Raw genomic sequence first — 121896 nt, forward strand, 5'->3', positions numbered from 1 at the left:
AAGACAAAAATTTATGTGAGACGGTCTTACAGGTCGTATTTTTTGAGATAGATCTCTTATTTGAGTCACCATTGAAAATTATTATTTTTTATGCTAAGAGTATTACTTTTTATTGTGAATATCCGTATGATTGATCCGTCTCACAGATAAAGATCCGTGAGTTGCCTCACAAAAGACCTACTCCTATAATCATAGGGGCAAATATTCGGTTATAATATAAAATCGAGATGAGAGTTTAAATTTTAAATATTAATATTTTACAAAAGAAAATTTTCCCAAAAAAAAATACCATTTATTGAGTCGATTTAAATATATTTCCAAGGGTATAAATAGAACTAACGAATATTAATCCATCAGTCAAATCTTTACTTTTCTTCTCCTTTTTCCCCATTTTCTTTACTTCACCTATTACCATTGTTATTGATTTTTTTACCGACTGAACACAAGACGTTAGTCTTCGATGTATACTGAGTAAATCTTCGAAGTTCGTCTGAGAAAATATTGAAAAAAAATTTAATTTCTGATAATTATTGAACACTCACTTGTTTCATCATACATGAAAAATAAGTATTATCTATTATTATCATTACACAGTAAGAGCAGTGTCCACGTTCATAATTTAATGTCAATCCAGCAGTTCTCTGTGCATCAATTGCCCTGTTTTTTCTGGCAATCTGTTTACCACCAAATTGAGCTGAATACTTCTTCTTAAATCGAAACGACAGAGTTGAGGGTTGATTTGATTGTTCGAATCAGAGTTTTTCTTTTATCTGCGCATAGAAAGCAACAAACGAACAATGTGATGTTGTTTTTGCAATAAATAGTAATTATCCATTTCAGTTCTGAACCCAATGACTTTCACTGCTCGGGCTTGACTCTCTTTTTTTTGCCATACAAATTTCGCGGACAAGCACGTGAGACAAATGTTTTATTTGAGTCAATCATGAAAATTTTATATCAAAAGTATTATTTTTTATTGTAAATATGAACATAGTTGACCCATCTTACGAATAAAAATCTATGAAATCAGTTACACTTATCACTGGCTTTTGTATTGGAAATAGTGATTTTCTTAGGATTCTATTAATTTCTTGATGCCATTTGAATTCGCTTTTTCAACCCTTTTTAAACTATGTGATAAAGTATGTTTTAAAACATACGGTGAAATAATAATAATAATAATAATAAAATCAATAAACACTTATAGTTAGTTTACCAAAATCAAGAAATTAGCAAATATGTATTTAATGTCCACAAACCTAAGATCAGATTAGTAAGAAAATGCTTCTCCTTGAGGTATTTTATGTGTTGGAGTTCTCAATTTTGGAACTTTATATTTGGAATTAATAAAGGTTGGTTTGGCTGTCTCAACGGAGAAAAGGGCTTCTTGAATTCTAAGGTACATTTCAAACGAGATGTACCTAAGTACACCTTTGGCCTTTGCCTTGCGTTGGACGAATTCATTGTGCATTACGAGGTCCCTTTTGCTTAGTTCATTAAGTGGACTTCAAACTTAGCCATCTTTTTGCTTTACCCTTTACCTTCAATATTGGACATCAAGATATTGATTATTTCCAAGTTTAATGGTTCCATCATGAAAAAATATGGAAGGTGTGGGAAATCAATAATTGTGTTTCTTCGTGGTTTTAAAAAATTGAAATTGTACAATTATCACCTGTTATAATTTTTTTTTCTATAGAATGACAAAATCTTAATGCTACAATTGACATCACAAGTAAGATCGAGTTGAAGTATTGGAATTTCACTATTATCATCGGCTATTATTTTTACTAAAAACGACACATATTTGGTCTTTATAAAATTACCATGTTATTTATACATAATATCTGTTTGATAATAAAACATGTGACAAACAACAGGTGTTACATGAGACGGTCTTACGAATTTATAATCATGAGATAGATCGATCTGGTTCATATTTATTGTAAAAAAATAATATTTTTCTATCACTAAAAGTAATATCAAAAAATTGATCCGTGAGTTGAGTAGGAGGAGGCGGCTTTTCAATATCAGACCATAAAGCACATGGTCTAGGATTGCTGCACGGACACCGTTCCTCTGCCTAATGCCACCTCCAAGATGTACTCGCCAAGGTGACTGACTACTGCAAGCACCAAGTGGAAGGCGCCGGCCAGGACTCGCTTAAGAAGTTTGATGCGGATTTCGTGAAGGTTGATCAGGAGACGCTCTTTGAGCTTATTTTGGTATCTCGATCGTAGCTCTCTTTCGAATTTCCTGTCTTTTACGATCCTATATTCCTATTTCTTCGTGTTCTTGCTACTTTTTTTGCTGCCTTAGCTTGATTCTGAGGTTCCAGTTGCACGACTTACTAGAGTTTTTAAATCAACCAAGTTTGGCTTTTAGTTATTTTCTTAATGTAACATCTAGTGTCATATCACCAATCTTGACGAGTCTACAGATTAAAAAGACTAAAAGTGAACAAGTGACCAATTTATTAAACTATAAACTTACACATTGGTAGTTTACCGGCAATACATGTCAACTTATATGGTCGATTTTGTTAGGATGTTTAACATTCTGTCGGGCCTTTACTTCCTTGTAAAAACCATTTAGGTTGCATTTAAAAGTTGCGACTAATTTTGTTTAGCAATAGATCCCTTTCACTTGTGCAACCTACAGGCAATGTTTTGCTTGAGAACTTGAAGTCTTTTATGTTTTTTATACATAGTATTATGCCTGTTTTCTTTGCAGGCGGCAAACTACTTACAAATTAAAAGCCTGCTTGACCTTGCTTCTCAGAACCTGGCCGACATGATTAAGGGAAAGACGCCCGAGAAATTCGCAAAATGTTCAACATTAGAGATTGCTTTACACCGAATAGGACACTCGAAGAACAGTTTGTAAGGGATAACAGATGGATGTTTGAGTGAACGTTGTTTCAAGTGTCTACATAAAGATAATGTTTCATATTCACACTGAGCTTAATATTGGCCGTGGTATAAATTTGGTGCCAACGTCACAAATAGGTCAAGGATTTGATTGTTTCTGCTAATTTCGATGCAAAATTTGATCTTGTTGAGCATCATATTAGATAATTCTCAGACGTTCAAGTACAAAATCTTAAGGTTTGATGGAACTTTTTTTGAAGGGAACACTCGAACAAATCAGAAGCCAAAAAATCTAATTTCTAAACTATTGTTTTTCACCTGCTTTAAAAATTTTCATTGTTTTAATCCGATACTTCTATATTAAAAGTAACCCTCACAAATATTTTTTAGAGGAAAGAAGAAAGTGGCCTAGCCGCCACATCCTTACCCTCTTTCCGGCACATTCTCGTCCACTGGAACTCCGATCACTTACTTCTTTCTCTTCGGCTATGACAAAGACAGAAAACATGGGACAACATAATCAGCTTAGGGAGGAGAATCTCTTCATGGGTATAGGCTATTTGTACCAAAGTACAATGTATATTTCTTATAAATTGTGTAGTTCTTTTTTTTAAACAACGAAATATTTTGTTATAATTGAGTCTCGGACATGAGACCTCATCCCAAACTTGGGACCTTTCATTGTGTAAATAAACAATAAGTTTGCTCTATGTTACATGGGAAGTATATTCTTGTTTTCAAATCTTCGAAGTTGATGTTACTGTATATTACCACAAATATTATCATACTCTTGGACATAAAAATTGAACACAAATATACAACAAAAAGCGAAAAGAGAGAAATGTTTTTAGAGAAAAAATATGTCGAACCTCCCTTTTTCTCATTAGTGATTTGTGTTTACAGAAAATGGAGTGTGGAGCTAAACATGCTGACCACGTAATGAATTTGCTGCTTAATCCATTGAGTTCAAACGGAGCCCTACTAAATCGTCCATTTACCCATGTCTACACAATGCATACAACTATCATTTGGAGGTAGGTACTACTCTTCTTGGGCGCATAGATCTCGAGTTCCATGGGCTTCGGTGGCATGGAAACCATCAAGACCATTGAGTTATTCATCGCTGATGTTACTGTGGGGAGCACGTCGTTGTCGGGCGCATTTTTTGTGCTAAACTCATCTTAAAACTTCCAAACATTATTAGACAAAGATTTTATCCATGAAAACCAGTGCATCTCATCCTCGATGCATTGACTACTATTATTTTGGAAAAATGATTATGTGGAGATTGTAGAAGACAATCCACAACCTTTTCAAGTAAACGCAGTGCAGTTGAAGCTAGATACTATAATGTGGATTTTGGGCCAATCAAAGGTCATAGCTAGAGTAAGAGATGGAGTCTGGTGTGCATGCAAACACCAACTCCAAGCTTGGTTTTGAAAAAAAATATTCAAGCTATTGTTATTGTGCCGCCTAGACCGATAATTCAATAATTGATCGAGGAACTTGATGATTGAGTTCAACCAAATGAAAAAGAGGTAGAAAAAGTCTCTATGTGGAAGGTACATGTGTAGCAAGTACTGTACAAACTAAAAGATGAAGAAGCATGAGACATTCATGGAACTGGGGTTGTCCAATAGGAAGAAGATAAACTCGAAGTTGATGAGTTGTTGTTGACGTCATATCAAATGGAAGATGGTCAACATGAGGTACAAGACCCATTAGAAGAAATCAATTTGGGAGAGGTTGAAGATTCTAAAGTAGTATATGTGAGTGCATTACAAGAAAAAGTGATCAAGCAGAATTTGATTGGCTTGTTGAGGTGATGAAAAAGTAATGGGAAACTCTATGATTTGTGGGGAGTTCGCCCTTAGGCCACTTGTATATATTTTTATGTCGATGTTATTGTTACTTTTGTTGAATTTTATGAAAGATTGTGTAGAAAGTAAAGCTCTACAATAATGTCCATGAATCTATTATTCTTATTTGTGTAGTGGTAACCCATGGGATAGACCTCCAGATTACTTGAAAAGCATAATCGAATATGGTATGAAAGTGGGGAGCTAGATTTGCTTTGGCAAACTATAAGAGAAATAAAGAAGAAGAAGTGCATGATGTGTAGGACCGTGTGCTTTGCACCCAACAATCTCTCTCAATAATTGCACTCATTGCAATCAATGAGAATCGAACTCGTGAACTTGGCTCTGATACCAATTGTAGGACCGAGTGCTTACCGCTTTACCAAAAGCTATAGCTAGTGGTAATGGTGCAACTCAAATATTTTAAACAGCACAGCAGCTCAAGCACCACGGTTCGATCGCTCCACCAAAGAGGAACAATTATTGCATCCAACATAATGAGGAGACTAAGCGAGATAGTATGTCATTTTTGAAAGTTTCATATTTTATATAGTACACTTTCTATCCACATTTCTATTCATTTTGTTCTTTTTTAGAAACTTTGCTCTGAGCATGCCATAAAGCCACTGTTGTAAATAATTGGTGTTTCTTATTCAGTGATGAAAATATTAGAATGAAATTGGCCATTAGACTATTTTTATCATATTAGATGCATTTTGGTTCATTATGAAATCGATGGAAGAAACAAGCACGAGTGAGGAGTTGTGTTGGCCAATTTATGATTTTTGGCAAGAAATGAGATAAGAGAGTCAGCCGGATTAGCTTAGAATATAAAAACCAACATGATGATTTCCCTCCAACATCACGCATCAACCAATATTCAACAAAGCTAACAGTCACCAAACATAAAGCGAAGCCATCGCATGCAAGAACAATAAGTAAAATGTATGCGGGGAAGGGACCCAAGTGAAGTTCAATGCATAGAAATGTATGGGAAAATATTTTCATAAGATTTTTTTTTTAAAATCCGAGATTTCTCATATATATATGAATTAACTTTTTACTAAATACAAAAATAAATCAAGTTATTAAAAATAAAAAACAAACATAAATTTTCGATTTGGTTCTGTTCAGCTTAGTTTGGATGACATATTTCAAACTTCTATTTTTCAAATTAAATATTTTGATTATTTTTAAATATAATTCAAAATTTCTAAACTAACTATTATAAATAAACAAATATAAAAATAAGCGTAAATATTAAATTGTATTTAGCAATTTAGTGTGCAAAAATTTAGTATAAAAATATAAAGACTCAAAATCGTTTATTTTAGTTTCCAAAAAAACTTCATAGTCATCCGTTATAACTAATATGAACAAAAATCTCTCGAAAATAGTAAAGAGAAATAATTATATTTTAAAAATAAAAAGAATAGGTCTCTTGTAAGACGGTTTCACGGATCTTTATCTGTGAGACGGGTCAACCCTACCGATATTCACAATAAAAAGTAATACTTTTAGCATAGAAAGTAATACTTTTTCATGGATGACTCAAATAAGAGATCTGTCTCACAAAATACGATCCGTGAGACCGTCTCACACAAGTTTTTGCCAAATAAAATTGATTACAACAAACAAAGTTTTTATAATTAAAAATATAAGTTAAAATTTGACAAATCTGTTATCTAATTTTGTTATATATATGAATTCGTTTTGGTTTGGTTTGATTTGGATTGAATTTTATTTATTTATTTATTTATTCAACTAAATCGAATAAAAAACCAATCCAAAGTATAGTTTTTGTTTTGCTTTCGATTTGATTCAGGTTATGTTAATCTCTAGATTCACACTTCTATCACCCCCTCCACGACATGCAAGTCCTCTGGAACCCCCACCCAAGTTTTAACGATGTTCAATCAAGGTGCATCCGAAACTGAACTTTGGTGCAATGTTTTCAGAATCGTATTGGATCGACCGAGACGACCGATAACCGATCACAAGTCCGGTCCGGACTACTCTAAATATCGTTTCACCGGTCTAATCGGTCAAGAACCATTCGGACCAATATTTAACCAGTTAAAAAATATATTTAAGATTTTTAGAATTTCAATATCAATCATTCCGACAGTTCGATAAGTTGAACCACTATTTTAAGGTGGACGCCGGCCTAGATATGAAAATATTGATTTGATGTATTTTTTTTTTCCTATGGTAATATGGAAGATACATCCAAGAATGTTACATTTCTGGGTAAGTTATGGGATAATAAAAATTAAATAAATAAGCAAACACAATGAAGGAACATCAGTAAAACTTCATCCACGAATTATGGACCAAAAAAAGACCAATGGTCGAAGGAATGCATCAAATGCCCAGATTAGGGGCAACGCAAACACAAATTCCAAACAGAAACAGCAAAATAATATGTATTCAATAGTCAACAAATGGCCTGCCAGTATATAGCATCAAAATTTTCAACCGACTGCTAAACATACATGTTGCAAATTTTTTGGTACAATAACAGTAAATCATTCAGAGCAATTACAAATATCTAGTTTTTCAATCCCACTTTTGAAGCACGTCTCTCTTCTTTGAAGTTTCCAACGCCTCCACTGCAAGACAGCAACTCTATTAACCACAAACAAAATCAAGAGTTATGTTGAGATGAGTTATTATGGCCAAATTGTCCTTTCGGATTGTTCCTACGATGGTAGGAGATGCTTGAATTCCTGACATTGGGCTCCAACTTCAGTTAATGCATCAAAAAGTTTCGGTAAAACTTTAGCAAGCATTAGCTTGAAACCGACTGAATTCAAGTTAGAATTACTATCAATAGATACAGAAGCGTCCTTTGTGAGTGAGCCAATGAGGTGTCCTTTCATATATGCGTCACATGCCTTGAGAATATAGTAACCGCGCTTCCTGAAGTGCTCAATGACCAGGCCTTCAAAGTCCTGCAAAAATCGTGGAAAATAAACACCTAACAAGGATGACTACATATTTTTATTTCTTACTTCACAGTTCATGCTACAAAAATGCACTAGAGAGATCATCCAATTAATAGGAACTGTAAATCATTTTTTGATGTAGAAGATGAGAAAATAACGGGATGATAATAGAATAAAAATTTATATGCTGAAAGCGACACGATTGTTGTTATTTACAACAGTTAATAAACAACAAACCAATCTCTGAAAGAGCTGTTCTCAGAATACTGATTTAGTTATTTTTCAGAAAGGATCCACGGTCTATTCCCTGCGGTCAAACACAACATTTTAACAACCATAGAAGCCAAAAGGTAAAAAAAATCAGCACTCACCTTTGGGGGCCTTCGCATCAGATACATCATTGTCTTACAGTTCAGTAGAAACGTATTCTCATTGTAAGACAACGAATTTTTCTCCCCTTCAGCCGTCCCAACTTGTTTATCATATCCAGCCTCATTGAAATATGGCTTGGAATTTAGTACAAGTCCCTGAAGAGAAACTAATACTTGAAGAATACTTGAGGTTGAATGATGCCAGACCTCATTTCCTTTACCTGTCCAGGTATTCAGAAGACTGAGGCAAACTTTTCCCTCCTCGTACAAATTTGGATTTATTCGCCACCCCCCAGAATGATAATACGCAGACTGCACACACGAAAATTGGTTGCTGAATGTCACAAAGCAAAACCAGCAAAGAGAAATTACAGGAGTTCGGTGCAACATGGGGGCAAAGACTACAGATGCAAACAAAAAAGTAAAACTTTCCAGCTTTAAATGAATGATGGACCTGTAAAGGCAATGCATAGATTTCTTACAGGCGGAACATCAGGATATTCTGGTGGAAGGTGAAAATCAAAGAAGAAAAGGCCATCTTGGTAAGGCGTCCCATATGCTCCAACTATGACTGCCCTCAAAAGATCCATTCTATCTTCATAGACACGTACATATATCCCCTCTGTTTATCAATCTTTTAATTTTTAAGATAGCTTGTAAAATCATTTCCACGTTATAACATGAGTTTTTAAAAGAAGTTAAGAGCAATAGGAAAACAGCAGAAGCATACCCGGTAGGTTATTTTGAAGAATATTCCAGTCATGTTGGACTTTCTTGAGCCACTTCCTTGCAGCGTTATTCTGTAAATTGGATAACAGGGATCAGTTGAGCATAAACCCTGATAGAACTAAGGAAGCACTATATATTGGTAAATAAAGGACAGAGAAAAGAAGCCAAGGAAGCAAGGTTCAGATTAATCATTAATCACAGTGCATAATTTCTCTGTCTGATGCTGAATTATGAAAAGCTTTTAAGCGATCCTTATGGTAATTGATTGAGAAATAACCTGCCCTTGTGCACCATTAAAGTAGTGGTCAAAAGAATCTGGGGCTATATCAAAGCCTTTGAATAATGAAACATTTGATTCTGTCAATTTTAAGTGGCATAGTGTTTCCACAACTTCTGATAAATCAGATGCCTTGGTATCGTGCTCCTCATCCTTACTATTAATGCTTGGATTTGAATGTTTATCCTCTGCATCATTAAGTTTTTGAGAGCTTGATCCGTTGCAAGGATTCTCATTTGAAGCCAATCCATCAAACTGAAAATCATCGTCTCTTTTGATATTTAACTCCAGTGGATCGGAATCCTTTCGTCCCCTCGAAAATATTCCGGAGGCTAGTCTGGTCATAAAACCAAGTGCAGCAAGGGGAACTGAGAGTGCACCGTTCTTTCCAGAATTTTCTGCAGCCAGGTTGCTATCTTCGATACCAGGTTTGGCATCACTAGAATTCTCCGACGTGGGATCCTGATATCACATGTGCAGGCCATTCATCGTATCAAAGAAATTTAGATAAATTTCAACATAAATAGAGAGACTCGTGACCATTGACAACAATTAAACTGCTCTAGCCACCATTTACCTCCTTGTCATCATCAATAGTCTCAATGTTATCATCTTCTACAGTTTCCCAGCTGGCAGCATCATCATCGCTAGCACCACTTGCAGCTGCAATAGACTCATCATCATCACGACCAACAACATATATTGCCTGGGGACCAACCTGATATATCATAGATTAAACTGTCAATGAGGATTAAGAAAAAAAGTTGAAATCAGTACAGAATGTCATATAAAAAAAGCAAATTCAATGTTTTATTAATACAGTGCCGTTAGTTATACAACCAATTCTCTCGTACAAAAAGATAATTTTAGATGAAATGCTGCGAGCAGGGGAATATTTGGGGGAACTAACATTTTTTCTTATAGGAAACGATATTTGGGGGAACTAACATTCTCTCTTGAAGGTTCAAACAACTGCTTTGAACATCTTTGCACGGACAAAAATTAAAGAATAGCAATTACCGAATGAGTAAATGATATTCATATTTATTGCAAAAATATTATACTCATATTTACCAACTTCTTAATAATTGAAAATCAGTGAACATTTTCTCCAAAAGAAAAAAAAACAGTGAACAAAATAAAACAAAAATAGAAGAAACTATGACATCATGATTGAAACTAATGCTTTCAATCAATTGAAGAGTCAAATGACCAGAACAATATCAACAGTATTAAAACTAAAAAAGTGATTATAATTCGTGAGGCATGCATGAAACATACCGAGGATATCATCCCATCAGCCCATGTGACTTCTATGTCACCGTCTTTCAGTCCAGTGATGTTCCCAACCCAAGAGAGATCCGAAAATTCAGAAGAAATGTCATGAGCAGAGGTATTTTCTATATCATTACTTCCATGATGCTTTCCCTCGTCATGCTTTGACTCATGTAAACTATTAAGGGAACTGTCTTCAATAGAATTTTTAGCAGGAAAAGTTACTGGTGAAAGCCGAACAACTACATCTCCATAACAATAATCATAGTCTGGATGGCCCTCCAGCTCATAAACACTTACCACTTCCTCTCTGTCAAATTCCCTGGGGTCCTCTGCCCTCATTACAGGCTTCAACCATCTGAGACAAGATGTCCGTTCTTTTGCATTTACACTTTTAACAACCCCGACACGTCGGATCTCAGTGCCAGTGGCATCATCACTGTCGTCAGCAGCTTTCTCCACGACATACTGCTCAGCAACAAATTCATGATCCCCAGGACTGTCAATGGGAATCAAAGATGTGGAAGCCATGCCAAATTTTATTGTTCCATCCTGCCATGCAACATCAACTTTTGTCATGGTATTAACAATTAAGAGGGCTCTTTCAAAATTTTCTACCTTCTTCCGGGCTCTCTTGTCCTTCCTAACTACAACTTTACGAATCTTTTTACGATGAAGAGCCCAAGTTTCATGCACAGCTTCCTTCGAAGCTGTTACCGAACTGCATAAACTGGATCCTGCAAGAACACTGTTCTCTGATGATTTTATATTTTTGTTCAAGAAAGCCTCTGAATCATGCTGCATCAGTTCACCATTCCCAATTAATTCCTCAGTAGTGGCCACTTCTGCATCAGACTCATCACCCGTTTCAGTTGATTCCCGTTCATCTTTCACAAAATCCCGAACTCCTGATTTTGATGGTTCCTTGTCCAATAGAGTGAATGATGACTCCGCGGCCGATGGAAGTAGGCACCAATCACCCAACTGCCAAATTGTATGTGCAAAACAAGACAACAGTTTTAAGTTCTTAGGACTCTGCTCTTCATCTGGAGTGCTATCAAAATCAGGTCCATACCCAGCAGAAGCAATCCAGTAAATGAACACCGATCCTACAGCTACTTTGGTTACTGTGCCTTCCAATCTATTAGCTTTCCACAATCCAGATAGCCACCTAGAATTTTTGAAAACTGATGACGAGCTTGCCTTCACACGTTGGCCGGGATAATATGGAAAATGTCCATCTTCTAGGATTTTCTTTCCAACTGGTTTAAGGCGCAACGGGTCAGCATTCATGACCTTGCAGACAGAACCATCATCAAACAGAACAGTCACATTATCAAAAACATCTTCAATTCTACCCAACCAGGGCCCGAGGACAACATAGTCGCCTACGGTGAACTCTCTAATGCGTTTCAGGTCCTTGGATAACTGATCTTTCAATACAGATCCATCATGGGTTAATAAATCAACAGTAATACTGACATCAACCACAATCCCTATTTGACCAGTTGGATCTGAAGTAGCAGCAACGTAATCCCCTTGTAAAAATCCTCTATCGATAACTGTCACATCATTAGTGCTTTCTTTTGTTTCAGACTCATCCATCCAAAGCACCCTAACTTGATCTACTGAGAGGATTTCGTTCTTAGAGTCATTATCACCAAATTTTCCACTAGAATTTTCATCAGAATTTTTGTTTCTTTCCTCAAAACACTCCTCTTTAGAGCCAGCTTCATCATCTTTTTCATCTTTATCCTCTTCTTCATCATCTGTTATGATGCTATCGGAATCTGAATCACCAGCAACTTCAGTCACAATACCAATCTTACTGTTAACTTTGCTACTCACAACATCTTGCCTGTAGATGTATGAAACATTCTGCAAGTTCCTGAGAACCTCGCCTGGTCTATTTGCATAGCTCAAGTCAGGATCTCTATTTGATCCACATGTTGAATTACATTGTTTAGTGATGATGTCCTCTGTAGTAGTGGTAGGTTCATTAAGATCAGAACTCCGCTGAGATTCCATCTGATGAACAATAAAGACATTCATGAAGGCATAAAATATGCAGCTGGTATAGACATACGCCCCGATATATCCACATTTTAACTTCTCTATCTTTAATAGGCGGATAGATATTCTATTCAACATCTCAATAAGGATAATTGGATCATGCTGCACTACTGCATTAGTCCCATTCACAAAAAGAAAAATATCACGCGAGAAAAATGTGGAAGATCGTAGCCCCCATATTCAGGTTATTTCAAGTAATAATTAATGGAATCTCAACTGGTTCAAAATATGCTAAGTTTGTAGAAAGAAGCTGACAGTCGCATTTGCTCAATTGGACCAATTATACATAACCCAATCTCATATCCCAATACAAATTCAATTCCAAAAACACTTATACGAACTTCATGCATACGTCAGATAGCCTTTCTATATGATTGGACAATATTTTAGTAAATTGAGGAGCACAAAGCAAACAAGTTGACAAGGCAAGTTTGTAAAAGAGATAATTAATTATACAGCAAATCAGAAATTTTAATGCGTACTCTGCGGCTTAGCGCCAAAATTCAAATCAATAGTTCTGACAAATAAGTAGAATTAGCAGTATTCCATAACTCAAAACTCGAGAATAAGAAGCTAGTGAAAGTAAAAAACTTCTTAATCTGCAATAAATCTTCCAAATGTCAAGTCTTCAGAAACAATTATGATTCTACTTTGCACAGTGCAATTGTTTTTGTGAGTAGCACAGATTTCTCTTCCTCTATAAATACCGACTCCTATGGGGCCATGTACAACGGACCAAATTGAGTTCTTTAAGGCTCCACAGTAACTGGCATCTCATTTCAAAACATTATATACCATCCTCGCCATTGCGGAAGCTTCAATTTGTCATCATGACAATGAAGCTAAAATAACGAGAAATTGAAATTTGAGAATCCGGATTATACAAAAAGGAAAAATAAAAAGTAAAGAAGCAATGAACAACAAAAAATCCAGAGACCCGCTCAAACCCGTCATCTTTTCAGAAACTCGTACAGCTGAAGGATGAGTTAACAAATAAAATGCACAAAAACCAGATCAAACAACTATTATCTACATCAACTCTTCCGCCAAAAATCCAACAAGACGTCGGAAACAAGCACACGAATCACCAAATTTTAAAAAATGCTCAGAAATACAAGGAATTTAATCAAACGCAAATCGGAGGAATGGGAAGAATAATTATATCGATTACCTCCAAAATCGGAGAGCAACAAGCGAGCTGATTGAATGTTTGACACTTCCCTCCGATTATACTGATCCAGACAACAAAAATATATATTGTTTAAAGGTCATGGTATCACAGAAGCTCTTACAGAGGCTACGCTACCGTGGGCCTTTCTGTCATTACACTACCGTATATTTGTTTCGTAGGTCATCTTTCTTTTTCATTATTTATTAATGTGTTTTCGATTAAATGAATGATTTTAATTTAATATTCGTCTAATATGTCTTGTTTTGTTGGTTAATCTAACGTCTAGTTAACGGATCTTCGACTCGATTCGATTAATACATCAACAGCGATTAAAACTTTAATGAAACAAAACTCCAACTCGATCTGATTAGTACATCCTCGATGATCAAGGAAGAGCTATGAGAATATATTAGAAAGATGGTTGAAAATGAGACACAAATGTTCTTTAGCTAATTATGACAACCAAGGCAGGCAAAATGCTTTTCTTGAGACTTCGGGGAAGAAAAGAACATCCGAGTGACTAGGGAAGGCAATTTTCCTCCGAACCCGTTGGAGGATCCGATACCCAACCCGAATAGAAGAGGGTATGGAGGGATTTTTAGACCCGATTAAATAATTGGGTAATCGGGTATGGGGATTTTCGGGTTTGGGTATGGAGGCGGGTTTGATATAATCCGACCCACACCCGACCCGAATATCCGTTTAAATTAATATATATATATAAATATATATATGTATGTATATATGTATATATATATAAATTATATTTATTAAAGATTATCTTCTCAAATCCAAGTAATTTTGTTCAACTAATATAAACTATTTTTAATATTTTGTTATTTTTTCTATAAATTTTATTTTGCAAATTTTTATCATTAATAATTTTTCTTATTGTTCAGTTTAAATAATTTTTTAAATATTCATGACTTCAATGAAATAATTTAAATTTGAAAAAATTCAATTGTATATGATAATAGGATATTTTGGTAGGATATGAGTATCCGATAATCTGATGGGTATGTGGATGAAATTCAATACCCGATGGATATGGGGATGAATTTAATAAATGGGTATGGGGATGGATGTATGAAATCCGACCCATACCCTACCCATTGCCATCTCCTACGAGTGACATAATCCATCTGCTGTTGAACAAACACCATTTTTAAATGAATCAAGTTGCAAATATAGAAGTAATATAGAATTGTTCCAAAAAGAAAACTTTCAACATAAATTCTGAATAAAGGAGTTTCTTTGAAGTTAAATGAACCGATCCAACATCTTGAAGCTCGGTATGATGAACGTAACAAAACGTCTCCGAAAAATTCAGTAGCCCCATCGAAGAGAATGGAAAAAGGAACACCTTGCAAGAGAACATTCATCAGAATTCGTCATCGTCCTCCTCGGCTATATGTTTAGCAAGCTCTTGCTCCTGCTGATGTCTCTCTCTCCTCTTCTCCGCACTTTCCTTTTCCTTGTGAGAATTAGGTGGGAATCGAAGAGCACGAACTGCCTCATTATGCATATTCAGGCAGAAAGCAATTCTGGAGTTGAAGGCAATTTGCGGCTCGTTTGTAGAGTATATATCCCCGGTCTCCTTCGATACCATCCATCCATTAGCATGGTCCAATGTGGCATCGATCGCACCATCTCGAATTGCTTTGGATACAATGCTTTCAGCATCAGCAACAGGATTTGGTGAATCCAATCTTAGCTTCTTAGCAACATCAAAAAGTGAGATCTTGGAATATGAGATACTGATGTTGCGTAAGCCAGTCCTGATAACATTGTGGCGTAGCCTGACTATTAGATTGTTAGTTCGATCAGAGCTGAAGGAGCTGGAGAACTTTTCAGCTACTGTTTTGAACAGCTCCAGATCTCCAATTCGAACGGCCTGAAACCCATATATAGAATCCGTCGGTAACAAATTATTTGCTTTTAAAGATGCTAATTCCCCCCCAAAAAATTAATATCCTGGCCCAAAACAAATTCGGAATTTGTTTATATAAATAGATAACAGAAACTGTTGACTCTAGACAATACTAGTGCCCGTTAACCTAATAGAATTAAAGCATTACAACAAAATAAATAAAAAAAACTTCCTTATTTCTACAAACGCAATTAAATGTGTCGAAAGCCTTCAATGGCTTCCTCATGAGATCATCAATTTCATTCGCGTATAAATGGTATCTCTTCATTCTTCATGATTGTCGACAATTATTACGAACTTTAATAAATTCATACTCACATTTGTAAGCTCAAAGTAAGGCCTCAGAGCTTTTTCCATCCCTTTCTGCATAAAAACAGTTCTTTCTGGAATCTCTCCAAGCAGTAAGCGGACAATTATGGCCCACTTGTTGCATTGAACTCGGAAACCAAGAGCAGAAGCAGGTGCTTTCCTAGAAGCTTGCAGGAGTGATTCTTTGGCATCAGTGTACTCCAATTGAATTGTCCTGATCTTTCCGAGGTAAAAGAGATACCTACAGAACTGAAGAGAATACAGGCAGAGTTAATCACCTGACAGAGACGACAGTTATTCCTGGAACAATAAAAGTTTTTGACACATGTTAAGAGAAAATGAGATCTGACAGAAATGCTGCATTTACAGAGAGACAGAATCACTAAATTTACAACATTAAAGCGTGATTGTTTGAAACAGCCATATATGAGATCCTTTTCCATTTCTGATAGATGTGTGATGTTAATCTGGTCTATCAATCTCTTTCTACACTAACAGTTCAAGCACTTAATGTTGATGATATTGACAACAATCTACGAGTCCCAGGTTATTTAAAGATAAATTATTTCATGTACTGAATTTACAACATTCTAATCTCCTCTTTATATCAATATTAAATTCCACTCTATATTAGGCTCTAAGTCAAACCAATCATTTTATTAATTGATCAATTATATTCAGAAAGAAACAATCCAGGTCTCATATTGACAAGTATAAAATGATTGGAGCTGTGTTTCTAGAGTTGCCTGCTGATTTGAGTGAGCTTCAAAACGAGGAGCCTTTGATCTCAGTTTTTCAGCTTGATCATATAAGTTGTAATGGAGGTAATTCCTAAGCAACAGATTCAGAAGAGTTTCCTGCATCGTGCCATTACAACATCATCACTCGCAAGAACACCAACACCCAAGTTAACAAAGTTAATTGCTGATTCAACAACCACCAACCTGGCCCAATTCGTCATGTCGCAAAGTAGCAATTCGGTGCAGAGCAAGAAGACTACTGAAAAAAATATGAGATTCTCTATCAGATAACACAATCGGTTCATGATCAACACAGTTAAAGTTGCAAAGAAGAAGATATATAGCATTCCAGTTCCTTGTTTTTCAAACTACAGTATCTGCGCATCAGAAAAAGAGTTAGGGTATCAAAGGCAATGAAAGAAATTCAGACGAGTAAAACATAGGCATACCCACGTATTTCAGCAAGATCGCCAGTAAGTTCATAGCTTAGACTGTAGTAAAAGTAAAGCCTGGATGCTAGGACATCAACAGTTCGCCTATTAAGATTCTTTAGACGTGCTATGCTTGTAGAAGAACAAGCCTTGGCCTAATGTATCAAAGAATCATCAATAGATTAACACGCGCTCAAAACATAATCTAGTTATGGAAGCGTTGCATAAATTTAAATATACTACTATACCTCACTGTATCTCTTCTGATCAATCAGAAATATCAGTACAAGTAGATAGCAAAATATCTCAATCTCTGGTAAGGAGTGTTTTGCAGGAGCTTGAGCACTAGATGTAGCAGAATCAACTTCCATATCATTTTCATCCTCCTACAACATTCAGCAAAACTTTTAAGAGTTATACACAATATATCTTGTTCATATTAGATGCCATATTATTTGATGAGACAAACGACCTCAGAATGAAATGCCAACCGCCGCCCACATCCAATTAGTTCACCAAGTTTAAATGCACTTCATTTATTCACGGTATACAAAAAGATGTCACCTTTTAAATCAAATTAGAAACAAAACCTAGAAAAAGACAAAAGTATGTGGTTTAAAACTATGCTTCGGAGCAATTGTGAAAACAGAGTTGAACGTCCAAAATTAGATATACCACTGTTTCACAAGATATTAATAAATTGTTGGGTGATTTGTTCCACCAACAAAATTAAGAAATCATTCTCTTTGAAATATGTTTAAACACTTAAATTTCCAAAATCTATTTAAATGTTGGAATAAAAACATTTTTTCTCACCTTGGGAAGGTAGGACGACAATCGTGAATGCACCTCAGATCCTGGCACTAGCACAAAATTGAGAAATGCAGATAGAACAGAAGTCGTGAGGTTCTTCCTGAGCTGAATTGTCAATCGAATAGCCCTTGCAATTCTTCGAATCTCCCGGGTGTATGCCCCAGTCTCAACCAAAGATGCTATATCCTTCAAATCTAGAAGAAGAGGCCAGAAAAAATAAAAAAAGAAAAGAAAGAAGCTAAACTCATTTAAAAATTAAGATATAATTTTCAACAAGCTCTCTAAGTGTAGTTGAGTGCTGTTAAAGTATAAAACTAATGATTGTGTTGGCTCCCGTGAACTGAGCTTTAGGGATAAATGGTTTCAGGCTTTCAGCTTAGCACCAAAGTCGGATAAAAGATTCAAGACCAACTTACATCTTCAAGCTAAGATGTAGAAGTGATAGTTAAAGTTTAAAACACAAACTAGAATGAATTATGATGTTTCTTATTTGAAAGAATGAAGTAAAGCTAAGGTTTCCAACCAAAGTGAGCTTAATTAGAATAATCCACTGAAATAAATGTGATTTCTTGGCTCTTTTCTTTCATTGGGAAGGCAAGGGTACGATTCTCTTATTTTCATCCTCGAGTATACATTGCCCTAATGTTCTAGAGTGAACACCAGGAGAGTAATTTATTGATGGAGCAAAGGGCAAAGGCAAGTCTTCCCATTCCTAGAAGCAGCTCAAAGCAAAGCAGTCCCAAGGAGTGCAAAACTCCACATTTTATTAAGTTGGGTTTTTAATCCCCTTCTCTTATGATGTTCTATGAATTTACATGTCTACACCTTAGATGTTAAGCTGGAGCGCTTTTGGCACAAACCGTTTCAACTTTACTATAATACTTTAAAACCAAAGGGGATAAAAAGAAACACACTGAAACTCACTCTTCTTGTTTAATTCAACAAAGTTTAAGCTCCAAATACGGTGTGATTCAGTAAATATCCATTACAATCAACAACAAAAAAAAAAATTAAGCATTTTCACAGAAATAAAAACATACGCTGGAGAGGTGAGGGAGAACTGGTGACAACTGAATTTGAAGGGGTGGGCCGCTGCTCCTTCATCTCGATATCTTCAGTCATTTTCTTCGAATCTGAGAAATTAGCCCACGGTTTGTTTAGATTAATTGATGCAGATCAGATTCAAAATAAAATTAAAAGAAAAAGTAGTTTTCGAGGTGAGCTTTAATCTGTAACAAAGGGTGAATCAAGGGTTTCAATTGGATTAAATTTATGCATGCCATTGGAAAAAATTAACAATTTCAAGAAAAAAAAAGTCAGGTTTGGTTCAAATATGCATCCGTAGAAGAAGTTAAGAAGAATCTGTACCTCGGATTCAACGATTTTCTGAAATCAAGTTAAAACCCTAAATTGTTGGCTCAGTGATTTGGGGGGTCGTCTCCTCCAAGCAAGCTGTAAAAAAACTAGTAGGTCTGCTTGGCCAAGGCCGATAAATGGGTGCGGGGCATTTTAGTAAAACAGTTATGTTTTCTATCTTTTTTACTCCAATTAATTAATAAGAAATACGTAAAAAAAACGATAAATTCAATTAAAATCCCTCGGTATATGTTTCATTTTAAATTCTGTATTTACAAGATAATTTTTTGATTTACATATATTTTAACTCTCTACATAAACTAATTTATTTTTTACCCTTTTATTATTATTATATTATATTTATTAAATAAAAAACTTCCCCAACAAATATACTTGTTTATGACCATACACTTGTAATTCTTCCCAAACAAATATACTTATTTTTTTAACATATACCAGTTTTTGACAATATAATACTCAAATTAGATAATTTGTGAATGTAAAAAATATAAATTAAAGTTAAAATTGAGTGGCTTTTGATAATGCAATTTGTGAAGTAAAAATATTGCTGGAACATTTCATATTCCCAATCTTGATTTTGATGTTAACAAAATTTGTTATTATGTTTATAACATATTTATTTAAGTGTGAAGTTATTACCACGAGAAGGAAACTGAAACTGAGTTTAGCCAAACTGAATTTCTGTCGAGTTTTGGTGTTTTGATGATATCTCTCATCTGGATGATTCAAATGACAATCCGCCAACTTCACTGATCAGAAAACTCATTTTAGAACAAGTTGTATTGCACGTCAGTTGGGCAAAATCAGATGTTATCTGGGCCAAACCTATAGCTGAATGACATAACTGATTGCTCGAAAACAACAATCAGTTGGGTATGAGCAGCTGCGATATTTTGGTCATATCTCTCAGCTCGATTATTGGAATGAAGCGATTCAGTATGAGTTGGAAAGATAAGAGAATGATCTACAGATAATCTTCAGAAGTCAAAGTCTGAATCGAATCTTAAGATGCTAATAAATGACAATGAAGCTACTGGTTCTGAACAAATTGAAATCAGCAAGGCTGGTTTCAGCACACCAGATTGAGCTGCTGACCAATTCATTTTCACCCGCTGATCAGTATTCAACTGCTGACCCGTTCAACACTGACCAGTTTCAACCGCTAATCAGTTTTCAATTGATGACCAGTTCAACCTCTGACCAACCGTTGAACGATCACTTTAAGCTCGGGAAAATATCTAACAAGACGAATTTGGCAGTTGCAATTTCGGAAACAGTATAAAAACTTTTCAAATGGTCATATGCTTGTGTCTAACGTATATCTCATTGTTGGAGCCTATAAATACAACATCTTGAAGATCAAACGAGAGTTTTTTTGAAGGGGATTAAAAGCATGGGTAGTTAGCATGAAGAAATCTGTTAGTTGAGAGCACAAGACCTTGTATGAGGATACATTTGAGATATACACTGTAAATGATAAATTTCTCACAAACAATCACTCACACATATGCAAGAGAGTTGAACTTCAAATTTTAGTTGAGTGAGTCTTCACACAAAGACATTAAAGTGTTGGAACATTTCATATTCACAATTTTACTTGATTTTGATGTTAACAAAACTTGTTATTTTGTTACTTATGTTTTACCTAAGTACGCAGGAAGCTGAAACTGATTAGGCTTCGAACTGATCAGTTACGAAGGCCTAAACTGAAGCTATCAAAGACGTAAAGTGAAAAGCCAACTGATTGAGCGAAACTGAATCGGTTCAATTGATATATCGTGAACCGGTTCAACTGTTTGTCCAGATGATATGTGGTTCAACAGAAGATCTTCATAAGCCCGGCCAGCTGATGAAGAGTTCAACTGATGAAGAGCTCAGCTGACCAGTTCCACTTAAAGTGTGAAATTAGTCCAACTGACGAGTCAACTGATTTCACCAGTCCAACTGAAGACCAGTTCCACTATTCAATCGGAGCATCAGTTTTGAATCAATCAGTTTGCCCATCACGACAAGCTTATCAAAGGTGGAATCCAGCTGTGCGCATTAAGAAAAAGCATCTGTACTATCAAAGTACAATAATGGACGTTGCAGCAAAGCTTAAAGACAAAATGTTCCAGAATAGCTCTCGGAAAAGTCGAGACACAAATTTCAAGGAACACATTCAAACTGCAACGATCACATGTGATGAGTCTTGATGTACGGTCGCATTACTGCTATAAATACAGATCAAGACCATCAACAACATAACCAAGGAAGAGTGGAAAAACAAGAAAGGACACGTTTATTGCATAACAGCTTACAAAGAAGCAATCAACCCAGTTGAGGGAACACTTCAAAGTTATATCAGCTTAGTATAGAAGCTTATTTCCCTCAGTGTTTGAGAACACCTTTCGGGTTGTTTTCAGATATCAGTTTTCTCTCACACACACCACCACCACTCAAATTCCATCTTGCAGAAAGACGTAAAGCTTGTGTATGTAGTCTTTGACACACAGACGTTAAACAGATGTTGACTGGAAGGTGATGCCTTTAGTCTAGACTAGGAGTTCAGTTAGGCAGTAGATAAGTCCCAAGCTGTGTGGGTTTGTACAATGTGTTGTATAAATCAAAGTCTTCTAGTGGATCTTACCCGAGGTGGTAGAAAGGGTGACATAGGAGTAGTTGAAGTCTCCGAACATCCATAAACATATCTTGTGTATTAACTGTTTAACTGTGTTTTAAACTGATTTTAACCATCAAGTCATCCATCATCAGCAACATCATTCTCACCTGCATCAATCACACCTGGTGAGTCTATTGAGTTAGCAAACCTTGACCATGATAACAAGTAATACATATACATTCACAACCAACAGTGAAAGATACTTTTAATAAAATAGATTTTAATGAATATGCATAACTTTAAACCTTTCATCATAAACATTTAGTTTTATCATATATGTATAAGTTTTCCCTTTTATTGAATTCAGATCGTTAATTGTGACTTTCGTATCAGCTCTAGTTCGATGGATCAATCTACGTATAACTATGGTACCAAGCGACGAGGACATCAGCGACACTCTCACCCGTCAACTAAGCTTTGGTCTTACATATCATTTTATCATCATATCATCGTATGAGTCACAATCAAGTCACATCTTTCAACATTTCATCAGTTATAAAAATTCATGCATTTATATATCATTTTCTTTTAAACCAAGCATGTGTCTTCTTTTAGCATTAACGATTTTCATCATAAAATTCCGTAAACATTTAAAATAAATATTTTAACATTCATTACAGCATTCAGGGTACTGCCAGGATGTCTAACATTTTTCAGGTATAAAATGACCGTTTTGCTCCTAAAACCATAACTTTCCCAAATTACCCTTGGACCTTAAAACGATGACCAAAATCCATCAAACTTAACATAATATCTTAAAATACACCCATAAATATTATTACACGTAAAATTATGCTCATCGACTAATTTTCCAATTCGTTTTACTAGCTTAATCGTATGTGTCGCTTTTAACCCGAATCGACTCGAAACTTAACCAAAACTTACCAAACCTGAGCAATTGCTTATTAACATATAACCATACCTTATACAACACAAATCAAACTATTTAGAACCCTTGATCAAGCCTAAGAAGCTACTGAATTTTCTGAACTTATCTTTCGAAACCTTAGTTGGTTTGAACCCTAGCTTGCCTCGACCCTAGCCCTTGGCCGAACAAACCAGACCTTATGTGCCATTCCTAGGACCATGACCGAACCCTTAGGACTATACTGGACTAGCCTCGACAGCCCTTACACGACCAGCCATCAAACCCGTCGCTTGCATGCCCTAACCAACCCAAAACGGCGTGCAGTCTATGTGCTCCCTTTCCAGCCCTTGCACAGCCCATCTAGGACCATGACTAAACTACATTAGGACCCTTGAACACATCCCAAATATCAGCTAGCAGCCTCCCTCTCCTAGGACTAAAAACGCAAACCCTAGCCCCATTTGATCCCAATTTTCGTTCACTATATTGCCTTACCAGTACAGCCCTTAACTGTGACCCTTAACCACTCTTAAACATACTGAATCCATCCCTTACCATAGCCCTATGATGGCAGCCCTTTTGTGCATTGTAAGCAAGAGTTCATGTATAGCCATAAAAACAAAAATAAAAGAAGTGTCTCATGTTTTCATGCAAATATGTATCAAAACATATAATATAGTATGAATGATGATTGAAGAAAGATTAAGTCATGTGTTTGCGTAATTCACGCACGAAATACAACTTACGATGTGAAGAACGTCTATAGAGAAACGTGGGATGAAACCTTGCTGAATTTCATTCAAACCTTATGTTAATTTGCTCTCAAAACCATGCGTGTGTGCGTGTGTGTTGCTGATGGAGAGTCCTAGTATGTTCTAGGGGTGGGGCGTGAAGTTTAGGGGTTTTGGGGCTTATATTTTAAATAAACACTTGGTACAAGTTTGAGCCCAATAACTATAGTATATTAGTCCCATTAGGCCCATTTGATAGTAATTAAAATATTTTGTTTAGGAAAGTTTTCGAAAATATTATCCAAGTACCTAAAAAGTTCATATTTTCAATTCCTAGTTTAAATTACGATTCGGTGCATAAAAACACATTAAAAGTTGCCATTTTCGAAAATACTATTTAAAATATACCATATATTAAATAATTAAAATAATCATTCAATAAAAAAATATTCCCTTTTCGGTCTCCGTTCCTTGATCGCGTCTCGAATAACTTTTAAAACACAATGTTACACATTCTAGTATAAAACTATATTTTAAATACGTAAACATGTCTACCATAATTAATTCATGTAATTAAAACAATTTAATTAGTCATTTTTCATTTTTCATATATTTGCATGTAGTTGGATTATATTATCTCATTATGAACCTTACATAATGACATTGTATCATATATTTTATATTAAATTATTTATCAATCTTGAATAATTGAAATTATTTTTTTAAAACTTTCAGTGCATTGACGAGCACAATTTCTCTTCTAAAACATTGTATTTTTTCTTCCCTCAAGAAACAACTTATGTGGTTGACCTTCTTCATAATTACAATTATATCTGTTTATGTAAATTTTAGAATTATTTTCACATGATGCAAAACATTTAGAAATACTTTAAAAATCTTACCAATATCTTTGCTTTTATTTATTTAATCAACCACTTCTGCAAATTATTTGAAGTTAAATTTGCAATTAGTTCTATAATTGTCGTATTCGTAAAAATGACTAATTGAATGTCTTGATTGACATTTGGGTAATTTTTATTTATCTTCCTCACATTTACTTTAAATATATGATATCTCTTGTTGATGAACAATTGATTTTGAAATTGGTCGATGATGTTTAAAAATAGAAGACGGTGTATCATTTATCCCTACATACATGGCCGATCCTAACAATATTTAGGCTTGACTCTAACTTTTAAAAAGAGGTATCTGAATCATAATGTGTATTCATATTTTTTTTAGTTTCAAAGCAATTTTTCAAATTAAATCAATACGTTAAAGACAATATAAAAAATTAAATGAATAAAAATATCAAACATGTCCAAATTGATCACTAAAAAACAACTCGCCTAACATTTTTAGAGCTAAAAATACTAATCAAGTCTGTATAATCAAATTGTTCAGTAATTTCTTTCTCAATCGATAACATAGCCAATCCATTCAATCTTTCTTGTGACATGGTTGATCTGAGAAAAGTTTTGATGAACTTTAACTTTGAGAAACTTCGCTCTGCACTTGCTACTGTGATCGGGATAGTCAACAAGATTTTATAATCAATATGAGCAATTGGGAAACACCCATCCATTTTCTTCAAGTAATTCACTACATCCATGGCCGATTTTGCTTCTCTTGATAATGAGCACCTCAAGAATGTCAACTCCGAAAATATATCATCCCCATTAATATCAGAACAACCCTTATGAGTCAAAGAATTTTCAAGATTCTTGCAAGACCTCAACAAGGTTTCATCGTCTGCACGTTGTAACCTCTCTAGATTGAACAAAAAACCAAATGTTTCTTCATATTTTTGAAACTGTTCAAATCGAGCTTTCATAGAAGAACGAGCTTGATCGATTATAAAGAGAAAGTAGTTAATTCGAAAAAATTCTGCAGCTAACTGTATCACTTCTTCACTGTTACTTTCACCAAATTGTTTCTTTCTTCGAATAACATGTTTCTCTCGAAATACAGCTTCAATGCCCATCTCACATGTCATTTCTTTAGCTTCAACCATGGCCTTATCGTAACCATCTTCTCTAAATTCTTCAAGAAATAAAACAATTCCTTGTAAAAGTTTGATAGCAACATCAATATCCATATTTTCAGATTGAAGAAATTTGCTTACAGTGTTGATAGCATGCAACAACTTGTACCAAATTACCACACCAATCAAGAATTCAAAATTCTCAAGTTCATTTAAAGCTAAGGACTCAGCTTCATTCTTCGTTTTGGGATCTTTACTATCATTTGCCAAGTCATACAAAGCATCTCTTATTTGTGTAATTTGCTCCTTTATAGGTTTAACACTCTCAACATGGCTTTCCCATCGTGTTTGTGACAATGGCTTAACTGTCAAACCCTTCACGTGATCTTTGAAAATCTTTCACGCTTGGTAGAAGAGGAGAACAATGTATAGATCCGTTGTATTACTCCAAAAAATGACAGCCTTAGGACAACAATTCGCCATATCACACAAAGCTAAATTGAGATTATGACAACCACAAGGAGTATAAAAAGCTCTGGGATTCATTTCAAGTAACCTTTTTTGTACACCTTTATGCCTACCTTACATATTAGATCAATTATCATATCCTTGACCTCTAATATTATCAATATCAAGCTCAAGATTGACTAAAGCATTTTTAAGATGCATAAAAAGCCCAAGTCCCGAAGTATCATCAACATATAAAAATTGCACCCAATATTCTTCTACTTTTGTGAAATTTTTTGAATCATTTAAACATTGTATGACAATGGACATTTGCTCTTTGTGACTGATATCAGGAGTAAAATCTAATATGATTGAAAAATATTTTGCTTGTCTTACCTTTGCAAGTATTGTTTTTCTTACCTCGCTTGCCAACATCTATATCAACTCATTTTGAATTATGCAACCAAGATATGTAGTATAAGTCTCATGGTCTTTAATCCGTCGGAGGTGCTCTTTCATTACTGGATCAAACTCTGCAATCATTTCAATCATTTGTAGAAACAAAACATTGTTTTCAACATAAAGTTTTTCACAACTTCCTCGAAATGCTAAGTTATTTTTCGCCAATCGTCGAACAACTACGATTATCTTCTGTAAAACTTGTTTCCAATGCTCTCTTTCTTTATTAATTTGTACTTGTACTCCTGCTTCAATCACTTTATTTGTCTTCAATATTCTTTCCAATATAAGCCAATTCGTCATACACTCCATATGCTCCTTATTCACTTTATGATTTGTAAGACATCGACTCAAATTATGCCAATCATTGTATCCTTCATTAGCTAACTGACCATATCCTGTCTTGGTTATTTGCTTCTTGAATAACTTACAACAAAAACAAAAAATCTTGTTACAAGAAACTGAATATAATAGTCATCTTCTATCACTTTCCTCCTCGATTGGCAAAATTCTCTTATAATGTGACACATTGAAATGCCTGCTAGCGCTATCTTTAGGAAACACATTTATGACATCTCTATTCGAACCTCTTTCTACTAAAAAGTTTCTAACTTTTTTATCAATGTTGTCCCACTTTACCGGATCATCAAACCAAGTTTCCTGATTCAAGTTCTCATATTGAACAAACTCTTCATCTTTCTCATGATCATTGAATACATCCACATCGACAGACTCAAGGACTTTTTTAGTATCAATCTCATTCTCATCCAATTCATTATCTTGTTCTCTTCTAATTGAATTATCAATCATGTTTTCAACCTCTGCAACTATGTTTTTGTTTGAAACAAAGTACTTGTTGATATCTTCAGCTTGACTTTGAATCATTTCTTCAATCTTTAGCTTTTTTTTTTTTTTAGACCTAGACATGTACTTAGGAGGCATGATTAACCTAAGAATTCAAAAAATTATTCAATGAACAATTTAATAAATAAATTACAAAGAATTCAGATACAATCCACTGTTTAGGCAGAAAAATTTTAGGTACAGAAAATTAGCTTCCTCGTTCTTATGTATTTGACATAAGTAGCCGGTGGGATTTGCTCATCTTGACCATTATTTGGACAACAGTCAATTCAATCCACTTATGCTACATACTTGTTACTGCATTACAGTCTACACAAACAACCCAGTCCCTGTAATGTATTGTATTTCGCAAAGACAAAAGTGACTCCACCAATCACATCCCCTTAAAAACAATTCTCTTAAAAATGTATTAAATAACACACACACACACACATACTCATTACATATATACGTGTGTATATCCATTTGCTAATAATTGCTCTTATATATATATATATATATATATATATGGTAATTCCAAATCTCTAATAAGTTGAACATAAACCACATTAATCAAAGATTAAAGTCACTACTAAAAAATCAAAAAAATTCTTCAATGATTACAAACAACTCATATATGATCTAAACTATTTTGTAATGCATTGAGAATTTTGTCAAACATATTGTAGGCAAGATATGCGATTTTCCATATACTATAAAAATACTACTTTTATTAGTCTATGATACAAATTTTCAATGCTCAAGTTTTATTAGTCTATGATACAAAATACTACTTTTATTAGTCTATGATACAAAATAAAAAATAAAACACACTGCAAAATCTATTCTTTTATCTATAAAATTTAAATCCCAAAAGTTTTATTACCTTGAAAAATCAAACTTCTCGGTTGATTTGCTATGTCTTGCTCTTTTACAAATAGGTTTTCTTTTCTTTTTAAGCACGAGAAGATTTTCTAACGTTTTTCATACAGGCTACAAGACTGTTAATTTGATTTGGTTTTGGGTTATCTAGTATTATATATAATAAAAAAATTTAAAATTTTTGGGCCTCAAAAAAGAGATGGGCCTGAGTCATGGACTCACTTGACTGTGAATAAGTACGGCCCTGTCTACATATACATAAAATGTCCATGTATCGTTATATTGTTTTGATTTATGAATTCAATCGCATGATTTTTTTGTATGTAAAGTTATGGTTTTTATCTTATCATCAACAATTATGAGTTTTCGAATCAACTTTGAATTCTGTCTTGTGGTAATCGAATTTCCTTGTCGAATTATGAATATTTGTATATTTACATCATTTTGATTTTCTCTCAATAAACTTATTGGTATATAATTGTCTTTTTCCATAATTATACAGATTTGTTAGTTTGAAAATGAAAATCTAGATGATAATGAATTCTAAGTTGAACACATTTGCAAATTGTTGAGATATTTATATAGTAGATATCTAGTTGTATAGCATTAATGAAAACTGATTTTCGTTTAAGATTAAATTACATTTAATGTTAATTAATATAAGTATTACCAAAGAATAAGAGTATGCAAATTAAATACAATATATGGCCTCTCTAATAATTATACATAAAAGAATTTCTACCCTTCGTACATTTATAATAATTTTTCTATGATATTTAACAATATATTCTCAAAATTAAAATAATGAGTATCAAGTTTTAATTACACAAGTTTTATATTCCTTCGGATTATTAATAATAATATTGTGATCATTATTAGTATTATTTTTTTAAAAAAAATATATAGCATTCATTTCAAAATTACTCTTAAAATTGATATCAGTTGACGTTTAATAATTTATTATCTTTTGAATTTTTACTACTTGTTTTACATTCACTATTGTATTTATCACTTTATTATTTTTTAAAGTTCATACATTGCACATATCATTATCACGAACAATTTCGCAATACCTGAAAATATGTAAATAAATTGATAAGATAATATCTCAATATGAAGATAAAATAATGTTAAGCAAATAAAATTAATAGATGAAGGAAAAATCAAGACCATTAATGGTTAATTTCAGACACTAAATCACATAATATATCAATTAAAAAAATTACAAACCAATATTCTAATCGTCACTTTCAGAAATCAAATCGGATCACAAACAAAGACAAATTTTCAACAAACAGTGAAATATCTAATCAACAATGATAAATCGACAGTAGCAGCAAGAAGTCAGAAATCGAAAATAGAAGCTTTGTTTCAATCTACCCGTGCGCACTGTCTGCACGGGCAATGAACGGTCCGGATCACTCCACATGAGTGATCCGGGCCCACCTCCATGTGAAAAAAAAAAAAAATTGGCTCGAAAAAATCCGAGTCGTTGGATCGACCCCTGCAGGCAGTGCCCGCAAGGGTAGGGTCGACCGAACCAAAATAGAACTCCCACAATCAAAGTGCATCAAAACTTGGTCGACATGTTCAGAAAAAGAATTTCTTACTGAATTCAAATGAAATTCCATTCTCCTCACCACAAAGTCCAATTGTTTACAACAAAAGTATTTCTTGTTCCTTATCTAATGAGTTCAAGAAATTTGATTTTTGAAACGTCAATCAACTCAACAATCCATTCAATACGAGCCCGCAAACCAATCATTCGATAGCCTTTTTGTCCAAGCAATTTCGTAACACCATCGACAACTCCGTTATAACCAAGCAATTTATTCTCCGACGTGATCAAATATTCGATACCACCTTTCACAACGGAATATGGCACATGAAGCCTACCATGCAACCAACGATCATAATCATTCCTCAATTCCTTTCTCATTGACATCGTCAAAACAAATATAACTATAACGTTCCAATGGAGACATTTTATGATGTTTGATCTCGTACTCGAATGCATCTTTCCTTTTACCATCGACAACAAATAGTCCTCTCACAATACACATTTCCCAAGATTGCTCATTGATCGAAATCAAACCGGTAACAAACCGCGAATTTCGCTGTTTCGATATGGTTCTGCTAGTTCGGTTTATCGTGCGAACAAGTTCTTTTGAATCGTTGTTTTTTGAGCCATGGTCTGAAGTTTTTTTGAGCCATATCTAGATTAACAAATTTGTTTTGAACATTAATATTTGTGAAGTCTTGCTTGATACAAGGGATGCTCTAAAATGGGTTTTTACCTAGTTTACCTCTGTAAATCTTGCGACATCTTGTTGATACCATGTTTGAGACGAGGTTCGGCCACGAACATTCACACCAATATACCCTGAAAAAGCTAAAGATTGATATTCGACCGTGAGTTTGTTTCAAATTGTTGATTGAGGTTGCATTTGAAAGTTGAAGCAGATGCAGTAATATATAGTTAACTTCACTTTACTTCTTGTCAAAAACCAAGTTCTACTTTCAATATCATGAATTCAAACAAGCAACATGTTTATATCAAGTTGTTTTCTTATACGAAAATAGAGTATGCGAGTTTCATCGTCATGGAAAAAAAAAATTTGAAGTAACACCGATTCTCTACTAACCCGCAAGATTTAAAATCACTGCCCCGGTCCATTTTGATTTGAATTGGGCCTTCACAGATTTGAGCCCGATAATGTTTTGGTTCTGATGTGTGTGAGAGAGAGAGAGAGAGAGAGAGATGTCTGTGGTCTGATAAAAATCAGTGTGTCAGGCATATTTCCCACTGCCCAATGAAACCCATTTTATGGTTCAATTATGCGTCACTTAATTAAGTAATAACTCATGCTTCTTCAACATTTATTTGGAGTGTTGGATCAGAAAAAAACATAAAACATATGGCAAAAACTTGTACGAACCAACGCCTTGATCCTTTTTATTTTTGTAACATGACCATATTCACGAATGGTGGAGAGGGCGTTGGATAAAACAAAAAAAAGTAATAAATTTAAAGTAAGTTTTTCGTGAGACGAATCGATCATAGATATATATGTAATAAAAAAACAAAAATTTTCATATGTCGAATCGGAGATCCATATCACAAAATTTATCGATGAGACGTTCTCATGAAATTTTTGTAATTAACTAATATTCCATCTTTTGTACCAAATGGTCACTTAACATGAAATCATATCGTCATCTAGGGATGACAACGGTACGGGGCGGGGGTGGGTTTGCCATCCCCATCCCCGTCCCCGAATTCCATCCCCACACCCATATCCGCCCCGATCTCCGTTTTTTCGGGTTCGGAGAATCCCCAAACCCGAAACTTCGGGGATCAATTTCTCATCCCCGTCCACATCCCTGTTTCAAAAATATTAATATGATAAGACGACGTCGGATTCGAAAATTTTTTCCAACCAAAACTTATTATTATCTATTATTATTAGTGATAATATTAATATTAATATCGATATTAATAATAATAATATTATTTTTAAATAAATAATAATAATATTGTTATATTCTCAATAATAATAATACTATTATTTTATTATTGATATTGTTTTCGGGGCAGGTTCGAGGATGGGGATAATGATCCCATAACCGTCCCGAACTATATCGAGGATTTAAAAAAATCTCCAAATCCGAATCCGAACCCGACAAAATCGAAGATCCTCATCTCCGTTTCGGATTTTTCCCACCGGGCTCCAAACCCGTGGGAAAAGTTGCCATCCCTATCGTCGTCTCACTTGACAAGCAAAATATGCTAGTTTTGAAAAAGATCATCTGAACCAACCTATTTTCACAAAATATGCAACATTCTTGTTCGAACTTTTGGGAAATTTAATTTTATATTATGAGATTTCCTCCAAAACTTTTTTGAAAAATAGACCTCATGACTAAAAACTAAGGAGAGATCAATTTTTTTATGGAATAGACGTGGAAAAACTTAATTAAATGAGGTGAGATTTCTGTTCTAATAACTCCTCTCCTCACTTCTAACTCTTTTTTTTCTTTTAATTATTTCATCGAAATATTAAATTGACATAGAAATAAAATGGTAAAATGGCATCGAAAATGATCGACATAATGTTCTACAAATAAAAAATTAGATCAAAATAGTGAAAAACTAAAAATTATTATACCGACAAAAATAATTGAAAAAATTTAAAAAATACTGATAAAAAATATTATTATTATCTCTTAAAAAAAGGAACAAGCAAGTCGAATATATTATTTATTTTTGTTGGAATAGAAGTGAAAATAACTCTATTAAAGGGCAACAGTAAACTAGACCCGCACAGGCACATCCATACCATACATAGGGGTGGATAGGGTACGATATACCGTACCGAACTACGGTATCGTATATCATACCGAAAATATCGGTATGAATTTTTTCATATCGATATCGATACCGAAAATTCGGTATACCGAATGTGCGGTATACCGAATTTTCGGTATGGAAAAATTTATACCGGTACCGTACCGACACCGAAAATTTTGTCGGTATACCGAAAAAATTTTCGGTATACCGAACTTAAATTTTAAAAAAAAAATAATAAAAAATTATTTTCGGTATACCGAAATACAGAAAAAAAAAATATTTCATACCGAGTACCGATACCGAAAATTTCATACCGTACCGAAATGTTCGGTATACCGATTTTTTCGATAAGTTCGATATTTTTTTCGATACGATTTTTCGGTATTTCTATATTTTGATATTTCGATATTTTTTCTCGCCCATTCCATACACACAAAAGGTTACAGAAACAGACAAAAAGATGGAAATAAGATTAAGAAGCAAACACACATGCGGGGACACACACACCGCAGTACGGTTGTGAATTGTCGTAACTACCCTTTTACCCGTTTTGAGAAGTAGATTTGACTCCTCTTTTCTCTCACCAGTCTGTCTCCTTTGTGAAAAATCTCTGCTAAATTTCGCTGCGGCTTTACTTATTTCTATGTTCATTGTCCAGTGCTCCCTCACTTCATGTCTTTGTTGGTGTAGCAAACAATTCATTCAATGTTCTCCCTTTGGAGAAGATAAGATAACTTTTATTGGTAAATCAAATGAACTTAAACTCAGAAAATATGGATATGTGTAATATTTGGGATGACTTGCAATTACCAACTAAGATTTTATATAATCGTCCTTGAAACAAAAACATGGAGAGGTGAAATTATGAGCCCAAGATAAAATACAAAATTACTGTATATTATTATTATTATTATGGAGAATCAACAAACTACCACTAAGTTAATAATTTATTGCTCTTACATGGTCGAACAAGAATGCCGTCTCTTCCTCGAGCCCCTACCTGAGTGAGTGAGTGGGTACCTCTCTCTATTCTGCCATTCTTTTGTGATAAAATTTCCATCTCTAGGCAAACACAAACATATCAGGGGTTAGAGGAGATCGAGGAGGAAAAGAAAAAACACCCACGCTTTCCTCCCTCGCAGTTTATGTTTATACTCCTTTTTGTGTCTGTGAAAGCCTCCATTTTTCGTGAAGATTCTTACTTTATACTAAGTCTCTCCGTTTTGTTTGTGGGAGAACCTCCATTTTTTGGTTTTATGAAGTGGGCTGGAGTTTATTTACATAACTTCTTGAAAGTGTGTCTTCTAAGTCTCTTAAACCCCATTTCTGTGAACTTAAGGGGAAAAAGATTATAGCTTGGCACAAACCCGCCATTCTTTTAGTCCCCCAGATAGCTTCAAGAAACCACTTTTCTTGTTCTACTCTTGGTTAAACTGTTTTCCGGAGCAGGACAAGCAATCCAGAGTGTAGAAAAGGGGATATTGAAGAATTAAGAATGGGGTGTGTAGCCTCCAGGTTAGAAGAAGAAGAAGAAGTAGTCTCCATGTGTAGGGAAAGAAAGCATCAACTCAAGGTTGCTGTGGAGAGAAGATATGCACTTGCAGATGCTCACTACAGATACTGTAAATCCTTGTATGGAGTCTCTGCCGCCATAAATTTCTTTGTTTCTCGCCATTCTTCACCCCCATCACCATTTTTCGTGACCTTTCCACCGCCATCTCCGCCGCCCAGTCGGCCCAAAGAAAATGTGGTGTCAAACCCTTTGTTTCTCCAGCAAACACCGCCTGAGCCCACCAAAGAAGCCATTGCTTGCGAGTCATGCAGCAGGTCCTCCACAAGCTCGGTTTCTTCCGAGGAAGACTGCAAGGAGAAGAATAATAAAGAACAGCCAGTTTGTGGGTATTTTTACATGGATTTGCCTAACAGAATAGCTTCACCAAACAGAGATTTTGGGTGGGATTTTTTTAACCCCTTTAATGGCGTAACCAGGCATGACGTGATAAATGTATATAGCAGAATATCAGAGGAGGACCTGAGGGTGGTGAGGGAACAAGAAGGGATTCCAGAGCTTGAAGATGAAGAAGGGGAAAGAATAGAGGAAGAGGAAATGGCTATGGTGAGAAAAGAAAGACTTGAGACAGAGAAGGTGTCTAGTGTTGAAGTTGTGAAGGCAGTGTATGGTGATAATGTGAGCCAGGGGGAGCATCAGCATCAGCCCAAAGGGCTCACTGTTATTGATACACCAGTGGGAGGAAGAGAGTTGTTGGAGGCATTAAAAGATATCGAAGACCACTTTATTAAAGCCTATGAATCTGGTAAGGATGTTTCCAGAATGCTGGAGTGTAACAAGATCCAGTTGCAGTCTAATCTGGAAGAAATTAAAGGTGAAATTTATATCTAATTTTCTGATATCCTTTTGTGCTTATGCCAAAGTTTCCTTGGTAAAAAAAGTGTAATGTTTGCTGCATCCTAGAGAATTAGATTAAAAAAATTGCTGTAATTGCTTGAAAATGTTCGACTCATCCACAACTGTAGAGGAGATGACATCTTAAAGTTCCAACTTTCCTTTTTTTTTTTCCTTTGTTTTTTTGCCTTTTGATTCAATAGTCTATTTAGTTCTTATTTCTCTGTTATGATTCGTGATTAAGTGTACTGCATTCCTAGGAGTATGTATTAGTTTCAGTTCAATTCTGCACAGCACAACGTATAACTTGATTTTATAGTTTCCTGAGTGTTCAATCCTTGATTTATTTTGTCTCGATTTAACAGTTCTAAATGAGTTTCGTAGATAATTTCGTTCCATCATACCTTTTAGGCATTCTCTTTATTTCTATTGATCCCTGATCTCTAATAGGAATTTAACGAAGTAATTATATGAGCAGAGAATTCGACAAAATTAATTCAAGCTATTACATGGCGTACTGCTTCTTCCCGTTCATCATCTTCCAAGAGTTTGGTAGCATCTTCATCCAAGAGCTCGACGACATGGACAGAATTCAATAATGATCTTTTTGATGATTATGGAGGAATGAATTCTGGAAGCCATTCACTGACTCTTGGACGGCTCTATGCATGGGAAAAGAAACTCTATCAAGAAGTCAAGGTAATATCAACTTGTCTATGATACTCCTAAATTTTCTCCAATACTCAAGTAGGATAACAGCAATTGTCATAGCGTTCTCCGTGGTTGCTATGATGATCAAAATGTTATGTATGGGCAATTGTATACTTTATAGTATCTTACTCTATCGGCTGTAGCTTGGAAACTTGTCTGTATCTATGATGCTTAGTTCACTTGAGTTCCGAACTTAAGCAATTATTGGGAGAGGATCAATGGATAGTTGCATTCACCACTGGTGTTTTGTGCATGATTCTTAGAGTCCTGTATAGGTAATAGTTGCACATCGAGTATCGGGCATCAGCCATGCTTTTTAAAATTAATGCAGCAAATGTTTGGTTCTACAATAATGAAACATCAATATCTTTTTCTTTGTTCTGATTTGCTTAGTGCTTTTATCTGTTCTTGCCTCAAAGGATGGAGATAGCATTCGAAGAATTTATGAAAGAAAATGCAATCATCTTAGGAACCAAGATGTTAGAGGAGATGAAGGAATTGCAGTGGATAAAACGCGAGCAGCGGTTAAAGATTTATACAGCAGGATCCTTGTGGCAATTCGAAGTGCTGAGACGATTTCAAACCAAATAGATAAACTGCGGGATGAAGAACTGGAGCCCCAAATAAGAGAGCTTCTTCAAGGGTATTTTATAAATAAGATCAGAAAACAATTATACTCTCTTTATTTTGATTTCTTCTATATTATTTTTATTCTCTTTTTTATTCCATACAGTATGATGACAACCTGGAAAATTATGTTGGAATGTCACGAAATCCAGAACAAGATTATATTCGAACTCAAAACATTCAACTGTCCTGCTTATGGAAAATTCATCAACGAGTCACATCGACGAGCTACCCTTCAACTAGAAATCGAGCTGGTGAACTTGCGAGCTTGCTTTATAGAATATATTGCAGCACAGAAAGGATACGTTGAAGCCCTTTACAAATGGTTATCCAAGTTCATTGCCCCGGACGTCGAATTTTACTCTAGTGGCCGGACTTCTGCTCTGCCATGTCGATCTAGTGGCCCTCTACTACTCACAGTTTTCCATGATTGGTTAAATTTAATTAACAAGTTACCAGATAAGTCGGTCTCGCTCGCAGTAAAAAGCTGTTACAAGGATGTCCGGACCTTGTGGATTCAACAAGGCGAGGAACAGCAACAGAAGAGGAAAGTTGATAGCTTATCCAAAGAACTAGATAAAAAGACTTCTTCATTCAAGAAAGCTGAGAGTAGGGTCTTTGAGTTCAGGCTCCTGGATAAGAACACCGATACCGAAAGCGAGAATCAGACAGAATCCTTTATAGATAGGAAAGATGTATTAGACAATTTGAGAAGAAGGGTCGACCTGGAAAAGGAAAAACACCATGACTGTATGAAAGAAACTGAGAGGATCACTCTGAAAGGCTTCCAGACGGGTTTTGGTCGGGTTTTCGAGTCTCTGACGGAGTTCTCCAGAGCTGCTTTTAATATGTATAGTGAATTAAGCTCCGTTGAGACTGGCGAGAAACCATCGCGTATAGAGGGTGCGCTAGTGGACGAAGATGGTGGTATTAGATGACTTGTGATTGATATTTTGTGTACATTTTTTGTGTTGTATGATTTGTGTGCGTAGTGTTGTAGATTACACCGTGTCGAAGCAACTCACTGAGACATGGTTTCTTCAAGGATTTCTTGGAGTCGTTGACTGGTGCTTGATTATTTTTACAAACATTCGTCTTCAATTTTTTTTCATCCTCTGATCGAAATTTCACATTCTCACATGTTATTATAATTTGTTTACATGTGTTTGATTCTTGTGATCAATATTTTCTTGATTGATTATTGTGATCAATATTTTCTTGAGCAAGCTTGTCGCGCAGGTTTGTCTAGTCGATTTATAAGTAGTTGTTTGTAGCTATGATTACCCAGTATGCTCGAAAAAGGAGCGACTGACAAATGTATATATATCTATAAAATTGATTTAGTTTATGAATTTGCGTTTTTGTCTTTAGTTTCTTAAATTTAAGAAACGAAAATTATAATTTTAATAATGTAAGATGATTTGTTTTATTATTTAGTTATGTAATTTATCAATATTTGGTTTTTATTCAATAATTTGAATATTTTTTTGGTCAAAAGTCACTAATTTCGTCAAATATTATTTATTTAATACTGATGTTCTTCTTCGTAGACAAAACTTATGTGAGACGGTCTCACGGTCATATTTTATGATATGAATATCTTATTTGAGTCATTCATAAAAAAATATTATTTTTTATGCTAAGAATATTAATTTTTATTGTGAATATCGGTAGGATTGACTCGTCTCACAGATAAAGATTCGTGAGATCGTCTCACAAGAAACCTACTCATTGTCTTATCATTGTTGTAGAATTTTAAGTAATATATGATTCTCTAGGTATAGAAGAGGATAGATTGTTCAGAAGAGTTTATACAAAGATGTCACTATGCATATTGTTTTTTAAATAATAATATAAAGAAATTTTATATATAGGTTTCAATGACTTTTATGTGTGTTTAATTTTGTTTCTATATTCGAATATATTTTAATTATTAGTTTATGAAGTTGCTGAACATTTAGTTTTATCATCGTTTACATTAGTGCTATGTAGAAACCATGCAAGCGAATCATAAATCTCATATCAACACAACATCGAAAAATGACTAAAATGCTACAACAAAAAACAAAGATAAAGAATCTAGACTAAAATTTAATAACATAAATGATTAAAAAAACAAATATACAAAACTAATATTACGGTTTTTCCAAATAAATAATTCCATTGCAAAGGATTTTTATGGAATAAAAATAAATATGAAAAAAATAGATTTTTCATAGATTGTGTTGGGTACAATAATTTTTTCTGCTCGGTAGAGCAATCAAAACGCGGTGTTTGAGTTGTTATATATACGATTTAAAATATTATAGTTGCATCGTTATCACCGACTATAACTTTTGGTAAATCGTCAAACGATCGGTTATACAATTTGTATTAGAGTCAATGTCACATGTTCAATTTTCATTGATTGCAAATAGTGTAATTATTGAAAGAGAAGTTGTCGGATTGTAATAATATTCTCTATTTGACAGAGCAATAGCAACGTGTTGTTTGAATTGTTGTATGGTTTAAAATATTATAATTGTACTATTACCACAGGCTATAGTTTTTGGTAGAGTGATAAGTATTCGGTCCTACAGATTGTAATAATTCGATTAGATATTCACTTAATAAAACAAAATTTGATCTACCATGTACTCTAAAAAAATATTATTGTGTATGGAGAAATATTGAAACACTTTATTTCTTAAAATTTTTTATTTAGATTTGAGACATTAAAGATGTCTGGTTTAGAGAAAATTGCAATATTACAAGTATATCATTGTAATCAACTACGATGTTACATTCGATGAGCTTTCATTTAGTCCTGGTGAATGATGATTCGATTGATAATTGCTTATAATAAAATATACTAATCCTTGAAATTTTAAGCTTAACTAAATATATATCTTGATATTGTTTCATATTGTTAATATATTAAGTGTTAAATGTTGATGTTTAAAATCTGCAAAATATGATGACTGTTTTTCTCAAGAGTAGGTTTCTTGTGAGACGGTATTACGAATCTTTGTCTGTGAGATGAGTCAACCCTACCGATATTCACAATAACAAGTAATACTCTTAGCATAAAAAGTAATATTTTTTTCATGGATGTCCCAAATAAGAGATCCATCTCACAAAATACGACCTGTGAAACCATCTCACACAAATTTTTGCTTTTTTTCTCAACATAGGGACAACAAATACTTGGCAGTGAACTATATGGATTAAGATCATTCTCAACAACATTAATACTTCTCTGACATTATGTAAAAAATATCTTTTTATTACTAAATTTGATATTATTTTTTGAACTACGTTACAATGTTAAATTGTTAAAACTAATGGATGTTAATAATTATGGAATCATAAAAAAGCCGAGTAACAAGATAAAATGAATTACAATGAATTCAAATAATATTAATTGAATGAAGGTAACATCGAAATAACAGAACTAAATTTTTTTGAACGGTATAACTTTAGTTTATATTAATTATTGAGATATTGAGTTGAGAGTATTAGAGTAGATGCCCTGCAAGCCAACGGTTGGCTAGAGAATTTATTGACTCAAGTGTAATAAACAATCTTTATTTTAATATAATTTAACTTTTTATGGTCTTGTTATACTTTATCTGTATACCCATGCAAATAACATAGATAAAGTCCTTGAATATGCTTTAATACAAATGAATCGTAATTCGATATTGAAACTCATTTGTAAACACTGCATATTCTAAATTCGTTCCTAGTCGATTCAGCCGCCTAAAACAGGGATAAAGGTCGCTTGAGCTCGAGACTAGCATCTGTGATGTTGTGTACTGCGTTTCTTGGTAAGGGCATGGAGATGTCCAAACATGCAGATGGGTAGTCATATGATGATTATACCGAACAACCCTCCCTCGGACTTTCCAATTGGTTATCATTCATCGAGAGGATAAGTCTGTGGTTATGATTGTACATCATTAGTCCTTATGACCCGGGACAACACTGAGGCTCTATATGCTAGGGCTGTGCTTTGACTCGTTTACCGGCTCCAGGAGAGTCATCACGTGGCGAGGTTGGGTACAGTTGCGACACATATAGGAGCCAGTGTATTGTAGTCGGGGATTCACCGCTCACCTATGGGTGTGGATATCCTATGTGATCTGATTTAATAATAGTGCATGAAATCTCTGGCCAGAGTATGAGATGTACGTTGGAGAAAGAGTTCTCCAATAGTACACGCAATGCCACTATTATATATGTCACATAGTTATCGAATTATTATGCAACCCTCGATGAACAAATGGTTGCAGATTCGATCGGGATATATGAGATGAAGGGACCGTACTGTACGTTAATCATAATCGACTGGTTCTTGCAGGCACTATCAGTGATACCTAGGGGATCATGGGGCGATGCTACTAGACGCTCTTACCATGATCCGATGGGTGCAATCAGAAATGAGTTCTGACATTCTTAATCAAGGTGTTGATGAAAAGAATGGGGCTAACTAGGGTAAGCCCGAATAAGAATAAATATTATTCTGAATCACAAAGAGTTGTAAACCCACGGCTAGCTGTATCCCTGAACCATTGAGGGTCACACAAGCATTGGATCGTTTATTCCCGTTGGGAAGAATAAATTCAAGGAGTTGAATTTATATTATGATATAGTAAATTCAAGGAGTTGTGAGTTGAATTTATGATAATTAAATTTTGAGATAATAAATTCAAGAAGTTGAATTTATAAAATTTGAGAATTTAATTTATTAAACTCAAATGTTGGGTTTATTAGATATTAAATTTTGGAGGTGATATAATATAAATTCAAGGAGTTGAATTTATAATTTAAATAATAAGTTCAAATGTTGAATTTATAATGATTTAATTTATTAAACTCAAAAGTTGAGCTTATTAATTAATAAATTATATATGGTGGGTAATATGTTAATGGGCTTGTAAGAGTACAAGTCCAACATATTAAATAATTAAAGTTATTTATGGACCTTGATTAATTGACTAAATTAGTTGGACTAATCCAATTAATTAATCAAGTCCATTAATGTTAATTAAAGTGCCCAATTATTATACTATGATAATTAGGTCAAGGGTTAATTATAAAAGTGGGTTGAGAAGTCGTAACCCTAGCCTCCCAACACACCATAATTTCGAAAAGCTCCCCTCCTCTCCTCTCTAAATTTTGGCCACTCCCTTTTGGGGAATAGTTTGAGCCGTCTCTCAAACATTGATCTCCAACGCAAAATTTCTCCCAATTTTCTAGTGCAAATTGGAAGAGGAACAGATCATCTAGTCGTGGATCTGATTAGAAGAAAAGAAAGGAGTCTCTTGAAAAAAGTTCGTAGGTATTTCATCAAGAGCTATCTCCGCCAAATTCGGAATAGTTGGAGCCGTGTGATTAATTCACCAAAGGTATATAATTCTAAACGCCCTCTGAATGTTTTTGTTAAAATCATACGAGCGCCCAAAGCAAAACATATTTTGATTGTCAAAATAAATAAAAATTTTAAACTTCTGCTACGCTTGGGCGCGTAGAAAACCGAGATCCAACAGTGGTATCAGAGCCAAGGTTTTTCTAGATCGTATGTTTTTTATATTGAATAATTTGTTTCTAACCATACAAGAAAATTTTTCAGAAAATTGTAGCACCATGAAAATTATTTTTTTTCCAGAAATTTAAAAATAAAAAAAAAATTCGGGGCTGCCCAAAACTGTTCCGGGCAGCGCACTGTGCGCCGCGCGCACGCTGTGCGGAGAGTCCGCACAGCGCGTGGCGTACGGAACGTCCGCACGCTGCGCGCGCGGCGCCAGGACCCCTGCTGCTGCCCGAAACGTTCGGGCAGCGGGGCGGGCGGCTGCCCGGGAGTGTCTTGAGAAGCGTGCTGTATGATGGGCTTGAATTGTTTGGGCCTAGGGTGCAATTTTCTGTTTTTTTAAATTTTTGGGTAAAATTGATAATTTTGAAAATTGATTCAATTTTTATTTTGGAAAATTGATTTTTGGAAAATTAAAAATTTTCTTATAAAATAAATAATTAGAATATGATTTTAATTATTTATGGTAAAATGAGTTTTACAAGAAATCAATTATTATTGATTTAATTGGAAATTAAATAAAGGAGTTTATTTAATTTATTAAATTCTTTAATAATTGTGGGGGTTAGTGATAAAATTATTAGATATATGATTTATCAATTAATTAAATTGTTTAATTAAATTGATGTTAATATTTGATATTAAATGCATGAAGGATGATCGAGAGCCTTTACTAATGTGTTAGGTGTATGTTAGGATATTTTACCGTTTTATTCGTTTTTTTTTTAATATTTGATATTATTAAAGTGGGCCGGTTTATGGCCCGTTCCCACCCCATGAGATGTATCACTTATGTGCCATGGCTATTTAAATGTAATTATTAGAAATAGTGGGAGATCAAGATTGGAAGATTGTGGGCCCGATGAACGAGATGAAGACATGTAAAATATTGAAGCTCTTGTAATAGTTGCATTTGCATCCCTGCATTCACCTAGGTTTTGGACCTGGATCCATGTTTGGCTCACATGGATCTAATAGTGTTGGCGATCGATCACCCTTATTTATTGTTGAATGTCATATTATGATATATGTGATATATAGTAGTATGCATGTATGTATATTATTAGATAATATAGTTGCATGGATCCGGCAAACATACAAACTCGTGGCACGCGATTTTAAATTAAAATGATGAGACAATTTTAAAAATTAAAATCTCTCATTTTGAATATGATTCAAAATTTATATCAAACCGAAAAAGTAAAAATTAAAAGAGTTTAATTTTTTCTTGCTTTCCATCAACCGTGGTTGCATGTTGATCGCTACCAGCGGACAGTGTCTGGCTCATATTATTGGAGAGGCCTGGACGCTGGAATGCTGTGACTTCCACCGGACATATGATGTGAATTGAGTGGAACTCCCATGACTTCGGCTCATATTATTGGGGGAACTCATGGCGACCGTCTACTACAATTCAATATTGATGGGTTGGTTTGACACGCGAAATAAACGACGTCATATTATTGGGTCCTTATTAAACGTGAGGCAAAACACGCGGAGGTTGCATAGGGATGCAATTGGATTCTACTTTTTAGAAATTATAGTTGGCTGATATTATTCGAGATTATAATTGGCTAATTGGACTCTATGTGCCCACTAAGTAAATATGATTTCCCTTTTTCATCAGAGGGTGGTGGAAATGTCAAAATAGTGGGAGATAGATTTATAAAATAAAATCCATATTTTATATCTTAAAATTATTTTAAAATAATCAGCAACCATTATTCTGTTTCCGTATCAGTATATTTTCGATTTCGTCACGTAATACATTTTTATTATTAACAAGCTAACCGAATCTAATTTTCAAGAATGGTTAGGAAAATTGTACTGAATTCGGAGAAAATGACATATACACTAATGTCAGTCCTGCTGAACTGACAAAGCTTGCAAGATGGTAGGACCATAGTATGCAAGCTAAAGTGTAACATGCTCGTTTCTACGTCAAATGAACTATAGGGACAGTTTGAGAAAATGTTGAATGCTGCTGACATTCGAATAAACATGCAAGAGTTGCATGGTATATGAAACTCGTACGATGATGGACACTACTTTCAAGGAGCTCATGACTACATACATGCAAGATGGGGCTCTAGCCCATGAGCATGGTGTACATATGACTGCGCTTATTGAGAATGTGGTGGGTCTGGAATATGTGATTCCTAACGAATTAATTGATAACATCAATTTGTTGTCTTTCTCTTCCTCATTTGACGGTGTTATGGTGAACTTCAAGTTGAATAAGATATATGATAGCCTTGAAGAGCTAGTCAATACGTTTATAACTTATGAGATCACCATAAAACAGGAAATTATTGTTTTTCCTTATGGGCCTCTCGTCAGACGAAAATGGCCCACAAGGTAAGAGAAAGAAATGTTCTGCCTCTCACAAGAAAAACAATCCCAATAAGAGGCAAACTCTGAAAGACACTTAAAAGGCCTACAAAGCCCGATAAGTTATAACATATTTATTTCAATGCAAGAAGTCCGGACATAAGAAATTATATGTGCCAAAAATGTTCTGGAAATGATAAGTGAATGTCCAAGTAAACATGATTTCAACAACAAACAAAATAAAGTTAGATGATCCAAATCCCACACAAATATGACACGCTAGACTAGGTCATATTTCCCAAAGAAGGATGCACAAGCTAGTGGGAGAAGACATGTTTGACTTGTCAGACAAAAATTCTCTACCTGCTTGTAAGTCCTGTCTAAAAGGAAACATGACTAAGACTTCATTAAATGGAAACGTGGAACGTGCGCATGGTCTATTGGATTTGATCCACACAGACATTTGTGGCCCGCTAAGTGTTAGCACAAAATTTGGGCATTCTTACTTCATTACCTTTACTGATGACCATTCGAGGTATGTGTATGTTTATGAAACACAAATCTGAAGCATTTGAAAGGTTCAAAGAATTCAGATCTGAAGTAAGAAAACAGCTAGAAAGGAGTATTAAGACACTTCGATCTGATCGAGATGGAGAATACTTGAGTGCTGAATTTTGGGTTATCTAAAAGAGAATGAGATTCTCTCATAGTGGACTACACCAGCAACACCACAATTGAATGGTGTTTCTGAACGTCGTAAGCGAACCTTGTTGGACATGGTTCGATCTATGATGAGATTCACTGAATTGCCTACATCGTTTTGGGGATTTTCGCTTGAAACTGCAGCAATGTTATTGAATAATGTCTATGCTAAAGCAGTTGATAAAACACCATATGAGATATGAATGGGAAAAACTCCCAAATATTCTTACGAGAGGATATGGGGATGTCCTACTTACGTGAAGCAGACAGTGGGAGACAAATTGGATAGTAGATCCATTTTGTGCTACTTTGTAGGATATCAAAAGAATTCTGTTGGATATTATTTCTATCATCCCAATGAAGCAAAAGTATTTGTTTCAGGAAATGCCACCTTTTTGGAAAAGGAATTTCTATTAGATAGAAAAGGCAAGATGATAGAACTTGAAGAAATTTAAGATACTCTCTCAACTATAGAAGTTGAACCCATTTCCCAATAACCAGTAGTTGAAGTACAAGCTCCTAGGAGGTCTGATAGGGTTATTAGACCACCTGCAAGATATACACTTCTTCATGAACAAGGTCATGTTGGATGTGATCCAATGAACTTTAAAGAAGTACTATCTGATACTGATTAAACCAAATGGCTTGAAGCCATGCAGTCAGAAATGGACTCTATGTATTCAAACCAAGTCTGGACATTAGTGGATCCACCTGAGGGAATCGTTCCCATATGATGCAAATGGATCTACAAAAGAAAGCTGGGGCGGATGGGAAGATAGTGACCTTCAAAGTAAGACTGCTTGGAAAAGGTTATACTCAAAGGCAAGGAGTTGTCTATGAGAAAAACTTTTTCACCAGTTGCTATGTTTAAGTCCATTAGAATACTACTAACCATAACAGCATAGTATGACTATGAGATATGGCAAATGGATGTAAAGACTGCATTCTTCAATGGAGACATCAAAGAAGAAATTTATATGTCTCAACCTGAGAGATACACATCAGTAGGAAGTGAGCATAAGGTATGCAAACTCCAGAGATCAATATATGGTCTCAAGCAGGAGTCAAGGATTTGGAACCTCAGATTTGATAGCACTATCAAAGAGTTTGGTTTTTGCTAAGAATCCTGAGGAACCATGCGTGTACAAGAAAGTTAGTGGGAGTGCAGTGACATTCCTGGTACTTTATGTTGATGATATCCTGCTCATTGGGAATGATGTAGGATTATTGCAATCAACTAAAGTATGGTTAGCCAGTAAATTCTCCATGAAAGACATGGGTGAAGCATTCTACGTATTGAGAATACAAATCTACAGAGATAGATCAAAGAGGATTCTCAGCCTCACCCAAGCCACCTATATCGATACCATTATAAAACGATTCTCTATGGAAGAGTCCAAGAGAGGATACTTACCAATGTGTCATGGTATTACTCTATCTAAGACAATGTGTCCCAAAAATTGATGAAGAGATAGAGATGATGACACGAATTTCATATGCGTCAGCTATTGGTAGTATCATGTATGGTATGATATCGATGCGTCCTGATGTTGCTTATGCTTTGAGTGTTACAAGCAGATATCAGGCGAACCCTGGTCCACTACATTGGAAGGTCGTGAAAGATATTCTTAAGTACTTGAGAAGGACTAAGAACTTGTTCATGGTCTATGGGGGTGGAGAATTAAAATTGGAAGGCTACACTGATTCTAGCTTCCAATGTTACGTAGATGATTCAAAATCGACCTCTGGCTTTGTATTCATGCTTTATGGTGCGGTTGTCTCTTGGAAAAGTTGCAAGCAAGACACCGTTGCGGATTCCACCACTGAAGTTGAATATATTGTTGCATCTGCTGCAGCAAAAGAGGTAGTTTGGATGAGGAATTTTGTCCAAGAGTTGGGCGTTATTCCTAATGAAGTTGATCCAGTCCCGTTGTACTGGGACAACACTGGTGCCGTTGCGCATGCAAAGGAACCAATGTCTCATCAGCGATCCAAACCTGTACTGAGGAAGTTCCACATCATACGGGAGATTGTGAGAAGAGGAGACATATCGGTCGAAAGAGTCCCCTCTGCAGATAATATTGCTGATCCACTTACATAGCCCTTGCCAGGACCATTGTTTTAGAAGCATCGCGAAGCAATGGGATTATAGTTATTGGTAGTTGGCTCTAGGGCAAGTGGGAGATTGTTAGAGTAGATGCCTGTAAGCCAACGGTTGGCCAGGGAATTTATTGACTCAAGTGTAATAAACAATCTTTATTTTAATATAATTTAAATTTTTATGGTCTTGTTATACTTTATCTGTATACGCATGCAAACAGCATAGATAAAGTCCTTGATTATGCTTTAATACAAATGAATCGTAATTCGATGTTGAAACTCATTTGTAAACACTGCATATTCTAAATTCGTTCCTAGTCGATTCAGCCGCCTAAAACAGGGATAAAGGTCGCTTGAGCTTGAGACTAAAATCTGTGATGTTGTGTACTGCGTTTCTTGGTAAGGGCATGGAGATGTCCAAAAATGCAGATGGGTAGTCATATGATGATTATACCGAACAACCCTCCCTCGGACTTTTCAAGTGGTTATCATTCATCGAGAGGATAAGTCCGTGGTTATGATTGTACACCATTAGTCCTTACGACCGGGGACAACACTGAGGCTCTATATGCTAGGGCTGTGCTTTGACTCGTTTACCGGCTTAAGGAGAGTCATCAGGTGGCGAGGTTGGGTGCAGTTTCGACACATATAGGAGCCAGTGCATTGTAGTCGGGGATTCACCGCTCACTTACGGGTGTGGATATCCTATGTGATCTGATGTAATAATAGTGCATGGAATCTCTGGCCAGAGTATGAGATGTACGTTGGAGAAAGAGTTCTCCAATAGTACACGCGATGCCACTATTATATGTGTCACATAGTTATCGAATTATTATGCAACCCTCGATGAACAAATGGTTGCAGATTCGATCGGGATATATAAGATGAAGGGACTGTACTGTACGTTAATCATAATCGACTGGTTCTTGCAGGCACTATCAGTGATACTGTTGGAACTTTTCAAGTTCGCAATCTTGATTTTGATGTTAACAAAACTTGTTATTGTGTTTATAACATATTTACTCAAGTGTGAAGTTGCAAACACAAGAAGCAAGCTGAAACTGAATTTTGCACAAACTGAATTTCTGGCGAGCTTTGGTATTTTGATGATATCTCTCAACTGGATTATCCAAATGACAATCCGCCAACTGGACTGATTAGAAAACTCAATTTGAAACAAATCGTATTTCACGTCAGTTGGGCAAAATCGGATGTTATCATGGTCTAACTGATCGCTCAATTACCAAACTGATCACACGAAAACAACAATCAGTTGAGTTTGAGCAGCTGCGGTATTTTGGTCATATCTCTCAGTTCGGTTATAGAAATGAAGCGATTCAGTATGCGTTGGAAAGATAAGACGATGATCTACAAATCATCTTCAGAAGTCAAAGTCTGAATCAAAGCTTAAGATGCTGATAAATGACGATGAAGTTACTGGTTCTGCACTTCAGCACACCAGCTGAAACCGAACCAACTGTTGACCAGCTGACCAACCAACTGAACTGAACCAGCTGCTGACCAACTGAAACTGAACCAGACCAGCTGAAGACCAGTTGAACCAGACCAGCTGAACTGAACCAGCTGAAACTGAACCAGACCAGCTGAAGACCAGTTGAACCAGTCCGACTGAACCAGTTAAACTGAACCAGACCAACTGAACCAGTTGAACTGATTGACCAGTTGAGTTGACCAGTTGACCAGAGTTGACCAGAGTTGACCAGTCGAGAAAATGTCCAGCAAGACGAATTTGACCGTTGCAATTCCAGAAACAGTACAGAAATTTTCCAACGGTCATATTCCTGTGTCTAACGTATATATCAGTGTTGGAGCCTATAAATACAACATATTGAAGATCAAACAACAGCTTTTGAAGTGGATTCAAAGCATGGGCAGTTAGCATGAAGATATCAGCAGTTGAGAGCACAAGCCCTTGTGTGAGGATACATTTGAGATATACACTGTAAATGATAAATTCCTCACACACAATCACTCACACATATACAAGAGAGTTGAACTTCAAAGATTAGTTGAGTGAGTCTTGCACAAAGACAATAAACTTGTGTATGTAGTCTTTGCATATGAGACATTAAACAATATGTTGATTGTGAGGTACTGCCTACAATCTTGAGTGCTAGGAGTTCTAGTTGGGTGCTGCCCTTCCGGAATGGGTTCGTGTCTATTTGTTTATTGCATTTACTTATCATTTTCACTGTTTTTAAAGATGCATTGTTGAAGCATTTTATGTCTTCTTCAAATACCAAAATATTGTATACCAAGTGTTTGATAAAATGCTTCAACTGAATATTTTAACTCATTCAACGTGCATATATTTTAAATGGTTTACAAAATATTTATTCGTTTTCTACGAAGGATTATTTCGAGTATTTTCCGCTTGTTTTGAACACCAAACTCGATTTAATTCATCGGTGTTCAATATTTCAAGAACCGAGCTATTGTAGCTCAACGATTACCCCCCTAATCGATCCCATCAGATACCTAGGGGATCATGGAGAGATGCTACTAGACGCTCTTACCATGATCCGATGGGTGCAATCAGAAATGAGTTCTGACATTCTTAATCAAGGTGTTGATGAAAATAATGGGGCTAACTAAGGTAAGCCCGAATAAGAATAAATATTATTCTGAATCACAAAGAGTTGTGAACCCACGGCTAGCTGTATCCCTGAACCATTGAGGGTCACACAAGCATTGGATCGTTTATTCCCGTTGAGAGAATAAATTCAAGGAGTTGAATTTATATTATGATATAGTAAATTCAAGGAGTTGAATTTATGATAATTAAATTTTGAGATAATAAATTCAAGGAGTTGAATTTATAAAATTTGAGAATTTAATTTATTAAACTCAAATGTTGGGTTTATTAGATATTAAATTTTGGAGGTGATATAAATTCAAAGAGTTGAATTTATAATTTAAATAATAAGTTCAAATGTTGAATTTATAATGATTTAATTTATTAAACTAAAAAGTTGAGCTTATTAATTAATAAATTAAATATGATGGGTAATATGTTAATGGGCTTATAAGAGTACAAGTCCAACATATTAAATAATTAAAGTTATTAATGGACCTTGATTAATTGATTAAATTAGTTGGACTAATCCAATTATAAAAGTGGGTTGAGAAGTCATAACCCTAGCCTCCCAACACACCATAATTTCGAAAAGCTCTCCTCCTCTCCTCTCTAAATTTCGGCCACTCCCTTTTGGGGAATAGTTTGAGCCGTCTCTCAAACCTTGATCTCCAATGCAAAATTTCTCTCAATTTTCTAGCGCAAATTGGAAGAGGAACAGATCATCTAGTCGTGGACCTGATTAGAAGAAAAGAAAGGAGTCTCTTGAAGAAAGTTCGTAAGGGATTTCATCAAGAGCTATCTCCGCCAAATCCGGAATAGTTGGAGCCGTGTGATTAATTCACCAAAGGTATATAATTCTAAACGCCCTCTGAATGTTTTTGTTAAAATCATACGAGCGCCCAAAGCAAAACATATTTTGATTGTCAAAATAAATAAAAATTTTAAACTCCCGCTGCGCTTGGGCACGTAGAAAACCGAGATCCAACAGAGAGGTCGGCGGAAGAGCATACTGGTTTGCACCGAGAAGGTTGAAAGTTTTTGTATTCAAACTAACCTTTTCTTGTAGGGTTGCAAGGATCTTAACGAAGCTGCGACAGGTTCACTAACCTCACGTACCTTTTTTTCCCGTATGTCTGTCAGATGCCTAATTTGGGTTTCTGGTGATATGAATGTTAGAGTTAACCATTGTCCTGTTTTGGGCTTGCCGACTTGCGAGGAAGGTGGCAAACTTTCAGAGGAAAATATTAAGAATGCGTAAGGGTCAAAGACCAGGGAGTTGCTACATTTCGATTAATTTGTGCAGCCATTTCTACACTTTCTATCCACCTTATCTCCACTTCATTGGTTGAGGAATCAACCTGCGATAAGCACATGGAGTACAAATTTGGTTCCATTTCTTCTAACATTTCTCTCACGTATTCAGTCAGCTCTAGCACGCTTCTGTTCCAATGCCATTTCAGGTTACTCTCCATTCCTTTTACTACAATGGGATATACATATATCATCTCTTGCTTCAGATGCCATCTTCACAAATAGCTCAATATTGTTCCAAACGTTATGCAACTTGCGTCCAAATTCTATCAAGTAAGAATCAACTAACTTAATTTTCAAACGTATTTGCTCTTATATCGTGCTATTTGTTGCGAACTATTCGGAGAAGTGAAGAGATACAAAACAATTGGTAGGTTTGGCTGTTTATATGAATATAATTGCTTCTATGACCTCGTAGAAATGATTTTGCTGCATGGTATAACAGTTAAAAGTACTTGCAAGAATCAATCCCTTGGTAGAAACATTCAGGACAAAATACTTGGAAAACAATTTACCTGCGAACTCCAACTGTTCAAACACTTCGTTATTTGTTTGCACAAAGGCAAAGCAATATTCTTGTACTGTTCAGGACACATGTTTTCAACTATTTCTTCCAACTCTCCTATGAGTAAGACTTCCTTTTGACAGTTAGTCCGGTGCCAATATCTCAAAATACCTTTAACCACAGCAACCCCAAGATCTGGCTCCTTCTCCACAAGTTGATGGACACGGTAAGCCAACTGCTTGTGGAATACCTGCATACCTTTCGGCCCGTGCAAGGAAATAAGCACTTTTGTTAATACATCCCTGTGCTCTTATGGAATGCTAAATCCAATGATTATAGTTTTCCAGATATCCAGTATATATCCAATTCATCGCTTTTCTCGTGAATGGTCTGGAGGAAAGGAACTTAGAATATATTTTGTGGAACACATTCTTCGAGAATATCTATCGTTCCCTCAGATCTTCAGACTGGAAAAGGGTGAGCAAACCAAGAACGAAAGAATGATCTAGTTGTACACTCAGCACCTTTGGTTCTACGCTCATGATCAGCCTTAGGAGGATGTCGTATACTATTTGTGGGTGCAACCAGGTAGCTGCAGGTGTGGCAACAAGGTCATCATCATCAGGCAAGATGCTGACAATACAAGCAGCATTGGGCGGAGAGAAGGGCCGGAAGAGGTTAACTGATATCATAGTAAATAGTGGCTGTAGTGTTTCATCAGGGACCGATTTTTTCCACGACTTAATGATGGAAATAAGGTTTATGAATTAATCGCGCTTAAGATCATGTCGTGAAGGAGATTCAAAAGGATCATTGAAGACATAGTTTCATCATGATACGAACTGTTATACGCTTGCCTGCTGGAATTGTGCCTGGAATCAATAAATATCAAGAAGACATTTTAGCGTAGGGATTCTTAGATTTGGATACGCTTTAGGACTGCTACGTTGAGGACCAATATTTCTCATGTCGTTAGTCTTGGAGAACCCAATCTGGACTGGCACAAGCCCACATCACCTTCTTTTTGATGAAATCCATAATGGATATTAGGAGAAGAAAACGTAGTACAAATAAAATAATGGAATTTACGTATCAGAAGCTGTCGTTTTATCTGATGTTAAGATTGAAACTTGAACCTAACTCAACCCTTAAAACTAGCTTAAGGGAGGAGGATTGTTCAACAACATATATATAACTCTCAGGTATTTTATCCAAGAGATGTGGGACAACTAACAGAACACACCCCCTCACGCCCAGGAATGAGACAACTAACACACCCCTCTCATGTCCAGGAATGAACATGTGGAGTGTGAAGTTTACAAATGATCCAATTATGGACAGAACGGATGACCCAACTATGGGCATTCCAACACATAACGGTGGAACCTGAGCTCTGATGTCATGTAAAGATTGGAACTTGAACCTAACTCAATCCCAAAAGCTAACTCAAGGAGGAGGATTGTCCAAAATCATATATACAACTCTCAAATATTTTATTCAATCAATATAGGACAACTAACACGCGTCCGACAATTAACAAATTAATTCGGTAACACATGGTTTACCGATATATAGCTTTTCCCGAGGTTGGGATTCATAGTACAACAGCTACGTGTTGAAATAACTTTGCCACTTCTTTCGGTCCGAACGAAACAAGACAAAGTTGCTGTTTTTAAATTATTATTATTTCCGTGTCTCATTAGTAAATGGTATTCTCGAAATATTTCGAAGCTATATAATATATAGATTTACTCCATTTTGTCCATTATTATTATTATAATTTAAAAGTTGTTTTAATCCTATATTTTACTTAGAATTTTGACTTTCTACTATTTTACATACGTAGCAATTAACATGTGTGCGCCCGCAAGATTATTCATAAACTTATCGGGATTTCACTTATTTTTATGTAATGTGGAACAAACCTTGTACCCCTAAAAAAAAATATTGTGATACTCATTGTCACACATCTTAAAAATTAAGGATTTAAAATGGGGTTACAATGAAATTTTATAGCAACTTGGGTTAATCATTTTCCTAAAGTAAAGATGAATACGAAGTAGTTGTTATAGGGTTCCATTGTGCATTCACGCAGACACGAGCCCGAGCTCGGGGGTGACAAATAATATAGCTTTATATGATTATATAATAGTAATTGTGACGTATACGATGTGTGTCTATACAGTGTACAAATAAATTCAATAGAATTTCATAAAAGTAAAGAACAATGGCTAATTGATTGGGGTTTTTGGTGGAATGTTTCGGTTTTGGATGATTTTGAATTAGAAGGAGATTAATGGTTATTGAATTGAAGAATTTTTGAATTACGACATGAGAAAAAAATGAAGAATGGCTTGTAAAAAAAAGGTCAAATTCAGTGTGCAAATAGTTATAATCATTATTATAATGATTAATAAGTATCCTTTTCATAGAAACAAAAAATAATTTATGATCATGATAATTATAATGTATAATATTAATTTATTGGTATAATAATGAAAATATCTATAAAAATCATAATAACATTGAATAGTGTTATTTTAATTGTTTAAATAATATGACTATTATATAGTAATAATAGTAATAATACTAAAAGTTAAGAGTAGATCTCGTTTTAGACGGTCTAACGAATTTTTATCGGGTCAATCCTACCGATATTCACCATATAAAGTAATACTCTTAGCATAAAAAATAATATTTTTTTATGGATGACCCAAATAAGATATCCGTATCATAAAATATGATCTGCGAGACCGACTCACGTAAGTTTTTGTCAAAAAGTTAAATAGTAACCGCTATAGTAAAAGCAATAATAAAACAGCTAGTAGTAATAATAATCATTATAAAATATGATTCTATGTCTGAGATATAATTAAATATATGAAAATAAGCTGTTATTTTAAAATTCAAAAAAAAAAAAAGCTTGTAAAATAAGTGAAGGCGGCCTAATATTTTTAATAATGTCGTCAACCAACTTATTTTTGATATATTTTAAACTAAAACACTTTTGGAAGAATTATAAGTGGTTTTTATCGAGCTTATAAATTTGTCCCAATTACCGGTTTAATATATATAAATCATCTCGCACTTTCATAATTATGTATTTAGATAAATTTTAAATAATACAATAATAAATATATGTGTAAATTTTTGTGAGATCATAAATATAATAATCATAATATATTTTAAATTACACAAAAAACTATTGTGAGACGACTTCATAGATCAATTTCGTAGGTCGAATATCATATTTGGTTCATCCATGAAAAAGTATTACTTTTTATACTAAGAATATTATTTTTTATTGTAAATATCGGTAGATTTGTTCCGTCTTATAGATAAAAATTCGTGAGACCGTCTCAAGAAAACTATTCTTTAAATTATAGGATAATTAAATAGTCGCTCTCTCAGCCGACAGGAAAATAAAAGGAAAGAAAAATGCATAATCTTAAAAACATGAATAATCACAATTAGAGACAAATCAAATCCACATAGCCCACGCGTCCGGGACCGCCGTCCACTCTAACCGCTAACACGTGTTATCAAATAACTCTTTGACCCCGCCACGCGTGGATCCCACTCTCTGCTCACTCTCGTACACCTAATTCACTCAACACCTCTCCATAAAAACACACTCTTTCGCCCAACAAAATCCAAAGTAAATCAACCATCATTCCGGTCCCGATTCCTACTCGGAATATTTATGAATTATGGAACAACTAATTAAGACTCACAACCACTTTAATCTCCGTTTCTCCTTGAATTCGCCATTGCAAAAATGTCGGGATGTTGAGATGACCACTTTCGAGAGCATGGGCTACACCAGCTTGAAGGATTTAATGCCGGTTTCGCCGCCGTGCTCGGTGTCTCCCACCGGAAGTTGGAAAGAGAGCTGGCGGGAGATTCCCATCAAGGATCCCTTGCTGCAGCATGCAGCCTGGGCGTACCTGCAGCCCATGGCGGAGCCGCGCGATGGTCATGGCGGCCGAGCTTTCTTTTTCAAGAGGTTGAAGAAGGATTGCCGGAGGCTACTGGGATGTATCGCCGGCTTCGTTCTGGTCGTCTTCGGTGGTTGGTTTTGTGAGCGTTCGGCGCCGGCGGATTGCGGTGGCGATCAATTTGACTAACAATTGCGTGCAACCGAATTAAAGCTGTTTTTTTGGCTTGGAGCTTTATTTTTGTTTTTGACCAATTAAAACTTTAAAATTTTATTTTAAAATTTGTTTTTTTTTTATATATATTTTGCTTAATTTCTCCATAATTAGATTCATCCTTGTACATATTATAGTTTTGGGTTCAGGGATTGAATGTCTCGTATGTTAATGTATGAGATTAATTTGGTTGCATCTGAATCGATGAATTTGAAATTGATAAATTTCGTTTGAGTCTGAGTCGAGTTATTCATATTATAAATGATTTTACGTTATCCATTATCTATTTAAAATATCATCATGTTTCTATGACATGCTCTCACGGTTTTTATCTATGAGACGAGTTGACTCGATTTATACTTAGATTAAAAATAATATTTTTCCATGCATAGGGTTGAAAAAGATATTGATCTTACAAAATTGAACTATGGTTCAATCTTACATGAATTTTTGTATTAAAATATAATGTGATAAGTCATTAAATTGACATTGAATGTATTATAATGCTCAACTAAATTAGATTCACTCAAACAAATCAAACTAGTTCAAAATTGGTCATTAGAGCACATATATGGCGACTAATTGTGCGCGCGATAACAATTATATTTTAACATTATAATTTAATTTATTAAATATAACAATATTAAAAATAAAAAAAATTACAATTTTAATATTTACGTGAAATTAAATTCGATCGAGATAAAATTTTTATTAATAATGTGGTTTATGAGAGGTCCCCTGTTATTTTATATATTCTATTTATTTATTTACTTATTTATTTATTTCACTTTTCAGGTTGTGAATATAATTTTATGACCTTTTCTCACCCAATATATATGTAAAAAATAATAAAATATATGGGAATAAATAATTTTATTCATTTTGGCATATTCATATCCCATAGAGTTTCGACATATATATTTTTAATAGGTCTATTTGAGACTTCTCATAGATATTTATGAAACAGGTGAAACTTGTTCGTATTTACAATAACAAGTAATTTTTTTGATATAAAAATTTATATTTTTTATGAATAACCAAAATAAAATATTTATATTAAAAACTGACTCGTGAGATTATCTCAAAAATTTTTATGATATATTTAATAGACGTTCAAATGAAATATCACTTCGTGATGGCGTGTCAAATCTTGAACTATTTAAATATTCATCTCGAATATTTGAAATTTACCTCCCCAATTAAAATAATAAAAATATATTTTTTATTTATCAAATATTAAAATCCAAGATGATGATAAATAATTAAGAACAATGACCCGTTATGTTTATGCCATCAAAATCGTGGGTCGCCAGGTACGTTTCATAATCGCTACACAATATTTTGCCCGATAAAAATATATATTATAAGTTTTCATTATTTTATTTTTTGAATTTTACGGTTTTATGTTATTTTATATTTTTGAATAGTGAATATTGTAATCTATTTTTTTGTTATTGTCAGTATTATTAAATGGCCGACATCGATATTTATTGCTTTTATATTAGCAAGTTTGAATTTGTCACCGTCAAAAAGATATAAATAACGTGTCACACATTCAAGTTTGAATTATTTTTTGTATTTTATGTTAAGATTTTGAGTTTTATGTTACTTTTATACATTTATTTATCACTATCATATATCGTATTAAATAAAATATAAAGTTTTTTTATATATAATAATACATTTTCAACTTTTTAAAAAAGTGTCTTTGTGAATTTTGGTATATTGATTGTCTGTCATTTGTCATTATTAGTATTTATCTTAATTGGAATTTTAAATATAAATATTTTTAACATGTTCTGAAAAATAATCAAAATTTTAATCAAAATGTACTCATCTAATAAATAAAAAAATTGTGACCTTTTGAAAAATATTAATTATTAAAATTTTGATAAAAAATAATATATGATTTTTTAGATATATTTTTCTATTTTTTTATTAGTAACCATTTCATTTACTCAAAATAAAGAAATCAATTTAACTGCAAAAGATTGTTATCATAATTTAACTATTCTCTTAAATCATATAAAAAAATTTATATAATAATATTTTATAAATATATCAACAATTTTAATAAATTTTCAAATGTTTTTTTATCCGATTGTCTTAATATTTATTAATTTTAATAATGAATTCTATAAAATAATATTTTGTTTATCGCTTAATTATAAACAATATAGGATATTTTGCTTTAATTAGTTAGGCAAGCCAATGATTTATTTAATGAGCAAATGCCTAAACCTGATATTTTGAAGGTTGGTTGAAACCGTAATTCATAAATTTTCGGCTGACTTTAGGGATATCACAAAAGTTCACATGAGGCGGTCTCGTAAGTTTATTTTGTGAGACAGATCTCCGACCTGACTCGATCAACTAATAAAAGATTATTATTTTCACTGTAAATATAAATCAGGTCAACATATCTCACATATATATATATGTGAGACCATCTTACAAGAGACATGCATTAACACGAGGGATATACATATGGATAATCAACGTAGTAAGCAAAATATTATAAATTTTATTTAAAATGTAAATTAGGTTAACTAATGTCATTTATATCGAATTTTAATGTATGTCTATATGATATGATTATAGGATAGGGATAATGCTGATCCAATATTTCTGAATTGACCTTATAGTGTTTTTTGTTTTTTGGAATTTCATTGAGCATCTTATAAGATTTTTAGAAGATAAAGACATTGGGTGCTATAATTAATATAGATTAGAAGTAACATGAGTTGTTATACAATTTAAAATACGAGAAAATCGTCAATTTAGTCATATAAATTGGCATGGTTGCTTTTATGATTTTCCAACTTGTCAAATTTGTGTTTTACTCCTATAATTTTGTGGATTGTAGGTTTTTAGTCTTTTTCCACCGAAGCGCTGATGTGACATCGAAAAATACTGACATAATATTGTGAAATGCCGACAACATCGGAAAATTTATAATGTGTAAGGCCCTGTAATTAATTATCCGGTAATTTGACATAATTAGAATAATTATTGAGTTGTAAATTAAAATAATTATTTATGCCAAATAATTATAGAAGTGTGTTAAAAATATGTATTTTAGAATATCGAAAAATTTAACGATATAAAATACATATAGAGTTTAAATAATACACGAGAGCAAAATAAATACAGACCGGGATAGATGGGCTTGAGTTACTATTTTAATAACATATATATATATACACACATACATACACACAACTTACCAAATAAGAGAAGGAAGAATCGAGAGAAAATGAAAGAAAGAAGAAAGAACTCCATTCCCGTCACTTGTGTAGCGGCTGCGGAAAAATCACGATATCTCCTCCTTCCGGTGTCCAAATCTCGATCAGTCTGAAGGGGTGTCTTTCTAACATCCTGAGCTTCGATTCAAGACAGAAATCGCGAATTTTGAGCAAGGATACAGGTAGATCGAAGCTATTGTTCCATGCTCTGTTTCTGCGCGAATTCTTCCGATTTTTGGGCGAGAGTTTTTGTGTTGCTGCGATATTTTTTATCTTGAATTTGTATAAATGATCTAAACAAACTTTGTAATGCTTTATGTTACTGTTCATAGCCACTAGAAGAATGGGTTTTTGATTAGAAACAGATTTGATATGATTTTTCTACCAAAATATGTCAAAATGGAATTCTGTGTTGGAGCTGTGTAGATTAGCTACTGTAATTCAAGTTTATGACATTTATGCACTCGGATTCTGGACTTGTGATTCAAATAAGAGTTGTAGAGCTATATGTTGTCTTCGTAATGATATAAGATTCATTAAATTCCATTACGAATTGAGATAGTTAAGCTCATTTTGCCGAAACTGCTCAATTACAGAATTCTGCCGCGAAGGGCGTATGGAGTAGCGTCTTCTTTATAATTCTGAGATTTATCTATTAGGATTTTGGAAATGGTTTCTTCTAAAAAAAGTTAGAGATTTGATTATCTTTCATTTCCAATTGGCGGATTTTGATTTTAGTCAAAAATGAATTAGATACGAATTTTTTGCCCTTTTGTGCCAAATTGGACATTGGTATGAAATGTAGTTTTCATGATCGGCTTATTGTTGTTTTGTTTAGGCCGAGGGTCTTGAAGTGAAGTTGTTATTGGAATTGTCAAGTTTGTATAGATATGTTACAGCTCGGTAACATACGACGGTAAAACATAAATTATTTTTAATTGACATTTTGTGTTACATTGATCGTGTTTATGACTTGTTGACTGTGGTAATTTGTTAAATGCCTTCGTTGTGATATATGTTTATTATTGTGACATATTATTGGCATTTAGCATTTTGCATACTGTTATGACATTCATGTTGAGCCCAATCGTTCTTGTTAGTCGTTGTTGATAGCTGTTGTTATCTAGCACTGTTGTTTATATACACATGAGACCGTAGATGTGATTGAACAATCCCGTGGTTAGTGCAGCCTTTTGAGGTGAGCGCTAGGATTGTGTCATCTAGTTCGTTCTGTTGTGCCATCCTGTTATACTGTATCAGCTGTATGGAGGCCGAGTCAGGTGTGTTATTCAGCACAGCTTGGAATACCTCGCATACTTGGCAGGGCGGTTTAGCTGCATGACGATGTAGCTCCCCTGTGTTGTTGCTCGAGCATTATTCCAGTTGTTATCGTACCGTTTGTTGGCTCCTGTTGTCCCGATTATTCGTTGAGCCTTTCATGCATTGCATATTACATTTTATTATATGATTATGCATGATTTATGATTATTGTTATTATTGAACCGTTTCATACCATAATCCTAACCTCGGTTGTTTATTGGGGGGCTGATGTGGTTGCTTTTGGGCACCATGGTAGATCTCCCGAGTCGTTTTGCAGCATCAGGCCGGGGTTCCGCCAGTGGAGCTCGGGATTGAGGTTGGATTGCTTGGTTCTGTTCAGTGTAGTCTCCCAGTTAGTCTATATATATGTCTTGAGTTGTTTCAGTCTTGTATTGTAGTTTATTTGCCGGGGAGATGCCTCGTGTATCTGTAGTAGTATTTGGTTGTTTTGTGATGTTTTGAGTAGACTCTGTGATATTTATGATCTGTTGAGTATTTGGTAAGTTTGAATTTCTACGTAGTCCTGGCCAATGCGGCTATAGGTTGTTTAACTTCGGTTTTTGATTTAATGACTTTAGTTGGAGTATATTTTGATATAAATTGCTGCTTGAGTTTTCGGGATCTCCTACTTACGGGGAGGTCATGCCGAAATTTTTCTAGGCCCTGAGGTCTGTTTTAAAGTATTTTAAACCTTTTTCCGTTGTAGCTTTAAGTCGAACCATTATTGTTTGATCATTAATTGTCATTAGAGTAAATGGGCCTCACATCTTTGGTATCAGAGCGTAAACTTGGATACGCTCGAACTAGAGTCTAGGACACTTGAGTCTTGGCACTAAAATGGTTGTTGCGCCTGTGTATGCTATTTGACAACATACTTATGTGGTTATATGTTTTGTTTACTTCCATTCTAATTGTTTTGGTATTTTATCGTATAGAATGGAGGGAGGTAGAGAAATTCCTGTTGATGAGATTCCTCTAGCTCGAGGTCGTGGACGTGGTAGACCTCGTGTCCATGTTGTTGATGATACTTTTGTTGAGCAAGATGCTGATCATCTAGACCAGCTTAGGATGGATGAGTTAGTTGCGCGTTTCCATTCTATGCATCCACCTCGATTCAGTGGTTCTGAGGGAGCTGAGAAAACATAACTGTGGATTTTTGAGATTGAGGAATTGTTTGATTTGATCGAGTATCCTTCAGAGCGTCGATTGAGATTAGCTGTGCATCAATTGAAAGATCGTGCCAAAATGTGGTGGTATACTACATTGATGACCTTAGATGCTCAGAAGATTGTTCCATCGTGGGATATATTCAAGCTGAAGTTTAAGGAGAGTTACTGTCCTCCATCATTTTACAGTTCTAAGGCTTCGGAGTTTCATAACTTGAAGCAGGGCGATATGTCAGTTGTGGATTATGCGAATATTTTCATGCTATGCTGAGATATGCTCCTAATGTGGCTGCAAGTTAGGTTGCAGTTGTTGAAAGTTTCATTGAAGGATTGAACGATCATCTGCACCCTTTTGTTTTTACCGGTAAGCCACTGAATTATCTTGAAGCAGTGGAAATAGCAAAAAGGGCTGAAGCTAGTCTTAAGAGAAGTGCCAATCGAGTGCCTACCCAACATCATCATTCGGGGAGGAGGCAATTCAGTTCATCTGGTTCTGCATCTCTTCGTCCACGCGGGAAGTAGTTTAAGAAGCCTGGTTCTAGTTCTTCGAGTTCAGGGAGTTCAGGAAACCGTGGGGGATATCGCTATAGTGGACCTTACTGTGATTACTGTGGAGGCAAGCATTCCAGTAATCAGTGTGTTGGAATTCAAGGGGTTTGCAATGTTTGTGGTTGGCCAGGTCATTTTGCTAGAGTTTGTCCTAGTAAGCAGGGGAAATCAGCCCAGGTAGGTAGTGGAGCTCAAAGTAATAGATTCCCAGCAGCCTAGTCGCCCTTCACATCACTCCAGAGGACAAGGTGGTCAGCAAAATCAATCACCTGTTCGTGTATTTGCCTTGACTGAGGATGAGGCTCAGGCAGCTCCAGGTACTGTCATTACCGGTAACTGTACTCTATGTGCTTTTATAGCACGAGTGTTATTTGATACTGGAGCATCTCATTCCTTTGTTTCTCATGCATTTGTCGTTTTGCATGATCTTCGCACCACTAGTATGAATTCCAATCTATCTGATGCTACTCCGATGGGCAAAATGATTATCAATGATAATGTGGTGTTCAATGCGGTTTTGTTTCACGATGAAAATGTTCTATATCTGAATCTCATAGTCCTACCTATGCATGACTTTGATTGCATTGTTGGTATGGATGTTTTGACTGCAAATCATGCCATTGTTGACTGTTATCGAGGGATAGTTCGTTTCAGGCTAGATTTGCTCCTAAATGGAATTTCTATGGCCATGGTTCTCAAGCCTAGATTCCTCTAGTTTCTGCCATTGAGATGAATTGATTGTTAGATTCTGGTCATGAAGGTTTTCTAGTTTATGCTGTTGATCTATCGCAGGATGAGCGATGGATTTCTGATATTCCTGTTGTCTGTGAGTTTCCTGATGTATTTCCAGAAGAGATTCCTGGTTTTCCACCAGAACGAGAAGTTGAGTTCAGTATCGAATTAATGCCGGGAACGGAACCCATATCTCGAGCACCATATCGTTTAGCTCCTGTTGAGCTAAAAGAACTGAAAGAACAATTACAAGATTTGTTGAGTAAAGGTTATATTCATCCGAGTTCTTCACCGTGGGGTGCACCGATTCTATTTGTCAAGAAGAAAGATGGAACGATGCAGATGTGTATTCATTATCGGCAACTGAATAAGTCTACTGTCAAGAATAAATATCCACTCCCTAGGATTGATGATTTATTTGATCAGTTGCAAGGTAATTTGGTGTATTCTAAGATTGATCTCCGTTCTGGGTACCATCAAGTGCGAGTTAGACAAGAAGATGTGTCGAAAACAACTTTTTGCAGGAGATACAGACACTTTGAATTTTTGGTTATGCCTTTTGGTTTGACCAATGCTCCTGTTATGTTTATGGACTTGATGAATCGAGTATTTCGTAAATATCTCGATCGTTTTGTGATAGTATTCATCGATGATATTCTTGTTTATTCCAAGTCCGAGGAAGAGCATGTTAAACACTTGAGGATAGTTCTTCGAATTCTTCAAAAGAAGCAGTTGTACGCCAAGCTATCCAAGTGTGAGTTTTGGTTAGATAGAGTTGTGTTTCTGGGCCATGTCATATCTCAACATGGTATTTCTGTCGATCCAAGTAAAGTGGAAACAGTTTTGAACTGGGCACGACCGACCAATGTGCCAGAGATTCGTAGTTTCATGGGATTAGCAGGTTATTATCGGAGATTTATTGAAAATTTCTCAAAGATTGCTAGACCTATCACTCAACTGACTCAAAAAAATCAAAGATTCATTTGGTCTGATGAATGTGAGTCAAGTTTTGTCGAGTTGAAGGAGAGATTGACTTCTGCACCAGTTCTTACCATCCCAAGTGGTTCTGGAGGATTCGTTGTTTGTACCGATGCATCAAATCAAGGATTAGGTTGTGTACTGATGCAGAATGACAGAGTTGTGGCCTATGGTTCTCGTCAGTTGAAACCGCATGAGTCTAAGTATCATGTTCATGACTTGGAATTGGCTGCTATTGTTTTTGCTCTTAAGGTTTGGAGACATTATTTATTTGGGGAGCAATTTGTAATTTATTCTGATCACAAAAGCTTGAAGTACATGTTCTCTCAGTCTGATCTGAATATGAGACAGAGACGTTGGATGGATCTTTTGAAAGATTATGATTGTGAGATCCAGTATCATCCGGGAAAAGTGAATGTCATTGCCGATGCTTTGAGTCGTAAGGTTGTTGACATTAATTTGTCCTAGATTCATGTTTCTAAGTTACGAGAGGATATTTGCACCTCTGGGTTGGATTTTCAAATCCAAGGTAATGCTGTTTGTGTGTCTCAGATTTCTATTGAGCCAGAGTTGATTCAGATTGTAAATTCAGCTCAGAAAAGTGATGATCGAGTTCTGAAATCTTATGAGTTAGTATCTCAAGGACACCAATCTGGTTTCTCAATTCACTCAGATGATTCTCTTCGGTTGAACGGTAGATTGGTTGTCCCAGATATTCCTGAATTGCGTACAGCCTTCCTTAAAGAAGCTCATTGTACTCGATATAGTATCCACCCAGGAGGGATGAAAATGTATCATATTCTACGGCCTCAGTTTTGGTGGAAGAATATGAAAAAGGATATGGCTGAGTTTGTGTCTCGTTGTATGATCTGTCAGCAAGTCAAAGCAGAACGAATGAGACCTGGAGGATTATTGCATAGTCTTGAGGTTCCTCAGTGGAACTGGGAGCACGTGGCTATGGATTTTGTCACGCATTTGCCACGTACTTCTCGTCATTTCGATGTCATTTGGGTGATTGTCGACAGATTATCTAAATCGGCACACTTTATTCCATATGAGAGGACGTATTCATACAAGAAAATGGCTCGCCTGTATATTGAAAATGTTGTGAGACTTCATGGAGTTCCAGTTGCAATAGTCTCAGATCATGACCCTAGGTTCACATCAAAGTTTTGGACTAGTTTCCAAAAAAAAATGGGTACACAACTTGCGATGAGCACTGCGTACCATCCTCAGACCGATGGTCAGACAGAGCGTACGATCCAGACACTCGAGGATCTGCTTCGAGCAGCGATCATGGATTTTAAAGACAGTTGGCAGGAAGCTTTACCACTAATAGAATTTTCATATAACAACAGTTTCCAGGTGACTATTGGTATCGCTCCTTTTGAAGCTTTGTACGGCAGACAGTGTCGATCACCTCTTTGTTGGGATGAATTTGGTGAGAAGCGGTTGATTGGACCTGACATTGTTCAGGAAATGCATGATAAAGTCCAGTTGATTCGTCAGAGAATGAAAGCTGCCCAAGATCGGCAAGCTAGTTATGCTAACAGACATCGTCGACCTCTAGAATTTGAAGTTGGAGATTTTGTGTTTCTGAGAATCTCTTCGTTTAGAGGTGTTGTTCGTTTTGGTATGAGAGTTAAGTTGTCACCTCGTTTCGTTGTCCCCTACGAGATTGTTGAACGTATTGGGACTTGCGCTTATCGTTTGGATTTTCCCCAGTCATTGTCTGGCATCCACGATGTTTTCCATGTTTCTATGTTGCGTAAGTATGAGCCCGATCCGTCTCATGTGATTCAGCCTAATGAGGTTGAATTTGATCCTTTTCTATCGTATTTTGAGTATCCTGTTTGTATCTTGGATTGTAAAGATAAAGTTTTACGCAATAAAGTTATACCACTTGTACGTGTTCAGTGGTCGAGGCATCGTGTAGAAGAATCAACGTGGGAAACAGAAGAGAAGATGAGAGCATCTTATCCCTATCTGTTTGATTATTAATAATGTATTGCTGGTTTCGCATCATGTGTAAGATATATGTGTATAAACAGAAATTTCGTGGACGAAATTTGTTTTAAGGGGTGGAGAAGTGTAAAGCCCTATAATTAATTATCCGATAATTTGACATAATTAGAATAATTATTGAGTTATAAATTAAAATAATTATTTATGCCAAATAATTATAGAAGTGTGTTAAAAATATGTATTTTAGAATATCGGAGAATTTAACGATATAAAATACATATAGAGTTAAATAAAACACGAGAGAAAAATAAATACAGACCGGAATAGATGGGCTTGAGTTACTATTTTAATAACCAAATACACAAGATATATATATATACACACACACACACACACACACACATATATATATATACATACACACAACTTACCAAATAAGAGAAGGAAGAATCGAGAGAAAAGGAAAGAAAGAACTCCATTCCCGTCACTTGTGTAGCGGCTGCGGAAAATTACGATATCTCCTCCGTCCGACGTTGAAATCTCGATCAGTCTGAAAGGGTGTCTTCCTAACATCCTAAGTTCGATTCAAGACAGAAATCGAGAATTTTGAGCAAGGATACGGGTAGATCGAAGCTGCTGTTCCATGCTCTGTTTCTGCGCGAATTCTTCCGGTTTTTGGGTGAGAGTTTTTGTGTTGCTGCGATATTTTTTATTTTTAATTTGTAGAAATGATCTAAACAAACTTTGTAGTGCTTTATGTTACTGTTCATAGCCACTAGAAGAATGGGTTTTTGATTAGAAACGGATTTGATATGATTTTTCTACCAAAATGTGTCAAAATGGAATTCTGTGGAGCTGTGTAGATTAGCTATTGTAATTCGAGTTTATGACATTTATGCACTCGGATTCTGGACTTGTGATTCAAATAAGAGTTGTACAGCTATGTGTTCTCTTCGTAATTATATAAGATTCGTTAAATTCCATTATGAATTGAGATAGTTATGCTCATTTTGCCGAAACTACTCAATTTCAGAATTCTGCCGCGAAGGACGTATGGAGTAGCGTCTTCTTGACAATTCTGGGATTTATCTATTAGGATTTTGGAAATGGTTTCTTCTAAAAAAAGTTAGAGATTTGATTATCTTTCATTTCCAATTGGCGGATTTTGATTTTAGTCAAAAATGAATTAGATACGAATTTTTTGCCATTTTGTGCCAAATTGGACATTGGTATGAAATGTAGTTTTCATGATCGGCTTATTGTTGTTTTGTTTAGGCCGAGGGTCTTGAAGTGAAGTTGTTATTGGAATTGTCAAGTTGGTATAGATATGTTACAGCTCGGTAACATACGACGGTAAAAAATAAATTATTTTTAATTGACATTTTGTGTTACATTGATCGTGTTTATGACTTGTTGACTGTGGTAATTTGTTAAATGCCTTCGTTGTGATATATGTTTATTATTGTGACATATTATTGGCATTTAGCATAGGGCATACTGTTATGACATTCATGTTGAGCCCTGTCATTCTTGTTCGTCGTTGTTGATAGCTATTGTTATCTAGCACTGTTGTTTATCTCGGGATCATAGTGTGGCTGATAGGCCTATACACATGAGACCGTAGATGTGATTGAACAATCCCGTGGTTAGTGCAGCCTTTTGAGGTGAGCGCTGGGATTGTGTCATCTAGTTCGTTCTGTTGTGCCATCCTTTTATACCGTATCAGCTGTATGGAGACCGAGTCAGGGGTGTTATTCAGCACAGCTTGGCATACCTCGCATACTTTGAAGGGCGGTTTAGCTGCATGACGATGTAGCTCCCTTATGTTGTTGCTTGAGCATTATTCCAGTTGTTATCGTACCGTTTGTTGGCTCCTGTTGTCCCGATTATTCGTTGAGCCTTTCATGCATTGCATATTACATTTTATTATATGATTATGCATGATTTATGATTATTGTTATTATTGAACCGTTTCATACCATAATCCTAACCTCGGTTGTTTATTGGGGGGCTGATGTGGTTGCTTTTGGGCACCATGGTAGATCTCCCGAGTCGTTTTGCAGCATCAGGCCGGGGTTCCGCCAGTAGAGCTCGGGATTGAGGTTGGATTGCTTGGTTCTGTTCAGTGGAGTCTCCCAGTTAGTTTATATGTATGTCTTGAGTTGTTTCAGTCTTGTATTGTAGTTTATTTGCCGGGGAGATGCCCCGTGTATCTGTAGTAGTATTTGGTTGTTTTGTGATGTTCTGAGTCGACTCTGTGATATTTATGATCTGGTGAGTATTTGGTAAGTTTTAATTTCCGCGTAGTCCTGACCAGTGCGGCTATAGGTTGTTTAACTTCGGTTTTTGATTTAATGACTCTAGTTGTAGTACATTTTGATATAAATTGCTACTTGAGTTTTTGGGTCGTCCTACTTACGGGGAGGTCATGCCTAAATTTTTCTAGGCCCTGAGGTCCGTTTTAAAGTATTTTAAACCTTTTTCCGCTGTAGCTTTAAGTCGAACCATTATTGTTTGATCATTAATTGTCATTAGAGTAAATGAGCCTCACATAATGTATCTGTAGGAATGACAATGGGGCGGGGCGGGGTCCTTGTTTTTTCTAACATGGGATTCTCCATTTAATTTTTGCAGAGATTAAATCTCCATTGGACCCCATATCACGCTCTATCAAATTAACATTAAAATTATCGTCTCAACTTTGTGGACATTAAATCTTCATTCTAGTCATCATCGCTTCAGATAATATAGAAATGATAACGAGATGGGTCGGATTTGTCAATATCATCCTCAACCTGATGTGAATTAAATCACTATCCACATCACATATTCAAATATCGACTGAATTATAACAAAAATCTTTAAATTCACTTAAAAAAATATTTATAAAATAATCCACTTGCATATATAAATACTAATTTTATTTAAACAATACAAAATTTTATAATTCATGGTTTTGACTAAAAAAATGAAACAACATAATTATCATATGGTGAATAGTTGGATCGTGAATGATATTTGAATGTTGTGAAATTGAGTTTTATTTTTTTTTAATTATTAGAAAAAATCATAATCATCATCATTATTATTACTACTAGTAGTAATAACATTCTCATACCCGTCTGTGATTTGCTTCGGAGATTTGAAAAATCCCCAGACCTGCCCTTTTTCGGGTTCGGGGCTTCCGGGTTTCTCTCGCTGGGAAAATTGTCATCCATGATGCTGAGCCACGTCAACACTCTGATGAAAATTGGTCTTCCTTCTGCATCACGAACAAATTTTTACAATCATGATAAGTCAGAGCTCGCTGTAAAAATGGTTTTTAAGAGCAAAAATGATTTAATAGCTTCAGTGAATGCTTTTTCTGTTCGAGTTTTGAGACATGAATATATCGTTGACCAAAGTTCTCCGACAATTTGGAAAGTCAAATGCAAGAACTAGTCAGAAGGTGGCAATTGTGGGTGGTGACTTCGAGCATCATTGGAAAAATAATTAGGCTATTTCATGATCACAAAATATGGTGATGATCACACATGCATATCTAGACAAGTGGGTATAGATCACCACAACATTGACGTCAACACGATATCCAGTACACTTTTGGGAATCGTGCATTGTGATCCTGCATACGAGATCAAGTATGTGCGAGAAAGTGTTAAGGAAAAATATGGGTATGACATATCGTATGCTAAGGCATGGCAGAGTTTGAAGCGCGCAATGGAGATCGTTTATGGTGCTTTATCGAAGTACAATCAAGGAACTATTGTAGAGTTGAAGCACCTTCGACCGTATGACCATCCACAAATTTTTGAACTTTGTATTTTGGGCCTTCAAATCATGTATAGATGGTTTTCGACATTGTCGCAACATAATAAGTGTAGACGGTACCCATATATACACCATGTATAAGCACAAACTACTCATAACAGTAACTTTGGATGCCAATAACCAGGTCTTGCCTCTAGCATTTGCGCTTGTTGATGAAGAAAATTATGAGTCTTGTCATTGGTTTCTATGTAATGTTGCACGACATGTTACAAGAGGGTGCAGAGGTGTGTGCCTTATATCTGATAGACATGCGGGTATAACAAGTGCAGTGCAAGATCTCCCTGACTTCAAACCTCCCCGTGGTGTTCATCGTTTTTGTTTGAGGCATATTTTCTCTAATTTCATTATTAAGTTCAAAAACAATAATTTGAAGGACTTATGTTGGGAAGCAGAGATGTAACACCAAATAGGAAAATTTAATGTCATAATGGAAGCAACTAGAACAAATAATGCAGCAGCTTTCACTTATTCGTCAAACATCCCAAAGGAAAAATGGTCATTGGCTCATGATGATGGATGGAGACGAAGGATAATAACGACGAACATGTCTGAGTGTATTAATGGTGTGTTGAAAGAGGTTCGACATCTCCCAATAACTGCAATAGTGAAGTTGACCTTACAGCGATGTGTGCGTTATTTCATTCAACGCCGAACACGAAGTAATAAAATGATGGAAAAAAATCAACCATGTACTGATTATGCATATTCTAAATTTGATATGTGGTCAAAAAAGTCAATTGAACATCGAGTAATAAAATTTGACCAAAGGGATAAAACAGCATATGTCGCTTCAGGAGCAAGACCAGGTCGTCAACATCGCGTTCAAGCTGTTAACATTTCTACACGTGATTGTACATGTGTTAAATTGACAATATTTGGAATTCTTTGTTCACATGTTATATGTGCAGCAAAATAATTTGGATTAAATCTCGCACAGCTAGTACAACCATGGTTTACACTCAACGAATACGTGAACACATATGATGGAAGAGTCTACCCTATTCATGATTAACAATACTGGGATGAACCTACATTCCAATTACAACACAATAATGTTTGTTGAAAAAGGAGGCAGGCTGGTAGAGATTGCAGACACGCATAAGAAATGAGATGGATCAACCATCATCGAGGGAGAGACAATGTGGGAGGTAAAAGATCTATTTCCATCAAGAATTCTAGCAACCTCAGGTGACTTCATGTCGTAAAAGTCCATAAAAACTATATAAAATAAAATAAAAAAAGATTATCAAGTTGATAATATAACATTTAGATTACATTCAAAAGCATTTTAAAGAACTAAATAATTTGACTACTTGTCATTCTACCATCCTGTCAAGCAAATCTCTCATGATATAGAGCGAATGATCGGCCATGTGTGTCCAAGAGAATCCACGCCAACACCTGCAATTTAAGAAAGTACACAATATAGCCATTAAAAATACATAACAAAATAATATTACAAGTGTGAGACCTCATGATCCGATTAACGTTATATACATAGATTATGAGTACTAAATCAACTTATAATATAATAATAATAATTAGAAATAGATTTGAAATAGTCTATGAAAATGGAAATAAACTATACAAATTGAATATACTCCATATTTCTTTGAAAAATAATACATTTAATTTTAATGTCAAATTTGTAAATAAATTGAAAATTATTGTATTAAAATTTGATGGAAAACTTGTATATAACTTGAAAATAGTCAATTAAGTTTAAGGGCAAATTAGTAAATTGTGGTTTTGTCCATTGCATGTATACGTGTAACACGTTGCAAACATGAGGGGAATTTAAAGTGATCCACTTGGATGTGGATTAGCATAATATAAAAATAAAAAATAAAATAAATGAATGATCATATGAGTTGTTTGTATGTAGTCGATTTTAGTCATGTGTAGGCTTATTTTATGATATGATGTGCTTAGACGAGACTTTATAAAATACTATTTTTAGTATTATAATCATAGTTGACACATTTTGGGCTCATTGTAAATAAAATTTTTACTCGTTTTCGGCTTTAATTAATTAACTCTAATCAAAATGTATTGTAATAACGATTAGAAGTTAAGAGCCCCACAACAAGTAAATTATTTCTGATTAGTATCGTGTGCCGTATGGTAGAAATGGTAGACCCTAAAACACATCTCCAGCCTGCTCTGCTGACATAGGTACTTCTTGCGCTCTATCAAGGCAAACAATAGTAATTCTAGACCATACCCAAACCTACAATAACATACAATATAAATTGTCACATCATAAGAAAAATTACGTAGAATAAATATAAGGGCCGTAGAAGTGCAAGCATACCTACAGTATCTGAACAGGCCCAAAAAAATCAACATTTAATCTCATTGATGTGTTGCACAGCTCTCTGTAAAACTATGTCAACCCAGCAGAAACCCAGCCAAATGCATTCACCATTTATATGCCCTCGAGAAACTGCAAATACATAAGTTTCACAGTAGCACCTTCCGAGTCCGAAAAACATTCAACTACCAATGATCATTAATGCCACACAACGGGAATATTGTGTCACTTTCTCTTCAGTGTTGTGATCATTAATCATATTATTTAGACAGTGGTCTTACAAAGCGGTCAGATAAAGGTGTGCAACTTTAATATGAAAAGAAGTAGACGTAAAACCCAACCAAGTTGCGCAGCACTGTTGTAATGTATGTTTGTCGTACACGGTATCTATTCCAGTGTTGGGCACGCTATCAATATTTAACCCTCAAATAAGTGCAACGTCCTGTAGGGTGATTGTTGCCTCGCCAACTGTAAGGTGAAATGTGTGTGTCTCGCGACGCCATCTTTCAACTATGACTGTAAGCAAGTGATTATACGTGCTAGACATAGGCAGACATGGAGGTGAATCCCGGCATTATGCAATCTCCAAAGATATTTGTCAAACCGCCGTGGATGTATGAGTGCATCTATATTTTTAGCGTTGCTATTATTTGAAATGTGTCTACCCCGCAAATACAACACATTATTCGTATTTCAGCCATCTTGCAAACAAAAAAATCAAGATATAACAAATATTATATTTTTTCTATCAACAAAATGTAACTACATATTTTATATTAAATAAAATTATTTTGTTTCTCGGCCGTAAATAATAAAATGTAGATGTCGATGATGAATTGATAAATGTTATAAAAGTGATTAATTTATTTTAAATATAATTAATAATTCTTAATACGTAAATAAACTAATAAGTTTAAATGATTAAGTTGTCTTTAAATAATATTAATTAAAGAATATTAATTTAAAATATTATTGTAGTATATCATATTATATCATACTAAAATTAATTAAAGAATTAAAAAAATTTAATATTGTTATTATAATTATCTTGTGCAATATTTAATTCAGTCAATCAAATTTTTAAAAATGTATTTAGATAATAATATATTCAAAAATAATATAGACATTTAAATTAATCTTATTTATAGAAATATGTATATATATATATATATATATTTTATTTCTAATTATGATTGATAAATATAGTCAAAATCATTTAAAAAAATGATTATTATGCTTTATCTAAATATTCTATTTTAAAATTAGTATTGTTTGCTAAATATTTCACAATACAACCTTCTATAATCAAATATATGTATCTCTTCAATTTGTAAGATTTTTTTAATATAAAAAATATATATAAATTGTTTTTTTTAAAAAAAAACACTTCCCAAAAAAGTAAGAAAATTGGGATAAATTAAAAAATATAAAAATTAGTCATTTCAATAAAAATATTATAACAAAAATTTAAACAAGCACATTTTATAATTTAGTGTACCACAACATAACAAATAATTCATTTACTAATCGTGTAGGAATGAAAATCACCGGTGATTGAGTCATACATAGATATTGGTTAATCCAAAATATTTTAATCTAAATCAAATAGTATTACAGTCATTCAAACAAGAAAAACAAATTTTAAAACTATACGATGCCTATCTCATATTACAAACAAAACAATGATTCATAATTAATTATTTCTCAAAAAATGTTAATTTATCTCGTACAACTAACAACTCTCTAAATAAATTTTTTTATTGTTCTCATAATAATAAAAACACTGAATACGAAAATAATTTCAATATTATCAACAAAAATAATAACGTTACATTTTAAGAGTCGTTCGAATGAATGGATGACAAAATCAACGAACAATATTGTCACCTAACAATATTAAACATTATTATCAAAAAATGATATTATAAAACATAATTATTTCAATAATAATAAAAATAAATTAATACATGTCAAATATTTCAAAATTACTGATGTTCGATAAACCAACGTAGCGCAGTCGGAAAACACAACCGAAAACAAAAATCCATGACAATCTTTAAGAATTTTGCGCAAATGAATCGACGAAATCGGTGCAATATAAAGGCAGATGGAGTCCCTATCGTGGATTCAGAATCCGTGACAGTATGTCATTTGAATGTGTGACATTTTTCTTTTACTTCTTAGAAGAATCTGTTCCCAATTGCATTATTTTGATGACAGTTTACTTTTGCAATATCTTAATAAATAAATTTTAATTTTTATTATTTTTAAAAAAGCCCAAAATTATGCTTAGGATCCCATACATTTTATTCAAGATAACCAAAAGTACCATAATCATTATCTTTATATTTCCAAATTAGTATCAAATTCATTTTTCTCTGCCTCCCTCTCGATCCCGTTCATTGGATTTGTTTTTATTCTATATACAAATTGAGTAAATCTTTTGTGAGACGGATAAAAAGTAATACTCTTAGCATAAAAAGTAATATTTTTTCATACATGACTCAAATAAGAGATCCGTCTCACAAGATACAACCCGTAAGACTTTTTTGTCATACACATTTAATCTTTAAATAATAATCAATAATGTATAAAGGCCATTCTGAAAACCTATTAGAAGTTTAAAACAATCGTAGCCAAGAGTATTTAGAAAGATTTAGATTGACAAATAAACATATATGTGTGTGTGTGTTTATTATATATTATATATATGTGTGTGTGTTTATTATATTATATTATATTATATTATATTATATATATATATATATATATATATTGAGACAAATTTTGTGGATTTGAAAGAAGATATTTGATTTAAAAAAATTATAATTATAAAATATATATTTATAAAATCATACTAAATCTTTATGGTTGTAAACTTCCAATATTCGAGTCTATTTTAGTAACAGCAAGGAGTGATTGTTATTATATTCGCGACCTGACTTTATTGCTTTGCAGCATTTTCTTCTTCATACAATCACTCGAATACAGTTTGATATATGATCGTGGTTAATCATTCAACTACTTATCCAATCGTCATCATTAATTTTAAGGCAAAATCTTATGTGATATGGTCTCACGTGTCGTATTTTGTGATACGGATATCTTATTTGGGTCATCCATGAAAAATTATTACTTTTTATGTTAAGAATATTACTTTTTATTATAAATATCAGTATGGTTGAATCGTATTCGTGAAACCGTCTCACAAGAGACCTGCTCTAATTTTAAAATATATAGGGTGGATTGGCCCGACTTTAACCTATAATACAAATGTATTACTTGTTTTTAACTGTGTTGCTATAATCGTAATTCAACCCATTTTTTTACAGTGAGTTGGGTTGGGTCGACGAGGTTATATCGTTCTTGATAACGACACTTTTAATTTTTTTAAATCGAATAAAGAAGCAATTATACCTGTGAATATGACAGGTCGAACTTAAATTGACAGATTTAAATGGTGATATTAGATTTTCATTTACCACGAGGATAATGTTCTGTTGACAAATTGAACTCGACCATATCAAATTTATGCCATTTGGATTGTCCATGATTTCATTTAACGAGAAGATTATATTTTATTTATGAATTGGGCTCTATTGGGCTTTTGAGTTGGCATTGAAATGGGCCAGGTCAAGAAGTTGGATAGTTTATCATACAACAAATTTAGGCTAAATTCAATTATTTTATTTAGATTATATATTTTAATTAAACTTAAAAATTTGAAATGAAATTATAATTTAATATATATTTTATTTAGATGATATATTTAATGAGATGATATTTGGTCAATTAAGAATCATTTTTGTTGATTTTTATTTAATAATTTTATTTATATTTACCATAAGATCAATGCTTAGCATTTATTGATTTGACAACCTCGAGGATAATATACTCACATGCAGTGTTCTAAAAAGCCCGCTTAAACTTGAAGCTTGACAAAAACGCTCCGCTTCGGAGAAAAAAAAAAGAAAAAAGAGGTTAAATTGTAGTTTGACCTAATTAAGCGTAATTAAGACATGTGTTTAAACACATTTGATCGCATCTATTTATTTTTAATTTTTTTTATTTTGAAGGTATCTCTTTTTATTTTAAAATAATAAATTAGGTTTATAATTTAGATGTTTATTTTTAAATTTTAATTATGATTAAGCATGTCTGATAATGATTTGACAAATATTTAGCATTTTTTAATGTGGTCTAGTTGCAAAAACAAATAAAGATTGCAATTTTGATATTTTTATGCTTTTATAAATATGAGAATTAATGCATCAAACATAATTTATCATATTTATATATTATTTTATCTATTTATTGGTTTGAGATAATTACAATTACACTAAAAATAAAAAACTCTTTTTCACGCTTAAGCATGTGCTAATCTCGCTTAATCTTGAAAAGATTGGAGCTCGACATCCGCACTTCGAGGCGCTTCACGCTTTTTAGAACCTTGCTCATATGTAAGATAAAATGCCTAAAATTTAGTCAGCAAGAACATGTCTTTTGTTTCTTGATCTTTAATGTGTCACGTCCCGAGCCCAGAGTCGCGTATGTGTGACTGCACAATGAGTTCTTATACCAACTACTTCGTATTCGTTTCATTTTACAAAAATGATTAACCCAAGTTATTATAAAAATCCATTACAAGCCTACTATAAATTTATTTTTAAATCTATAATTTTTTAAAATTTGAGACAAATGATATATCATAATGTACTTGCTGGATGATGTGTTTATGTTTTTTTTAATATTTATATATTTTTATCATAGGCAGTATATGATTTTCCAATTCCGAGGTAACGTACGACAAAGTTGCAATGGTATTGTACCAAAAATTGAGAGATCCAAAAACCAAGTCCTCTCTTGAAAAAAAGGAACACTGTCTGCCAGCAAGTGTGAAGCACCGTACATGCCGGAGATTCAGGAAGACTAAACAGACAAATAATCGAGACAAATTTCGTCTCCTCAATGCATGATAAATATTAATAAAAAATAAATTATAATCACTCATCATACATCATAGTTAAAAAAATTGTCATAATTTATGCACTCAAGTCACGAGAAATCTAGATGCAATCACAATTTATGTGGACACGATCACGCTCTACGCAGACTCGAAAGAACAATTAGAGTCAAATTTTTTGCTTATGAAAGAAAATAACGTGATATGTATCACGAAATTGTATAGCTTAAATAAAAATTTTTGTCCAAAGACAAAAGTCCTGGAAAACTGGAATGGAACGCGAAAAATTAGAAAAACAACTCACGCATAGAACCTCACTTTATTAGTACCACAATTTCTAACATTATTGATAAGTCCAAATGATGATACATGATTCATACTACACCAATTTCACCATATTTAAAAGAAAAAGCTAAAGCAAATGTCTACTTCAAAATACAAAGGTAAAGCAAATGAATATTTAAGGCCATGACAATGCTTGTTCGATGAATCCACACAGATACTGCAACTTTACAACAAAGAAATGCATAGAGATCTGCTAAAATTATATTAAACAACAACCAAAAGCATACCACATGACACCAATCTTGACAAATTGGTATATTTTACTCGGAAATAAAGATGCAGCAACAAATAGATTATAGCCAAAAAACATGCTCTATTCCACCTTCTTTCAAACTCAACACAAGTCCACTTTCTTGATTGGAATACATAACAAGTTATCTATCTACCACGAAAGCAGGCGATCGAACAACTCAATAAATTTTTGCTTTCAACGTGTAATTACTCATTCGATAACATGAATGATGAACATATACATCGTTCAAAATTTACACACCCCATACATATCTCAAATGCCTGGATAAAGACCAGAGATTCAAAAATATCCTCAATTTTCAACTATAAACGTGAAAAGCTAATCAACAAGAAAGTTCTTAATCTATCACTGATAAGATTAACATCATCAATTTGAGTGGAATACCATGTTAAATGACAATCTACACAAATAATAACAGCTTACATCACAAGAACAAGACAATAAGAATAGTTTCATTTCCATCTTAGTGTTACAGGCTGTCTTAAATATTAAGAGTATTAAGGACCACAAATGGCCCTCCAAGAATCGCCTAATTGAAAGACACTGAGTCATATGCTAACTATGGCACATGCCATGTCCACTAAATAACTTACTTGTAAGTTGTATCTAATTAAAAGACAATCTACAAACAGAATATACTAGAATTTGAAACAGCTTAAGCTGTTTAATCAGTCAACATGTTACAAGATTCTCATTGGCACAAGCTTAATTTCAGCATCTATCCTAATGAAGCTATAGGACATATAAACAGATGAATTTCATAGCACTTTTCTTAAATAAGATAAGATAATTAAGGAAATCCAAGGCAATAATATGGTCCAAGATCCCAACTTTGAGAATAAATCAGATAAAAGCAGACTTGATTATCTATAAAAGCAAGCAAATTACTACAAAAATCCATAAAGCTGTTAAATTTGAAGTCCCACGAGACACAAGATAATTTAAAGGTAATGGCATATAAAAGAAACACCAACTGCCAGAAATCGATCCGGGCCGAGTAATCTTGGTCGAACTACATTACAATATCTCCTAATCCGAACTGGAACCGGGATTAATCTCGGGCTTTCTGCAGAGAATCATATGCATCGGAGTGAAGATCCCAGTCTCCCCACCTCGAGTAAGGTAATCAGCGGTAACAAACAGCATCTCATGCACATCCACCACACCTTTAGGCGCAATCCCTATCCACGCAAGAACGGTAACTAGAATGTGGTTCCTCCAGTACGCAATCCGACCCATTTTGAGTCGGGTCCACCATGAATTAGCCGGCGGCTTAGCTAAATCCTTCTCCTTAATCACTTCGAAACCCACTCTTTTCGCCACTTGAGCTATATCGTTGTAACTCCTCAGACCCGGCAACGCGTCTCCCCTCTCGATCCCTTGGATGACCTCCACGTGTTCCGGGTTGTCTCCGCTGTACAACTCTGTGGTTACCCATTCATAGGAGACGTACAAGGATCCGGGTTTCAAAACCCTGTAGATCTCGCTGTACACCTCTTCGAGTTTCGGTGCATGACACGTAGCTTCTATGGAGTAAGCCCCGTCGAAACTGTTCTCGTCGAAGGGCATCTGGAGGAAATTCCCGCACACCACCTCACACAGCTTGTCAAGCCCAGCCTTTTTGTTATGTATCCGGGCCCGCTTCACCTGGTACTCATTTATGGTGATACCCACAACATTTGCCCCGGAGTGACTCGCAATCGCACGCATCGGGCCGCCGACCCCGCAACCCGCGTCGAGGATCCTGGCTCCGGGCTTGACATTCAATAGATCCACCGCCATCTCCTCGTGAACACGGGTAGCTTCGCGGTGTGATTTACCAGGGATCGAAGGCGAAAAGTGGAAAGACTGCCCCCAACCCCATTCGTAGATATCCGTGACGAGATTGTAGAAGGTGTCCACAAAAGCTGGCACCTTTTCCACCGTCTCGATCTCTTTAGGGCGGCGGAAGAAAGAACAGTACTGCTTGTAATTGTCCTGGACTTTTTCCTTGGCGATGGAGCCGCCGGAGAGGTTCACGGCGCGCTTGCCTTTCTGCTCCGCCGAGCCGAGAATGCAGACGAACCAGTACAAGCCGCCAGCTATGAGTGAGACGGTGCAGAATAGAGAGAGAATATCCATGGATGGCAAGAAAGTTGGGGAAGATTTGAGAAAATGCACTTCTTTGTAAACTAGGCCGTAAAGGGGGGAGTGAGCTTTATTCAGCAGCGGGGTCGTGGAGTTTCAATTATATGCGTGCTGTGCACTGCTCCGGTGTATTCAACTCGATCCATTTGCGACACGTCGACAAGGAAAATATTTGAGATTTTCTTCGTGTCATCATAATTAATCAAGGCAGTCTATCATATAATTCTTCTAAATAATTTATAAAAAATTCTAATTTTTAAATTCATGTAATAATTAAATGATTAAACAAATTCTTTTAATTCCTAATAGAAATACAACAATTTTTTTTTCAAATTATATAATGGTGTTTATATATATAATTTAAATATAAAAAATGGTAATAAATAACTTGTCGTGAATCCAAGTAATTATCAATAATTGCTGTCGAATGAATATTAAATTAAGGGGTTGACGTTGACGATTCCATTTTTTGCAAATAAAAGTTCTATGATGTTGATTCAATGACTGACGATATCACGAATATTTATCTGTGAGACGGGTCTATCCTGACGATATTTACAATGAAAAGCAACAATCTTAGCATAAAAATTAATAGTTTTTCATGGATGACCCAAATAAGAGATATGTATCACAAAATACGACTCGTGTAACTGTCTCACACAAGTTTTTACTCATTCCACATGCCCACCGGTTTCTTGATCTTGATTTGTAGATCTATAATTTTAAAGAGATAATTACATATACTAATTAAATCGATACTCGAATCCTTGTTTTTCCGATCCATGAAATAAACAAGTTTTTATATTTCAAAAAAGTATAGATATGCTTTACGAGTTAGTAAAGATCATAAAAAATAAATAAACATGATATTGATATAATTATTATTTTTATCATAGCAAGTAAAGACAATTTTTAGGATAATTGATATCCATGGTATCAGTTAGCCAAACGTGGGACAAATTGAATTGCATGTTATTATATAGGAGAAAATTTTAATTTAAAATGAATTTGAAAATTAATTTGGTTAATTAAATATTCAGTTTTATTTTAAAAAATATCGATTAAATCGTTATAATTTTATTTTTTATATAAAATATCGGTTAAATTGATTAAACCACTATTTATAAAAAAAAAACAATTTTAATTTTCATATAGTCCTAATATTTATAAGATTAATAGTATATTTGTATTGGGTGGTTGCCGTTACATTTGGTAAGTAGTAAATAGTTATATTTCTATTAACTATAATTTTTGACATAATAATAAACATCATAATCATTTTTCATCAATAAAACGACACCTAAAAGAAGTCCATCTATCCTCGTCAATACAAATACAACAAAAACTTATGTGAGACGGTCTCATAGGTCGTATTTTATGAAATGTATCTCTTATTTGTGTCATCTATGAAAAAAATATTACTTTTATGCTAAGAATATTACTTTTTATTGTGAATATCGGTATGGTTGACCCGTCTCACAGATAAACATTCGTGAGACTATCTCACAAGAAACCTACTTTACAAATACCTATCATATGGATTGTCGAATCATTTACCATGATTTCTGTATTAATTATAAAATTATAATTAATCTTGCATGTGGAATCAATCGTTGGAATTTCGTGTATTTATTAGCAAACTTTATGTGTAAGGCCCTGTAATTTATTATCCGGTAATTTTTGGCATAATTAGAATAATTATTGAGTTGTAAATTAAAATAATTATTTATGCCAAATAAATTCAAGAAGTGTGTTAAAAATATGTATTTGAGAATATCGGAGAATTTAACGATATAAAATACATATAGAGTTTAAATAACACACGAGAGCAAAATAAATACAGACCGGGATAAATGGGCTTGAGTTACTATTTTAGTAACCAAATACAAAATATATATATACATATACATACACACACAACTTACTTTCAAAAGAAGGAAAAAGAAGAGAGAGAAGAAGAAAACCCATTTCCCTCAACCCCATTTTCGCAACTCATGTAGCAGCTGTGGGAAAGTTGCGATATCTCCTCCGTCCGGCGTCCAAATCACGAACGGTTTGAGGGGTTGTCTTCCTTACATCGGTAGCTTCGTTTTGAACCATGAATCGCCACTTTTGATGCTCGTTTCAGCCCCAATCGAGCCCTGTTTCGGGACTGCTCCTTTTCGATTTTTCTTGTTCGATTTTAGGTGAGCTATTGCTTGGTTTTTCTTGGTTCTCTGGAGTATATTGAGCAAGGATTTGAAGCTTAAATCTTACCTTGCTGTTCCTGCATTTTCCAGCTAGTTTTCAGTTCGGTTTTTGGTCGTGAATAGTGTTTTCCGGCGTCTTTTCCGGCGAGTAGCAACATTGGACCGCTAGCGACTAGTTTATACTTCGATCTTGGTAATTTTGGATCCAATTACAGATTTTTTTCGGTGCATAAGTAGGCTGCCCCGAAGTGTAATTTTACTCGCTTCGATTTAATTTCGCCTTGTCGATTTTAATGCATTATATTGACGTATATATTGGGTTTATATTGTAGGTTCGATCGTTGGAGAGCTTTGAGGTATAAATCGAGGAGTTTGTGAATTAGTATCGAGTTAATCATTTGATTATTTTGGAGAATTACGGTTATTTAGTTGAAATTCCAGAATTGTTTGGATTTGGGAATTAAGTTTTGATAATTAAAAATCAATAAGTTGGATTAATTTAGTGTTATTGGCGAATTGTGAATTATTCGACCTATTTTATCATTTTTAGGTCGAGGAGATTAAAGTTGAGCTTGTTGTGATTTTAGAGTCGGTTTAGGTATGTTACAGCTCGGTAACATACGACGGTAAAACATAAATTATGTTAAATTGACATTCTGTGTTACATTGATCGTGTTATGAATTGTTGACTGTTATAAATTGTTAAATGCCTTTGTTATGATCTATGTTTATTATTATGACATATTATTGGCATTTAGCATTGGGCATACAGTTATGACATTCATGTTGAGCCCTATCGTTTTTGTTAGCCCATTGTTGATATCCGTTGTTATCTGGCACTGTTGTTTATCTCTGGATCATTGTGTGGCTGATAGGCCTATACACATGAGACCGAAGATGTGATTGAACAATCCCGTGGTTAGTGCAGCCTTTTGAGGTGAGCGCTGGGATTGTGTCATCTAGTTCGTTCTGTTGTGCCATCCTGTTATAGCGTATCAGCTGTATGGAGGCCGAGTCAGGGGTGTTTTTCAGCACAGCTTGGCATACCTCGCATACTTGGTAGGGCGGTTTAGCTGCATGACGATGTAGCTCCCCTGTGTTGTTGCTCGAGCATTATTCCAGTTGTTATCGTACCGTTTGTTGGCTCCTGTTATCCCGATTATTCGTTGAGCCTTTCATGCATTGCATATTACATTTCATTATATGATTATGCATGATTTATGTTATTGTTGTTATTGTTGAACTGTTTCATACCAGAATCCTAACCTCAGTTGTTTACTGGGGGGGCTGCTGTGGTTGCTTTTGGGCACCATGGTAGATCTCCCGAGTCGTTTTGCAGCATCGGGCCGAGGTTCCGTCAGTGGAGCTCGGGATTGAGGTTGGATTGCTTGGTTCTGTTCAGTGGAGTCTCCCAGTTATTCTATATGTATGTCTTGAGTTGTCTCAGTCTTGTATTGTAGTTTATTTGCCGGGAAGATGCCTCGTGTATTTGTATTAGTATTTGGTTGTTCTTGTTATGTGCTGAGGCGACTCTGTGATTTTCATTATCTGGTGAGTATTTGATAAGTTTTAAATTCTGTTTAGTCCTGGCCAGTGCGGCTATAGGTTGTTGACTCTAGTTGGAGTATATTTTGATATAAACTGCTGTTTGAGTTTTCGGGATGTCCTATTTACGGGGAGGTCATGCCGAAATTTTTCTAGGCCCTGAGGTCCGTTTTAAATTATTTTAAACCTTTTTCCGCTGCAGTTTTAAATCAAACCATTATTGTTTGATCATTAATTGTCTTTAGAGTAAATGGGCCTCACACCTTGGTATCAGAGCGTAAACTGGGATACGCTCGAACTAGAGTCTAGGACACTTAAGTCTTGGCACTAAAATGGTTGTTGCGCCTGTGTATGCTACTTGACAACATGCTTATGTGATTATATGATTTGTTTACTCCATTCTAATTATTTTGGTGTTTTATCGTATAGAATGGAAGGAGGTGGAGAAATTCCTGTTGATGAGATTCTTTTAGCTCGAGGTCGAGGTCGTGGACGTGGTAGACCTCGTGTCCGTGTTGTTGATGATACTTTTGTTGAGCAAGCTGCTGATCATCTAGAGCAGCTTAGGATGGATGAGTTAGTTGCGCGTTTCCATTCTATGCATCCTCCTCGATTCAGTGGTTCAGATGGAGCTGAGAAAGCTGAGTTATGGATTTCTGAGATTGAGGAATTGTTTGATTTGATTGAGTATCCTTCAGAGTGTCGATTGAGATTAGCTGTGCATCAGTTGAAGGATCGTGCCAAAATGTGGTGGTCTACTACATTAATGACTTTAAATGCTCAGAGGATCATTCCATCATGGGATATATTCAAGCTGAAGTTTAAGGAAAGTTATTGTCCTCCATCATTCTACAGTTCTAAGGCTTCTGAGTTTCATAACCTGAAACAAGGCGATATGTCAGTTGCGGATTATGCGGATACTTTTTATGCTATGCTGAGATATGCTCCTCATGTTGCGGCAAGTCAGATTGCTGTTATCGAAAGTTTCATTGAAGGGTTGAACGATCATCTGCACCCTTTTGTTTCTACCGGTAAGCCACTGAATTATCTTGAAGCAGTGGAAATAGCAAAAAGGGCTGAAGCTAGTCTTAAAAGAAGTGGCAATCGAGTTCCTACCCAACATCATCAGTCGGGGAGGCAACAATTCAGTTCATCTGGTTCTGCATCTCTTCGTCCACGTGGGAAACAATTTAATAAGCCTGGTTGGTTCTAGTTCTTCGAGTTCAGGGAGTTCGGGGAACCGTGGGGGATATCGCTATAGTGGACCTTATTGTGATCACTGTGGAGGCAAGCATTCCAGTAATCAGTGTGTTGGAGTTCAAGGGGTTTGTAATGTTTGTGGTCGGCCGGGCCATTTTGCTAGAGTTTGTCCAAGTAAGACAGGGAAATCAACCCAGGCAGATAGTGGAGCTCAAGGTAATATAATTACAGCTGCGTCTCAGTCTTCCCATCCGCCTAGTCGCCCTTCGCATCAGAGTAGAGGGCACGGTGGTCAACAGAATCAGTCATCTGCTCATGTTTTTGCCTTGACTGAGGATGAGGCTCAGGCAGCTCCAGGTACTGTCATTACCGGTAATTGTACTCTATGTGGTTTTATAGCACGAGTGTTATTTGATACTGGAGCATCTCATTCCTTTGTTTCTCATGCATTCGTTGTTTCGCATGATCTTCGCACCACTAGTATGAATTCCAATCTATCTGTTGCTACTCCGATGGGCAAAATGATTATCACTGATAATGTGGTGTTCAATGCGGTTTTGTTTCACGATGAAAATGTTCTGTATCTGAATCTCATAGTCTTACCTATGCATGACTTTGATTGTATCGTTGGTATGGATGTTTTGACTGCAAATCGTGCCACTATTGACTGTTATCGAGGAATAGTTCGTTTCAGACCTAGCTTTGCTCCTAAATGAAATTTCTATGGCCGTGGTTCTCAAGCCAAGATTCCTCTAGTTTCTGCCATTGAGATGAATCGATTGTTAGATTCAGGTCATGAAGGTTTTATGGTTTATGCTGTGGATCTATCGCAAGATGAGCGACAGATTTCTGATATTCCTGTAGTCCGTGAGTTTCCTGATGTGTTTCCAGAAGAGATTCCTGGTTTTCCACCAGAACGAGAAGTTGAGTTCAGTATCGAATTAATGCCAGGAACTGAACCCATATCTCGAGCACTGTATCGTTTAGCTCCTGTTGAGCTAAAAGAGCTGAAAGAACAATTACAGGATTTGTTGAGTAAAGGTTATATTCGTCCGAGTTCTTCACCGTGGGGTGCACCGATTCTATTTGTCAAGAAGAAAGATGGTACGATGCGGATGTGTATTGATTATCGGCAACTGAATAAGTCTACTGTCAAGAATAAATATCCACTCCCTAGGATTGATGACTTATTTGATCAGTTGCAAGGTACTTCGGTGTATTCTAAGATTGATCTTCGTTCTGGGTATCATCAAGTGCGAGTCAGACAAGAAGATGTCCCGAAAACAGCTTTTCGCACGAGATACGGACACTTTGAATTTTTGGTTATGCCTTTTGGTTTGACCAATGCTCCTGCTGTGTTTATGGACTTGATGAATCGAGTATTTCGTAAATATCTTGATCGTTTTGTGATTGTATTCATCGATGATATTCTTATTTATTCCAAGTCCGAGGAAGAGCATGCCAAACACTTGAGGATAGTTCTTCGAATTCTTCAAAAGAAGCAGTTGTACGCCAAGCTATCCAAGTGCGAGTTTTGGTTAGATAGAGTTGTGTTTCTGGGCCATGTCATATCTCAACATGGTATTTCAGTCGATCCAAGTAAAGTGGAAGCAGTTCTGAACTGGGCACGACCGACCAATGTGCCAGAGATTCGTAGTTTCATGGGTTTAGCTGGTTATTACCGGAGATTTATCGAAAATTTCTCAAAGATTGCTAGACCTATCACTCAACTGACTCAGAAAAATCAGAGATTCATTTGGTCTGATGAATGTGAGTCTAGTTTTGTCGAGTTGAAGAAAAGACTGACTTCTGCACCAGTTCTTACCATTCCAAATGGTTCTGGAGGATTCGTTGTTTGTACCGACGCATCAAATAGAGGATTAGGTTGTGTTCTGATGCAGCATGGCAGAGTTGTGGCCTATGGTTCTCGTCAGTTGAAACCACATGAGTCTAAGTATCATGTTCATGACTTGGAGTTAGCTGCTATCGTTTTTGCTCTAAAGATTTGGAGGCATTATTTGTTTGGAGAGCAATTTGTAATCTATTCTGATCACAAGAGTTTGAAGTATTTGTTCTCTCAGTCAGATCTGAATATGAGACAGAGACGTTGGATGGATCTTTTGAAAGATTATGATTGTGAGATCCAGTATCATCCGGAAAAAGTGAATGTCATTGCCGATGCTTTGAGTCGTAAGGTTGTTGACGTTAATTTATCCTCGATTCATGTTTCTAAGTTACGAGAGGATATTTGCACCTCTGGGTTGGATTTTCAAATCCAAGGTAATGCTGTTTGTGTATCTCAGATTTCTGTTGAGCCAGAGTTGATTCAGATTGTAAAGTCAGCCCAGAAAACTGATGATCGAGTTCTGAAATCTTATGAGTTAATATCTCAAGGACATCAATCTGGTTTCTCAATTCACTCAGATGATTCTCTTCGGTTGAATAATAGATTGGTTGTCCCAGATATTCCTGAATTGCGTACAGCCATCCTTAAAGAAGCTCATTGTACTCGATATAGTATCCACCCAGGAGGAAGGAAAATGTATCATATTCTACGACCTCAGTTTTGGTGGAAGAATATGAAAAAGGATGTGGCTGAGTTTGTGTCTCGTTGTATGATCTGTCAGCAAGTCAAAGCGGAACGAATGAGACCGGGAGGATTACTACATAGCCTTGAGGTTCCTCAGTGGAACTGGGAGCACGTGGCTATGGATTTTGTCACGCATTTGCCACGTACTTCTCGTCATTTCGATGCCATTTGGGTGATTGTCGACAGATTATCTAAGTCGGCACATTTTATTCCGTATGAGAGGAAGTATTCGTACAAGAAGATGGCTCGTCTGTATATTGAAAATGTTGTGAGACTTCATGGAGTTCCAGTTGCAATAGTCTCAGATCGTGACCCTAGATTCACATCAAAGTTTTGGACTAGTTTTCAAAAAGAAATGGGTACACGACTTGCAATGAGTACTGCGTACCATCCTCAGACAGATGGTCAGACAGAGCGTACGATTCAGACACTCGAGGATCTGCTTCGAGCTGTAGTCATGGATTTTAAAGACAATTGGCAGGAAGCTTTACCACTAGTAGAATTTTCATATAACAACAGTTTTCAGTTGACTATTGGTATGGCTCCTTTTGAAGCTTTGTACGGCAGACGGTGTCGATCACCTCTTTGTTGGGATGAATTTGGTGAGAAACAGTTGACTGGACCTGAGATTGTTCAAGAAATGCACGATAAAGTCCAGTTGATTCGTCAAAGAATGAAAGCTGCCCAAGATCGTCAAGCTAGTTATGCTAACAAACGTCGTCGTCCTCTAGAGTTTCAAGTTGGAGATTTTGTGTTTCTGAGAATCTCTCCGTTTAGAGGTGTTGTTCGCTTTGGTATGAGAGGTAAGTTGTCACCTCATTTCGTTGGTCCCTACGAGATTGTTGAGCGTATTGGGACTTGCGCTTATCGTTTGGATTTGCCTCAGGCTTTATCTGGCATCCACGATGTTTTCCATGTTTCTTTCTATGTTGCGTAAGTATGAGCCCGATCCGTCTCATGTGATTCAGCCTGATGAGGTTGAACTTGATCCGTCTCTATCGTATACTGAGTATCCTGTTTGTATCTTGGATCGTAAAGATAAAGTTTTACGCAATAAAGTTATACCACTTGTACGTGTTCAGTGGTCGAGGCATGGTGTAGAAGAATCAACGTGGGAAACAGAAGAGAAGATGAGAGCATCTTATCCATATCTGTTTGATTCTTAGTATTGTATTGTTGGTTTTCTATTGTGTGTAAGATGTATGTGTATAAGCAGAAATTTCGAGGACGAAATTTGTTTTAAGGGGTGCACCCTGTAATTTATTATCCGGTAATTTTTGGCATAATTAGAATAATTATTGAGTTGTAAATTAAAATAATTATTTATGCCAAATAAATTCAAGAAGTGTGTTAAAAATATGTATTTGAGAATATCGGAGAATTTAACGATATAAAATACATATAGAGTTTAAATAACACACGAGAGCAAAATAAATACAGACCGGGATAAATGGGCTTGAGTTACTATTTTAGTAACCAAATACAAAATATATATATACATATACATACACACACAACTTACTTTCAAAAGAAGGAAAAAGAAGAGAGAGAAGAAGAAAACCCATTTCCCTCAACCCCATTTTCGCAACTCATGCAGCAGCTGTGGGAAAGTTGCGATATCTCCTCCGTCCGACGTCCAAATCACGAACGGTTTGAGGGGTTGTCTTCCTTACATCGGTAGCTTCGTTTTGAACCATGAATCGCCACTTTTGATGCTCGTTTCAGCCCCAATCGAGCCCTGTTTCGGGACTGCTCCTTTTCGATTTTTCTTGTTCGATTTTAGGTGAGCTATTGCTTAGTTTTTCTTGGTTCTTTGGAGTATATTGAGCAAGGATTTGAAGCTTAAATCTTACCTTGCTGTTTCTGCATTTTCCATCTAGTTTTCAGTTCGGTTTTTGGTCGTGAATAGTGTTTTCCGGCGTCTTTTCCGGCGAGTAGCAACATTGGACCGCTAGCGACTAGTTTATACTTCGATCTTGGTAATTTTGGATCCAATTCCAGATTTTTTTCGGTGCATAAGTAGGCTGCCCCGAAGTGTAATTTTACTCGCTTCGATTTAATTTCGCCTTGTCGATTTTAATGCATTATATTGACGTATATATTGGGTTTATATTGTAGGTTCGATCGTTGGAGAGCTTTGAGGTATAAATCGAGGAGTTTGTGAATTAGTATCGAGTTAATCGTTTGATTATTTTGGAGAATTACGGTTATTTAGTTGAAATTCCAGAATTGTTTGGATTTGGGAATTAAGTTTTGATAATTAAAAATCAATAAGTTGGATTAATTTAGTGTTATTGGCGAATTGTGAATTATTCGACCTATTTTATCATTTTTAGGTCGAGGAGATTAAAGTTGAGCTTGTTGTGATTTTAGAGTCGGTTTAGGTATGTTACAGCTCGGTAACATACGACGGTAAAACATAAATTATGTTAAATTGACATTCTGTGTTACATTGATCGTGTTATGAATTGTTGACTGTTATAAATTGTTAAATGCCTTTGTTATGATCTATGTTTATTATTATGACATATTATTGGCATTTAGCATTGGGCATACAGTTATGACATTCATGTTGAGCCCTATCGTTTTTGTTAGCCCATTGTTGATATCCGTTGTTATCTGGCACTGTTGTTTATCTCTGGATCATTGTGTGGCTGATAGGCCTATACACATGAGACCGAAGATGTGATTGAACAATCCCGTGGTTAGTGCAGCCTTTTGAGGTGAGCGCTGGGATTGTGTCATCTAGTTCGTTCTGTTGTGCCATCCTGTTATAGCGTATCAGCTGTATGGAGGCCGAGTCAGGGGTGTTTTTCAGCACAGCTTGGCATACCTCGCATACTTGGTAGGGCGGTTTAGCTGCATGACGATGTAGCTCCCCTGTGTTGTTGCTCGAGCATTATTCCAGTTGTTATCGTACCGTTTGTTGGCTCCTGTTATCCCGATTATTCGTTGAGCCTTTCATGCATTGCATATTACATTTCATTATATGATTATGCATGATTTATGTTATTGTTGTTATTGTTGAACTGTTTCATACCAGAATCCTAACCTCAGTTGTTTACTGGGGGGGCTGCTGTGGTTGCTTTTGGGCACCATGGTAGATCTCCCGAGTCGTTTTGCAGCATCGGGCCGAGGTTCCGTCAGTGGAGCTCGGGATTGAGGTTGGATTGCTTGGTTCTGTTCAGTGGAGTCTCCCAGTTATTCTATATGTATGTCTTGAGTTGTCTCAGTCTTGTATTGTAGTTTATTTGCCGGGAAGATGCCTCGTGTATTTGTATTAGTATTTGGTTGTTCTTGTTATGTGCTGAGGCGACTCTGTGATTTTCATTATCTGGTGAGTATTTGATAAGTTTTAAATTCTGTTTAGTCCTGGCCAGTGCGGCTATAGGTTGTTGACTCTAGTTGGAGTATATTTTGATATAAACTGCTGTTTGAGTTTTCGGGATGTCCTATTTACGGGGAGGTCATGCCGAAATTTTTCTAGGCCCTGAGGTCCGTTTTAAATTATTTTAAACCTTTTTCCGCTGCAGTTTTAAATCAAACCATTATTGTTTGATCATTAATTGTCTTTAGAGTAAATGGGCCTCACATTATGTGTGTATTTAATCCTGAGAATAAAGATGCGTCGTATGAGCTGTTCCCATTTTCTTATATTAATTATTGATTATCCACAAAAAGACTCGTATCACAAAGAGTCCGCGAGTACAATTCCTAAGATTTTTATTGGATAATAATTCAACATAATAAAAAATTTAAGTACTTTACACACATGCTTTATATTAATATTTTTATAATCGAATGAGTGCTCGAACTAGTCTATTTTATAAAATCGATATGAACGTTTAATTGGACGATCAGATCGAAAAACTGTTATATCATATAAAATAAAAATATAACGTAGTAAAAAATATATTTTAAATTTTAAAGATCTTAAATATATATAAATAAAAAAATATTTATCAAAATTTAAAATCTAAACAATATATATATAATCAAACATAATTATATATATGTTTTTCAAACAAAAAAAAATCAAAATAAACTATAATACTACTAAAATATTTTTTTAACAAAATTTAAAATCTTAATAATCAGGTATATAACTAAAAATAAAATTTTAAATATAAAAAAAATTAAAAACATATATATATATAAAAGAATAATCAGATTCTAAAAAATAAAACAAGTGAATCAGTCGAACCGATTTTTCACTGATTCTTGACCGCTTTTGACCGATTCCGACGAGTTTGAAGTAAAAATGTTTTTTAGACTAGGTCCGACCGGATTCATGATCGGTTCCAGGTTGAACCAACCAATCCGACCCGATTTTAAAACAATGCTAAGTATAATACTCATATGTTGTGTTACACTCACAACGATTGTATTATACCTGCTAGTTATAGTTTAAAGTTTAAGTTTCAAGTAATTTTGGAGGTCAAAAAATAATCGGGATTAGAATTATAGAAAAAGTGTCCATTTTAGAGCAATAAAAAAAAAATTTCCTTTGAAAATTAATGAAAAGGGACGATGACTAGTAAGTCATTTTTCATTTGAGATACTAATAAAATAAAATGAATAGTATTTTTAATCTTTAAATTTATAAATGAAAATATATCAACCGATGTTTTACTAAAAATACAATTCGAAATAATAGTAAATTCAATCACATCCAAGAAAATTTTAATAAAATTACGTTTTAAATATTTTAATTTATGTGTTATGAAAAAATAAAAAATATTCGAATAATAAGAAAAAAAAACATGGACATGAATTAATTATTATTTGCTAAAAATGAGTGATATTTTTGTAGAATTTTGAAGGATATTTTTGGAGTCTTACAAATACGAAGGATTGATCCCACTCATTCAACTTCCCTCTCGGCCCAGTACAAAAAGAATGGGCCTATCCGAATTTAGGCCCGTTTTGACCACTCGATCCAATTTCAATACTGAAAAAATACTCCATAAGATGCAAACGAGCAAATCTCGCCATTATTGCCTATTATCTGGTTTTGAATCATTTCAAAGTTACATTGGATTTATATTGTCACCGTCAATTATAATTTTTAGTAAAACGACAAATGATATATTTTACCATTGATATTAGATCGAAGTCACGTTTTCAATTTGGAGTTTGAGTTTGAATTTTTACGTTCAAACTCGATTAATTTTTTATTTATTAAATACAAGATTTTTAGAGTTTGATTTTCATCTTCAAACTTATCTTCTATCATTATTTAATAATATGTTAAAATACAAAAAAAAAATCTTATATGATTGTCTCACATATCAATTTTGTGAGACGAATTTTTATTTGATCCAACCATTGAAAATATTATTTTTGTGTCAAAAATATTACTTTTCAATCTAAACATTGACCGAATAGATCCATACTCACATAAGACATACTCTTTAAAATAATGGAGATTTGCTCTAATTTTAGTTCAATTTTGCAAATTTTAATATCTCATATTCTAGTACTTTTTTTTTTTTGTTGCTTTTCCCGTTTATTTCGAATTTTACATATTCTAGTACTTGTGAGCTGCTTATTAAATGTTGGGAAGAATAATTTGATTATAAATTTGACTCAAAATATATTGGAATATATTATAATTTGACTCAAGTGAAATAATATCAAAAAATTAAATCAATATAAAAGATTTATGGCAAAAACTTGTGTGAGACGGTCTCACGGGTAGTATTTTGTTGGACAGATATCTTATTTGGGTCATTCATGAAAAAATATTACTTTTTATGCTAAGAGTATTCTCTTATTTGGGTCATCCATGAAAAAGTATTACTTTTTATGCTAAGAGTATTACTTTTTATTGTCAATATCGGTAAGATTGATCCGTCGCACAGATAAACATTCATGAGATTGTTTCACAAGAGACTTACTCAAACTTTATTTCATGCATAATGAAATATGAAATATAACCGTTAAAAAAAACTAATATACTCGTGGGGGCGAGTCGATCGTACATTAAATCAATATGTCTTTTTTTTTGGGTCCTTTTCTTACTTTCTTGGATATTTGAAACGTTATCTTTGATGATTAGTTTTATTTTTTTATTGAAAGTTTTCTTTCATTATAAATTTGAAACAAAAAACCAAAAAATTGAAGATAATCGTTTAAAAAAATTTATGAGATGCTTTTTCTATTTTCTTTTTCAAGTTTTACACTATTAAAATTTTTTCTTTATTTCCTTAAAAAATCTCTTATTGACATTTATCATTGTCACGTCAGTACTCTAACAAAACAAGAATAGAAAAAAATTCAAAATCAGTGTAAGAAAATCAAAATTTGAAAAATTAATAGAATGAAACGCTGAAGAAAATTAATATACCAAAAAAATTATTTTTCCACACACAAAGGTTTAAACTCTAAAATTTTCAAGTTATTATTATAATATACAATATTTTATATATATATTCTACTCAATAAGTGTGAGAGTCATCTTATTATTGCTATTAGTAGATGAAGCACACATATGTTGCAAGTACAAAAATTAACAATAAATTTAATGTTTAGAGATTTGAGGTGATTATTTTTATTTAGGTTGGAAATTGATACGAAATGTAATTTGGAAGAAAAATTAAATAAGAAGTCGGGGAATAATATTTAATAAAATTTTGATATGTTTTGTTTAAAAAAATATATGAGAGATAATTTATTAACTAAGAAAGGTTTTATCACAAGAGTATGTCTCTCGTGAGACGGTATCATGAATCCTTATATGTTAGACGAGATATTCACAATAAAAGTAATAATCTTAGCATAAAAAATATTATTTTTTCATGAATGACTCAAATAAGATATCCGTCTACAAAATATGACCCGTGAGATCGTCTCACACAAGTTTTACCTTACCTACAATACAAAAAATCATTTATTTTACTACTTTAAATTTAATTAATAATATAGATATACACTCTCCTAGCTCATTTTTAATAACATGTATTTGTTATATTATACAATCAATTATTATTATATTTGGAAAACTAATTTAATTATTTAGTCAAGTCTCATCGTCAATTAAATACTCACCAACTCTGAAGGAGACAAAAAAAGACATTTCAATAATTGATGTCTTATTTCTCTAAAAAAAAAAAAAAGAAGGTATAATCGATGTCTTATTTTCAACCAATATAAAATATAATACGCACTTTATATATTATACAAATACGCCATGCGTGTGTCAATATATTAGTATAAATAATAATCATCACACAGATGTCAGATTTTATGTCGTGTAGGGAGAAATATGATCTGGGTACAGTTGGTTTTGAAGAGAATTTCGAAGACTCGGTCCAAGTTAATTCATATTATGCAAAACTAGGTTTGGGTCATCGAGAATATCTGAGTTGGTGGAGTTGCCTGATACTTAGCTAATAATCATATATATATATATATATATGTATGTAAGTATGTATGCTATGCAAAATTTGGTTTGGGTCATCGGGAGTATCTGAATTGGCAGAGTTGGTTGATGCTTGATTAATGATCATACCTAGTACGACTTACCTAATTATCTTGATTTGCATGTTGCAGTGTGAAAGGAATGTTGCTCATAAACGTACAAAAAATAAATTATAGTGTGTATCAGAAGTTAGTGTTGTGCTCTGGTGTTGTCAACACCAGCACACAACATGCAGCGAAAATTGATTATTTAACACACACGTAAATTTTTAATAAATAAATATCAGATTTAAATATGCACAAGTAAGAATACTGCACAAGTACGAATACTTGCCACATGGCCAAAAATTCACTAGAAAAATTATGTAAATCATTTACACCAAAACAATACTAGTGAGTATAACAAAATTAAATTCCTTGACACTCCAAAGAATTAACATCCATCAAAATAAATCACATAAAACTAGATGCATAAACCAAGTTGCTTAAAACAAATAAAAGAAAACTCTTTGAACAACACTCTGCGTCAGTGTTATTCGTGAGTGTTGTCAACATCAATTAGCAACACGGAAGGTCAGTGACTCAATCACACAAAGTCTTCACACAAAAATATTCAATATCTGAACTCTGTGTGTGTTCAGAAAAATCCAGCCGCTCTCATGTGCTGTAAAGTAATCAACTGATCACACGAAAACTTCGCATAAAAAAGGCTCAGCTCTCCTATATTCTTTTATGAAAGAATTCTTCTGTCGACCTCTACATGCACTCCGAACTCCAGCTGATCCTCTTCACAACAAAGTAATCACACGATCACACAAAACTTTAGCAAGCTGCACAATAAAACTACCATTTTATCACATAAAAATTGCAGAGCAAATATATGTTGGACTCTTATAATTTCTTCAATGTGAAAAGCTCCCTAGTCCAACTCTCTCCTCAAGACGTCTCCTGCGACCCTGAAGTTTTTCATATATATAACGATTGCTTGACCTAAAAACTATTCCATAAAAAAGTTATAGAATAAATGAAAAAACAATAGTTTATTAGGAATAAAATTCTATTAAACAAGGATAAAATATCATAGATATAAAAACTATATTAAAAACAAATCCAATAATATCTAGAGATGAATCAACCAATATCTTATCATCTAGAAATAAATCAAGCAAAATCTTATAATATAGAAATACAAAATTCTTAAAATGATAATATCAAAAAGAAAAAAAATTAAGTTGGTGGTAGAATATTGTATGAACTAAGATATTTTTAGTAGTCAATTCTATATATGTCGTAAGAACTTATCCTTTTTACACAATGATTAAGCATAACTAGAAATAATCCTTGAATTATTATAATGTTTTGTTCGGTAAAATGTGATTAGTTTAATTTGGTAACATGTCACCTTCTAGTTTATTAGGTGAAGTATAGTTGTACGTACCACTGAAACTGTTATCCTCTAATATAAGTATTTTTTAAATGGTTTAAAATTATATTTGGAGATTATGAATTTTTTTTCTTTCTATTTTTTATTTTTTGTTGTGTTAATTTTGTTATCGCGTTGAAATTATATCGTATCTCGTACATAAAATTACGATATTAAAAATATTTATGCTGATGGTAAAAATATTAAAAATACCTTACAATTACGTATTTGTCGCTTTACCAAAAACTATAGTGGGTGGTAATGATGTAACTCAAATCCTTTAAAGTGCACAGCAGATCAAGCGTCATGGTTCGATCGCTCAACCTAGTAGGGACTATTGTTGCACCTCAACAATTTTCATCCTAATAATTACACTCATTGCAATCAATGAGAATCGAACTCATAACATTGACTCCGATATCAATTGTAAGACCGAGCGCTTGCCGTTTTACCAAAAACTATAGCTGGTGATAATAGTGCAACTCAAATATTTTAAACAACATAGTAATCCAAACATCATGATTCGATAATTCCTACCAACAAAAACAATTATTACACTTCTAAAAATATATATCAATTAATGTGTGAATTGAATTCAAAATAACACCACCAGAGTCCAAGATATGGTCAAAGCCGAAGGCTGACATGTTGATGAGATATTACGCGGTAAAGAATACTTCTCCGCACTGCTGATCGTTAGCCCACCGCTTTATTATTCTAATATATAAACTTTTCTCTCAATAAATATATATGGTGTGAATCTATACACACAAAAAAAAAAGTCATTATTATGGAAAAAAAATTAAACATAAATTTTATGTGAACCTAACATTATTTTAACAAATCAACAATGTATTCAATGCTTATGTTTCCCTATATTGTGATAAAATATTTCAAAAAAAATTTGATAATTATAATTTTATTGTAATATATATATATATATATATATATATATATATATATATATATATATATATTACAATAATTTAGCTCACTCACAAATTCAAATCGATATATGCACGTGTTGAAATTTCTCTTCGAGTCTTAGCATAATCTTGGTTTGATTGCTGGCTTAGTTAGGTGAAGTCTTGACCAACGTGATTTTCATGGTATACAGTTGGGCAATTAACTTTCATTTGAATGGATTTTACTATATATACGATCAATGGTTTTCGGAATCGGAGGGTCTCGAGTTTGATACGAATGATAAAACATTGATTTAAATACATTCTTAACGTTTGTTTCGAGTTATACGGTTTTACGTATATGTGTTATTCATATATTTTGCATGTAAATATTTTTCAATAATTTTATATGATATCAGTGAACTGTGGTACATTTGGTCATTCGAACCATGTCATATGCACAAGCTAAATTAGTTGTTTCTTTGTTTGTGGAAAACACTTAAAATGTAAAAATGGATAATATTAAAAGTAATCGAGAGACAATTTATATTCAATATAATTCAAATAATAACTCAAGGAAACATTTTTATTCTTTTATACTTATCTGGTCTACATTTTTAACTTATTATTTGACTTTAAATTCTTGTTTAATATTATTTGTATTAATATTTAAAATTTTGATGTGCTCCTCTACCAGATGAGAGCATCTTTTCCAAGTATAAGTTTGACTTAAATTACTTATTATTATTATTATTATTATTATTATTATATTGGGCATGGGAGCTAAATTTAATCTTATCAAATCGGAATTTTTTTTCACTTACCAAACATTTGTTTGATATACGTATCCAATGTAAAACTCCATCTTTATGGTAGAGTGTTCCATCACTCGATTAATAGTAAGTTTTTTGTGAGACGGTCTCACAAATCTTTATTTATGAGACGGGTCAACCCTACCGATATTCACAATAAAAAGTAATATTCTTATCATAAAAAGTAATATTTTTCATGGATGATCCAAATAAAAGATCTGTCTCACAAAATAAGACCCGTGAGACCGTCTCACACAAGTTTTTGCCTTCGATTAAATAATTAGCCATGTTCAATAATGGATTTGCACTTATATATAATTAAATCATATCTCCAATATAATTTATTTCTTGTGCCTCTAACATATTTATTACAAACTATTTCTATGAGAGTTGGGATTTGTATATTTAATTAACATAACATAAAAACTTTAGTGAAATGGTTTTATTAGTTAATTTTGTGAAATAAATATTTAACTCGACTCGATTCATAAAAAAAATTTATTTTTATGTCAAAATTATTATTTTTCACTTTAAATATGAATCAAGTTGATCAATCTTACAACAATAGATATGCGAGACTGTCTCAAAAAAAATCTCATTAATTAAAAAGAGACAAACTAACTTACAAATTGGGGTTTAATTACTCATATAATTGTATATTATGTCGTATTAAATAATTAATTTTGTGTGCTATATATTTTTTGATTGGGTAATGTTCGAGAGCGTTGTGTTAATGAGAACTCTTCGATTAAAAATTGGGTTGAATGTTCTTCACTCACACATGTTTGAAGGAAAAGGTTTTGAAGACTTGAATTTTATTTCTATAATCTTAACCACAAACTTTTTATGATAACACAATTATTTATAATGATATTTTCCCTATTTTTTCAACCTTTTATTGCAATATTTTAATTTTGCATACAAATTTTCCTTGATCATTACCGTATCAATCATCAGAAAAAAATAGCAAACGGGTCTTCTAAGATGATCAAATTATGTTTTTTTTAATCATCTAACCAGTGAAATTCTGATATTATTTCGATAAATTTTCTTCTTCTGCAATTTTTAGTATCGAGTTGCAATAACTATCTTATAAGGTGGTCAACACATAACGCTTGAGCTACTGTATGATTTAAAATATTAACATTATACAGTTATCATCGATTATAATTTTTGGTAAATCACAAACACATGATCTTTCCTTTAGTTTTTTCATCAAAATATTAATATGACACTAATCACATCAATAATATTCGATCGACGTCATATTAACAATAATCCGTGATATGCTAACAATATCATATGCCACCGTATGCCAATGAAAAATGACAAACATCACAAAAAGAAGTAAAGTTATTGAATTAAGATTAAAATTTGACCGGTCGGAACATCATAATTACAATTAGGTCATGTTACTTGAAATTTGGCAATTTTCAGTTATTATTGACGATGATGATGCTTATTACCTTATATTAGTTAGGTCTTGAGAAAAATAACGACAATTGATCTTTTTTCCCTAATATTTGCTTGAAAAAAACAAAAACTTCAAATAACACTTCATATTATTTAGTGTACAACATTTTGAAATAAATAACGATGAGCCAAATACACAATTAGTTAGAATATAAAATTTGTTCAGATCACGTAATAGAATTTTTTTTATAGAATAAACTATCATAGATTTAATTTGGAAGATCCCCATATATAATATTTATAAGACACAATGAAATATATGTTAGAAGAGATGTCTAACGAGTCAACTTGCGGTTTGGACTTTATTGACTCTTATAAAAAAACTATTTATTTTAATAATATTTTATGAATTTATCCAACTATGATTTTTATTTTATTTGTATACTCATGTAAACTGCATATACATTCATTGAATATGCAATAGATATCACAAGGTCTGTCTCTCAACGTAAGATCATGAAACTCAATAGAAAGCGTAATGTATATAATTCTAAACATGTTCCTAGTCCATTCAGCCGTCTAAAATAAGTAAAGACTGCTCGAGCTTAAGAGTAAGATCTGTGATGTAAACACCATGTTTTATTGGTAAGAGCATGGAGATGTTCATTCATACAGATAGACTATACTAATTCTATTTTCTAGTTGATTATTTGAAATTAACCTTTAGATTTGTATTTAACCTCAATGGTGATGATGTCTCTTGTAAAAGTTCCAAGCAAGACACCACAACGAATTCAATCAATGAGACTGAATCATAGCTCCATCAAAAGAAGCTGTTTGGATGAGGAATTACGCCCAAATGTCGTCTAAGAGTTGGACGTAATTCCTAACGAGTTTATCTAGTTCCAATGTATTGCGACAACAGCGGTGCCGTTGCGCAAGCAAATGAGCAGATGTCACATCAGCGATCCAAATATATACTGAATAAGTTCCACATAATCTGTAAAATTGTGGTAAGAGGAGACATATCAGTAGAGAAAGTCGCCTTTTTAGATTACGTTGTTGATCCACTAATGAAGCATCTGCTAGGACAATTGTTTGAGAGGCATAGTGACCAAATGGATTTGAGATCTACGTGTAGTTGGCTATAGATCAAGTGATAGATTGTTAGAATATGTGTCAAGTGAGCCAACTAGTGGCTTGTGTTTTATTGACTTTTATGTAAAAATATTCTTTATTTTAATATTATTTTATGGTTTTATCCAATTATATATTTACTTTATATGTATATTCATGTAAGCTACATAGATAAAGTCTTTGAATATGCAATAGGTACCACGAGATCTGGCTCTAAACATAAGATGATGAAACTCATTAGGAATTGTATTGTATATTCTAAAATGATTCCTTATTGATTTAGTTGCCTAAAATAAGGATAAAGATCGCTCGATCTTGAGACTAACATATGTGATGTAAATGTCATGTTTCATTGGTTAGGGAATATATATGTCTATTCATACATATAAATGATAATTTGATGAGGCACTGAACAATCATCCCTCGGACTTTCCAAGTGGCTATCACTTATCGATTGGAATAATCTACGGTTATGGTTGTACACCATTAGTCCTTTGACTTGGGACAACGTGGAGGCTCTACGTACTAGCGTGCAATTTGATCTGTTTATCGATTCCATTGAGGGTCATCAGGTGATGAGATTGGGTGTAGTTTCGAAACACATAGGAGTCAATGTATTGAAGTCAGGGATTCACGACTCACCTACGAGTGAAAATATCTTATGTGATATGATGAGTTAATAATACAAGAAATATCCTACCACAATAACACATGTGCATTTTGGAAAGGTTCTTCCTCAGTTGCACATCCATGTCATTATTATTATTCAAAGATATATCACATCGTTATCGAATTTATTTGCAACTCTCAATATATCAATGATTGTAGAATCAATTGGAATATATGAGTTAAAGGAACCGTACTGTACGCTAATTATAACTTAATGTTCTTGCAGGCACTATCAGTGATACATAGAGGATCATTGGACGATGTTACTAGACCTCTTACCACGATCTTATGGGTACAATCAGACTTGAGTTCTGACGTTCTTGATCAAGAAATTTATGAAAATAATTAGGTTAAATAAGGTAGCCCAAATAAGAACAAATGTTGTTTTGAATTATATGAAGTTATGACCCATGACTAGTTGTATATCTGAATCATTGATAATCTCACAAGTATTGGATTATGTGTTTTAGTTAAGATAATCGAATTCAATGAGTTGAATTTGGCGAGTAGATGGAGATAAAACATATTGTTCATAAAAGAGTTTATAAGTAGATTCCACAATGGGCAATCGAAGTTAAGCTTGAATGCTAATTAAGTGAGGAGATGACAACTGCCTAATTTAGTAAAAGAGTTCACAAAATAGGCAGCTCCAAAAACTGAGTTAACGAAAAATATTGTTTTTCGAAATTTTCATTTTTCATTATATGAACGATATTTTTACCCTCGTCTTATTGGCGCTGTCCGATCTTCGCTCAAAGTTATAACGATTTCATGATTATTTAATAAGTGAATTTAAAATATGCAAATTAAATAATAATTGAGTAGTAGTGACTACTATGTAAGATTTTCATTATTTTTTTTAGAGGAATCTAGAATTAATTAATTAATCGATTAAGTAAATAATGATCATTTAATTATGTAGGATCGAGTGCTTACCGTGGTGTAATTCAAATCTTTTAAACCGTACAGCAGCTCAAGCACCACGGTTCGATCGCTCTTCCAAGCAGGGACAATTATTGCACCCAATAATCTCTCCCTCCCAATAATTTCACTCCTTGCAATCAATGAGAATCGAACCCGTGACTTTGGCTCTGATACCAATTGTAGGACTGAGTGCTTACCGCTTTGCAAAAAAGCTATAATTAGTGGTAATGGTGCAACTCAAATATTTTAAGCTGCACAGCAGCTCAAGCACCACGGTTCGATCGTCCTACCAAGCAGAGATAATTATTGCACCCAACAAATTATACTATATCATGTTTCATCATTGATGAGATTTAATTATATATGGTATTATAAAAAACTAAAAATACAACATGAGATCATGAATCATCCATGGATTAAATAATATGATTGGAGAATCTTGATGCAACTCTAATTAGTAAGACTCCTAGTTAGATTAAAAACCTAGTAGAGTTTTAACATGAAAAATACACAAATTAAGAGTCCTAATGAGATTCAAGAGTACTCATACGATTTTAATCAATGAAGGCAAAAACTTATGTGAGACAGTATCACAGGTCGTTTTTTGTGAGACGGATCTCTTATTTAGGTCATCAATGAAAAAATATTACTTTGATGTTAAGAGTATGACTTTTTATTGTGAATATTGGTAGGGTTGACCCGTCTCACATATAAAGATTCGTGAGACCGTCTAACAAGAGACGTACTCATCCATTAAATCTATAAATATAACATTGAATGTCATATTTAGGAGCTAGATTTTTTTCCTCTCCCTCACAATAAAACAATTCGGCCATGCAATTTGATTAAGAAACAAAACAAAGTTTAAGCCATGCAATTTGATTAAGAAATCAAAATGCAATTTTTGGGAAAATTCAATTGATTAAGGGAAAAAAGCCTTCGATCGGTCGATTTTTCTTTCAAGAAAGAATTTCTTGGATCACCACCACAACTCCACCATAACACCGCCGGATAGACGTCACCTTCCCGGGAATGAATCTCAATGCCAAATATTTTGTAATTTTTTAGTACAACTTAGAAACTGAACATCGTCTTCAATCATGGACCAATTTGGAGAATTGAAGAAGGAGTTTATTCCAGTTGAAAGTTCATAGGGATTTATAAGATAAACCAACTCAACTAATCCCGAATTGGTTTGGTATCTAGTGTTCTGAACACAAAAGAAAATCAAATTTAAACGCCCTACGATTGGTTTTTAATCGTACGACACCCACGAATGTTTTGAACGTCAAAACAAATTTTTTAAAACTTTCGTTAAGTATTGGGTGCAATAAAACATTATTACACCAATAATATCGTCATCTAGCCATTTAACATGTCAACGGAAAATATAGCATTGCGAGCTACCAATTGTGCCACACCATTTGCCTTAATATTCTATACTTAGGTGAGTTTGTCTGAGTAAAATAATTCGAGCCTGCTCGATTCATGAGGTTAAATGAACTAGATCGAATCGAGCTCGATTGAACTTGAACGTTAAACTAATTAAACTATAACTCTTTCACTCAAACCGTAGGCTAACACTTATATCGAGGACCACAAGCTAGTAAATATTCTTACAATCTTAAAATTATTTTAAAAATATTTTTTTATATATTTATATTACATAAAATAAAAAATAATTATTATTATAATATTATTATTACCATTATTATATATTGACAAAAACTTGTGTGAGACGGTCTCACGGGTCTTATTTTGTGAGACACATCTCTTATTTGGATCATCCATGAAAAAATATTATTCTTTATGCTAAAAGTATTACTTCTTATTGTTAATATCGGTAGGGTTGACTTGTCTCACAGATAAAATTCGTGATACCGTTTCACAAGAGAATTACTCTTATATATTTGTAAGTAGAAATAACAAGATTCTATAAAAATATATTAATCATTTAAGTCATAACGATATTGATCATTTAAGTCATAAAAGCTTATTAATGTGTCCATATTGGCCCGACTCAGGAAATCAATATTTTATAATCCATCTTATAAACTCATAAAAATATTAATAAAACTTAACTTTTGAAGCGAGCTCCTTCAATTCGAACCTGATCAACTTAAAGCCAACCTTAAGCTAGCTAGCTCCATCTTAATTTCTTGAAAATATTTACAAAAACAGTCCTATAAATTGGCTTTTTACAGCATTTAATCTCGATTACTCAAAGTTTAATCTCAACCTAATGATTTTTGTTAATTTAATTATTTTTCATTGAAATGCTAGCGTAACGTTACACATATCGCATCTGTCATCTTCGCTAACATATTAGCTAGAGCACATATGTATATATTTTTTAAAAATATCGATTTGGGCTCGACTCATTCGCAATTTAAGACTGTTAGTTGTCCCTACCGCTCTCTTTTGAAAAAGAACTAGTTGAAATATTTAATCCAACATTTTTGACCAAAAGCACAGAGAGTGAAACGCAAACGCAGATTCGCAGAAGGCAACAATTTCAGCTCACCAACCACCAATACATAGGAAGAAGAATATTTCAAAAATCTCAGGTTCATTTGTTACGACCAAACTCAGCTCAACCTACTTGCAATATATATTACCAAGTAATAATATTATCTACTTTCGAAGACTTAGTTTTTTTTTAATAAATATTATTTAATAATATATCTCAACTATGTTGCGTGGCAAGAACCCCACGCTGATTCTTTCGGCAGTTGGCTTGTCTTATTTTGCTGTATATATAAACCCTCGACTTCATTCAAAATCTTCAACATTCTTGTTTTCTCCAATATTGCACTGTTTTTTACCACTTATAAATTATATTCAGAACAAAGGAAAAAGGGTGTTTCGTTCTTTAATTCTTTCCCTTTTCCATTCTTGAATCGAAGGGTATATTCCACACACACACAGAGATATATACATTTGAATATACCCAAGAATGGATAACTGGAAAAATTTGATCCACCTGTTCGTGACGATATTTCTATCTTATTTCGCGTCATTACTGGTGAACCCGACGATCGCGGACGTCACCCTTGCTGCCGTTTGCCCCGGAGAAGATGAATGTTCCCTCGCCATATATCTTACAGGCTTCCAGCAGGCGGTATGTTAATTTGTGCGTGTCTGAGTACGTTATATGTACTGTTTATATATATATATATATATATATATATTTGTTTCTAATAAACACAGACACACACTGCCGCTCGTTTCGTATGCGTACAATGTTCGGAAGTTGTGATAAGTCATAGCCGGCACCAATATTCACCTTTCACGTGTATTGCGTGTTTGTACAATATTTGTTTTTTTGAAAATTTATTTTTTAGTTCAAATCATACAAATTGATCGAGAATATTTTAATTATAACTCGTTACATGATGATTTGATTTTCCCTAGCAAGATTATGGGGCTCGAAAATTTGTTATCGATATCGTCTATGCATGGACAAGAAAAACTCTTCGTAGAATTATATGTTATCAATTGGATGTGTACGTCAACTAATTTTGACTGTGTCTGCCTATGATTATTAAAATGATAAAAGATAATTGACTTAATATATATATATATATATATATATATATATATATATATAATATTTTATTAATTTTGAGATACTTAGAGTAATTAACTTTGTTGTCATGGTCTGTTTTAATAATTATATCTATTAATAAAATGTTAAAATTTTAATGTAAGTTATACGTAGTTAAGCGGATAGAGTCAATTTTTCTTGAAATTTAGGTTATAAGTTTTCAATTCTTAATGAGGTCATTCTTTTATTTTTCATTTTATTTTTTAATTTATATATCAAAATTGCAGTGTAGTCCCTCATTATTTCTTATAATTATATTTTGATCCTCATTTAAATATAAATCGAATGAATTATAAAAAATATTATACAAGCACGCAATACATGCATCGGTGCACTATTATATATATATATATATTAACAATTTGAGGCCCCAAATATTTTACTAAACCTAGCCCAGTAATAAATAAAGCCCATCATAAAGAGAACTCGGCCCAATTAAGGTAATCCATGGAGTTTGGCGAGGGTAAAAAACAACTCTGACGAAAGTGGAAGTATGCTCCGGTGAATCTATACTACTTTCCGATGAATGATGGATAAAATGCAAATCTTAGGAAGAGAAACTTGTTCGATTCGAAGTAATGCTTTGCTTTTCTGATGATTATGAAACAAATAATATTGTTGAGTTAATGGTTTTGTGTGATTTGTTATGCAGATTGCAGGATTAGGTTCTGTGATTATGACGCCGCTGATTGGGAATTTATCCGATGCTTATGGTCGGAAAAGTTTGCTCATGATCCCCATGATCCTCTCCACTATTCCGTTCTGTACGTAATTCCCATTCTTTCCTTGTTTTTTTATTTCGCACTAATTCAGCTCGTGAAGTTGATTTTTCGGCTGTTGTAGTCTGTTTTAATCATTTGCGGAGTATTTTGCTAAAAATTTTGGTTCGTGCACGTGCAGCGATATTGGCGGTGAAGAGGACTACTGAATTCTTCTATGTGTACTATGCTTTGAAGACTATAACATCCATGGTTTGCGATGGCGGCGTTATTTGCCTTTCTCTCGGTTATGTGGTAATTGTTAAGGATATTTCTTTGTTTTTTCCATTGAAAGAGCAAAAATAGGAATCGAGTTACGAAGCGGATTTACCTAATGAAGTTTGTAACTCAAGAGAATTACATATTATTGCAGGCGGATAATGTATCGGAGGGGAAGCGTGTTTCTGCTTTTGGAATGTTTTCTGGTGTAATATCTGCTGCAACAGTTTTCGGTACATTAGCTGCTCGATTACTTCCGACTGCTCAAATTTTTCAGGTATTTCTTCTCTCATTATTCACACATTGAGTTGAATTTTATTGAACTGAATGTGCCATCCTATTTGGGGCAAAATCAAAGAGGAAGGGATTGGTCTAAACTTCAGAATTATATCACCATTCAGGTGGCCGCAGTTTCATCTGTAGCTGCAGTTGTGTACATGAGAATTTTTCTCAAGGATACTGCTCGTGATATTGAACCTCTGGAGGAACCAATCTTGAAGCCAGGGAAGGGAACCACTGGAGCTGGTAATGAATCATTGGAAAACACAGAGACCGTCAAGAAAATATCTTTGCCAAAGCATATAATTCGCTTGTTGAGTAGCAGGTAATGTGAATTTCCTATTTTTGCAATCCTCTTGAATAAGAAGAATCTGAAGATAGTGTTTTTTGTTGGACTTTCTTTGTTATTGGCGTAATGAAATGTTAATCATGACATGTTATAATCTGTGATCCTCATATTGCAGCGTTACATTTTCGCTAGCATCATTTGTTGCTTTCTTCAATAGCCTGGCAGAGGCGGGGATTCAAGCTTTCTTGATGGTACTCTCTTTCTCTATATTAATGTAGCATAAGATCGTTAGCAAGATGTGCTGATAATTTGAAGTTATATGATGTAAAATCTCTTTTGTTTAGTGTTTACATTGTTGTTACCTTTCTTTACTGCAGTATTTCTTGAAGGCACGCTTCCACTTCAACAAAGACCAATTCGCTGATATATGGCTCATTACCTACATTACAGCAACCATATCAAATGTAATCTCAAATTGCCAATTGTTAATATGTCATGCCACAATTGTCCGTGTTTCCTCGTCAAATTTTAAGTGGTACTTGTTAGATGCACTGGATTTGTTTTGCTCACTACTTATTGGAACTTGTGCAGATGGTCTTGATGCCCGTTTTGGGTTCACTCCTTGGAGAGGAGACATTACTTTGTTTAGGACTTTTTGCCGGATTTGTTAATGTAACCACGCCTTCCCACTCTCTCAGCCCTCTGTTTATTTGCAATAAATTTGTGGTAACTTCCTCAAATGTGGCTAATTCAATAACAAAGAAATGACATTTACTTTCTGGTTTTGTGCAGATGCTACTCGACAGCATAGCTTGGGCACCATGGGTAAGCTATTTGGTGCCATCTACAATTTTATGTATTTATTTGAGTTAGCTGGACTTATGGTTTAGAACCGTGGCATCGTTCTCATCATTAAATTTCACTATCTGCAGGTACCTTACGCTTCTGCTTTGTTGGGCCTCCTCCTTAGCCTTGCAAGTCCTAGCGTGAGTTGCTCATAATACATATCAATCACACTGTCACTATTATGGTAACTTAATGCTGATGAAAAGAACTGTTTTTCAAACACACAGATAAGATGCATTATTTCAAAACAAGTCGGACCCTATGAACAGGGTATCGCTCAAGGATGCATTTTGGGCATATCAGCATTAGCCAATGTCGCATCTCCATTAATTTTCAGTCCTCTTTCAGGTGATTCTAGAAAAAAAATATTTATTTTCTTATTCTCAAATTCGCGTAGGTAGAAGGCTGTAAACACCTATCTCGAACTAACGTTTTAACCTTGTTCTTCTAACTCCAGCATTATTCTTGTCCAATTCCGCTCCATTTAATTTCCCTGGTTTCAGCATTCTTTGCGTTGGTCTTTCCTGGGTAAGCACAAATCTTTGCCTCAAACTTGCAACACAATTTTGAAAAATTTATTTAAAATGCTAATCATTTGCTATTATGTAATGTGCAGTTCATTGGTTTCCTTTTAAGTACAATGATGAAGATTCTCCCAGTTTTGTCAAGACGACGGAATCAGCCATGCACATTGGCCTAAGTACTACTACTATACGTGTGACTCGTAGGTTTATATTTTTGTTTCCGTCGTGTATTTCGCCGTGAACTTAGTGTCATGGTTTGATGGCATAATGCCAATGAAATTTGTAAATGATGATTTCATTTATTTATGTTGAGAAGAATGTGTAAATATTATATGGCATATGCTATATGATTCTGCATTTGATGTTTTACAAGCAAATTTGGCAATTAATAAAATTTGTTTATCATTTAGTTATTGATTATCCTTGATTATTATTATTTTTTTCTCGTTCAGTTAAGATTTACTCATTTAACTATGAAGACAACGTTGTATGCAAACTGGTCATAAGTATTGAAAATTAAAGCATTGAAGATTTTGGGAATATTTCAAAAAATCTCGGGCAAACTATTTTTCTTAAAACATAGTCTCGTGTTTTAAATAATAATAATAATAAAATAGAAGTTTGACCCATAAATTTTTTTTTTCAATATACGTTGAACAATCATCTGGTTTTATTAGTCAAATTCACTCTAATTATGTGTATAAACTTGATAAATCATTGTATGCTGTGAAAACAAGTCACTCGTCCGTGGTATGATACATTATCTAAATTATTGTTTGACCATAATTTTGTTATTGGAACCGTGGATACAACCCTATTAAGATTTCTAAATGTTATCATGTTTTATTAGTACAAATCTATCTTAATGGTGTTATCTTCAGTTTTACTAACCCCAAATTATGTGAAAAATTCTCCAAGTTGAAGCAAGAAAAATTTGAAATGAGCAACATTCTTTCTCGAACTACAACTCAAGTAACTAGAAAACGAGATCTCCATCAATCACGCCAAGTATACCAAAAAATTATTAAATAATTGTGTCTTGGAAAATTGTGATGTCGCTGCTAGCCCTATGAGCTCATTAATAAAATTTGACAAATATAATGTGGAAATCTCAATGGACATAACCATGTATTGAGGATTAATTAGTTCGTTTCTGTAACTGACCTCTATCAAGCTAGACATCATATTTGCAATTTGTTTATGTGCTCGTTTTCAAGATAATATTTAACAATCTAATTTTAATGCAGCTAAACGTATTTTTAAATATCTTAAGGGTGGGTACTCCTTGAGTGGTTCTTTGGTATCCCAAATATTCAAGCTTTAACCTCATTGAATACTCCGGTGCAAATTATGCATGTTGCAAAATGATAGAAAGAGCATCAGTGGATTATGTCATTTACTTGGAGATAGATTGATATCCTAGTCCATCAAAAATCAAACATATATTGCTACATCAACAACTGAAGCTGAGTATCTAGTCGCCAGATGTTGTTGTGCACAACTACTATGGGTTCAACAACAACTCGGAGTCTATGGTGTTCAAGTTGTTGAATCTCCGATCTTCTATGACAACAAAAGTACTATAACAATCGCCTACAATCCTAAATTATGTTCTTGGATCAAGCATATTGATATAAGACATCACTTTATCCGAGACCATGTGATAAAGAAGAACATCCGACTAGAGTACATCTCCACATATCAAGAAGCCTCTAACATCTTCCTTATGCGATTACCAGACGCTAAGTTTTATTTCTTTCGTAGCATTCTTGGTTTAATAAAATTAAATTAAATGCATAAATTTATGGGGAATCAAAGTGGAGATGGTAAAATAGTATGTCAAGCTGGTACGGCAAATCTGATCATTCCAGATAGAGTTTGTGGAAACTTGACTCCATCACATATGCTCTGGCCGCATTTATTTTTTAAACATCTTAATCTTCTCGAACGGTCCAATATGTTTAAATGTTCAAACTTTCAAATTATTTTAAATCATGTATTTATTGTTTAATTGGCTATTATCCACATTTAAAATGTATTTATTATTACGCTGATATATAAGCAGTCAGAAGTCATTTTTTGAATTTACAAATTTTCTAATTAAGCATGTGGCATGACGACACATGGGCTATCATGTCAATCACATCAGACCATTTATATATTCTATTTTTATCTTTAATTAATCTTTGCGCACACTTACAAATTCTTTGCATATTTTTTGTCTTCTTCTTTCCTAACTTTCTTTTCAAAACAACTCAAGTCGTTTCACATAGCTGTTCGAAAATGACAAGCTACTCAACCAACACTCTTGTAGTTCACTTCGAATCAGTCTTGGCCATGAAGGATGAACCAAAGGTCATTATGTTCAGAATGTTGGAAGCCTTGGACCGTAAAAGTTTTTGTGCTACAACACAAGGGTCTCTCAATCGGAGCTCAATGAGCTCTTTGCCAAGATTGAACATGGTTGTTTATTTGCACCATTCAAGGGTCCAACATCGTCATCTCTCAGAAGTTGTTCGCAAAGTCCTTTGACTTATCATCCAATGATCTCAGTGCCTGTTTTGAGCTTCCAGAAGGAAATTTTACCCAATATATTATAGATTTCTCTTTGTTTGACTCCCCTCTGTCATCTCCCACTATTTGAAGAAATACCTCAAAGTGGAATACAGTCTGCTTCCTCATCTGGTGAGAAAATCACTGCTAACAAAGGTTGGAGCCTTCGACAAAGTGACCACAGAAATATTTATGGTCATGGTGACCATTGTCTCCAAAGTAAATGTCAACTAATCGGACATTTTTTTAAAAAAATTTCATTGCCATGGTAAAGGGAAAGACTCAGTCTCTGGGGTTTACAGTTATTTTGTGTTATCTTCTAGAACAACACAAATCAAGTCGGTGGATGTCCCCAAGTTCCACCCAATCAAGTTGATGAATATCTCAGTCGTCGAAGCATACAAGAAGAAGAACTTGCCAGCGTGTGTTGAGATGTGGAAGTGAAGAAAGAAGAAGGAAGAACATGAGTCCGCCAAGAATAAAGTCAAGCTGGCGAAGACACCAACTAAAGAAATGGAGAGAAATCTGGTCTTATCAACTTACTCAGATTCTGATGAGGGAAAGGAGAAGGTTCCCCTTACCCAAGTGTTTAGAAGGTCTAAGAAGGCCGAGAATCAAAAGAATAAATACAAGAAGCCTAAGAAGAAGAAAATAAAGTTGATAAATCTTGTTTTTGAACTACTCAAATCGGTACTGATTACAGTCATCCCAATATCCAGTATGAGTGGAGTTAATAATGTGGAGAGGGAAGAAGCGGCTACCCAATCTAGGCTGCCGACCCTAAGGCCAAAGTGAAGGGGATATTAATTGAGGAACCAAAGTTGACCAATTCTCAAGCCGCCATCATTGTTGCTACGCAGCGTGTTGACGAAATTGCCAAAGAACACCTGGGTAGATTGCAGGAAGACGGTCCACTTATATGTAATCAGAGAAGAAAGAAAGTTGAAAGATGTTTCACATCTGGAGGACAAGATTTTGACTTGGGCAGATACCGATCTGATCTCCGAAGCTGGATTAGCGAGAGTTCATTGAGATGGAACTCCGAGAGAGTGTTCCACAGCAGATCATCAGGCAGAAAATAGAAAATTTTGATGCTCGTAGCCATCAAATCAGAGACGATGTTGTGGTAATTCAGTAGATAGAGATGGATGTATTATCCATTTCAATGATTGTGAAAGTGAAAAGACAAGAGTATTAGTTGCCCGTAGATGAAGAGGAAGAAGAAGGTCTGGTCGTCATACAGCCGAACAGTGAAATGGCTTATCATGAAGCTTCAACTCTATCTGAAGCTCCACATATTATAAAGGTTGAGATACCTACTATGGAAACTCCAGCCGGACTCCCATCCTCCCAAGCTAGTGAAATTCCTTCTGTAGATGCAGTCCCTCCAACTCAAGCTGTCACCATCCACTGTCAACAAGAAGGTCTCATAACTTCATTCGAACAATTGTTTGGTTTTTTTGACAATCCATCCTCTGAACAACTCACCAAAGAGAGTTCACTGCCACCTAATGGCCTCACCAACGCATTTCCTCTATCTCCATCCCAAATGAAACAGGTGTCGGAGATGATATAGTGAAGTCTCTATCCAAGTTTTATTTCGAACAAGTCCAACTGGAACCTAAACAGATAGAAGATGTGGCTAAGCCGTAGCTAGAACTGGAGCAAGACGTTAAAGCTCTCACCTATCCAATCAAAAATCTAGCCGATGAACCAATATATGTCATAGATGAGGATCTCTTTTCTACTATCTTAACCGGTCGAGAGATGGTACATCAGACCATTTCTGTGATACCTCTTGTCCTACATGGTAAAATTTAAAATTTAAAATGAATTTATAATAGGTTATAATGGATTTCTATAGCAACTTGGGTTAATCATTTTCGTAAAGTGAGGACGAATACGACGTAATTGCTATAGGAGCTCATTGTGCAGTCACGCAGGCGCGGGCTCGGGGCGTGACAGAAATGGTATCAGAGCCAACCTCTCCTATTACGGTGTGGTTTGGGGACGAACCGAGCTGGAGCTGGTGGCCATGTGAGGCCCGAGACCAAAGAGGACGAGAGGTGATCGCTGGTGCCATGAGGTTGTACGGATAATGAGCGGCTCCTGGAAGGCTTCAAGGTAGAAAGAACATGAATGAACCGATCTTACATCGGAAGGAGAGGGATTTTGAAACTGTTAAGGTATGAGACTGTGCAGTTGAGAAGGGCTTAAAAGATTTAATATGTACTACTCATATAAAAATGTACATCTTCTTTTCGGTAGCTCATCACATAAGAACTTCAAAGTTAAGCGTGCTTGACTTGGGGCAATTTTGGGATGGATGACCCCTGAGAAGTTTCCTAGGTTACGTGTGAGTGAGGATATAAGCACGCTGAAAATACTCGTCTTGGTACAGTGAGGCAGTCGTCGAATCTAGGGATTTACAATTTCCCTGCCACTTGAACCGCAACTAGAAACGTTCAGAATCATTCATGATGCCTTTTCATCTTAGACTCCCGCTTATTATCTGATCCCGATGATCTCACTAAAGGAGATCAGTTGCCTCAAAAGCTATTGGATCAACTTCAATATCTCTCCAAGTTTGTCAACAGTCTAGAAATCAAGCATTTTGCTCACATTGTGGCGTTTGATCACTTCAAGACTCAGGCCATAAAAGATATAAGCTTTCTAGGCAAACATGTCATGAACATGAGTACTGATCAAACAAATATGAAGAATCAAGCCGCAAACATGAATGAAAAACTTTCGATCAAGATTACACAAGTCAAAATCATATGGACGCTAGGCTTGATCAAATTTAGTCAACTCTTGGCAAAGTTGCAAGAAATTCTCAAATATATATAGCATGATGATGTCAAAAAGGGATAAATTGATTACAAAAATCATGAAGAACATAAGAGAAGAGTTGAAAGGGCTAAGTATGAAAAAACCAAGAGGGTTGAGGAGAAGAAAAGGCACGAGGAACAAGCCAGGAGGAAGAGAGGTGGTGGAAGTAGTGGTGGCATTTCAAGTTTCTGTAGCTAGTTTTGTTCATTCTTTTCTGTAGGTGTAATAGGTCTTTCATTTCTTGCAAGTTGTATCAATGTTATTCATTATCTCAATGAAAAAAATTCTTTTGTCTTAAGCTTTATTGTGTTAAAACTAGTTGATGTATTAAATGAATATTATCTTGCAGCCCGGTTTTGTCATCACCAAAAAATGGAAAATTGTTAAAATATATAATGCCTAAGTTTTGGTAATGAGAAAACAACATCGAGATGTTTCAGTTTCCAGATGTCGTTTTTATTTATTTATAGGATTCTGGCTGTTTGACAAATGAATCCGTTTATTGCATTAACAGAAGTTCAAGCTACTGACATCATAAGAAATTTATCACTTAGGTTTGCTTCTATCTAGATCCGTTAAAATTCTAACCATAATCCAAACGGTCAGACATCATCAGATCCAGATAGATATAATAAACTCAGTTTTCTCGATGTTATTAGATAAATTGTCATGTACAATATCTTACCAACTCCTAATTGACAGAATTGTTTCTTAAAATTTAAAGAGTCGGTCAACTTATCAGAAGTTAAAAGAGCCAAAGCCATAAAAAAGCAAAGAAACATTAAATGAGCATTTAATGCAATGTATGATGAAGAGAAACTGACAATACCATATTGTTAGGAGATAGAATAGATCATTGAAAAATTTTCTGACTGTTATAAGACTTTGGGTATAAATATACAGATTCAGGACATCGAAGACAACAATCTTTAGAGTATTTTCAATCTTTAACATATAAGATTTCGAGCACTCCAACACTTCCAAATATCAAACTGTTCACCCAACACATGCTTACTTATTTATACCAGAACTTCAAGAATCAACTTATGCTACCATTACCAACTACAATCACTCAAGCTATCCATTGCAAAATTTATTGTTTCTTGAGAACTAAGAGTTCTTAAACAAACGGAGTTTGTTGTAAAGCTATCATTAAGATTTTCAATTTAGGCAGTGATAAGTTCTAATCGAAGTGAGTTTATACAAAGATTGTACTAATCAAAGTTTTTTAGTAGGTTCATTCCTGAGTAGAAGAATATGTGACGTAAGAGTTGTTATCTCTGAACATCCATAAAATATCGTTCCTTTTATTTACACAGTTACTTCCGTTTGCCTGTTTATTCTTCTAGCCGCTAATTTAATTGATTATTTTCATTGAATATATTCAATATCACTTATCTGGTCGGACAGTCTCCGCACTCAAAATTCTCTTTAGTAGTCCAGTTCAGTCTAGCTCTTCAAGAAAGGGTTTTAACAACTAAAAACTGTTAAAGTCAACTAAAGTTTAGCAAAATATTATAAAAATTTATACACCTCCTCTAAAATATGTTCCAATACTAACATGGAGTTTGTTTGAAAAATTAAATAACATATATAATATTTATTTAACATAAAACACGTAATGATAAGAAATCATATATGACCAAATTGATTATCTCATTTAAAATTTTCATAAAATTATCCATCTACACTAATCAACATAAAAAATCTTTGTTTTTTTTAAATGCAAAAATCTTTGTTATGTATTATTATTATCATTATTTTTATTATCATTATTACTTTCAAAAATAGTACGTATTTTAAAAAAAAACTACCAAAAATTATAATTCTTATCATTTATATTTGTTTTTTCACAATTTTTATCATTTCAAATTTCAGACTCGATTCTTCATTTTTTTTTTATGTTATCATTTTTCTATATGGGATCAATGTGCGCAAAACACCTCACCCAAGCTCAATTTGACAAAAAATAAATAATCAGGTTTAATCAAGTTGTGACTTTCAACCTGGAATTCAACTACAAGTAATTCTAGAATTCTTCCAGCTGCAGCTATTAATTTTAAGAAAACAAATATTAAAATATGCCAATAAAGATAAAAATACATAAGAGGGTTGTGTTAATGAGATCTCGCAGTAGTAGGACATTGCATATAAATGATCATTATTAGTCCAAACACATAAGTTACATCCAAAAAAAGAAAAGAAAAGAAAAGAAAAGAAAAAGGTTCACGGTGACTATCTCACTACCACAAGGCAGCACCAAAAGATTATTCGTGGAAGCCAAGTAGATTAGTAGATAAACAAAAAATTTGAAAAAAGAACATTAATCAAGATGAATCATATCTTAAGGCCTTGGCAATAAACATTAGAAAATAAAATAAAGAAATCGTGGAGAACATTTACTTTGAAGGAAAAAACATCTAATGAAATGGAAAGAAGACATTCTGTACATTGCAGATAAAGAGTTAAATCAGACAGGTAAAGACTTTAAATTCAAGTTTTCTCATCAATGGTGATGTCCTCGTCGCAGAGCAGAAAAGAATCCTCCGGGTTTCTCCTTTCGGCCTTCTCCATCGTCACCCACCTGCCCATTGTGCAGGTAAATTAGTCGACAACGCGAGAATGTACTAGCGAATGACAGACATCTAAACCTTGAAAAACAAAATTTTTAGCAAGTTGACTGCAATGAACGATATAAATACCTCTTTGGATATCTTCTGTAAGATTTCTGTTAGTTCAGAAAAGTCGGGTCTCAAAGTCGGATCTTGCTGCCAACATCCCTCAAGAAGCTCAGAAAGCTTTGGATTAGTGTGCTTCGGAATAGTTGGCCGCAGGCCCTTTTGGACAACTCCAACTGCCGCTTGTAGAGGTGTCAAGTATTCGTAAGGAAGCTGGCAAGCCAAAAATAAAAGCACTTAGCCCGAAGCGAGCCAGAAGAATACCGATCCCAAGATTTTAAAAAACAAGGTAGTACCTTTCCTGTGAGTAATTCCCATAGAACTACGCCAAAGCTAAATACATCGGCCTTGTGGTCGTAAGGTTTATGTTCTATGACCTTCAACAGAATAACTACGAGTTAGAAAACTCAAAAGGACAAAAATATCCTACTAGAATGAGTGCGACAATAATGACTAGAAAATTGTAGAGTAGAAAAGCATAAAAAAGAGCACACCTCAGGAGCCATCCACCGATATGTCCCTGTTTCAGCAGTCATAACACCTGTTTCTGTTTTCACTCTGGCCACCCCGAAGTCAGCAACCTTGACAACCTAAAACAAATGCTGCTTTGAGATCTTTACAACTACAGAGCATAAAAGACATCACCAAACTTGATAATCCACACGTCGCACGTAAAATGACGAAGTTTTTAACAGTTCTGAATTATAAAAGATGAAATCCCTAATACTTGGAAAAGCTAATGAATAAGATGGGCAAAAAAGGTCACAAAAAATTATCTCAAAATTTCAGAATAACTGTTTTTTGTCTTGTACATACATCATATCCAGCTCGAATGGTTTTTTTTTTCAAGTTGAGGATAAACCAATAAAACAAAAATTATCATGCACAAACCCAAAATAAATTACACAGATTTCTTCATAAAGATCCAACATTAACATGGATGAACCTATGAGGTGAAAAAAAGAATTCTACGAATAAAATCATTGTCATAAGTTTGATACCGTCGAGATAATTCAACGCATTTGAAGCATTTAACACTTACTTCATTTTCATCCATCAACAGATTTGCAGCCTTGAGGTCTCTGTGAATGATATTGTTCTGATGCAAATAGTTCATCCCCTTGGATACATCAATTGCTACTTTGAGTAAAGATGGAAGCTTAAAAGTACCCCTTTGCTTGTGTAAATAATCATAAACACTCCCTCCTGACATGAATTCTGCAATTCAAGAAGCAAGTACAAAACAATAAATTTTTGAGCCAAGATTCCAAGTTGTAAGAATAAAAAACGTATCCAAAATTTAACATTTTGAAAAGCTATGATTACGACATTGACAAATACCTGTCACAATGCACAAGTTTGGAGGTTTAGTACATGCCCCTATAAACTGCACAACATTTTTGTGCCGAACTTTTCTGCAAGAATTACATACTGATAAAGAATAAAAGGAAAACGACCGTGAAAGTAATGACTTCGATTCAGAACAACTCATAAGCATAAGTTAACTTGGTAAATGAGTCAATATCAAAGTCTAACAAGAAATATCATTGCAAAACTGATAAAACCCAAACAGCTAAACCAAGCACATGTAGAAATTCATAGCGCCAGAAATGTTTGCATGTTGATTGCCACCAATAAGCTACCAGAAAAGATAGTTTCCTAATAACAATTAAAAAATTATGCATTCACAGGAAGTAAAATCAAGAATAAAACAATTAATATTAGATTAATTTTGGATTCATCTCCAGTGTTTTCAGTTATGTGACTTTGAAAATGTGTGGTTGGAGAATATCATGTATGATTCCATTTTCTTACTTTATGGCATATTTCAAAATTTGAAAATATAATCAAAATGATTGATATAGATAGTAATATCATTATTTTTGAGAATATAGGCTGTAAATAAAAATGTAATATGATGAAAATGTTTAAGAAAAGGAGGTGAAAGTGATATCTTTATTCCCAGAAAACAAAAAAGTGTTTTTGAAAGTGAAATCAAACATAGTTTTAAATTTTGGCCACTCTTGTGGTGACATAAATCCCTCCCCTACAACTCATGAATTAAGAATTGTGACAACAAAAGGTCTACTCGACAAGAATGAATTAGGCAGCATGAACAGTCTGCCTAATACCGGTGGTTGAACAATGAATCAAGAAAAATATCACAAGATTCAAAAACAACCTCATTATATATACTTCTTGCGCAAACTCCTTCTGCAATTCTGTATTCAATCGTTCTGTCTTGAGAATTTTGATTGCTACTTCCTGACTGCAGTAAGTACCTTTATATCTGAAACAATTTTTCAAATGAATGAATACTTTACCTGTGAGCATAAGCTTTAAAAGAAGCATATCTTATACTTACAGATCACCATATGATCCTGATGCTACTTTGGATTCAAATTTCAAAAATTGGGGATCAATCTCCCAGACATCAGAGCCGTCGGTAGGTATTTTCAAATGATCAGATTCACATTTGATCTCCAATTTCTCACGCTCATCAAGAGGATGTAAAGATTGTGAATTGGGCCAATAATTTTTCTGCAAGAAATACAAAACATAGATCATGACAACAGCATCAAAGAAAACTTGCAGTTGAAAAATCACATACAAGCTTCATTCAACCCCCATCTATAGTAGCAAACATAACTGAACAGAACTTGAAAATCACATGCAAGCTTCATTCAACCCCTAAACAACAGTTGTAGTATTTTTACTCTCTCATACTAATCTAACCATGAACAAGCAAGCATAAGCAAAAAATACCTCGAACTTTAAAACTTGTTTTTCAACCTCAGTTCGAAGTTGTTCAACCTCCTGCAAAGTGAATATTAAAGGGTCAGTCAAAATTCTACCACTTGATGAATAGAAGGCCTGCAGAGGACCATTTTGTTTAAAGTTCATCAATTAGCAAAAATTACTCACTCAAATCAACTATATTCTTTTAAAGGAGAAACTATATATGTGCAGACATCTAAGAATATTATTCAAAAAGACATCAATAAAAAATAAAATAAACCAAAGTTCAATCCGAGAAGATAACCGACGCTTTCGCTCACTAGTTCTTCACAACTAATCGCTTCACCATGTTCAAGGTATTTGGCATTTATACAAGGTAAAATCCATTGGTCAACAAATAGGTGGAAGAGGAAAAAAACATTGCTCCAAAAAAGTACGATGCTCGTGAAAATGAATGGAAGCAGTTTGGACCAGAGATTGAAGATAAAAAAATAAAGTACCTCGAGCGGCCAGCCATCAACAACAAAGACATCTAGTGAATAGCCATCCATTGTGGAGAAGGCATGTGCTTCCTGAATGTTAAGCCCAATTTCAGCTAAAATAGAGGTCAGCTGCAAGGCCCAAGTGAATAATTCAGTCAAGAGGTACAAACATTAAGTGATCATCCCAGAGTGGTACCAATTACCTGACTCAGAAGCTTTGGTTTATCTTCTGTTGAGAAAGTAATCTCATGCATGGGCCTACATCATTGGTTACAAGGAAAGGTAAGTTCCAAAATGCACATTCAAAAACACGCCTGGTTACTTAAATTAACAGTACAACCTTTAAGATCAATTATCAACAGTTTAAGAAAACGACACACAGGCCAATCCAAATATAGCACAATGCATTAAAGATTCAATGGCATGATGCTCGAACAGTCCGCAAGCAAGGATAGAAAGAGTCGGATCAAAGCTCAATCGTATTGTTACCAGAAAGAACTCAAGGGACAGGGAAAAAATTAAATTCATAAATTATTTTGATGTCGACAATGTTAACTCCAATGGTTGAGCAAGTACATGCGTACAAGCTTGATAGAGTGACGACTCAAAAAAGTATACCTTAGAAACTTGCCTCCACAGTCTACAGCACAGTCTCCATCTGGATTTTCTGATTTGCTAGGTTCCAGCGCAAGAGCCTCAAGATTTGGAGAAGAACCAAAAGCAGGTGGGGGATGGATGCTGACCAAAAAATGGTGGTAGATCAGCACATCAAATAAAACATAATGCACTAAGTGCTGTAAATAATTGAATAGATGTAATAGCAAATGACATCATTAAGGGTGGCATTCAAGATAGTTCTAAACCGAAGCCATTACCTCCCCCTTTTTGGTGACTGTGAATGGACTGAATCTCCTATATTCCCTTCAGCGGCAGGTGCAACCTGCACAAGCCGGACTTCAAACGCCGGCCGTTCAGCAGGATCACGTGCAAGATGCAGTAATCGCTTGTGAGTGATTACATCCTCCGCCCTTTCCACATTCACATCCATAGCATACCTTGAGTGTCGAAACAACCAAAGCATGAATCACAAGGTAATTACAAATCAAATGGCAAAAAGTCTGTCATACGCAGAGAAATAACGAAAATCATCCACATGCAACACATCACAAAAAAGATGTATCGTCGATTCGTATCATGAATAGTGATTAGATCTGAAAAACTTGCTTACACATCATAAAAACAAACAACATCAAAACATCGACAACTACATCCGTTCCGTACCAAGAAAAGAAAAAGCTTTCGTTTTCTTTTTTGAGAAAAAAGAACAGCTAAAAAATCTCCATACAAATGTATTTTTACTTTTACACTCACACACACACGCAAAAAGTGTACACATGGGGCTATAAACAACACCAGATCAAAGTTTCACCCATTAACAAAAAAGTTAAAAAAAAAAAAAAGCGACCGACCTCGCCGGAAGGCGATTAAAGTGCGCCCACAGCTGATCATCGAAAGCCGGCTCGTGCGTCTCCGGATGGTGGGCTTCCTTGAGTCGCCTCAAAACCTCATTGTAAACCTCCACCTTCTTCCGCTGCTGACGACTCTCCGACGGCGACGATTCCACCACCCTACTCCCACAACTCTCGTTGTCTTCCGTCACCATTTGAAGTTCAATGACAATTCTCACAAAATCTGATCAGAACCCGTTACGTATCTCCTCTAATCTCGATCCAATGGCTTCAGAGGTTGACGTTGAGACATAGGAGAAATGGGTTGATATTGTATGCGGCTATATACGCAGTAGATGCAGAATTGAGACCCAAATCTGAATATTTTACGAGTAATTAGTGATTAGGATAATGGTGGAAAAGGTGTTATTTATAATATAATATCCTGTTTGGGTTTTGAATTGATTCCTTCTTCTACATTTCCTTCCCAATATAAAAATTTATCTGTAAAACGGATCAATTCTACTGATATTCACGATAAAAAATAATACTCTTAACATAAAAAATAATACTTTTTTCATGGATGACCCAAATAAAAGATATGTCTCACACAAGTTTTTGTCAAAGATTAGTTCTATTGTGATAACGGTGTAAGATCGAGCGTTTGCCGTTTTACCAAAATCTATAGCTTGTGGTAATTGTGCAACTCAAATATTTTAAACCACAGAGCAACTCAAGTATCACGGTTCGATCGCTCTTCCAGCACAATCTCGCTTGTCGTTTTATAAAAAACAATCGGTATTGATAATAATACAACTCAAATCTTTTAAACAACACAGCAGCTCAAGCATCACGGTTCGATCGCTCTTTTAGCAGGGACAATTATTGCACCCAACAGACGGTCTCGTGGAGTTTTCTGTAGAACGGGTTGATCTGATCTATAGTTATCATGAAAGTAATACTTTTGATACAAAAAATTATACTTTTTCATGATTTAAGTGAGTCAAAAATCTATATCTTAAAATTAATCGATGAGACGATATCAGAAAAATTCTTATGTTTTATTTATCATTCTTTTGTGTGCATAATTATAAAGTTTTTTGTCCCGATGACGTCCATGCTAAACATTATATTCTAAATTCATATACTCTATGATCAGTAGTATTTAATATAGGCATATTTCGATCTATAGGTATAATTATTGTATTTAATATT

The 121896-nt window shown here is 34.4% G+C and overlaps 9 protein-coding genes, 1 long non-coding RNA gene and 2 pseudogenes across 14 annotated transcripts; 6 read left to right on the forward strand and 6 right to left on the reverse strand.

Moving 5' to 3' along the window:
• Nucleotides 1-2046: 2046 nt before the first annotated feature.
• On the forward strand, nucleotides 2047-3058 carry LOC142518915 (SKP1-like protein 1A; annotated as a pseudogene).
• Nucleotides 3059-7023: 3965 nt separating this feature from the next.
• On the reverse strand, nucleotides 7024-13732 carry LOC142517824 (putative ubiquitin-conjugating enzyme E2 23). 2 transcript variants are annotated; one of them, XM_075620284.1, is made up of 8 exons: nucleotides 13574-13732; nucleotides 10336-12357; nucleotides 9632-9772; nucleotides 9055-9516; nucleotides 8779-8848; nucleotides 8531-8670; nucleotides 8049-8360; nucleotides 7024-7683 (listed from the first exon to the last, which is right to left on the reverse strand). In XM_075620284.1, the coding sequence occupies exons 2-8, from the start codon at nucleotides 12355-12357 to the stop codon at nucleotides 7432-7434; spliced, it is 3399 nt and encodes a 1132-aa protein (XP_075476399.1). In that variant the 5' UTR covers nucleotides 13574-13732; the 3' UTR covers nucleotides 7024-7431. The 2 variants fall into 2 exon arrangements, with proteins under 2 accessions (XP_075476399.1, XP_075476400.1); XM_075620285.1 differs by lacking the exon at nucleotides 7024-7683 and having other exon boundaries at nucleotides 8054-8360; nucleotides 8503-8670.
• A 970-nt stretch (nucleotides 13733-14702) lies between these two features.
• On the reverse strand, nucleotides 14703-19303 carry LOC142518077 (putative 26S proteasome non-ATPase regulatory subunit 3). Of its 2 annotated transcripts, XM_075620702.1 has the most exons (9): nucleotides 19165-19303; nucleotides 18837-18929; nucleotides 17800-17990; nucleotides 17232-17369; nucleotides 17002-17138; nucleotides 16757-16811; nucleotides 16559-16669; nucleotides 15822-16061; nucleotides 14703-15467 (listed from the first exon to the last, which is right to left on the reverse strand). In XM_075620702.1, exons 2-9 carry the CDS (start codon nucleotides 18916-18918, stop codon nucleotides 14955-14957), a joined length of 1467 nt encoding a protein of 488 aa, XP_075476817.1. In that variant the 5' UTR covers nucleotides 18919-18929; nucleotides 19165-19303; the 3' UTR covers nucleotides 14703-14954. The 2 variants fall into 2 exon arrangements, with proteins under 2 accessions (XP_075476817.1, XP_075476816.1); XM_075620701.1 differs by lacking the exon at nucleotides 19165-19303 and having other exon boundaries at nucleotides 18837-19104.
• A 5464-nt stretch (nucleotides 19304-24767) lies between these two features.
• Nucleotides 24768-26627, reverse strand: LOC142519807 (uncharacterized). The gene is made up of 2 exons (XM_075622831.1): nucleotides 26388-26627; nucleotides 24768-25793 (listed from the first exon to the last, which is right to left on the reverse strand). The coding sequence occupies exons 1-2, from the start codon at nucleotides 26625-26627 to the stop codon at nucleotides 24768-24770; spliced, it is 1266 nt and encodes a 421-aa protein (XP_075478946.1).
• A 6663-nt stretch (nucleotides 26628-33290) lies between these two features.
• On the forward strand, nucleotides 33291-37266 carry LOC142519143 (protein ALTERED PHOSPHATE STARVATION RESPONSE 1-like). Its single transcript, XM_075622080.1, has 4 exons — nucleotides 33291-34784; nucleotides 35283-35503; nucleotides 35935-36158; nucleotides 36249-37266. Exons 1-4 carry the CDS (start codon nucleotides 33896-33898, stop codon nucleotides 37078-37080), a joined length of 2166 nt encoding a protein of 721 aa, XP_075478195.1. The 5' UTR covers nucleotides 33291-33895; the 3' UTR covers nucleotides 37081-37266.
• Nucleotides 37267-50690: 13424 nt separating this feature from the next.
• On the reverse strand, nucleotides 50691-52029 carry LOC142519808 (serine/threonine protein phosphatase 2A 57 kDa regulatory subunit B' beta isoform-like; annotated as a pseudogene).
• Nucleotides 52030-60852: 8823 nt separating this feature from the next.
• On the forward strand, nucleotides 60853-90165 carry LOC142519139 (uncharacterized). Of its 2 annotated transcripts, XM_075622077.1 has the most exons (3): nucleotides 60853-60975; nucleotides 83406-84489; nucleotides 89827-90165. In XM_075622077.1, exons 1-2 carry the CDS (start codon nucleotides 60915-60917, stop codon nucleotides 84143-84145), a joined length of 801 nt encoding a protein of 266 aa, XP_075478192.1. In that variant the 5' UTR covers nucleotides 60853-60914; the 3' UTR covers nucleotides 84146-84489; nucleotides 89827-90165. The 2 variants fall into 2 exon arrangements, with proteins under 2 accessions (XP_075478192.1, XP_075478193.1); XM_075622078.1 differs by lacking the exon at nucleotides 89827-90165 and having other exon boundaries at nucleotides 60864-60963; nucleotides 83406-84145.
• Nucleotides 77911-79248, reverse strand: LOC142518543 (24-methylenesterol C-methyltransferase 2-like). Its single transcript, XM_075621333.1, has one exon. The coding sequence runs from the start codon at nucleotides 79190-79192 to the stop codon at nucleotides 78101-78103; it is 1092 nt and encodes a 363-aa protein (XP_075477448.1). The 5' UTR covers nucleotides 79193-79248; the 3' UTR covers nucleotides 77911-78100.
• Nucleotides 80852-83125, forward strand: LOC142519140 (uncharacterized). The gene is made up of 5 exons (XR_012813713.1): nucleotides 80852-81384; nucleotides 81478-81580; nucleotides 81720-81743; nucleotides 81938-81985; nucleotides 82706-83125. It is a non-coding gene; the product is annotated as an uncharacterized LOC142519140 (long non-coding RNA).
• LOC142519809 (uncharacterized) lies at nucleotides 84265-84848 on the forward strand. The gene is made up of 2 exons (XM_075622832.1): nucleotides 84265-84348; nucleotides 84408-84848. Exons 1-2 carry the CDS (start codon nucleotides 84265-84267, stop codon nucleotides 84846-84848), a joined length of 525 nt encoding a protein of 174 aa, XP_075478947.1.
• A 14039-nt stretch (nucleotides 90166-104204) lies between the features above and the next one.
• LOC142518120 (uncharacterized) lies at nucleotides 104205-108358 on the forward strand. Of its 2 annotated transcripts, none has more exons than XM_075620801.1 (13): nucleotides 104205-104548; nucleotides 105687-105798; nucleotides 105935-106047; nucleotides 106166-106288; nucleotides 106413-106615; nucleotides 106755-106830; nucleotides 106957-107043; nucleotides 107171-107251; nucleotides 107372-107404; nucleotides 107512-107565; nucleotides 107653-107773; nucleotides 107883-107953; nucleotides 108042-108358. In XM_075620801.1, exons 1-13 carry the CDS (start codon nucleotides 104384-104386, stop codon nucleotides 108123-108125), a joined length of 1323 nt encoding a protein of 440 aa, XP_075476916.1. In that variant the 5' UTR covers nucleotides 104205-104383; the 3' UTR covers nucleotides 108126-108358. The 2 variants fall into 2 exon arrangements, with proteins under 2 accessions (XP_075476916.1, XP_075476917.1); XM_075620802.1 differs by lacking the exon at nucleotides 104205-104548 and adding an exon at nucleotides 105465-105609.
• Nucleotides 108359-115674: 7316 nt separating this feature from the next.
• Nucleotides 115675-121164, reverse strand: LOC142518659 (serine/threonine-protein kinase STY46-like). The gene is made up of 14 exons (XM_075621453.1): nucleotides 120703-121164; nucleotides 120109-120288; nucleotides 119852-119971; nucleotides 119437-119491; nucleotides 119252-119362; nucleotides 118779-118829; nucleotides 118378-118553; nucleotides 118195-118302; nucleotides 117354-117427; nucleotides 117055-117230; nucleotides 116507-116602; nucleotides 116309-116389; nucleotides 116037-116225; nucleotides 115675-115918 (listed from the first exon to the last, which is right to left on the reverse strand). The coding sequence occupies exons 1-14, from the start codon at nucleotides 120894-120896 to the stop codon at nucleotides 115841-115843; spliced, it is 1689 nt and encodes a 562-aa protein (XP_075477568.1). The 5' UTR covers nucleotides 120897-121164; the 3' UTR covers nucleotides 115675-115840.
• Between the last annotated feature and the right edge of the window lie 732 nt (nucleotides 121165-121896).

The sequence above is a fragment of the Primulina tabacum genome, chromosome 11 (genome assembly GCF_025594145.1).
Source record: "Primulina tabacum isolate GXHZ01 chromosome 11, ASM2559414v2, whole genome shotgun sequence".
NCBI lineage: Eukaryota > Viridiplantae > Streptophyta > Magnoliopsida > Lamiales > Gesneriaceae > Primulina > Primulina tabacum.

Bases quoted from the DNA above. Each gene is read 5' to 3' on its own strand.
- LOC142517824 (XM_075620284.1), bottom strand. From the start codon at position 12,357: ATGGAATCTCAGCGGAGTTCTGATCTTAATGAACCTACCACTACTACA. The intron at 9,517-9,631 runs GTAAATGGTGGC...ATGTGATATCAG, and splicing joins CTATTGATGATGACAAGGAG to GATCCCACGTCGGAGAATTC. The intron at 8,849-9,054 runs GTTATTTCTCAA...TCCAATTTACAG, and splicing joins TTAATGGTGCACAAGGGCAG to AATAACGCTGCAAGGAAGTG.
- LOC142518659 (XM_075621453.1), bottom strand. From the start codon at position 120,896: ATGGTGACGGAAGACAACGAGAGTTGTGGGAGTAGGGTGGTGGAATCG. The intron at 119,363-119,436 runs GTAATTGGTACC...TGGGCCTTGCAG, and splicing joins AACCAAAGCTTCTGAGTCAG to CTGACCTCTATTTTAGCTGA. The intron at 117,231-117,353 runs GTATTTGTCAAT...CTTGAATTGCAG, and splicing joins AAACTTGTGCATTGTGACAG to AATTCATGTCAGGAGGGAGT.
- LOC142519807 (XM_075622831.1), bottom strand. From the start codon at position 26,627: ATGACGAATTGGCTTATATTGGAAAGAATATTGAAGACAAATAAAGTG. The intron at 25,794-26,387 runs GTAATGAAAGAG...GATCACGTGAAG, and splicing joins TGATTGCAGAGTTTGATCCA to GGTTTGACAGTTAAGCCATT.
- LOC142519809 (XM_075622832.1), top strand. From the start codon at position 84,265: ATGTTTGTGGTCGGCCGGGCCATTTTGCTAGAGTTTGTCCAAGTAAGA. The intron at 84,349-84,407 runs GTAATATAATTA...CCTTCGCATCAG, and splicing joins GGCAGATAGTGGAGCTCAAG to AGTAGAGGGCACGGTGGTCA.
- LOC142518120 (XM_075620801.1), top strand. From the start codon at position 104,384: ATGGATAACTGGAAAAATTTGATCCACCTGTTCGTGACGATATTTCTA. The intron at 107,044-107,170 runs GTAATCTCAAAT...GAACTTGTGCAG, and splicing joins TTACAGCAACCATATCAAAT to ATGGTCTTGATGCCCGTTTT. The intron at 107,252-107,371 runs GTAACCACGCCT...GGTTTTGTGCAG, and splicing joins TTTTTGCCGGATTTGTTAAT to ATGCTACTCGACAGCATAGC.
- LOC142519143 (XM_075622080.1), top strand. From the start codon at position 33,896: ATGGGGTGTGTAGCCTCCAGGTTAGAAGAAGAAGAAGAAGTAGTCTCC. The intron at 34,785-35,282 runs GTGAAATTTATA...TTATATGAGCAG, and splicing joins TAATCTGGAAGAAATTAAAG to AGAATTCGACAAAATTAATT. The intron at 35,504-35,934 runs GTAATATCAACT...CTTGCCTCAAAG, and splicing joins AACTCTATCAAGAAGTCAAG to GATGGAGATAGCATTCGAAG.
- LOC142518077 (XM_075620702.1), bottom strand. From the start codon at position 18,918: ATGACTGAAGATATCGAGATGAAGGAGCAGCGGCCCACCCCTTCAAAT. The intron at 17,370-17,799 runs GTGAGAAAAAAT...TGAATGTTGTAG, and splicing joins TGTCGTCCTACCTTCCCAAG to GAGGATGAAAATGATATGGA. The intron at 16,062-16,558 runs GCAACTCTAGAA...TATTCTCTTCAG, and splicing joins AAGCTCACTCAAATCAGCAG to TTCTGTAGGTATCTCTTTTA.
- LOC142518543 (XM_075621333.1), bottom strand. From the start codon at position 79,192: ATGGATATTCTCTCTCTATTCTGCACCGTCTCACTCATAGCTGGCGGC.
- LOC142519139 (XM_075622077.1), top strand. From the start codon at position 60,915: ATGGAGGGAGGTAGAGAAATTCCTGTTGATGAGATTCCTCTAGCTCGA. The intron at 60,976-83,405 runs GTAGACCTCGTG...AGATTCTTTTAG, and splicing joins AGCTCGAGGTCGTGGACGTG to CTCGAGGTCGAGGTCGTGGA.